Consider the following 144,179-nt stretch of genomic DNA (forward strand, 5'->3'; position numbering starts at 1 on the left):
TGTAATCCGTGCTTAATTTGTCAATTATTAGGCGGCCCAATGAATCAATTCTTAGAATGTCAGGCACATTTTCACTTTATGTTGTTTAGTGGGCAGCTGAATTACAGAGGCAACTTGAATTAACTGATTGATTTTATTCTAATTGTTAATTTGCAAACAGTGAACATTATTTTGTATGCCACAGGGTACCGAATCCTGGCAAATGGCTTCCAAAAGTGAGAGGTGCCACAGGATCCTGTTCAAATTAAGCACGGGTTGTAATGATCAATCCTCAATAAACTGAACTGCCTCTTAGACCTACATAGAGCTTGACACTTCAAACTAACATTTAAAAATAGACAAGGCTTTGGTGCCCCCGAGTGGCAGTAAAATGCATTACAACAATGTTACTGAAATCACTCTCCTCAAGTTTAGAAAACTCTGTGATAGTAGTGTGTACTGTGTCTGCAACTGCCAGTTCAAAAGCTTAACCGTTCCATCAACAGGCTACAACCTGGAACCTCTTTAGGTGTTGACAGCAGTAAGGTGACTCCAGTACCTTGCTGCTGGTGTCCTGCAGTTGACTGACCAGCTCTGCTACCCTCTGGGACAAGCTGGCCACCTGTGAATGGAGACACAAACACATTTATCCAACTGAAATCCTACTTTCTTGAAGAACACTCCATCAATTTTAAATGGGTGTAATTGCATAGTTATTCTACTAGGTATGTGGAGAAATATATGGTGGAAAATATGATAACTCTGGCCTCTGGGATCTGAGGTCAATAATAATTTATTCAGAGGAATAAAAGTAACATTGTTTTACATATACATTTTACATACAGTACATGGTACTTGTTTGACAAAGTAGTTACATATCAAAGATCGTTTTTAAATCATCTAATATTGCATCTTCAATATGTTCTATTCTTGGTGCTATTGGAATATGGCCATGAGTTTGTCTCTAGGCTTTAATGTTACCCAAACCCAGTTACCCAAACCCAGTTACCCAAACCCAGTGGCGACGCATCATTCAGGGCAAGTGTCACATATCCGTTTGCAAACCATGTAAAAAATGTCATATTGAGTTAATAAAGCACATACAAACATGGTATTTTTGCTTTCTTGAGTAAGGCAGCACAAAAATGCAGGTGTTTCAGCCTAGATCAGTGCTTTCTGTGGTGGTGGGGCAGCCAGCTGAAATACAGAGCGTAGGGGTTGGTAATGTTCTCTAGTTGCGCCGTGATTGGCTCAGTGTTCTGTCACTCATGGGGACTCGACGTCACCGCAAAATCTACCCACAGAGCTCGAAACTCAAACTCATGGATGCTGCCATAGAGTAAATGAAATGTTTAAACATATATACAGTATATTTAACCCCTCCACCACCCCTCTTCGGAGGACAAATATCTTAGTTATTTTACAGCTTTTTTTCTACATATACATACATTTTACATATCCATTTTACATACATGGTACTTTTATATGAAGCAGTCACATAACAATAATACATTACCAAACATAAGATGTTTAATACCACCCCTCAGCCACTCTCAGCCCATCCCACCTATCATGAAGACCACCCTTATATTTTTCAATTGTGCTGTGATGTTTTACAACATTTCTGAACCTTTCTAATCGTATATATTTTAAAGAGATTGTGAGCTAAAGATGAAAACCTTTCCTATGAGTGTTATTATATTATTTATTGACTGACTATGGCTTTCCAAATCGCCCAACACTGCTATTTGTACGGTTAATTTTAAGTGCATGTTGTGATTTTGTAACCATTCCTGAACCTGTGACCAGAAACAAGCTACATAGGGGCAATACCAGAATAAATTATCTGTTGATTCTGTCTCTTCGTGGCAAAATCTACATTCTGTTGGTGGCAATAATTTTATATAATAATTTAAATTGAAAACACTAAGTGTTGAATCAAGTGTCGTTTTTTGTACCAGTGTCACGACTCGGCTCCCCTTCCTGTTCGGGTGGCGCTCGGCGGTCGTCATCACCGGCCTACTAGCTGCCACTGATCCCTTTTCCCCTTTCTGTTTAGTGGTTTCACCTGTTTTGTGTTTAGGCTGATTAGTCGGGCTATGTTAACCAGTAGGCCCGCCTGCTCTTTGTGCGTGATTGTTTGTGTGACTAGTGTGCACGTCTGTGTGACGTCTGAGTGTGTTTCCCATTTTGTGGGGTTTTGCTGGACTGTTTAAGTCCCCGTGTTTGGGGCATTTGTTTTGTGTGCACCCTGTGTTTCGTGGGGTGGCTTTTGTTCGCCGTTTGTGCATTAAATAGCACTACCCTGAACTCTCTGCTTCCTGTGCTTGATTTCGCACCCAGATTGTTACAACCAGATTATAAACCATATGCCATGGAATTGGTACATTGAAAATCTCCTACCATTTATTTTGCAACCTGTATGGCAGTTTTTGTCCTCAGATGAAACTGGTATATTTTTCTATTTGAGCCAGTTCCTTTCAGCCAATTTGTATCTTTAATATATGGCAGGCAAACAAGTTCCTTACCTTCTCCCTTTTCCACTTGCCTCCTCCATTTTTGTGGTAGTGCTGCAATCAGTTGGTTGCAAATTTGAATTGAGCAGATAGTCCCATATATTTTCGATAACTGCATATGTGACATAACTCCTCCATTTCTATTCATAATATCCTTAATTATATAATACAATAAAACAAATATATAAAGAATGTTTTCCAGTATCTTTCAGTTTAACCATAACATTTGTTGTAATATTTGTTCTATCTTTTCTGGAGGATAAAACTGAAATTGTAACCAACTTTGAATGGCTTGTTTAAGAAAGGGTGATACATTAAATATGGTTTAAAGTTCAATTAGTCGGAAATGACAAGTTGGAATCTGTATAAAGGCAAAAAGGCCATTTTTGAACAAAGGATGAGCCTTACTTAATAATCTACTGGAAAACCATTTGGGGTTTAAGTATATCTTATGTATGAGTGAAGCTTTTAGTTAGAGGCTTAAAGCTTTAATATTTAATAATTTTAGCCCCTCAAACCAATATTCATTACATAAATTGGTTTAATATCGTCTGGCTTAGCATTCCAAATAAAATAAAATATATTTTGCTCATTTGATTTAAAAGACGAGTCATCTGGAGTAGGCTGTGCCATTATTAAGTAAGTAAACTGTGATAGGACCAAACAGTTAATCAATGTGATTGCTCCATAAATACATAAGTATTTACCTCTCCATTGGTTGCAGAATCTTATCTAGTTTTGCTAACTTTCTATTGAAATTAATTGTGGTGGGTTAATTTATATATTTTTAGATGTGAATATGTAAATATTTCTATTTCACCATCCACCCATTTTATTAAGGTAGTATAAACACTCTTTTTTAACGACCCAATACGTAACATGGTACACTTGTCATAATTAGGTTTTAATCCAGAGAGGCTAGACACGTGATCAAGATGTTCAATGAGGCTGTGCAGGGATCCAGATTGCAGAGTCATCATCAACATTGACACTTTAGTTTATATCCCCTGGATTTCTAACCCCTTAATGTTCTTGTTTGATCTAATTTTAAGAGCTAGCATTTCAATGTCCATGATACATAGATATGGAGACAACGGACAGCTTTGTTTTACACCTCTTAAAAGCGCAAAACTTTCTGAGAAGTAACCATTACTTACTATTTTACATCTGGGGTTGCATCTGGGTTACACAACTTTAACCCATTGTATAAGAGATTCACCAAAATTAAAAGAATCCTGGCATTTATATATCAAATCAAAATCAAATCAAATTTATTTATATAGCCCTTCGTACATCAGCTGATATCTCAAAGTGCTGTACAGAAACCCAGCCTAAAACCCCAAACAGCAAGCAATGCAGGTGTAGAAGCACGGTGGCTAGGAAAAACTCCCTAGAAAGGCCAAAACCTAGGAAGAAACCTATAGAGGAACCAGGCTATGTGGGGTGGCCAGTCCTCTTCTGGCTGTGCCGGATGGAGATTATAACAGAACATGGCCAAGATGTTCAAATGTTCATAAATGACAAACATGGTCGAATAATAGTAAGGCAGAACAGTTGAAACTGGAGCAGCAGCATGGCCAGGTGGACTGGGGACAGCAAGGAGTCATCATGTCAGATAGTCCTGGGACATGGTCCTAGGGCTCAGGTCAGTTGAAACTGGAGCAGCAGCATGACCAGGTGGACTGGGGATAGCAAGGAATCATCATGCCAGGTAGTTCTGGGGCATGGTCCTAGGGCTCAGGTCCTCAGAGAGAGAGAAAGAAAGAGAGAAGGAGAGAATTAGAGAACACACACTTAGATTCACACAGGACACCGAATAGGACAGGAGAAGTACTCCAGATATAACAAACTGACCCCAGCCCCCCGACACATAAACTACTGCAGCTTAAATACTGGAGGCTGAGACAGGAGGGGTCAGGAGACACTGTGGCCCCATTCGAGGACACCCCCGGACAGGGCCAAACAGGAAGGATATAACCCCACCCACTTTGCCAAAGCACAGCCCCCACACCACTAGAGGGATATCTTCAACCACCAACTTACCATCCTGAGACAAGGCTGAGTATAGCCCACAAAGATCTCCGCCACGGCACAACCCAAGGGGGGGGGCACCAACCCAGACAGGACGACCACAACAGTGAATCAACCCACTCAGGTGACGCACCCCCTCCAGGGACGGCATGAGAGAGCCCCAGTAAGCCAGTGACTCAGCCCCTGTAATAGGGTTAGAGGCAGAGAATCCCAGTGGAAAGAGGGGAACCGAATATATATATTCTAGTCATACTTTATCAAACACCTTTTCAAAATCTGCTATGAAAACTAGGCCTGGTATCTCCAATGTTTCATAATGTTCAATTGTTTCAAGTAACTGTCATATATTATCTCAAATATATCGTCCATGTCAAAAACCTGTCTGAGCAGGATGAACAATATCTGGTAAAACCCTTTTTATTCTATGTGCTATGTGCTATGCATTTCGTCAGACTTTTCACATCATTGAAGTGTTAGAGGCCTCCAGTTTTTTAAATGGACTGGATCTTTGTTTTAGTAGTAATGAAATTAGACCTTCTTGTTGTGTACCTGAAAGTCTACCATTTGTATAAGAGTAATTAAAACATGCTAATAATAGATCTTTGAGTACATCACAAAAGGTCTGATATGCCTCTACTGGTATTCCGTCGAGCCCCTGTTGTTTTTCCTATTGCCTCAAAAAGTTCCTCTTCCATAAGTTGGCCTTCACACAGGTATTTCTGTAAATTTGATCATTTTACATAATTATTATTATTAGGAAAGAAATCCTTACAGTTAACATCATTCAGTGGAGGAGGAGACTGAAAATAAAACATGATAAAATAGTTTTTTTTTGTAGAATTTCTATTTGAATATTCAAGAATATGTTTGTGCATTTTTTTTTGCCATTTTCCGTACAATTTGCTTTATTTTTGTAATACATTACACTTGATCATTCTTGAATAAGCACCTCCAATTCTTTTAGTTTTTCCTCTAACCTATTACCATCTACCTGCTCTGTTACTTCCTCTATTTCCTTTATTAGTCTAATCTCTTTTGACCTAAACTGCTTTTGTTTTAACGATGAGTATTGTATTGAATGGCCTCTAAAAGTACATTTAAAAGTGTCCCATACAATAAGGGGCTCTGCTGTACCTGTGTTGTACAATAAAAGTAAATTAAGACTTATTTTGTCTTAGTAAAGAACAAATTGTCATCCAATAGGCTTGTTGGAAATGTGGTCCCTTTCTCCCCTTAGAACGTAGCCTACTGTTCTGACTCGGTGGTGCACATGTAGCCTATAGCCTGTTTTAGAGAAGTATCATCTTCAAATTCCTTCCCCCATTGTAAGAGCTTTCGTTTTCTGCTTCTATGCCCCTTAATTTAGCCTACTATTCGGCCTTGATTGTGCACATATAGCCTATTGCCAGTTTTAGATAAATGTAATCATTGAATATTGTAACAGTTTTCATTGCCTGCTTTCCTGCCCCTGTTGTAAGCTTCATTGCCTGCTTACCTGCCCCTATTATAACCTTCATTGCCTGCTTACCTGCCCCTATTGTAACCTTCATTGCCTGCTTACCTGCCCCTATTGTAACCTTCATTGCCTGCTTACCTGCCCCTATTGTAACTTTCATTGCCTTCTTACCTACACCTATTTGTAACGGTATTCTTCATCCTCTTCTGAGGAGGAGTAGCGAGAAGGATCGGAGGACCAATGCGCAGCGTGGTAAGTGTCCATAATGTTTATTTAAAGACATAAACTGAACACTACAAAACAATAAATGTGAAACGACCGAAACAGTACCGTGTGGCAACAAAAACTCACACGGGAACAAACACCCACAACTCAAAAGTGAAACCCAGGCTACCTAAGTATGATTCTCAATCAGAGACAACTAACGACACCTGCCTCTGATTGAGAACCATACTAGGCTGAACTCAAAACCCCAACATAGAAAAACACACATAGACTGCCCACCCCAACTCTCGCCCTGACCATACTAAATAAAGACAAAACAAAGGAAATAAAGGTTAGAACGTGACACTATTGTAACGTTCGTTGCCTGCTTACCTACCCCTATTGTAACTTTCATTGCCTGCTTATGCTTATCTGCCCCCTTGGTGTACAGGGAGAATACTGTAAGAATGGCCCATGTACTGAATTATGTCACAGCCTATGTCATAAGTGTTGAACAAATAGGCTACATCGGTCACCGCTTATCGTCATAGTTTGTACATCTTCATTGTTATAATGCTTATGTAGGTATATCTCATTAGTATCTTATTAATAATTATAGACAATGTTAGAATGATGCATAAAAAAACAAATCTTCACTGTGTGTTAGAATTAGCTCTGGTGCTTTTCTCCACGAAGATGGTAAATGGGTGGTAAATTAAAGTTACAGACCCAACATTATATTATAGTATCCCCTCCTCGTAACCATGTTTGTCAGTGACAGTCTCTTCCAATATTTTTGTTCATCAAAAGGTTCAGTAATAGACCTATGCAATTCCAGTTCATATTGCGAGGGTTGTTTTGTTTGCACAATGTGATTTCAGTGCGTCTGTATATTGTCTATAAAAGTTGATCCTGGTGTTTGTATAGTCTTTCCTTTTTAGACCACATAGGCCTAATAAAACACTGGTAGGCTAACCGCTGAGTTTGGATCGCGCTGTCTCTTTCTCTCTCTGTGGTGACTTAAAGAAGAGTAAAGTTAAGTATTAATAAAACACTTCTAATGGTAGGCTAACCGCTGAGTTTGGATCGCGCTGTCTCTTTCTCTCTCTGTGGTGACATAAAGAAGAGTAAAGTTAAGGCCTCAACATCTTGCTGAATTTATCTGATATCTATCTGAATTTTAGTCGGTGTCCATTTCGAAATTGCTGAACGAACAGGCCTACCTCATCGCAACTCGTTTGCTTGCACTTGCTTATACTTAAGACCTAAGTGTTGAATATATAAGAACAAACATTGTGAATTTACTGAACATAAATGCAATGTTTGCGTATGGTTGAAAAGTCAAAACTCATGTCGATATTCATTATTATTGAAGGAGAATGCGGTTCTTATCAGGTTATATAAATCCACAAGGAATCAGAAACCAATAGAAACCAAGTCAGCCATAAACTCCACCCTCGGGACAGCTTTATGTAGACCCTAAAAGTATGTGGGCACTGTTTGTCACCGTTATAGTGCATTTAAAGTATTGTTTAGAGTTGTGAGGTGGCTTCGCTGGCATGCATCTAAAAAAACGTAGTTTGCCCCACCAAGATTGACATGCTAAAATAGCATCTGCACAAACCATAAACCTGGGACGGCCCAAAATGAATACATTCTTAGAATATCAGGCCCGTTTTTACAACACGTTGTTTAGGGGGCAGGTGAATTAGAGGCAACTTGAATGAACTGATTTGATTAGAATGGTTTTATTCTGTATATCTGTATTACTCTTTTCACTTTGTCATTTAAGTCATAATTGTAATCCATCCTCAGTTTTCTCCCATCACAGGCATTGAACTGTTTTAAACTCACCAATGGCCTCATGGTAACATCCCTGATCAGTTTCATTCCTGTCCTGCAGCTCAGTTCAGATGGATATTTGATGTGCCTGGGTGGTTTAATACATCATCCACAGTATCATTATTAACTTGACCATGCTTAAAGAGATATTCAATGTCTGCTTAGTTATTGTTACCCATCTATCAATCACTGCCCTTCTTTATGAGGCTTTCCAAAAGCTCCCTGGTCTTTGTAGTTGAATCTGTTTGAAATTCAATATTTGACTGAGGGACCTTACATATGTTTTACCTATGGGGGACAGAGGAAGGGTTAGTCATGAAAAAATCAATGTCAACCCCTATTATTCACACAGAGTAAGTCCATGTAACTTATTATGTGATTTGTTAAGCCAAATTTGACTCCTGGACTAATTTAGGCTTTCCTAAACAAAGGGGCAGAATAATTATGCAATGTATATTACCCACTATATTTTAGTTATTTAATTTCTACTTATCTTAAAAAATATATATATAAAAAACTCACTTTAACATTACAGAGTATTTTGTGCAGATAGTTGACAAAAAATAACAATGAAACTAATTTTAATCCCACTTTGTAGAAGAAATCAAAGGGTATGAATACTTTTGCAAGGCACTGTATTCTATCAGGTACAGGGGGGTCCATTAAAGTGTGTGGTTGAGGTGCCGGACCAGTAGATGTTGCTGTTGCTCAGTAATGCTCCATTAGTGAGTGGGTGTTTGACACCCTGGTCTTTTCCAGGTTGTCCTCCTCAGCTAGTTTGACCTGCTGGTAGGCACCCTCTGCTGGGCCTCCCTCCGAGCAAAGCACACTCATCAGCTCATCATGCTTTATGTGGGACACACACACACTTTTCAATGTCGGCAAATGTTTTCTAACAATGTCACTTGTAGACATGCCATGCCCTGTCAAAGCCAGATGTATCATTTGTGATTGGGATGGAGACTAAATTCTTGACAACCTTGCTAAAGGGGGGATGAGAATTGATTGCATTATGTCAGATGCAAACTGGATTGATTGAGATGACATCTCAATTTGAACATCCTTCCCTTGACATAGCTCAGACTCTTACCAGTCAACATGGGAATCAATAAAGTGTGATCAATGGCAAAACCTTAGGCATCAATGGGCAGGAAAAATGTCCCTTGCTTGGTAGTTTGCTGTTATGAGATGGAAGAAACATTGAAGGAACCCAACTACTCTGATCAATAAAGAACAAAAGATCAGGAAACAAATGCATGATCACACTGACTTGGTGAGTCTCTGGATGGCCTGGACTTTGGAGCGTGTCCCTGCACTACCTCGTTCTGGGCACACTTCAGACAGAGGCAGCCTATGCACTGCCATCACCCCCTAAAGTCACAGATGACCTTTCACCTCATCACACTCATTCTGAAGGTTGGCCAGGTCTTTCCTAAATGGAATGATCAAAACAACATAAACAGGATGTACGAAAAGAGGATGATGAAAAATGAAATCCTGATTAATCAGATTGGCAAGATCTCTGTGCATTAATGCTAATCTCTAAAGTCATACAGTTCACTTCCTTCAGTGACCTTATTTGAGCCTCCAGTGTCCCTGTCTGGGCCAGATAGAGGGATTTGAGCTGCTCCTGAGGCCAAGTTGAAAATTTGATGTTAGATGTTAGGTGACAATATGGAAGGAGAGAGCAGACAGTATGGAAGGATAGAGGTGACAATATGGAAGGAGAGAGCAGACAGTATGGAAGGATAGAGGTGACAATATGGAAGGAGAGAGGTGGCAGTATGGAAGGAGAGGTGACAGTATAGGTGCAAGTTAGCGGTGGTGCGCGCTAAATAGCGTTTCAATCGGTGACGTCACTTGCTCTGAGACAGCTTGGCTGTCGAAACGTTGGTATTACATTTTTGCATCTGAGCTCCAAGAGTGTGCGGCTCTCTTTTATTTTCTAGGCACTTGCTCTGAGACCTTGAAGTAGTGGTTCCCCTTGCTCTGCAAGGGCTGTGGCTTTTGTGGAGTGATGGGTAACAATGCTTCGTGGGTGACTAATGTTGTTGATGTGTGCAGATGGTCCCTGGTTCGCGCCTGGGTAGGGGCGAGGGGACGGTCTAAAGTTATACTGTTACAGAAGGAGAGAGGTGACAATAGTGATACAGGCCCACCAGTTCTTTCTTCCACTTCTGTTCCTCTGCTTGCTGAAAGACACTGTTGGTATGGGTGTTGGTGTTTGAGTATTGTCTGCTCTAGGCTGTTTACCTGGGAGGGAATGCAATCATTCATTGCCATGATAATTTGAACAACACATAATTGGGGTGTAGCTGTGTTGAATAGACATTTCAAAAAGAAGCCAACTCCTGTTCCTCTTTGGCAGCTTTAGTCACCTCCATTCTTCCTCTCTCAGCTTCGCGCTACACATCTAATCCAATTGGTTTCAGTACTGTTGAAATGTGGACTCAATTCCTATTCAAGGTCCTATATGTCATAATCCCCTCTTCCTTCCAGCTAAACTGGATTCAGCTTTTAGTCTGTGGCAGAGGAATGGCCTTACTACGTATTGTTTTACCTCTATCCTACCTCAACTTTGCCAATTTTGACGACTTTGCCAAAAAATGTTATTTAACCATTTAAGTTTATTTAGGTATTCCCAAATTCGCCAGTTTATTCGCACTCAAAACCCCACCTTTCCAATTCTACCACCCGGATTGGGTTTGGAAGCCCTTTTGAGAACACTCTTTCAACTAAAGGGACTCATATTTTTTAGACAATCATGTCTCTTGATAACCTATCACTTAGTCAAATCTGATCAGCCCAGAGCAGAAACAGCTATTATAGAGTTGCAGGCCAGATCAGAAACAGCTATTATAGGGTTGCAGCCCAGAGCAGAAACAGCTATTATAGAGTTGCAGACCAGAGCAGAAGCAGCTATTATAGAGTTGCAGGCCAGAGCAGAAGCAGCTATTATAGAGTTGCAGCCCAGAGCAGAAGCAGTTATTATAGAGTTGAAGGCCAGAACAGAAACAGCTATTATAGAGTTGCAGCCCAGAGCAGAAACAGCTATTATAGAGTTGCAGGCCAGAGTAGAAACAGCTATTATAGAGTTGCAGGCCAGAGTAGAAACAGCTATTATAGAGTTGCAGCTCAGAGCAGAAACAGCTATTATAGAGTTGCAGCTCAGAGCAGAAACAGCTATTATAGAATTGCAGCCCAGAGCAGAAACAGCTATTTTTGGAGTACCACAGGAAAATCCTTTCCAGTCCAATAAAAAACTAGATGCTATTGCCTTTGCCTCCTTGCAAAGGATTTTATTGAATTGGAAATCTGTCAATCCTCCCTTAACCTCTCTTTGGCTCAAAGATTTTATGCTATTCCTAAAGTTTAAAAAAATGAAGTATACCATTTGAGGGTCAACCAACATTGTATTCCACCTGGGACCAGATATAATCCTATTTTGACCAGCTCCAAAACCTTCCAAAGACACAGTTACAAACAACAGATACAGTGCATTCAGAAAGTATTCACACCCCTTGACTTTTTCCACATTTTGTTACGTTACAGCGTTATTCTAAAATTGATTAAATAGTTGTTTATTCCTCATCAATCTACAGCACTATACCAGATTACGAAGCAAAAAGAGGATTTTAGATTTTTTCGAGGAACGGATCTGGGGAAGGGTACCAAAACATTTCTGCAGCATTGACGATCTCCAAGAACACAGTAGCCTCCATCATTCTTAAATGGAAGAAGTTTGGAACCACGAAGACTCTTCCTTAGAGCTAGCAGCCAGGCCAAACTGAGCAATCGGGGGAGAAGGGCCTTGGTCAGGGAGGTGACTAAGAACCCAATGGTTACTCTGACAGAATAGACAACGGTAGAAACTTCATGGATTATAAACATCCAACAAGATGAAAATCTACCACTCTAATTCATTACATGACATGAATATCCATTGGTGACCAAATTGCGTAAGAAGAACTTTCATGAGACTCAGTGGTAACGAGACTCTGAGGTGGGCTCATCAGACAGACCTTACTGAACTTGACCTCAGCCTCCAGGTGCTTGATGTACTGACTGGTTGTGCAGAATGTGGACCAGGTCTTGAACGGCAGGCATGCAAGAGCTCACATTATCTTGACAACTCTGGTAAAATGGATTACAGATTGTCTGTGTCAGTCATGAACAAATTCACAATGGGACAATAACAGTGCTGCACCCACCGAGAGTGGGGGGAAAACCTAGTTAGTCTGCCACACCACCAGTGTCTAAACTCAATAATGCAATCATGATGTGATAACATTTCCAATAGGGTTTTTGGTGATCAATAAATATATTGCCCTAGGCTGATAAAGGGAAAGGACATCTAGACATCTGCGTTGTTTTAATTGTCTTAAGTCTTATCATAGATGCTTATGCAGTCTTGAAGATAGTACCTTTGGAAAATATTTTTTCTTTGAAGGAAAAGTTGATCTTTTTGTTTCTTTTGTGATCACAGTTGATTGACTGAAACACAACATAATTAATTAGTATAGGTACCTTTACAAATACAAAGGTAAAAGGTTGATTGTGACACTAACTTCTGACACCAATGTAATTGTAATGAAACAGGCAGGGAGCAGATCTCGAACCCTCAACCTTCTAGCCCGAAGTCCAGCGCGCTATCGACTGTGCCCCAAAAGCATGCTCAAGCGGCAGGGTCAATATCCGTGCATATAAACCCAGGTTCGTTACACTAGCTACGTCTTATAGGAATGCGCTCACCGGTCAAGCACCTACAATGTCGTGGATGCAAGGTCCGATCACTTCTGATACCAATGTAATGAAACCGGCAGGGAGCAGGTCTCGAACCCTCGACCTTCTAGCCCGAAGTCGAGCGCGCTATCGACTGTGTCGCAAAAGCATGCTCGAGAGGTAGAGTCAATATCCGTGCATATAAACCCAGGTTCGTTACACTAGCTACAAAACATCCAAGGATATGTATAATGAAGTGAGCATGTCATTCTGGGAAATCAGTGCTGATGGACGATTCCACGCCAGCTTGGCCGGAAAATATTTTTGGTATCTCAGATTGTTCTGGTAATTCTCATTTACAAACATTGGCAAATAAAGCTCACATAAAAACTTCTGCAAATAAAGCACACTATTTGGAGAATATTGACACCAAGGATTTGTTTTTATTGTGTATGGTTCACAGATCAATGGGTTGTACGGGAAGCATGTATAGGTCTAAACGGGGCCTAAGATGGCTACTTTATTTATGATTGTCAAAAGAATTGTGTTACAGATGTAAAAAGCATATCAAAAATTGTTCCTCTCGGTGAAGCTTCTCTGTGAGAATTGCCAGAACAATTGGACACCAAAAATAGTCTGGGTCTGTCCTGGCATGGAATCACCCTGATCCATAATGCCTTGTGTCTTTTACAGGGTTCTCCAATTCCAGTCCTGGAGAGCTGCAAGAGGGGTGCAGGTTTTTGCTCCAGCCCATCCCTTACACATCTGATTAAAGTATTCAGCTCAGCATAGTCCTGAGTCTGGAGTATGAGAGTCCTCAATCTGGACTATGATAAATTAGCTAGGTGTGTTACTGCAGGGCTGGAATGAAAGCCTGCACACCCAGTAGCTTTCCAGGACTGGGGTTGGAGACCCCTGGTCTATGGTACTGAAGTGATGCCATTGATCACAGGCAGTGAGTGGGGTTGTGGCTAAAGTACCAGCTTCACTCTGTTGCCTTCGGTTCGGAGTCCTCTCCAGTCATGCTGCCTTCTGCATCTGAGCTGCTGGATGCTGCGGTTGGCTCTCTTTCGGGGTCAAATCATCATGTTGAAAGGTTTACTGTGTAACAGATATGACTGTGTATTTGCACGGCTCAATAACATTGTATCTATATTTTAAAGAGACAGGCTAGAGAGTACATTTGAGGATGTTTTCTTACTTAGCCAGCTCTTGCAACACCTTAAGTGGCTAGGCCTATGGCTAATGTCAACCACAAATACAACAAAAAGACCAGCTAGCTAAACGTTAGTTATAGCCCAAAATGGTATGGCTAAACTCAACCCGCATCTTTAGCTATCTAGCCTAACGTTACCTCTTCAGTTTAGTTTGATATGCTCCCAACTCTTCTTCCTCCTAGGCTCAACAGAATCGAACTGTGGCTTCATGGATAACGTGTGAACGTACAGTGCCTTGCGAAAGTATTATAACGTGTGAACGTACAGTGCCTTGCGAAAGTATTCGGCCCCCTTGAACTTTTCGACCTTTTGCTACATTTCAGGCTTCAAACATAAAGATATAAAACTGTATTTTTTTTGTGAAGAATCAACAACAAGTGGGACACAATCATGAAGTGGAACGACATTTATTGGATATTTCAAACTTTAACAAATCCAAAACTTAAAAAATTGGGCGTGCAAAATTATTCAGCCCCCTTAAGTTAATACTTTGTAGCGCCACCTTTTGCTGTGATTACAGCTGTAAGTTGCTTGGGGTATGTCTACCAGTTTTGCACATCGAGAGACTGACATTTTTTCCCATTCCTCCTTGCAAAACAGCTCGAGCTCAGTGAGGTTGGATGGAGAGCATTTGTGAACAGCAGTTTTCAGTTCTTTCCACAGATTCTCGATTGGATTCAGGTCTGGACTTTGACTTGGCCATTCTAACACATGGATATGTTTATTTTTGAACCATTCCATTGTAGATTTTGCTTTATGTTTTGGATCATTGTCTTGTTGGAAGACAAATCTCCGTCCCAGTCTCAGGTCTTTTGCAGACTCCATCAGGTTTTCTTCCAGAATGGTCCTGTATTTGGCTCCATCCATCTTCCCATCAATTTTAACCATCTCCCTGTCCCTGCTGAAGAAAAGCAGGCCCAAACCATGATGCTGCCACCACCATGTTTGACAGTGGAGATGGTGTGTTCAGGGTGATGAACTGTGTTGCTTTTACGCCAAACATAACGTTTTGCATTGTTGCCAAAAAGTTCAATTTTGGTTTCATCTGACCAGAGCACCTTCTTCCACATGTTTGGTGTGTCTCCCAGGTGGCTTGTGGCAAACTTTAAACAACACTTTTTATGGATATCTTTAAGAAATGGCTTTCTTCTTGCCACTCTTCCATAAAGGCCAGATTTGTGCAATATATGACTGATTGTTGTCCTATGGACAGAGTCTCCCACCTCAGCTGTAGATCTCTGCAGTTCATCCAGAGTGATCATGGGCCTCTTGGCTGCATCTCTGATCAGTCTTCTCCTTGTATGAGCTGAAAGTTTAGAGGGATGGCCAGGTCTTGATAGATTTGCAGTGGTCTGATACTCCTTCCATTTCAATATTATCGCTTGCACAGTGCTCCTTGGGATGTTTAAAGCTTGGGAAATCTTTTTGTATCCAAATCCAGCTTTAAACTTCTTCACAACAGTATCTCAGACCTGCCTGGTGTGTTCCTTGTTCTTCATGATGCTCTCTGCGCTTTTAACGGATCTCTGAGACTATCACAGTGCAGGTGCATTTATACGGAGACTTGATTACACACAGGTGGATTGTATTTATCATCATTAGTCATTTAGGTCAACATTGGATCATTCAGAGATCCTCACTGAACTTCTGGAGAGAGTTTGCTGCACTGAAAGTAAAGGGGCTGAATAATTTTGCACGCACAATTTTTCAGTTTTTGATTTGTTAAAAAAGTTTGAAATATCCAATAAATGTCGTTCCACTTCATGATTGTGTCCCACTTGTTGTTGATTCTTCACAAAAAAATACAGTTTTATATCTTTATGTTTGAAGCCTGAAATGTGGCAAAAGGTCGCAAAGTTCAAGGGGGCTGAATACTTTCGCAAGGCACTGTATCTATATGTGTGTCCTTGATGTATTTAGCTAGCTAAGTTACACATACAAAATAAATCAGACCAAAAACGTTGCTACCATGTAGATATCAGCAGAGTTGATGCATGTCTAGCTTAAAATTCAGCTGTCAACGGTTGAGTCAAGCAGCTTTCCAAATACTTCCCCGAACCAAGCAAGGGGCCTTGGAACTTGTAGTTTTAGGTGATGCTCAATTTTGTTTAACTGTTTTAATTAAAAACTACAACCACAATATCGCGTTGGTAGGCCTATCAGATTGGTATGATCGCGAGATCAGTCTTCACAATCACATAAAATAGCTTTTATTCGGGCAAAACAATGTATCGAATTTATTAGCATATTGTAACAACATTTTTGAACATCTTTGTTTTTGATAGTTGCATTTATTGTATTTGCCAATCAATCTGGAAAACACGCCCACCGGGTCGAGCTGGAACTGCAGACGCTGGCGACTCGTGGAGGATGTAGGAAACTGCTATTTGGAAGGAAAAACCTTATTGTTGAGCAACTGAGAGAAGACCAACGTATATAGGCTACTAGGTCTGGGCACCGAGATCAGTGTACAGTTCCATTGGATATTGCAAGCCTCCACCATAAGAGCCAGCGAAATAGAGCAGTAAATAAAAGGTAAGTGAGAAATGCAAGATAATGAAACGTTTTTCCACAGCTGTATGATTGTCTTGGAGAGAATGTTGTATTGCTTCCAAGTAAACCAACTGTACAAATGAATAAATAAATGCAGTTCTTGGAATTCCCACTCCATCTTTTCTGTTTTTAGGCCTACTTTCTGACAATGGAACTGGAACAATGATACAATTGGCTACAAGGTTTTCATTCCAGGGCATATTTGTGAATGATGAAAGAGCAGATGAACGTTTTAAATTATACAACTCAAAATTCACAATGGGGCGATGCAGAATGATTAGCCTATAAAGGCTGATGTTTTATTTGCTAACGTTATATAGAGAGTAGTGAGACTGGTTAGGCTGGTTGCAGTGTATTGTCATGCTGCATGCATGGCCACTTCTCCAGCTTTTGTGGGCTTGCTGCATTGTTGCAAATCTCCCCTGCCATGTAATCGGCTACTGTATATCTGAGAAGATAACGCTGACCTGTAGCTACTGTAGTGTTTGATTATTTGCTACATTTCCTTTAGTTGATACAATTTGATAGTCTAATGCTTGCCTTTAGCTTTAGCCAACCAGGCTATGTTCAGGCTAGGCAGTACTGGACCGGTCGGGTTATCCGAATGTCCTGTTGTTTCCAGTTCATCAGTGGAGTTTACGGACCAGGGCTTTTATCCGATTGGTTCGTCTATTTGTAATGTCAGAGGATTTTTCTGAGTATATCCCTTTTCTTTTCGGTCAGTTGTTTCTTTCCCGAGATGAAGCCCTTGTGTGTTCTGTAGTGTGGGGGCTTTATTTTGAAGCCAGACAGCTTGCCTCAGTGACCTGGTTTACTTCATATCGGCTCTCTTTGTGTAATGTATAGGTTTTTTCACCACACAAGACTTCAACAGTGCTGCCAATGCATCTGAATAATTTTATATTTTTGTTTTCGTTTGGAATGCCTAGTCCTCTCCATGAGACAATCTCTGCCTAGTCCACTCCATGAGACAATCTCTGCCTAGTCCTCTCCATGAGACAATCTCTGCCTAGTCCTCTCCATGAGACACTCTCTGCCTAGTCCTCTCCATGAGACACTCTCTGCCTAGTCCTCTCCATGAGACAATCTCTGCCTAGTCCTCTCCATGAGACAATCTCTGCCTAGTCCTCTCCATGAGACAATCTCTGCCTAGTCCTCTCCATGAGACACTCTCTGCCTAGTCCTCTCCATGAGACACTCTCTGCCTAGTCCTCTCCATGAGACACTCTCTGCCTAGTCCTCTCCATGAGACACTCTCTGCCTAGTCCTCTCCATGAGACACTCTCTGCCTAGTCCTCTCCATGAGACACTCTCTGCCTAGTCCTCTCCATGAGACACTCTCTGCCTAGTCCTCTCCATGAGACACTCTCTGCCTAGTCCTCTCCATGAGACACTCTCTGCCTAGTCCTCTCCATGAGACACTCTCTGCCTAGTCCTCTCCATGAGACACTCTCTGCCTAGTCCTCTCCATGAGACACTCTCTGCCTAGTCCTCTCCATGAGACACTCTCTGCCTAGTCCTCTCCATGAGACACTCTCTGCCTAGTCCTCTCCATGAGACGCTCTCTGCCTAGTCCTCTCCATGAGACGCTCTCTGCCTAGTCCTCTCCATGAGACGCTCTCTGCCTAGTCCTCTCCATGAGACGCTCTCTGCCTAGTCCTCTCCATGAGACGCTCTCTGCCTAGTCCTCTCCATGAGACGCTCTCTGCCTAGTCCTCTCCATGAGACGCTCTCTGCCTAGTCCTCTCCATGAGACGCTCTCTGCCTAGTCCTCTCCATGAGACGCTCTCTGCCTAGTCCTCTCCATGAGACGCTCTCTGCCTAGTCCTCTCCATGAGACGCTCTCTGCCTAGTCCTCTCCATGAGACGCTCTCTGCCTAGTCCTCTCCATGAGACGCTCTCTGCCTAGTCCTCTCCATGAGACGCTCTCTGCCTAGTCCTCTCCATGAGACGCTCTCTGCCTAGTCCTCTCCATGAGACGCTCTCTGCCTAGTCCTCTCCATGAGACGCTCTCTGCCTAGTCCTCTCCATGAGACGCTCTCTGCCTAGTCCTCTCCATGAGACGCTCTCTGCCTAGTCCTCTCCATGAGACGCTCTCTGCCTAGTCCTCTCCATGAGACGCTCTCTGCCTAGTCCTCTCCATGAGACGCTCTCTGCCTAGTCCTCTCCATGAGACGCTCTCTGCCTAGTCCTCTCCATGAGACGCTCTCTGCCTAGTCCTCTCCATGAGACGCTCTCTGCCTAGTCCTCTCCATGAGACGCTCTCTGCCTAGTCCTCTCCATGAGACGCTCTCTGCCTAGTCCTCTCCATGAGACGCTCTCTGCCTAGTCCTCTCCATGAGACGCTCTCTGCCTAGTCCTCTCCATGAGACGCTCTCTGCCTAGTCCTCTCCATGAGACGCTCTCTGCCTAGTCCTCTCCATGAGACGCTCTCTGCCTAGTCCTCTCCATGAGACGCTCTCTGCCTAGTCCTCTCCATGAGACGCTCTCTGCCTAGTCCTCTCCATGAGACGCTCTCTGCCTAGTCCTCTCCATGAGACGCTCTCTGCCTAGTCCTCTCCATGAGACGCTCTCTGCCTAGTCCTCTCCATGAGACAATCTCGAACCTCTTTCAAGACGTCACCTAATGTCAAATTCCCATGAATTAGAGGGGTGTTTCGAAAAGAGCTCTCTTTTTCTTTTATCAGTAATTCTCGAGATTCTGCTTTGTCCATTATGCTCATGAAACGTGATAAACTAATGTGAATCAGGCAGGCGGTGGTCTGTGAAATAAAAATATACAAACATTTTAGAAACACAATAGTCAGACAAATTGATTGGCTTACAATAGCTAGAACCTTAATACACCAATTTATTAAAGCTACACAGAACTTCTGGTACAGCTCCTGCATTAAACAGCCATTTGTCTGCGTGAAACAGACTGGAATTCTTTGAGAGCGGGACAGTGACCATCTGCTTTTGAATCGTTGTCTCCTCCTGCAGGAATTCAAGTGTTGGGCCTGTGCCACTGATAATCATAGCCAGCACTCCAACTGTAACCACTGGCTGTAGGCAGCTGTGTCCAACTCATTGGATGACTGGAGAGGCAGCACACTGAAGTAGCCTACGCCTAAGTACTGACCCATTTTACCATACTTTAGTTATAGAGTACTTTAAATATAGTTCTGCATCAATTTGAGAGTATACTGTAAATTATCATCAAGGTCCTTATGCCACTCATGAAGCTCTTTTTGGAGTCTAGTCTCAATGACCTCCTGGTAACAACAAAGTTGTTTTCTTCAAGAATATCTTCATTTTTTATGTTTGAGGACTTTGTTGTCCAGCCCTGCCATTGTTTCTTAACAGCCAAGAGGAAGCTTGGGAAATGAGTTCACTTTACTACAGCATTTTGTATGGTGTTCATGAGACCCTCCTACTTCACTCTGCCATAGACACTGCCACGAGGCCAGTTCCCTTTTCAGTGTTGTTATAATAGTGTTGTTATACACACTAAGAATATAACTGAAGCTTCCACCAGGTCTATTTTACTAGAGGTTTATGGGTTAATTGCCTGAAAGAATAATGGGCTCTTGTTTTCAAGGAGAGGGATAATTAAGCAATAAGGCCCAAGGGGGTGTGGTATATGGCCAATATCAAGCCTAAGGGCTGTTCTTATGCACAACGCAACTTGGAGTGGCTGGATACAACCCTTAGTCGTGGTATATTGGCCATATACCACAAACCCGAGGTGCCTTATTGCTATTATAGACTGGCTACTAACGGAAATAGAGCAGTAAAAATGCATTCTTTGTCATACCGGTGGTATACAGTGATATACCACGGCTGTCAGCCAATCAGAATTCAGGGCTCGAACCACCAGTTTATAATTCTAGTTATACCATGGGTAGGCTAGTTGCATCTATTTCATCAGCCATGTTATAGAACAATAGCATCCACTTTTTCCACATGTAGAATAAGTGTCTCAAACTACATGCAATCAACTTCACATCCGTTTTGGGGTGTGACATCGGCCTATTATCTTTGCCAGTATGGATAATTTCTTTCTGTGTGCCAGTCTCTGTTTCTGTGTGAGTGACATGGCTATTTTTATTGTCCTGTGAACATAGTAAGGCCATCTCTGGACAACATTAGAGGTGGTGTCATAGTTAACTTGGAATGGCTAGTTAATTGCTAATGTCACCTAGTAAGGCCAGAGCCGAGCAAGGTGGAGCTAATGTTTCAGCTTCCCAGGCTGTGGTCAGTGTATTTACTGAATCAAACATTTTCTTGACTTGCTCTATAATAACCTGTATGAGCGTAACATACACTTTTCCGCTTATGCATCATGTTTTTCTAAAATAAAACATACATGTATTTTTGTGTCTGGAGTAATGTAGCCTCCTTTCACTGCTACCGCTGGTGCATGACTGTGACCAATGAATTCAGTGTCCCATGTCATCTACTGATGTCCACATCCTTATGTCTGGCACCAGCCAGTAGGGTCACCATTAGTGCAGGTTCCCCATATCCCTAGAGAATGTTATGATTATATCCATCATGACATTGTTGCATGTGTGCTAAATCACCAGTGACTTATATAAATGTAGCTTATAATAATACTATGATTAATAATAATAATAATAAGAAGAATATATACCTTATTTTTCATAGCTGGTCATTTTTCCGTGCTGCTGTTGAATTAGGGATTTCTAAGAACATCTATCAATGATGTTGGAAAAGGATTGTAATCTATTGTTTGATGTGAATGGATGTGAATGGATGCCCAATCGGGATTCACTTGAATATATGTTTTCATTGCTATTTTTAATGTAAACAATTATGCCATGCTGCACTTAAAATATGTACAGACATTTGAATGTCAATAGTATTACAGGCATCAATTACAGTCTATACGTTGAAGCCTATCTGAGTAAACATACAGTATGCCCAGCATGTATTTCCATATGTAGGTCATATGGATCATTAAATGGGTAATTAAAGAGCCCATGGCACTTATCGTAAGAGTAGGGGGGTTAACCCCGGTGTCCTGGCTAAATCTGGCCCTCAAACCATCATGGTCACCTAATCATCCCCAGTTTACAATTGGCTCATTCACCCCCCTCCTCTCCCCTGTAACTATTCCCCAGATCGTTGCTGTAAATGAGAATGTGTTCTCAGTCAACTTACCTGGTCTCACCTAGACGTATCTCACCTAGACGTATCTCACCTAGACGTATCTCACCTAGACGTATCTCACCTAGACGTATCTCACCTAGACGTATCTCACCTAGACGTATCTCACCTAGACGTATCTCACCTAGACGTATCTCACCTAGACGTATCTCACCTAGACGTATCTCACCTAGACGTATCTCACCGAGACGTATCTCACCGAGACGTATCTCACCGAGACGTATCTCACCGAGACGTATCTCACCGAGACGTATCTCACCGAGACGTATCTCACCGAGACGTATCTCACCTAGACGTATCTCACCGAGACGTATCTCACCTAGTTCTCACCTAGACGTATCTCACCTAGACGTATCTCACCTGACGTATCTCACCTAGACGTATCTCACCTAGACGTATCTCACCTAGACGTATCTCACCGAGACGTATCTCACCGAGACGTATCTCACCGAGACGTATCTCACCGAGACGTATCTCACCGAGACGTATCTCACCGAGACGTATCTCACCGAGACAGCCATCTGTAGCTCAGTTGGTAGAGCATGGCGCTTGTAACGCCAGGGTAGTGGGTTCGATCCCCGGGACCACCCATACGTAGAATGTATGCACACATGACTGTAAGTCGCTTTGGATAAAAGCGTCTGCTAAATGGCATTTATTATTATTATTATTATGTAAGTGCTGAGTCCTTTGTGATAGTTATTTTGTTCTGTCACCAAATAATAATTTTTGCATTTATGAATAAATCCATGTTATTACGGATCCATAGTCTGAGATCATATAAGAATATGCTGATTAAAGGATGGCAATACAAATACTATTCTATGTGAGCAGTTGGCATAGTGGCACATTGTGGTTAGGTAAGCAAGTGACACAATGTGTTTTTCATGTATGAGCACAGGAAAAGTAATCCATTCTGGTACAAACGTCAAAGTGAATTGTCTCCATACAGACAGTCATCAGCATGAAGCAGCAACACGCCCCTGGGAATAAGCCATTGTACCCTCTATGTGTGCCCAGTAATTTAGTTGGAAGTCTTCCTATTGCATAGTCACATTTCCCCCCCAAATGACCAGACACTGACCGTGTCTGAATACCCATTCTTGCGACCTAAATAGTAGGCCATTTGAGTACACCAATTTTTTTATTTTTTATAGTATGTGAGATTTTGAAAATTGAGTATACTTGAAATTCCTGGATTTCATACTCATTTTAAGGCTTTTACAACAGCTGATCAATTAGATATTGGGATGAGCTCCCAAAATGCACCAATTAATGCACAACTACACAATAGAGCATTCTCATGATACCAAAATAGAAAGTTTTAAGTATGTGAATTCTTTCAAATCTAGTATGGTTTAAATGCCAGGACATTCTTATAATTTCAGCTCTTCATCATCTAGTAGGATTAGATGCATACTTTCCCACAATGCATTGGAAGAGGTGGGCTGCGAGTGATAGGCCCTAGTTCTCTTCAAGTAGCCAAACAATAGAACTGGGCTACATAATTGGGAAGATGCCGAATAGCAATGGTGTTCAAATGTAGGCTAAGCCGTTTTTGAATCGTATCAAGTTTTGTATAGGCTACATTTTAGAAAACAGAAAATGTATTTTTTACCCAGAGTGGATTTCTGTTTTCATTGAAAAGTGTTTCTTGTTCTCTTGTCCTTTGCCTGAGCTTTTAAAGAAAATACTAAACCACCTTTTGATTTCTGAACATGTCGGCACTGGGGACTCGGGATGTGACTGAGTTATTGAGTTATTGGGTTTCCCAAAAGCTTCGTAGCACTAAGACCATCTTTCGTCCTTTTAGTTTCAATGGAATTATTTTTCTCATTGCTTTTGGGAAAACCTTTTGGATTGGTTTAGTTTTGTAGGCGTGGCTAACTATTTAATTATTACATTCATGGATCAAGCCTTAGCAGTCATTCTGATCTTGTTCCCAATGAACAGTGCTTTAGTTTATTATGTTGCCGTCCAACGGTTCTGAATTTGCGACACACACCCGACTGTCTACATTTGTCTGTGCAATAGCCTTTTGATTTGAACATTTGAAATGTTTTTGTGTGTGTACTAGGCTATTTGATTTCATTTATATATGTTACAGGACTTTGGTTTCACTGATAAATATGTTGAAATGGACCCAAATGATCTGTCTCCATCTTCAGACCTTTTTAAATAGGATCGATGTGCTATATGGTCTGCTACAGTACAGGTCCAATGTGATAGTCTGCCTATAACCAGCCTGAGTAGGTTTATGACTCCATTGGGTCCAATGTGATAGTCTGCCTATAACCAGTTTAGAGAAATGTATCGAATTGAAAACAAACTATTATCAGGCTGGCTAATGCAATGCATGTCTGTTGAATTTGGAAAGATCTACCCGCACTTGACCCCGTCCCATCTACTCAGCCAGTCAGGAGCCTCTACTGCGTTGCGGCCGTGGCATACTGCATACATTTTACTAAACGGTATATGCTACATAGTATGCAACAATGAGTACATAGTATGCTGTTTAAGTATGTAGTAAGCTAGTATTGGTTTTTGGACACTGCCAGTGTCTGCGCTCTCTGTTGGTATTGTAATCACGTCTAATATTAGCAAGGGATGTTGTCTGAGGCCACGGTGCCCTCAAGGAATGGATACACAAGATCAATTGATTGTGTGGTTATATAAGATGTAGCCTGCCAGTGATGAGTAATCACTCCCATACCGAAAACAAACAGATTGATGGGATTGCTGTGCAGCCTTTAAAGAAAGGATCCTTGTGTTTGATCTTTCCTTTTGTGAAAAGTTAGATATATACCTCTGTGTTTTCTGGTCTGGCTTGGTATGGTCTGGTCTGGCCTGGCCTCATCTGGTCTGGTCTGGCCTGGCCTCATCTGGTCTGGTCTGGTCTGGCCTGGCCTCATCTGGTCTGGTCTGGTCTGGTGCCTCATCTGGTATGGTCTGGTCTGGCCTGGCCTCATCTGGTATGGTCTGGTCTGGCCTGGCCTCATCTGGTATGGTCTGGTCTGGCCTGGCCTCATCTGGTATGGTCTGGTCTGGCCTGGCCATCTGGTATGGTCTGGTCTGGCCTGGCCTCATCTGGTATGGTCTGGTCTGGTCTGGCCTGGCCTGGCCTCATCTGGTATGGTCTGGCCTGGCCTCATGGTCTGGTCTGGCCTGGCCTGGGTATGGTCTGGTCTCATCTGGTATGGTCTGGTGGCCTGGCCTCATCTGGTATGGTCTGGTCTGGTCTGGCCTGGCCTCATCTGGTATGGTCTGGTCTGGCCTGACTGTAAATAATAGTGCAGTCATCTGGGACCAGAATAAGATCCAGTCCTTTTAGTTGTTTATTGCCCTGGACTGTTGTCTTGCCTCCCTATTCTTTCTGACTGTCGATGCAGCCATGTATCAAAGTAAAGGGCTCTCATTAGCTTTGGGCCTGCTGAAGCAAATAAGAAGATCAGGCAAGTTATTTCATTTGAGGTTTTACAATCTAGTTTCTTTTAGTTGACAGGAGGCCACATTTTACCTGACAGCCTTTACTGAAACACCTGCCTCAGCATCTTGGATATATGTGGGAGTGCTTGCACAGATTGCCTATGCATTATTTTGTGTGTGTGTGCGCATCTGGCAGTGATAGGTGGTCTGAGTCAGTAGCCCTGGCCTATGATGGGATAAGGAGGCTGAGGGACTGTTGCATCATGTGACCATGGCGCTACTTGGAGGATCCATGGTCACAGGAGAGAAACACATTAGAGACACCCAGAAGAGAACGCTCCATTCATGTCACTTTCTCTCAGAGGGAGCCTGAAATCTGATTGGTTTAGTGAGGAGGGAATGATTTTGAATGGCTGGAATGAGATCACTATACTACTTACACAATTTGTTATGTTGTATTTAGATAAAGTAATGCTATTGCTTAGAAGGGGATTAGCCAAATAGCTGATTATGCTAGATTCGCTTGTGCTTTCTCCAATTATTTTTGTCCTTTAAGGGATGACTTCATTGTCTTGGCTGGTAGGAAAAGTCTTTCGCAACTCTCAACAGTGTTACCCATTTCCTAGATGGCCGTACTTCTTCATTGCACAAAGGAATAACCTCAACCAAATTCCAAAGACTGGTGACATCCAGTGGAAGCGGTAGGAACTGAAAACAACTGCCTAAGAAATAGTGTTTCCCAATGAGAGCTTACTGAACAGACAGAGACCTAAAACAAAAAATTCTGAACTGTTAGTCCTCGGGGTTTTGCCTGCTACATAAGTTCTGTTATACTCACAGTTTTAGAAACTTCAGAGTGTTTTCTATCCACATCTACTAATAATATGCATATCTTATATTCTTGGCATGAGTAGCAGGAAGTTGAAATTGGGCACGCTATTTATCCAAAAGTGAAAATGCTGACCCCTATACCTTAAGTTAACTACACATGGTTGATGATATTACTAGATATTATCTAGCGTGTCCTGCGTTGCATATCATCTGACTGAGCATACAAGCATACAAGTATTTAAGTATCTGACTGAGCGGTGGTAGGCAGACGTGGGCTTGTAAACATTCATTCAAACAGCACTTTCGTGAGTTTTGCCAGCAGCTCTTCATTGTGCGTCAAGCATTGCGCTGTTTATGACTTCAAGCCTATCAACTCCCGAGATGAGGCTGGTGTAACCAAAGTGAAATGGCTAGCTAGTTAGCGCGCGCTAATAGTGTTTCAAACGTCACTCGCTCTGAGCCTTCTAGTAGTTGTTCCCCTTGCTCTGCATGGGGCCCAAAAATACAGATTTCCGATTGTTATGAAAACTTTAAATCGGTCCTAATTAATCGGCCATTCTGATTAATCGATCGACCTCTAGTTCTGACTCTCTGCGGTCATTAAAGATCCCATGGCACTTATCATAAGTGTAGGGGTGTTAACCCCAGTGTCCTGGCTAAATTCCCAATCTGGCCATCAAACCATCACGGTCACCTAATAATCCCCAGTTTACAACTGGCTCATTCATCCCCCTCCTCTCCCCTGTAACTATTCCCCAGGTCGTTGCTGCAAATGAGAATGTGTTCTCAGTCAACTTACCTGGTAAAATAATGGATAAATAAAATAAAATACAAAAATAGAGGGAAATAGTCCTATAATTCCTATAATAACTACAACCTAAAACTTCTTACCTGGGAATATTGAAGACTCATGTTACAGTTGTTTACGATTGCTTACACACTAAAATTGAACTTTTCCCACAATTAGCAAAACCTTACACTCAAGGAGCAAAACACAAGGCTAGATTTGCACAACTGTAAGCACATTGTCAGCTTCACACTATTTGCAAAACATTACACACAGTGATTTGCACAACACTAAACACACTTGTATACATCAGATGCAGAAGTATATCATGTCACTTCCTTGCAATTCCAAAGAACTGACTGTCAAATTACCACACCTGAGCCAATCTGTTAAACACAGCCATCAGGTGCACAAACACATGATTGCTAAATGAGTGCTTAAACCAATCAGGTTTAAGCACTATAAAAATGCAGCAGGTAGGTTCACCAGCCTTCAACCAAAATGGAAGGTGTCAGAAGAAGAGAGAGCGTGAGAGGAGGAGTACACAGGAGGAGAATGATGTAGAGGAAGAGGCAGAGGCCCAGCCAGAGGTCGAGGAAGACCTGAAGCGGGAGGAGAACGTGCACAAAGAAGAAGAGGACCAAACTTATCAAATGACATTCGTGCAACACTAGTGGACCATGTTGTGAACCACGGATTGACGCTGAGGGAGGCTGAACTGAGAGTTCAGCCAAATCTTAGCAGATATACAGTGGCATCTGTCATAAGGACTTTGACAGGAAAACAGGGAACAGATCTGTCTACAGTTACAGTAACCAGCCGCTTATTGTCTGCACCATATCAGCACTTGTGATACCCCTTCCTGTGACATTGTACAGTAAGTTACATGTATTATTCTCTACATAGGATTGAGGGTCGGGAACGACAAGGAGGAAGGGGGCCCATATTCACGCAAGAACAAGAGAGAGAGATAATAAACATGGTTTTGACCAATAATGCTATCAGGCTTAGAGAACTACAAGCCAACATTATCGGTGACCATGCCATTTTCAATCATGTCCATCAGGTCTCTCAGTCAACACTGGCACGCATCCTGAAAAGACATCAGGTTCAAATGAAACAACTTTATTGAGTGCCTTTTGAGCGGCATTCAGAGAGGGTCAAACGGCTGTGGCTTGAGTATGTGGAGGTTTGTATGGTTCACTTTAGCACTGTGATGTTGCATACTGCACACATGACTGTTTTACATTGACTGTATACTAGTTCTATCCTGAACTACACAATCTAGTCTTTCACTGTATTTCAGGGAGTTTTGCAGATGGATGCTGAGGAAATCCTGCATGAATTCATATACAGTGGGTCAAAAAAGTATTTAGTCAGCCACCCATTGTGCAATTTCTCCCACTTAAAAAGATGAGAGAGGCCTGTAATTTTCATCATAGGTACACTTTAAATATGACAGACAAAATTAGAAAACAAAATCCAGAAAATCACATTGCAGGATTTTTAATGAATTTATTTGCAAATGATGGTGGAAAATAAGTATTTGGTCAATAACAAAAGTTTATCTCAATACTTTGTTATATACCCTTTGTTGGCAATGACAGAGGTCAAACGTTTTCTGTAAGTCTTCACAAGGTTTTCACACACTGTTGCTGGTATTTTGGCCCATTCCTCCATGCAGATCTCCTCTAGAACAGTGATGTTTTGTGATAGCGCCCAGCATACAAAAGCATTCCAAACATTTTCCAACCAAGCAGAGGCGTCAAAAAAGTCAAATAGCAATAAAATAAATCACTTACCTTTGAAGATCTTCCTCATTTGCAATCCCAAGGGTCCCAGCTACAACACAAATGGTCCTTTTGTTCGATAAAGTCCTTCTTTATATCCCCAAAAAGTCAGTATAGTTTGCACGCTTGATTCAATAATACACCGGTTTCCCTCGTTCAAAATTCATACAAAGGAATCCCAAAAGTCACCAATAAACTTAGTCCAAACAAGTCAAACAACATTTCTAATCAATCCTCAGGTACCCTGATATGTTAAAAAATGCAAACATTTAAGCCAGAGAATCGTATGTTCATTACCAGAGATAAATAACGAAGTGTACGCCCTCACTGACTCGTACCACAACACTACAGCCAAATGGGAGCCACTTAGAAAAATACAAATTCTAGCATATTTTTCATAAAAACAGCACTGAAACTCTTTCTAACGACTGCTGACATAGGAAGTGCACATAGGAAGTGCAATTGTAATCCTACATTAATGGATACTGTAATGGCATTCAATAGAAAACTACAAACATTTAAAAAAATCCCACTTCCTGGATGGATTTTTCTCAGGTTTTTTTTCCTGCCAAATCAGTTCTGTTATACTCAGACATTATTTGAACTGTTTTGGAAACTTTAGAGTGTTTTCTATTATGCATATCCTAGCTTCTGGGTCTGAGTAGCAGGCAGTTTCCAGCTCTCTGTAACCTATAGTGCAACCAGTGGATCCATCTCCTCTATACCATGTTTCTTGTAGGATGACAATGTCTGTATTTCTGATTTCTTTGGTGAAGTCAAGGTTCCCGCTCTTTAGGCCAAAGGCAGATGACCTCAGGCCTCGGGTATTCCAGGAAGATATAGTGAAGACTTTGTGTTCCATGAAGTGCCAAATGTTGTTGGTTGTGTGGTTTGTCCTCAGACCAGTAAGTGTTAGCAGAGCCTGCTGAGCATATGGTACATTGCCAATGGCTTGGGATAGTGTTAGAGTGGGGGTTGGGCCAGTTTGCCTGCTCACGGCCTGGGCGTATGTGTGAGTTCCATGTTGGGGCCCTCTTTGTGGGAGGGAGGCATGGGGTGGGCAGGTTGGGCATAGGTCTGATCTGAGGGGGCCTAAATGAGGTGTGGGCATGGTTGACTTGTGGGGTATTGATTGACTTGTGGGGTATTGATTGGTTGGGGTGTGGGTGTCCTATTGATCTGTTGCTCCTGTGTGAAGTGTTGGGGCTGCGTTTGAGAGCGGTGTCCTTTAGGGTCCGGGCGAAGGTGGGCACTGCTGCCTTGTACAGGTGGACCTGGACGTAAAGGCTGTTCAAGTCCAGGGTGGAGTGGTGGGCCAGTTAAACATTTGGTCTTGAGGTACAGTCACAGGAAATACTTGCGTTAAGCCGCTGAATGGTAGCAGGGTGGAAGTATTTTTGTGGTAGCAAGGTGGAGATAACCACTTGTGCGTTTGGGAAAGTAGAATAAGCTTTTTCAATCAATCTCTCTCTCGCTCTCAGGATGACATATGGTTGGAGTGAGTAGCGTAGCAGAGATGAGTCTCACATCATGGTTCCTGGTGAGCAGCGGGGGCACTCGTCACCGTCTGCCCCTGGAGATGATCTTCGTTGGCCGAGACGACTGCGAGCTCATGCTGCAGGTGAGCATGGCTCCAATTGATACAACCTTTTACAGCATCACATGATACAACACAACCTTTTACAGCACAACACGACACAAAAAAACATGATGCAACACAACATGACACAAAAAAACATGACGCAACACAACATGACACAAAACAACATGATACAACACAACATGACACAAAACAACATGATGCAACACAACATGACACAAAAAAACATGATGCAACACAACATGACACAAAAAAACATGACGCAAAAAAACATGACGCAAAAAAACATGATACTACAACACAACATGACACAACACAACATGACGCAAAAAAACATGACACAAAAAAACATGATACAACATAACACAACACATGATACAACACACCAGGACACAAAAAAACATGATACAACACAACATGACACAAAAAAACATGATACAACACACCAGGACACAAAAAAACATGATACAACACAACATGACACAAAAAAACATGATACAACACAACATGACACAAAAAAACATGATACAACACAACATGACACAAAACAAAAATGACACAAAACAACATGACACAAAACAACATGACACAAAACAACATGACACAACACAACATGATACAACACAACATGATACAACACAACATGATACAACACAACATGATACAACACAACATGACACAAAAAACATGATACAACACAACATGACACAACATGACACAACACAACATGACACAACACAACATGACACAACACAACATGATACAACACAACATGATACAACACAACATGACACAAAACAACATGACACAAAAAACATGATACAACATGATACAACACAACATGACACAAAAAACATGATACAACACAACATGACACAAAAAACATGATACAACACAACATGACACAAAAAACATGATACAACACAACATGACACAAAAAACATGACACAAAAAAACATGATACAACACAACATGATACAACACAACATGATACAACACAACATGATACAAAACAACATGGCACAAAACAACATGACACAAAAAACATGATACAACATGATACAACACAACATGACACAAAAAACATGATACAACACAACATGACACAAAAAACATGATACAACACAACATGACACAAAAAACATGATACAACATGACACAACACAACATGACACAACACAACATGACACAACACAACATGATACAACACAACATGACACAACACAACATGACACAACACAACATGACACAACACAACATGACACAACACAACATGACACAACACAACATGATACAACACAACATGACACAAAACAACATGACACAACACAACATTATACAACATGACACAAAACAACATGATACAACCCATGATACAAGACAACATGACACAACACAACATGACACAACACAACATGACACAACACAACATGATACAAAACAACATGACACAAAACAACATGACACAACACAACATGACACAAAACAACATTATACAACATGACACAAAACAACATGATACAACCCATGATACAAGACAACATGACACAACACAACATGATACAACCCATGACACAAAACAACATGACACAAAACAACATGACACAAGACAACATGACACAAGACAACATGATACAACCCATGATACAAGACAACATGACACAACACAACATGACACAACACAACATGACACAACACAACATGACACAAAACAACGTGACACAAAACAACATGATACAAAACAACATGACACAACACAACATGATACAACCCATGATACAACCCATGATACAAAACAACATGACACAAGACAACATGACACAAGACAACATGACACAAAACAACATGATACAACCCATGATACAAGACATGACACAACACAACATGACACAACACAACATGACACAACATGACACAACACAACATGACACAACACAACATGACACAACACAACATGACACAACACAACATGACACAACACAACATGACACAACACAACATGACACAACACAACATGACACAACACAACATGACACAACACAACATGACACAACACAACATGACACAACACAACATGACACAACACAACATGATACAACCCATGATACAACACAACATGACACAACACAACATGACACAACACAACATGACACAACACAACATGACACAACACAACATGACACAACACAACATGACACAACACAACATGACACAACACAACATGACACAACACAACACGACATGACACAACATGACACAACACAACATGACACAACACAACATGACACAACACGACACAAAACAACATGACACAAAACAACATGACACAAAACAACATGACACAAAACAACATGATACAACATGATACAACACAACATGGCACAAAAAAACATGATACAACACAACATGACACAACACAACATGATACAACACAACATGACACAACACATGACACAAAAAAACATGATACAACATGGCACAAAAAAACATGATACAACACAACATGATACAACACAACACAACATGACACAAAACAACATGACACAACACAACATGACACAAAAAAAACATGATACAACACATGACACAAAACAACATTATACAACATGACACAAAACCACATGATACAACCCATGATACAACACAACATGACACAACACATGACACAACACAACATGACACAACACAACGTGACACAAAACAACATGATACAAAACAACATGACACAACACAACATGATACAACCCATGATACAACACAACATGATACAACACAACATGACACAACACAACATGACACAACACAACATGACACAACACAACATGACACAACACAACATGACACAACACAACATGATACAACCCATGATACAACCCAACATGACACAACACAACATGACACAACACAACATGACACAACACAACATGACACAACACAACATGACACAAAACAACATGATACAACACAACATGACACAAAACAACATGATACAACCCATGATACAAGACAACATGACACAACACAACATGACACAACACAACATGACACAAAACAACATGATACAACACAACATGATACAAAACAACATGACACAAAACAACATGACACAAAAAACATGATACAACATGATACAACACAACATGACACAAAAAACATGATACAACACAACATGGCACAAAAAACATGATACAACACAACATGACACAACACAACATGACACAAAAAAACATGACACAACACAACATGATACAACACAACATGACACAAAAAACATGATACAACACAACATGACACAACACAACATGATACAACACAACATGATACAACACAACATGATACAACACAACATGATACAAAACAACATGACACAACACAACATGACACAAAAAAACATGATACAACACAACATGACACAAAACAACATTATACAACATGACACAAAACAACATGATACAACATGACACAAAACAACATGATACAACATGACACAAAACAACATGATACAACCCATGATACAAGACAACATGACACAACACAACATGATACAAAACAACATGATACAAAACAACATGACACAACACAACATGATACAAAACAACATGACACAACACAACATGACACAAAACAACATGATACAAAACAACATGACACAACACAACATGACACAAAACAACATGATACAACACAACATGACACAAAACAACATGATACAACCCATGACACAACACAACATGACACAACACAACATGACACAACACAACATGACACAACACAACATGACACAAAACAACATGACACAAAACAACATGATACAACATGACACAAAACAACATGATACAACACAACATGACACAACATGACACAAAACAACATGATACAACACAACATGACACAAAACAACATGATACATGACACAAAACAACATGATACAACACAACATGACACAAAACAACATGATACATGACACAAAACAACATGATACAACACAACATGACACAAAACAACATGATACAACACAACATGACACAAAAAACATGATACAACACACCAGGACACAAAACAACATGATACAATACAACACACCATGTTACAGCACAACATCATACAACACAACATCATACAACATGACACAAAAAAACATGACACATCACAACAGAATACAACACAACGCAACATGATACACATTACATTTTTACTAGGATTAAATGCCAGGAATTGTGAAAAACTGAGTTTCATGTATTTGGCTAAGGTGTATGTAAACTTCTGACTTCAACTGTACATACACCTCAGCCTCAATACATTTAAACTCAGTTTCACAATTCCTGAATATTTAATCTGAGTAAAAATTCCATATTTTAGGTCAGTTAGGATCATCACTTTATTTTAAGAATGGGAAATGTCAGAATAATATCAGTGAGAATAATTCATTTCAGCTTTTATTTCTTTCATCACATTCCCAGTGGGTCAGAAGTCTACATACAATCAATTATTATTTGGTAGCATTGCCTTTGAATTGTTTAACTTGGGTCAAATGTTTTGGGTAGCCTTCCACAAGCTTCCCACAATAAGTTGGGTGAATTTTGGCCCATTCCTCCTGACAGAGCTTGTGTAACGGAGTCAAGTTTGTAGGCCTCCTTGCTCACACACGCTTTTTCAGTTCTGCCCACAAATGTTCTACGGGATTGAGGTCAGGGCTTTGTGATGGCCACTCCAATACCTTTACTTTGTTGTCCTTAAGCCATTTTGCTACAACTTTGGAAGTATGCTTGGGGTCATTGTCCATTTGGGAGACCCATTTGCGTCCAAGCTTTAACTTGGTGTTCTGTTATACTCACAGACAATATTTTGACAGTTTTGGAAACGTTAGAGTGTTTTCTATCCTAATCTGACAATTCTATGCATATTCTAGATTCGGGTCCTGAGAAATTTCATCCAAACATCAAAATACTGGCCCCTACACTCAGAGGTTAATCTCTAGGAGACAGAACACGTCTCCTTCCTTAGCGGTATGATGGTTAAGTGGCCCCATGGTGTCTATTATTGCATACTATTGTTTGTACAGGTGAACGTGGTACCTTCAGGCATTTGGAAATTGCTCTCAAGGATGAACCAGACTTGTGGAGGTTTACAATTTTTTTCCCGAGGTCTTGGCTGATTTCCTTTTGATTTTCCCATGATGTCAAGCAAAGAGACACTGAGTTTGAAGGTAGGCCTTGAAATATATCCACAGGTACACCTCCAATTGACTCAAATGATGTCAATTAGCCTATCAGAAGCTTCTAAAGCCATGACATCATTTTCTGGAATTTTCCAAGCTTTTTAGAGGCACAGTCAACTTAGTGTATGTAAACTTCTGACCCACTGGAATTGTGATGCAGTGAATTATAAGTGAAATAATCTGTCTGTAAACAATTGTTTGAAAAATGACTTGTGTCATGCACAAAGTAGATGTTCTAATCGACTTGCCAAAACTATAGTTTGTTAACAAGAAATGTGTGGAGTGTTTGAAAAACGAGTTTTAATGACTCCAACATAAGTGTATGTAAACTTCCGACTTCAACTGTATATGGGTGTATGTGTGTGTCTATATATATATGTGTGTGTGTCTCCGCGCATGCATGTGTGTGATCGAGAAAGTCTCAGACAGAGATGTTTCTAGAAAGTGGGGCAGATACATGTTGAGTTAGGTCCATCCAGACAGGAGGGCTCCTTAGGAAGTAGTGGCTGCTGCATTGCCAAGTGTGGAGCAGAGAATGATGGGTATGGTGTAGCATGGGTGTGGTGTAGCATGGGTGTGCATGGGTGTGGTGTAGCATGGGTGTGGTGTAGCATGGGTGTGGTGTAGCTGCATATATCATGGAATATCTTTAGGGCTTGATTCAATCCGTATCGTGGAAGATCCGCGGTATTGCACAAGTGAAATTTAAAGGGAATTCTCCCACGTTCACGGAAACTGTATTGACTGTACATGCTGCATATGTCATCTCATTTGGGACGTTACCTTTCAATTTGAATCTCACTACAGCGTGGATCTTTAGTGCTACGGTTTGAATCTAGTTCTTAGACATAGTTTTCAAAGCAACAGCAATGGTAGTAAAACTCATTGTTAAACCTATTGTTTGTATGTCAACCCTTAAAATAGTGTCACAGTACAACTTAAATAGAATATATTAATGTACTTTCCGTGCTCCTTGATGTCAACTCTGAATCTAACTAAATGACACTTTCCAAGCCAACTTATGTAGTTGATTACTCACTGGTCAGGTTTCTGCCAGGCCCTGGCTCTGTATAACGAAGAGTACATTTATTTTCAAGGAACTGAGTTGCCTGTGTGTGGCAATACTGCCAGTGCTTCAGTCCTTAACTCTGAGCCACTAGAAACCCTGACTTCACAGACACTCTTGGAGACACTAATCAAGGAGTCCTCCTCAAACCTCAGTTTGTCCCTGTCTACAAATGAGCCTATAATTAAGCAGCAGGTCATTAATACATCAGCACATCACCAATAGGAGTTAGAAGGTGCCATGCTAAAAGAAAGAAGCAGCCGTTTCTAAAGAACAAGCAGTTCAGAGTGCAGCAAGATACTTCTCTCTGGCACTCTGCCGTTTTACTGCTGAAATCAGCAGGGTTCCAAGGAAAGGAACAAGGAGGCTGTTTTTCCAAACAGGGATCCTGTTTTCTAGGTTTTGTCTCTCTGATGACCTGGGGGAAAGAGAGGAGAAGACTGGGTACTTTGTTTAGTGTCTGCCAACGGAAAATACGCCAAGAGATCCGGGCCATGTGACTGTTTTTGCTGGCCTCAGTCTTTTTGGTGTCACATGGGTGTCTCAGGAATGTACGGGTTTAAGAGCCGTTGCATGGATTCCCAACGCAAGGGTATCATACTCAAATCTGGACCACTCCCAACTAGGCCTCATCTAGTTAATAACAGTCAAATCTGGACCACTCCCAACTAGGCCTCATCTAGTTAATAACAGTCAAATCTGGACCACTCACAACTAGGCCTCATCTAGTTAATAACAGTCAAATCTGGACCACTCACAACTAGGCCTCATCTAGTTAATAACAGTCAAATCTGGACCACTCACAACTAGGCCTCATCTAGTTAATAACAGTCAAATCTGGACCACTCACAACTAGGCCTCATCTAGTTAATAACAGTCAGATCTGGACCACTCACAACTAGGCCTCATCTAGTTAATAACAGTCAAATCTGGACCACTCACAACTAGGCCTCATCTAGTTAATAACAGTCAAATCTGGACCACTCACAACTAGGCCTCATCTAGTTAATAACAGTCAAATCTGGACCACTCACAACTAGGCCTCATCTAGTTAATAACAGTCAAATCTGGACCACTCCCAACTAGGCCACAGTCAAATCAAAGGGCCATGTTTGTGTTTGAAAGGATTTATTCCATGAAGGCATTCATCTGTCATGCTGTTTCTATAATAGGCTATGTTATCTACAGTAGACTTACGTTAGTGTAAACACTGTTTTATATTTGACACTTATATATGACAACTCATGTTCACCATGAAACGTAGTTACTTCAAATAAAGCACTGACATGCATACATGCTTTAGTAGAAGCTCCCTCTCTCTTCATTCTCCTGAATCACGACTTCATGCTCTGAACAGAGAGAACATACAAGATTCCTGTAGCTCTCTGTGTGGATGTCATAGCTGTCTGTGTGGATGACGTAGCTCTCTGTGTGGATGCCGTATCTGTCTGTGTGGATGCCGTAGCTCTCTGTGTGGATGCCGAAGCTCTCTGTGTGGATGCCGAAGCTCTCTGTGTGGATGCCGTAGCTCTCTGTGTGGATGCCGTAGCTCTCTGTGTGGATGCCGTAGCTCTCTGTGTGGATGCCGTAGCTCTCTGTGTGGATGCCGTAGCTCTCTGTGTGGATGCCGTAGCTCTCTGTGTGGATGCCGTGGCTCTCTGTGTGGATGCCGTAGCTCTGTGTGGATGCCATAGCTCTCTCTACTATCTCTCTTCCTCCCTCTACTTTCCCTACATGTTGTATCTTTCTTGGTGTGTGTGTTTGTGCTTCCATCTCTGTCTGTGAGAGAATTAAACAGGGCCTAACTGCTTTATGAATGGAAATATAATCTGACTTCAAAGCAGAATTGTGTAAACAATACATGTGATTCCTCCTCCAAACACTGACATTGTCACAATGTTGATGTTTAAACTTTCATGCACACACTGTTATCATCATGTCAAAAACATTTCAAGTTCATCATTGATGTCAAGTTACCATTCAACAATGTAACACCATTACTGACTGTGACTGTTGGGTTTGTGTTTACAGTCGCGGAGTGTTGACAAGCAGCATGCGGTCATCAACTATGAGGTGACCAGCGATGAGCACAAAGTCAAGGACCTGGGCAGCCTGAACGGGGTGAGTAAAAGGGGAGGAGAAGACATGTAAAAGGGTCAGAGGTTGTGCTTCATCTTTAGGCCAATCAAATTTGCTCCAGCTTTGACTTGAGAGGAATTGACAGGGCTGAGATAATTACCCCTTTATTCCACACCATTATCTTTTCACGGCAGAGAAAAACCATGTTGAAGTGCTCTTCCTGCCACATGGTATGTGTGAGTCATGTGTTAGTTGTCCTAGTTCTGCTGATGGCTGTGTAACTTACTCAATGTTTAGGCTAACCCACTAGCTTGGAACAACTGTGAAGCATTCTCCCAGGCAGGAAGCTGGAGTCATAAGCTCTTCCTCCTGAGTCATGCTTCAGGATTCCTCCCCTGTCGTTCGAGGGCCCATGGCGACAGGAAGTAGCGCTATATCCCATACTGGGCCAATCATAGCCTGACTGCTGAATATCCTGCACATCTTACTCATCTTTCTGACGGATCTACATCACATGCTGGGCCAATCAGAGCCTGACTGCTGAATATCCTGCACATCTTACTCATCTTTCTGACGGATCTACATCACATGCTGGGCCAATCAGAGCCTGACTGCTGAATATCCTGCACATCTTACTCATCTTTCTGACGGATCTACATCACATGCTGGGCCAATCAGAGCCTGACTGCTGAATATCCTGCACATCTTACTTATCTTGACCAAGATGGCGTAGCAGTAGGACGTTTGTGTTTGTCTTTGTTTTATCCCATGTCTTATCCCGTGTAAATAGCCATAATTAACCAGTCTTTTTCGCATATAGCTTAATCTCACTTTCTGTCAACAAACAAAATATACTTTCCTGCAACCCACCTAACCCAATGTGGTACGGAGCTGCTATTTTTATTCCTTATAACTAGAACTTCCATCAGGAGCCAGCCAGCTAACTAGTTACTAGTCTTTGTGAGCCACGGCTAGTGGTCTTCACCTTTTTCTCGGTCACCAAGCCAGCCTTAGCTCGGACAACACCTGCCATTCTCTACAGTGCGATATCAACACAGAGTATATCGGACTGCTTCTCTCTACCACATCGCCAGATTCCTGCCACTCTGGATCATTACACCGGATCATTGCAGATGGCTAGCTGCAAACGAGTGGCTACTGTTAGCTAACGCCTCTGTCCAGAAGCAAGCACCAGCTAGCCTTGAGATAGCCTCGAGCTAGGCACATATACCAGCTAATTCTAGGGCTACAATACCCCCTTTGCCAATTGGCCTGGACCCTTTGTCGACATGTAGCCCCGCCAATCCATCACGACTGAACTGCCGAGGTGATCGTCCGATGTGGTCTCAACAGGCTATTCTGTTATGTTGCCGAAGAACCATCTACTAGACCCGGCCCGCTAGCTTTTCTGAACGCTGTGTCCCCTGCTCGCCTAGCGCAGTAGTGACTACTGAACGGCACCCCGACTCACTTACTGCTGCTCTTTTGACCCCATGATCACTCAGCTACACAGCTGATGCCCCCTGGACTGTTTTAATAACACCGTACCTGATTTTGTTTACCTGTCAGCCCCAGCCTCGAACTCAGGTCCTGTATGTACCTACCTGACCCACTCTGCCCATTCATCACCATTTACCCGTTGTTGTCTTAGCTCACCTGATCAACACCTGTGAATGCTTTATACCTCTCTCTGTCAATATGCCTTGTCTGCTGCTGTCTTGGCCAGTTCTTATTGTTTCATTTCACTGTAGAGCCCTCAGTCCCTCTCAAAATGGCTTAGATAGCTCTTTTGTCCCACCCCACACATGCAGAGGCCTCACCTGGCTTAACTGGTGCCTCCAGAGACAAAACCTCTCTCATTGTCACTTAACGCCTGGGTTTATTTACACTGTACTCACATCCTACCGTATCATTGTCTGCACATTATGCCCTGAATCTATTCTACCACGCCCATAATTCTGCTCCTTTTATTCCCTCTCCCCAACGCTCTAGATGACCAGTTCTTATAGCCTTTAGCCGTACCCTTATCCCCCCAGTTCCACTCCTATTCCCCAATTGCTATCATTTGTGGACTTGGTTTCATGCATGTTAACATCAGAAGCCTCCTCCATAAGTTTTTTTTATTCACTGCTTTAGCAAACTCCGCCAAGCCTGATGTCCTAACCGTGTCTGAATCCGGGCTTAGGATGGCCACAAAAAATTCTGAAATTTCCATCCCCAACTGCAACATTTTCCACCAAGATAGAACTGCCAACGGGGGTGGAGTTGCAATCTACTGCAGAGACAGCTTGCAAAGTTATGTCATGCTTTCCAGGTCTGTGCCCAAACAGTTCAAGCTTTAGAAATGTGCATCATGTAGCACAAACTCCAAAAAGTTCTGGGACACTGTAAAGTCCATGGTGAATAAGAGCACCTCCTCCCAGCTGCCCACTGCACTGAGGCTAGGAAACACTGTCACCACCGATAAATCTATGATAATCGAGAATTTCAAAAATAATATTTCTACAGCTGGCCATGCTTTACACCTGGCTACCCCTACCCCGGTCAAAAGCTCCGCACCCCCCACAGAAACTTGCCCAATCTTCTCCCATTTCTCCTTCACCCAATTCCAGATAGCTGGTGTTCTGAAATAGCTGCAAAATCTGGACCCCTACAATCTTACATTTATTTAACTAGGCAAGTCAGTTAAGAACAAATTCCTATTTTCAATGTCAGCCTAGGAACAGTGGGTTAACTGCCTTGTTCAGGAGCAGAACAACCATTTTTTACCTTTCCAGCTCAGGGATTTGATCTTGCAACCTTTTGGTTGCTAGTCCAACGCTCTAACCACTATGCTACCTGCCGCCCCACAAATCAGCTGTGCTAGACAATCTGCACCCTCTCTAAAAAATTATCCACCGCAATTATTGTAACCCCTATTACTAGCCTGTTCAACCTCTCGTTCGTATCGTCTGAGATCCCTGGCGGTTAGAAAAATGTCGCGGCCATCCCCCTCTTCAAACGGGGAGACACTCTAGACCCATACTGTTACAGACCTATATCTATCTTACCCTGCCTTTCTAAAGTCTTTGAAAGCCAAGTTAACAAACAAATCACCGACCATTTCAAATCCCACCGTACCTTCTCCGCTGTGCAATCTGATTTCCAAGCTGGTCATAGGTGCACCTCAGCCACGCTCAAGGTCCTAAGCGATATCATAATCGCCATCGATAAAAGACGTCTTTATTGACCTGGCCAAGGTTTTTGACTCTGTCATTCACCGCATTCTTATCGGCAGACTTAACAGCCTTGTTTTCTGAAATGACTGCCTCGCCTGGTTCACCAACTACTTCTCAGATAGAGTTCAGTGTGTCAAATCAGAGGGCCTGTTGTCCGGACCTCTGACAGTCTCTATGGGGGTGCCGCAGGGTTAAATTCACGGGCCGACTCTTTTCTCTGTATACATCAATGATGTTGCTCTTGCTGCTGGTGATTCTCTGATCCACTTATACACAGACAACACCATTCTGTATACTTCTGGCCCTTCTTTGAACACTATGTTAACAAACCTCCAGATTGGCTTCAATGCCATACAACACTCCTTCCGTGGCCTCCAACTGCTCTTAATTGCAAGTAAAACTAAATGCATGCTCTTCAAACAATCGCTGCCCGCACCTGCCCGCCCGACTAGCATCACTACTCTGGACGGCTCTGACTTAGAATGTGTGGACAACTGCAAATACCTAGTTGTCTGGTTAGACTGTAAACTCTCTTTCCAGACTCTCATTAACCATCTCCAATCCAAAATGAAATCTAGAGTCGGCTTCCTATTTCGCAACAAGGCATCCTTCACTCAGGCTGCCAAACTTTTCCTCTTAAAACTAACTAACCTACCCATCCTTGACTTCGGCAATGTAATTTACAAAATAGCCTCCAACACTCTACTCAGCAAATTGGATGTAATTGGATCACAGTGCCATCAGTTTTGTCACCAAAGCCCCATATACTTGTAACGATTGTCGTAGGTGGAAGAAGGAGAGAACCTAGGTGCAGCGTCGTAAGTGTTCATGTTGTAAATTTAATCTAAACTAAACACTAAACAAAATAACCACGACGAATAACAAGAACGAAACAGTTCTGTCAGGTGATACACACAAAACAGAAATCAACTACCCACAACTCAAGGGCCAAACCAGGCTGCCTAAGTATGGTTCTCAATCAGATTCAACGATTGACAGCTGCCTCTGATTGGGAACCATACCAGGCCAAACACATAGAAATACAAACATAGAACAAACAGAATACCCACCCACATCACTCCCTGACCAAACTAAAAATAGAAACATACAAAGCAATCTACGGTCAGGGCGTGACAATACTACCCATCACTACGACCTGTATGCTCTCGTTGTTTGTCCCTCGCTTCATATTCGTCGTCAAACCCACTGGCTCCAGGTCATTTATATGTCTTTGCTAGGTAAAACCCCACCTTATCTCAGCTCACTGGTCACCATAGCAGCACCCACCCGTAGCACGCGCTCCAGCAGGTATTTTTCACTGGTCATCCCCAAAGCCAGCTCCTCGTTTGGCCGCCTTTCCTTACAGTTCTGGGCTGCCAATGACTGGAACGAATTGCAAAAATCACTGAAGCTGGAGTGTTATATCTCCCTCACTAACTTTAAGCATCAGCTGTCTGAGCATCACCGATCATTGCACCTGTACACAGCCCATCTGTAAATATCCCACCCAACTACCTCATTCCCACGTTGTTATTTTTTATATTTTTTGCATCCCAGTATCTCTGCTTGCGCATTCATCTATCGCTCCAGTGTTTAATTGCTAAATTGTAATTATTTCGCCAATTCTGCCTTTTTATTGCCTTCCCTCCCTTATCTTACAACATTTGCACACACTGTATATAGATGTTTCTATTGTTATTGACTGTATGTTTGTTTACTCCATGTGTAACTCTGTTGTTTGTGTCACACTGCTTTGCTTTATCTTGGCCAGGTCACAGTTGTAAATGAGAACTTGTTCTCAACTGGTCTACCTGGTTAAATAAAGGTGAAATAAAAAAATACAAAATAAATCTTAGAATGAATCTACATCACATGCTGGGCCAATCAGGAAGTGACTACTGAATGCCCTGCACACCTTACTCATCTTTAGGATGGATCTACATCACATGCTGGGCCAATCAGAGCCTGACTACTGAATGCCCTGCACATCTTACTCATCTTGAGGATACATTTTGATTCATAAGAGAAGTCAACAGTGCATGTTCAATCTATTTGTCCAGGACTCTGTTTTGATACATCCTGATAGCAACCACAGCTAGCCTACAGTCATAACTGTATCTTCTAATTAGACACTGCACCCACCTCTCAGCTAACACTTATATTACCCAATGTAACCGTTCTTCTCTTTTAGAGTGACTTTAAACTGGACTTGTGACTATAAAAAAGTTGTATTTTTATGCTCTCCATGAAGGACCCAGGTAGATCAAAGTACCTCTTGTCCCTTTCATCAAGTTCTGTCGCACTATTAGAGGTCAGACAGAGACCGGCACAGAGTCAGGAAACCTAATCGCTGGCAGTGATGTTTGAAAATGCTTGTTCAGTGAGGCCAGAGCTGCCAATGTTTTCCTTGCCCCGCTCTGCACCCCATCATCTGACATACCTTCCATAAACAGACCCCATCAGCTGATTCAATGTCTCTGGCTGCAGTGTTGGACATTTTTCACATCACCTGATTATTTAAGGCGCTGTCTTTCCTTTTATAATGGCACTATGGCTGGTTCTTATGGGGGGTTGGAGAGACCTGCAAGAAAGACAGAAATCACATTTACTTTAGATTTTTACAGTACCGGTGTAATAGAACCCTAATCCAATTTCTCGCCATCACCTGTTGCCTGCAGGTTTTTGGTGATTTGTAACTGAGAATGAAAGGCAATGTATTCTGGTTTAAATGTAGCCTGAAATGACGTTTGCAGGGAACAGTTTCCCTAAATTCATTATGTAACTTAAGTCTGAGCCACAAGGGTTTTAAGCAATGAGAACTGGGCTGGCACGCCTGGCACTGGAGAGAGGCGGAGGGCAGTGCATTTATAATGTGCTATTTATAACTTACAAACAGGTTTTCCCTCTCTCTCCACACAGACATTTGTGAATGATGTCCGAATTCAGGAGCAGATGTATGTCACTTTAAAGATTGATGACAAGCTGAGGTTTGGATATGATATCCTTTCAATCATTCAGTCCTTAACATTTCAATGACACATTACTGCAATTTAAATAACCTTTACATGAGGCATCAGTTCACTTCATTGCTCTCGTCCACTGATCATTTGACAAGCTGTATAATCTGCAAATGTCAAACTGTCATCCTCTGGCTTCGGCCTGACTGTTGTGTGTATAATGAAGTGGCTGTGAGGATCGATACAAACAGTGTGAAAGTGTATTCCCTTAACCTGCTCCACATATCAACCTGTTCACGGTGGTGCGAGAGGAGATGACTGTCCCAGATGAGGCTCTTCAGGTAGGACACTACACAGTACATACAACCTGTTGTACTGGGATAAAATGTACACTACTTAGAAATGTCCTTGTTTTTGAAAGAAAAGCATTTTTCATCCATTAAAAAAACATCAAATTGATCAGAAATACAGTGTAGACATTGTTAATGTTGTAACTGACTATTGTAGCTGGAAACAACATATTTTTTATGTAATATCTACATAGGCGTACCGAGGCCCATTATCAGCAACCATCACTCCTGTGTTCCAATAGCACGTTGTGTTAACTAATCCAAGTTTATCATTTAAAAGGCTAATTGATCATTAGATAATCCTTTTGCAATTATGTTAGCACCGCTGAAAACTGTTGTGCAGTTTAAAGAAGCAATTCAACTGGCCTTCTTTAGACTAGTTGAGTATCTGGAGCATCACATTTTGTTGAGCCTTCGATTACAGGTTCAAAATGGCCAGAAGCAAATACCTTTCTTCTGAAACTCGTCAGTCTATTCTTGTTCTGAGAAATGAAGGTTATTCCATGCGAGAAATTACCATGAAACTGAAGATTTCGTCCAAAGCTGTATACTACTCCCTTCACAGAACAGCGCAAACTGGCGCTAACCAGAATAGAAAGAGGAGTGGGAGTCCCCGGTGCACAACTGAGCAAGAGGACAAGTACATTCAAGTATCTAGTTTGTGAAACAGACACCTCACAAGTCCTCAACTAGTAGCTTCATTAAAAAGTACCCACAAAACACCCGTCTCAACGTCAACCGTGAAGAGGCGACTCCGGGATGCTGGTCTTCTAGGCAGAGTTGCAATGAAAAGTCATATCCGAGACTGGCCAATAAAAGTTGAAGATGGGCAAAAGAACACAGACACTGGACAGAGGAAGATTGGAAACAAGTGTTATGGACAGACTAATATATGTTTGAGGTGTTTGGATCACAAAGAAGAACATTCGTGAGAAGCAGAACAATTATAAGATTCTGGAAGAGTGCTTGAAGCCATCTGTCAGGCATGGTGGAGGCAAGATGATGGTCTGGGGGTGCTTTGGTGGTGGTAAATTGGGAGATTTGTACAGGGTAAAAGGGATCTTGAAGAATGCCATGCCATACCCTGTGGACGGCGCTTTATTGGAGCACAGCTCCAAACTCCAAACTATGCAAAAACTATTTAGGGAAGAAGCAGTCAGCTGGTATTCTGTCTATAATAGAGTGGCCAGCACAGTCACCAGCACAGTCACCAGATCTCAACCCTATTGAGCTGTTGTGGGAGCACGTTTACCATACGTAATCTTCAGATTACCTCAACAAATTGACAACTAGAATGCCAAAGGTCTGCAAGGCTGTAATTGATGCAAATGGAGGATTATTTGGCAAAAGCAAAGTTTGAAGGACACAATTATTATTTCAATGAAAAATCATTATTTATAACCTTGTCAATGTCTTTATTATAATTTCTATTCATTTAGCATCTCCATTCATGTATGTTTTCATGGAAAACAAGGACATTTCTAAGTGACTCCAAACTTTTGAACGGTAGTGTATGTAACCTTTTCCCACTTTGTAACACATCAGAATGTGGAATAAGTCAAGGGGTGTGAATCCTGTTTGAAGGCGCTGTATATCAGAATATCTATGTTGTACTCAATATCAGGGCTATCTGGGGTGCTAATGTCTGCTAAATATGAAATGATAACAGTTATACCATAGTATAACACACTGTCTGTAAGTACAGGGTCTTCAGAAAGGAATCACACCCCTTGATTTTTTTCAAAATGTTGTTGTGTTGCAGCCTGAATTTTAAAACTGATTTTATATATATATATATATGCCATTTAGCAGACGCTTTTATCCAAAGCGACTTACAGTCATGTGTGCATACATTCTACGTATGGGTGGTCCCGGGAATCGAACCCACTACCCTCGCGTTACAAGCGCCATGCTCTACCAACTGAGCTACAGAAGGACCACTTTTAGGTTTTTGGTCAATGGCCTATAGATAATACCCTATAATGCCAAAGTGGAAGTGAAATGATGTATTTTGACATTTTTACCAATGAATAAAAAATGAAAAGCAAAAGGTCGAGTCAATAAGTATTATACCCCTTTGTTATGGTAAGACTAAATAAGTTCAGGAGTAAAAATGTGTTTAACAAGTCACGTAATAAGTTGCATGCACTCATTCTGTGTGTAATAGTGTTTAACCTGATTTTTGAATGACTACCTCATCTCTACCCCAGGGAGATTTTCCAATGCCTCACAAAGAAGGTGACCTATTGATGGGTAAAACTTTATTAATTACATGGTGAAGTTATTAATTACACTTTGAATGGTGTATCAATATACCCAGTCACTACAAAGATACAGGCGTCCTTCCTAACTCAGTTGCCGGAGAGAAAGGAAACTGCTCAGGGATTAAACCATGTGAACAATGGTGACTTTAAAACAGCTACAGAGTTTAATGGCTGTGATAGGAGAAAACTGAAAATATTCCATAACTGCATCCTGTTTGCAAAAAGGCACTAAAGTAATACTGCACAGAATGTGGCAAAGCAATTCACTTTTTGTCCTGAATACAAAATATTATATTTGGGGCAAATCCATTACAGCATATTACTGAGTACAACTCTTCAAATTTCAAGCATCGAGTGGCTGCATCATGTTAAGGGTATGCTTGTAATCCTTAAGGACAGGAGTTTTTCAGGATAAAAAAACAAACGTAATGGAGCTAAGCACAGGCACAACCCTAGAGGAAAACCTGGTTCAGTCTGCTTTCCATCCAGACACTGGGAGATTAATTCACCCTTCAGCAGAACAATAACCTTAAACACAAGGCCAAAACTAAACTGGAGTTGCTTACCAAGAAGACAGTGAATGTTTTTAAATGGCCGAGTTACAGTTTTGACTTAAATCTATTTTAAAATCTATGGCAATACTTAAATGGTTGTCTAGCAATGACCAACAACCAATTTCACAGAACTTGAAGAATTTTTAAATAATAATGGGCAAATGTTGCATAATCCAGGTGTGGAAAGCTCGTAGAGATTTAAAGCTCACAGCTGTAATCACTGCCAAAGGTGCTTCTGCAAAAAAATCTAAAAACATATTTTTTTCACTTTGTCATTATGTGGTATTGTGTGTAGATGGGTGAGAAAAAAATTCCATTTTGAATACAGGCTGTTACACAACAAAATGTGGAATAAGGCCAGGGGTATGCTTACTTGCCAGGGGTATGCATACTTTCTGAAGGCACTGTAGGTTCATAAGATTTTATCTTGCCCCATGCAAATATAACTTTAAGCTGTGTGTGTCAGCATTAGATGAAAAATGATCATTTTGGCTCTGACGGTGTTCCACTTTCTTTCTCCATCACTCCATCCCTTCCTCCCTCCATCAGCATGAGAAGTTCACCAGCCAGCTCCAGCTGACTAAGAAGCACTTCAACGGTGAGCCCACCAAGTCACCTGCTAAGTCCCCTGCTAAGACCCCCAGAGCAGCCGAGACCAAGGCAGCTGAGGGGACCACCATGGAGCCATCGGCCAAACCTGCTGATTCACACCAGGGAGATGACAAGATGGCAGGTGAGAGCAGGAAGCACATATAAGAGATTACATGTATGTTGTACGGTATGACCTAGTCATTTCAGGGAAATAATGAATGGGATATTTCAGTTTTTATTTTCAATCATGACACAGTATTTGGAAATAAGTAATATCTGCATCCAAGTTGTGACTAGATTCATAATTCCATTTTATAACAATAGCATTGTAGAATCCGTATTCTGAATAAGTAAGCAAAGAATGTCCTGATCCTACCATAGATTGGACAGTGATACACTTGTATGGACCACCAGTCATCTAAAAGACTAATAAACCTTTAACTGCCTGTCTCTTATGGGGGCTTGTCTGTTTATCTATTGACTGTAATAAAAGAGCGAGGGTTTAGGACATGTGTTTAAATAACACATTGTCACTAAAAACATCACACTAATCTGAGCTACTGTCCTGTACCACTTGGGTGTCTTATCTGATGAGCTCCCGGTCCCACTACCAGTAGCCACTGGGCAAAGACGTCAATTAAACATCTATTTCACGTTGGTTCAACGTAATTTAATTGAAATGACGCATAAACAACATTGATTCAACAAGTGTCTGCCCAGTGGGAAAGACCTATATTTATCTACAGGATGCAGCAGAGTGGTTGCAGCTGCTCCTGTCTCTCCCTGTGTAACTGACAGGGAAAATATCTCCTACACTTGCATCGTTTACGCACTATCATCAAGTCACTCAGCTGGAGGGAGAGTTTATGCTGGTGTTGGTGTGGATAGCGGTTTAGTATCTCTTACAGTAGATGGTACAGCTGTGGGAGTTGAATAGCTACTGTATTACAGATGGAACAAGACTTTAACAGGGCTTTTGGATTGTGACATACAGTACATGGTTCATTGTCATTACATTAGGAACACAGAGTGTTCTTTTGCTATGCGTTGGGGTGGCATGTAGCCTAGCGGTTAAGAGTGTTGGGCCAGTAACTGAAATATTGCACAGGGTCTTCTCCATGATCTGGTACTGCTGAGTACAGCGTGGGTGGGTAGTGCCTTAGAGATTTTCGCATTTTTGAACACTTGTAACTGCCATTTCCTGCAATCTAGAGGAAAATAATTTCTTAAATTATAATAAATAAAGTGGTGCAGCCAGTCTACAAGGTGGCGCAGTGCCCTCTTACATTCTTTGGGGAAAACCCTAGTCGCTGGTTCGAATCCCTGAGCTGACTAGGTGAAATATCGGTCGATGTGCCCTTGAGCAAAACACTTGATCCTAATTTCTCTAGTAAATCGCTCAGGATAAAGCATCTGCTAAATGACTGGAGTTTGGTCCCTATGGATGGAGTCGTTTTTCTGATAAATGAGAGGATGTCCTTCATTTTTTACTTTAGCCATGGCCATCGTCCCTAGACCAGGGATCACCAACGAGATTCAGCCACGGTCTGATTTTATTGAGCAGATGATCAGGGGGCTGGAAAATTACAGAACATTTGAAGACTGCAATTTGACTGCAAGAAGCCAAAACAGATATAATGTTTTACAAACATATACAGTTGGTCAGAAGTTTACATATACATTTAAACTCAGTTTTTCACAATTCCTGACAGTTAATCCTAGTAACAATGCCCTGTTTTAGGTCAGTTAGGATCACTACTTTACTTTAAGAATGTGAAATGTGAAAATAATTGTATAGAGAATTTATTTAAGCTTTTATTTATTTTATCACATTCCCAGTGGGTCAGACATTTACATACACACAATTGGTATTTGGTAGCATTGCCTTTAAATAATTTAACTTGAGTCAAACGTTTTGGGTAGCCTTCCACAAGCTTCCCACAATAAGTTGGGTGAATTTTGGCCCATTCCTCCTGACAGAGCTGGTGTAATTGAATCAGGTTTGTAGGCCTCCTTGCTCGCACACGCTTTTTCAGTTCTGCCCACACATTTTCTATGGATTGAGGTCAGGGCTTTGTGATGGCCACTCCAATACCTTGACTTTGTTGTCCTTTAAGCCATTTTGCCACAACTTTGGAAGTATGCTTTGGGCCATTGTCCATTTGGAAGACCCATTTGCGATCAAACTTTAACTTCCTGACTGATGTTTTGAGATGTTGCTTCAATATATCCACATCATGTTCCTACCTCGTGATGCCATCTATTTTGTGAAGTGCACCAGTCCCTCCTACAGCAAAGCATCCACACAACATGATGCTGCCACCCCGTGCTTCACGGTTGGGATGGTGTGCTTCGGCTTGCAAGCCTCCCCCTTTTCCTACAAACATAACGATGGTCATTATGGCCAAACAGTTCTACTTTTGTTTCATCAGAGCAGAGGACATTTCTCCAAAAAGTACAATCTTTGTCCCCTTGTGCAGTTTCAAACCGTAGTCTGGCTCGTTTTATGGCGGTTTTGGAGCAGTGGCTTCTTCCTTGCTGAGCGGCCTTTCAGGTTATGTCGATATAAGACTCGTTTTATTGTGGATATAGATCATTTTGTACCCGTTTCCTCCTGCATCTTCACAGGGTCCTTTGCTGTTGTTCTGGGATTGATTTGCACTTTTCGCACCAAAGTACGTTCATCTCTAGGAGACCGAACGCGCCACGTTCCTGAGCGGTATGACGTCTGCGTGGTCCCATGGTGTTTATACTTGCGTACTATTGTTTGTACAGATGAACATGGTACCTTCAGGCATTTGGAAATTGCTCCTAAGGATGAACCAGGCTTGTGGAGGTCTACAATTTATTTTCTGAGGTCTTGGCTGATTTATTTTGATTTTCCCATGATGTCAAGTAAAGAGGCACTGAGTTTGAAGGTAGGCCTTGAAATACATCCACAGGTACACCTCCAATTGACTCAAGTTGTGTCAATTAGCCTACCAGAAGCTTCTAAAGCCATTACTTAATGTTCTTTAATTTTCCAAGTTGTTTAAAGGCACAGTCAACTTAGTGTATGAAAACGTCTGACCCACTGGAATTGTGATGCAGTGATTTATAAGTGAAATAATCTGTCTGTAAACAATTGTTGGAAAAAGGACTTGTGTCATACGCAAAGTAGATGTCCCTAACCGACTTGACAAAACTATAGTTTGTTAACAAGAAATTTGCGCAGTGGTTGAAAAACAAGTTTTAATGACTCCAACCTAAGTGTATGTAAACTTCCAACTTCAACTGTAGCTTACATTTATATACGATAATGTGTTTCTTTATTATGCATGGGAATAGTTTGGAACAGATTTCCAAAATTAAAATAACTTGGTGTTTTTTCAGTAGTTTATGTGAATAAACAATGAATGTTATTTCTAAAAATAATATAGTACCAGTCAAAGGTTTGGACACACCTACTCATTCCAGGGTTTAAAAAAATAAATATATATTTTCTAAATTGTAGAATAATGTTGAAGAAATCTAAATGATAAAATAAGACACATGGAATCATGTAGTTACCAAAAAAGTGTTCAACAAATCAAAATATATTTGAGATTCTTCAGTGTAGCCACCCTTTGGCTTGATGACAGCATTGCACACTTTTGGTATTCTCTCAACCAGTTTCATGAGGTAGTCACCAGAAATTAGTTTCAATTAACAGGTGTGCCTTGTTTAAAGTTAATTTGTGGAATTATTTTTCTTCATAATGCGTTTGAGCCAAACAGTTGTGTAGGGGTAGGGGTGTTATAAGGTAGGGGTGTTATACAGAAGATAGCCCTATTTGGTAAAAGACCAAGTCCATATTATGGCAAGAAGAGCTCAAATAACCAAAGAGTATTGACATAATTCCATCATTACTTTAAGACTTGAAGGTCAGTCAATCTGGAAAATTTCAAAAACTTTGAAAGTGCAGTTGCAAAAACCATCATGCGCTATGATGAAACTGGGTCTGATTAGGACCACCACAGGAAAGGAAGACCCAGAGTTACCTCTGATGCACAGTATAAGTTAATTGTAGTTAACTGTACATCAGATTGTAGCCCAAATAAATGCTTCACAGAGTTCAAGTAACAGACACATCTCAACATCAACTGTTCAGAGGATAGTGCATGAACCAGGCCTTTATGGTCAAATTGCTGCAAAGAAACCACTACTAAAGGACACCAATAATAAGAAGAGACTTGCTTGGGCCAAAGAACACTAGTAATGGACATGACACTGGTGGTTATCTGGAGCTGGAGAGGAAGGCTGATGTTTTACCGATTGTGTTTGTTTGCGTTGTTTGTGACTTATTCTTTTTACTTATTTTGTACATAATGTTGCCGCTACTGTCTCTTGTGACCGACAATAACTTCTGGACATCAGGACTGCGATTACTCACCACGGACTGGCAGAATCCTTTTTTCCCTTTAACGAGTCTAACGAGCCCGACGCAAATGATAGACTGCTTTCTCGGGAACAGGCCCAGATCCCCGTGATTTGCGTGAAGAGGAGGCAGAGAAAATGGAGCCAAGGGGCGGGCTGCCTTCTGAGAATTTGTAGCTGATCGAATAAACCTCCACTTACTTCCATTCCGTTTGCAAACGTGAATTCTTTGGAGAATAAAATAGATTACCTATGCGATATCTGTGATATCTTATGTTTCCCGAAATTTCCCGGCTGGTTATACGCTGTACCGGCAGGATAGAACAGCGGCGTCTGGTAAGACAAGGGGCGGCAGACTATTTATTTTTATAAACAACAGCTGGTGCACGATATCTAAGGAAGTCTCAAGCTATTGCTCGCCTGAGGCAGAGTATCTCATGATAAGCTGTAGACCACACTATCTACCTAGAGAGTTTTCATCTGTATTTTTAATAGCTTTTTATATTCCACCACAGACTGAGGCTGGCACTAAGACAGCATTGAATGAGCTGTATTCTACCATAAGTAAACAAGAAAACGCTCACCCAGAGGCGGCACTCCTAGTAGCCGGGGACTTTAAACTTAAATCTGTTTTACCAAATTTCTATCAGCATGTTAAATGTACAACCAGAGGGAAATCAACTACAGACCACCTTTACTCCATACACAGAGACGCATACAAAGCCATACATAGCATGCCCTGCATTTTAAAAATCTTACCATAATTGTTACATTTAACATTACATTTAAGTCATTTAGCAGACGCTCTTATCCAGAGCGACTTACAAATTGGTGCATTCACCTTATGACATCCAGTGGGACAGTCACTTAACAATAGTGCATCTAAAACTTAGGGGGGGGGTGGGGTGAGAGGGATTACTTAACCTATCCTAGGTATTCCTTAAAGAGGTGGGGTTTCAGGTGTCTCCGGAAGGTGGTGATTGACTCCGCTGTCCTGGCGTCGTGAGGGAGTTTGTTCCACCATTGGGGGGGCCAGGGCAGCGAACAGTTTTGACTGGGCTGAGCGGGAGCTGTACTTCCTCAGTGGTAGGGAGGCGAGCAGGCCAGAGGTGGATGAACGCAGTGCCCTTGTTTGGGTGTAGGGCCTGATCAGAGCCTGGAGGTACTGAGGTGCCGTTCCCCTCACAGCTCCGTAGGCAAGCACCATGGTCTTGTAGCGGATGCGAGCTTCAACTGGAAGCCAGTGGAGAGAACGGAGGAGCGGGGTGACGTGAGAGAACTTGGGAAGGTTGAACACCAGACGGGCTGCGGCGTTCTGGATGAGTTGAAGGGGTTTAATGGCACAGGCAGGGAGCCCAGCCAACAGCGAGTTGCAGTAATCCAGACGGGAGATGACAAGTGCCTGGATTAGGACCTGCGCCGCTTCCTGTGTGAGGCAGGGTCGTACTCTGCGGATGTTGTAGAGCATGAACCTACAGGAACGGGCCACCGCCTTGATGTTAGTTGAGAACGACAGGGTGTTGTCCAGGATCACGCCAAGGTTCTTGGCGCTCTGGGAGGAGGACACAATGGAGTTGTCAACCGTGATGGCGAGATCATGGAACGGGCAGTCCTTCCCCGGGAGGAAGAGCAGCTCCGTCTTGCCGAGGTTCAGCTTGAGGTGGTGATCCGTCATCCACACTGATATGTCTGCCAGACATGCAGAGATGCGATTCGCCACCTGGTCATCAGAAGGGGGAAAGGAGAAGATTAATTGTGTGTCGTCTGCATAGCAATGATAAGAGAGACCATGTGAGGTTATGACAGAGCCAAGTGACTTGGTGTATAGCGAGAATAGGAGAGGGCCAAGAACAGAGCCCTGGGGGACACCAGTGGTGAGAGCGCGTGGTGAGGAGACAGATTCTCGCCATGCCACCTGGTAGGAGCGACCTGTCAGGTAGGACGCAATCCAAGCGTGGGCCGCGCCGGAGATGCCCAGCTCGGAGAGGGTGGAGAGGAGGATCTGATGGTTCACGGTATCGAAGGCAGCCGATAGATCTAGAAGGATGAGAGCAGAGGAGAGAGAGTTAGCTTTAGCAGTGCGGAGCGCCTCCGTGACACAGAGGAGAGCAGTCTCAGTTGAATGACTAGTCTTGAAACCTGACTGATTTGGATCAAGAAGGTCATTCAGAGAGAGATAGCGGGAGAGCTGACCAAGGACGGCACGTTCAAGAGTTTTGGAGAGAAAAGAAAGAAGGGATACTGGTCTGTAGTTGTTGACATCGGAGGGATCGAGTGTAGGTTTTTTCAGAAGGGGTGCAACTCTCGCTCTCTTGAAGACGGAAGGGACGTAGCCAGCGGTCAGGGATAAGTTGATGAGCGAGGTGAGGTAAGGGAGAAGGTCTCCGGAAATGGTCTGGAGAAGAGAGGAGGGGATAGGGTCGAGCGGGCAGGTTGTTGGGCGGCCGGCCGTCACAAGACGCGAGATTTCATCTGGAGAGAGAGGGGAGAAAGAGGTCAGAGCACAGGGTAGGGCAGTGTGAGCAGAACCAGCGGTGTTGTTTGACTTAGCAAACGAGGATCGGATGTCGTCGATCTTCTTTTCAAAATGGTTGACGAAGTCATCTGCAGAGAGGAGGAGGGAGGGGGCGGAGGATTCAGGAGGGAGGAGAAGGTGGCAAAGAGCTTCCTAGGGTTAGAGGCAGATGCTTGGAATTTAGCGTGGTAGAAAGTGGCTTTAGCAGCAGAGACAGAGGAGGAAAATGTAGAGAGGAGGGAGTGAAAGGATGCCAGGTCCGCAGGGAGGCGAGTTTTCCTCCATTTCCGCTCGGCTGCCCGGAGCCCTGTTCTGTGAGCTCGCAATGAGTCATCGAGCCACGGAGCGGGAGGAGGACCGAGCCGGCCTGGAGGATAGGGGACATAGAGAGTCAAGGGATGCAGAGAGGGAGGAGAGGAGGGTTGAGGAGGCAGAATCAGGAGATAGGTGGGAGAAGGTTTGAGCGGAGGGAAGAGATGATAGGATGGAAGAGGAGAGAGTAGCGGGGGAGAGAGAGCGAAGGTTGGGACGGCGCGATACCATCCGAGTAGGGGCCGTGTGGGAGGTGTTGGATGAGAGCGAGAGGGAAAAGGATACAAGGCAGTGGTCGGAGACTTGGAGGGGAGTTGCAATGAGGTTAGTGGAAGAACAGCATCTAGTAAAGATGAGGTCGAGCGTATTGCCTGCCTTGTGAGTAGGGGGAAGGTGAGAGGGTGAGGTCAAAAGAGGAGAGGAGTGGAAAGAAGGAGGCAGAGAGGAAAGAGTCAAAGGTAGACGTGGGGAGGTTAAAGTCGCCCAGAACTGTGAGAGGTGAGCCGTCCTCAGGAAAGGAGCTTATCAAGGCATCAAGCTCATTGATGAACTCTCCGAGGGAACCTGGAGGGCGATAAATGATAAGGATATTAAGCTTGAAAGGGCTAGTAACTGTGACAGCATGGAATTCAAAGGAGGCGATAGACAGATGGGTAAGGGGAGAAAGAGAGAATGACCACTTGGGAGAGATGAGGATCCCGGTGCCACCACCCCGCTGACCAGACGCTCTCGGGGTGTGCGAGAACACGTGGGCGGACGAAGAGAGAGCAGTAGGAGTAGCAGTGTTGTCTGTGGTGATCCATGTTTCCGTCAGTGCCAAGAAGTCAAGGGACTGGAGGGAGGCATAGGCTGAGATGAACTCTGCCTTGTTGACCGCAGATTGGCAGTTCCAGAGGCTACCGGAGACCTGGAACTCCACGTGGGTCGTGCGCGCTGGGACCACCAGAGTAGGGTGGCCGCGGCCACGCGGTGAGGAGCGTTTGTATGGTCTGTGCAGAGAGGAGAGAACAGGGATAAACAGACACATAGTTGACAGGCTACAGAAGAGGCTACGCTAATGCAAAGGAGATTGGAATGACAAGTGGACTACACGTCTCGAATGTTCAGAAAGTTAAGCTACGTAGCAAGAATCTTATTGACTAAAATGATTAAAATGATACAGTACTGCTGAAGTAGGCCAGCTGGCAGTGGGTGCGTTGTTGACACTACACTAATCAAGTCGTTCCGTTGAGTGAATAGTTTCTGCAGTGTTGCTATTCGGGGGCTAGCAGGCTAGCTAGCAGTGTTGTTTACGTTACGTTGCGTTAAAAGAACGACAATAGATGGCTAGCGAACCTAGAAAATCGCTCTAGACTACACAATTATCTTTGATACAAAGACGGCTATGTAGCTAGCTAAGTAGCTAGCTACGATCAAACAAATCAAACCGTTGTACTGTAATGAAATGAAGTGAAAATGTGATACAACCTGTGAATGCGACCGGGTAGTTGAGTTCTATACAGAAGATAATTGTATCCTCCTGATTCCTGCCTAAAGCAAAAATTAAAGCAGGAGGCACCAGTGACTAGATCAATAAAACAGTTGTCAGATAAAGCAGATGCTAAGCTACAGGACTGTTTTGCTAGCACAGACTGGAATATGTTCCGGGATTCCTCCGATAGCATTGAGGAGTACACCACATCAGTCACTGACTTCATCAATAAGTGAATTGATAGCGTCGTCCCAACAGAGACCGTACGTACATAGCCCAACCAGAAGCCATGGATTACAGGCAACATCCGTACTGAGATGAAAGCTAGAGCTGCCACTTTCAAGGAGCAGGACTCTAACCCGGAAGCTTAGAAGAAATCTCGCTATGCCCTCTGGCAAACTATCAAACAGGCAAAGCGTAAATACAGGACTAAGATCAAATTGTACTACACTGGTTCTGACACTCGTCGGATGTGGCAGGGCTTGCAAACCTATACAGACTACAAAGGGAAGCACAGCCGAGAGCTGCCCAGTGACACGAGCCTACCAGACGGGCTAAACTTCTATGCTCGCTTCGAGGCAAATAACACTTAAACATGCATGAGAGCCCTAGCTGTTCCGGAAGACTGTGTGATCATGTGAGTAAGACCTTTCAACACGTCAACATTCACAAGGCCGCGGGGCCAGACGAATTACGAGGACGTGTACTCTGAGCATGCTCTGACCAACCGGCAAGTGTCTGTAGCCATGAAGTGCTTTGAAAGGCTGGTTCAAATCAACACCATTATCCCAGAAACCCTAGACCCACTCCAATTTGCATACCGCCCAAACAGATTCACAGATGATGCAATCTCTATTGCACTCCACACTGCCCTTTCCTACCTGGACAAAAGGAACACCTATGTGAGAATTCTATTGATTGACTACAGCTCAGCGTTCAACACCATAGTGCCCTCAAAGCTTATCAATAAGCTAAGGACCCTGGGACTAAACACCTCACTCTTCAACTAGATCCTGGACTTCCCGACGAGCTGTCTCCAGGTGTTAAGGGTAGGTAACAACAGATCTGCCACGCTAATCCTCAACACAGGAGCCCCTCAGGGGTGCGTGCTCAGTCCCCTCCTGTACTCCCTGTTCACTCATGACTGCACGGTCAGGCACGACTCCAACACCATCATTAAGTTATCCGATGACACAACAGTGGTAGGCCTGATCAATGACAATGATGAGACTGTAGGGAGGAGGTCAGAGACCTGGCTGTGTGGTGCCAGGACAACAATCTCTCCCTCAACGTGATCAAGACAAAGGAGATGATTGTGGACTACAGGAAGAAGAGGACTGAGCACGCCCTCATTCTCATAGACGGGGCTGCAGTGGAGCATTTTGAGGCTTCAAGTTCCTTGGTGTCCACATCACCAACAAACTAACATGGTCCAAGCACACCAAGACAGTCGTAAAGAGGGCACAACAAAAACCTATTCCTCCTCAGGAGACTGAAAAGATTTGGCATGGGTCCTCAGATCCTCAATTGGTTCTACATCTGCACCACAGTGAGCATCCTGACTGGTTGCAACACTGCCTGATTTGAAAACTGCTCCGCCTCTGACTGCAAGGCACCCAAGCTTCCTGCCATCCAGGTCCTCTATACCAGGTGGTGTCAGAGGAAGGCCCTGAAAATTGTCAAAGACCACCCAAGTCATAAACTGTTCTCTCTGCTACCCTAGCCCCCCGACACAAACTACTGCAGCATAAATACTGGAGGCTGAGATAGGAGGGGTCAGGAGACACTGTGGCCCGATCCGATGATACCCCCAGACAGGGCCAAACAGGAAGGATATAACCCCACCCACTTTGCCAAAGCACAGCCCCCACACCACTAGAGGGATATTTTCAACCACCAACTTACCATCTTGAGACAAGGCCGAGTATAGCCCACAAAGATCTCCGCCACGGCACAACCCAAAGGGGGGGCGCCAATCCAGACAGGAAGATCACATCAGTGACTCAACCCACTCAAGTGACGCACCCCTCCTAGGGACTCCTGAACATCTAATCAAATGGCTCCACAGACTATTTGCATTACCCCCCCCCCCCCCCGTTACACTGCTTCTACTCTGTTGATATAATCTATGCATAGTCACTTTAATAACTCTACCTACATGTACATATTACCTCAACTAAGTGGTGCCCCACACATTGACTCTGTACCGGTACCCACTGTATATGGTCTTGCTTGTGGTAATTTACTGTTGCTCTTTAATTACTTGTTACTTTTATTTCTTATTCTTACCCATATTATTTTTTACTGTATTGTTGGTTATAGGCTCGTAAGTAAGCATTTCACTGTCAGGTCTGCACCTGTTTTATTCGGCACATTGGCTAATTAAATTTGATTTGATTTGAAATCTGTCCTTTCGTCAGATGAGTCCAAGTTGGAGATTTTTGGTCCCAACCGCCGTGTCTTTGTGAGAGACAGAGTAAGTGAACGGATGATCTCTGCATGTATGGTTCCCACCATGAAGCATGGAGGAGAAGGTGTGATGGGCTGGTGACACTGTCAGTGATTTATAAAAAATTCAAGGCACACTTAACCACAGCATTCTGCAGCGATACGTCATCCCATCTGGTTTGCGCTTAGTGGGACTATCATTTGTTTTTAGACACGAAAATGACCCCACACACCTCCAGGCTGTGTAAGGGCTATTTGACCAAGAAGCAGAGCGATGGAGGGCTGCATCAGATGCCCTGGCCTTCACAATCACCCGACCTTAACCAAATTGAGAGGGTTTGGGATGGGTTGGACTGCAGAGTGAAGGAAAAGCAACCAATACGTGTTCAGAATATGTGGGAACTCATTCAAGACTGTTGGAAAAGCATTCCTCATGTTGGTTAAGAAATTGCCAAGAGTGTGCAAAGCTGTCATCAAGGCAAAGGGTGGCTACTTTGAAGAATCTCAAATATGAAATATATTTTGATTTTTTTAACACTGTTTTGGTTACTAAATGATTCCATCTGTGTTTTTTTCATAGTTTTGATGTATTCACTATTCTACTAAGTGGAAAATGGTAGAAATGAAGAAAAACCCTTGAATGAGTAGGTATGTCCAAACTTTTGAGTGGTACTGCATATATACATGATTTATTTTGCTCAGAAACGTAAACCACCCGCAGTCCGCCAGTTAAGGAACCCTGGTCCATAGTATCAGGATCAAAACAACAGATGTTCTAACACTGTCATATGGGGCATCAGGCTTAATACATAAGTCCAGTGTACCAACATTACATTTAACCCGGCTTGCCACCCATTATGTGTTTAATTACAGCATCTGCAGTGGGGGCCTTCAGCAGAGGGCCTGTAATGATAGGGGGAGCCACATCCACCCATATGTCTCCTTTATTACTCGACAACTATTCAAAAATAGGAGGCGGGAAGCGTTTACATGTGTTCCTCCTTGTCGGCTTCTCCACCACCTGGATATTGAAGCTGCTAATTGTCCTTTTAATGCTAATGTATTATTCCCCCCGCTGAGTCACAGTCAGACAGTCACCGTATGTTCCCTTTCCTCTCTGCAGTCAGACAGTCACCGTATGTTCCCTTTCCTCTCTGCAGTCAGACAGTTACCGTATGTTCCCTTTCCTCTCTGCAGTCAGACAGTCACCGTATGTTCCCTTTCCTCTCTGCAGTCAGGCAGTCACCGTATGTTCCCTTTCCTCTCTGCAGTCAGGCAGTCACCGTATGTTCCCTTTCCTCTCTGCAGTCAGGCAGTCACCGTATGTTCCCTTTCCTCTCTGCAGTCAGGCAGTCACCGTATGTTCCCTTTCCTCTCTGCAGTCAGCAGTCAGGCTGCTGTCAGACTGTATGTTCCCTTTCCTCTCTGCAGTCACCTGTATGTTCCCTTTCCTCTCTGCAGTCAGGCAGTCACCGTATGTTCCCTTTCCTCTCTGCAGTTCCCTTTCCTCTCTGCAGTCAGACTGTATGTTCCCTTTCCTCTCTGCAGTCAGACTGTATGTTCCCTTTCCTCTCTGCAGTCAGACTGTATGTTCCCTTTCCTCTCTGCAGTCAGACTGTATGTTCCCTTTGCCAGACTCTCTGCAGTCAGACTGTATGTTCCCTTCTCCAGACTCCCTTTCTCTCTGCAGTCAGACTGTATGTTCCCTGTATGTTTCCTTTCCTCTCTGCAGTCAGACTGTATGTTCCACTGCAGTCAGACTGTTCCCTTTCCTCTCTGCAGTCAGACTGTATGTTCCATTTCCTCTTTCTGCAGTCAGACTGTATGTTCCCTTTCCTCTCTGCAGTCAGACTGTATGTTCCCTTTCCTCTGCTGTCAGACTGTATGTTCCCTTTCCTCTCTGCAGTCAGACTGTAGTTCCACCTCTGCAGTCAGACTGTTGTTCCCTTTCCTCTCTGCAGTCAGACTGTATGTTCCATTTCCTCTCTGCAGTCAGACTGTATGTTCCATTTCCTCTCTGCAGTCAGACTGTATGTTCCCTTTCCTCTCTGCAGTCAGACTGTATGTTCCCTTTCCTCTCTGCAGTCAGACTGTATGTTCCCTTTCCTCTCTGCAGTCAGACAGTCAGTCTGTATGTTCCCTTTCCTCTCTGCAGTCAGACTGTATGTTCCCTTTCCTCTCTGCAGTCAGACTGTATGTTTTCCTCTCTGCAGTCAGACTTTGTTCCTTTCTCTCTGCAGTCAGACTGTATGTTCCCTTTCCTCTCTGCAGTCAGACTGTATGTTCCCTCTTCAGACTCCCTTTCTCTCTGCAGTCAGACTGTATGTTCCCCTCTTCCCCTTTCCTCTGCAGTCAGACTGTATGTTCCCTTTCCTCTCTGCAGTCAGACTGTATGTTCCCTTTCCTCTCTGCAGTCAGACTGTATGTTCCCCTTTGCAGTCAGACTCTCTGCAGTCAGACTGTATGTTCCCTTTCCTCTCTGCAGTCAGACTCCCTTTCTGCAGTCAGACTGTATGTTCCCCTTTGTATGTTCCTTTCCTCTCTGCAGTCAGACTGTATGTTCCCTTTCCTCTCTGCAGTCAGACTGTATGTTCCCTTTCCTCTCTGCAGTCAGACTGTATGTTCCCTTTCCTCTCTGCAGTCAGACTGTATGTTTCCTTTCTGCAGTCAGACTGTATGTTCCCTTTCCTCTCTGCAGTCAGACAATGTTCCCTTTCCTCTCTGCTGTCAGACTGTATGTTCCCTTTCCTCTCTGCAGTCAGACTGTATGTTCCCTTTCCTCTCTGCAGTCAGACTGTATGTTCCCTTTCCTCTCTGCTGTCAGACTGTATGTTCCCTTTCCTCTCTGCAGTCAGACTGTATGTTCCCTTTCCTCTCTGCAGTCAGACTGTATGTTCCCTTTCCTCTCTGCAGTCAGACTGTATGTTCCCCTCTCTGCAGTCAGACTGTATGTTCCCTTTCCTCTCTGCAGTCAGACTGTTCCCTTTCCTCTCTGTCAGACTCCCTTTCCTCTCTGCAGTCAGACTGTATGTTCCCTTTCCTTCTGCAGTCAGACTGTATGTTCCCTTTCCTCTCTGCAGTCAGACTGTATGTTCCCTTTCCTCTGCTGTTCCCTTTCCTCTCTGCTCAGACTGTATGTTCCCTTTCCTCTCTGCAGTCAGACTGTATGTTCCCTTTCTGCTCTCTGCAGTCAGACTGTATGTTCCCTTTCCTCTCTGCAGTCAGACTGTATGTTCCCTTTCCTTTCCAGACTGTATGTTCCCTTTCTGCAGTCAGACTGTATGTTCCCTTTCCTTCTGCAGTCAGACTGTATGTTCCCTTTCTGCAGTCAGACTGTATGTTCCCTTTCCTCTCTGCAGTCAGACTGTATGTTCCCTCTGCAGTTTCCTTTCCTCTGCAGTCAGACTGTATGTTCCCTTTCCTCTCTGCAGTCCCTTTCCTCTCTGCAGTCAGACTGTATGTTCCCCTTTCCTCTCTGCAGTCAGACTGTATGTTCCCTTTCCTCTCTGCAGTCAGACTGTATGTTCCCTTTCCTCTCTGCAGTCAGACTGTATGTTCCCTTTCCTCTCTGCAGTCTGCTGTCAGCAGTCAGACTGTATGTTCCCTTTCCTCTCTGCAGTCAGACTGTATGTTCCCTTTCCTCTCTGCAGTCAGACTGTATGTTCCCTTTCCTCTCTGCAGTCAGACTGTATGTTCCCTTTCCTCTCTGCAGTCAGACTGTATGTTCCCTTTCCTCTCTGCAGTCAGACTGTATGTTCCCTTTCCTCTCTGCAGTCAGACTGTATGTTCCCTTTCCTCTCTGCAGTCAGACTGTATGTTCCCTTTCCTCTCTGCTGTCAGACTGTATGTTCCCTTTCCTCTCTGCTGTCAGACTGTATGTTCCCTTTCCTCTCTGCTGTCAGACTGTATGTTCCCTTTCCTCTCTGCAGCACACCACCATAGGTAAAACTGGAGATGTTATGCAGGCAGGCAAAACTCCTCACCAATCTTGCAGCATTTATAGGCTCGTCACTAATCGTGTAGCAATAATAGGCATATATGCATTTTGAACACAGTCCTCTGTGAATGCACACTGCAATTAGTGCATTCTTTGGGTTTTCTTCATATGCAATGTCAGTGCTTGCTTACATTGCAGCCCGAAGTGAATATTGGTTCCATTTAGCTATTGTGACATTGTTGGCAGTAAATGGGCCTACACATTGTGTCCCAGACCTTGCTTCAACTAAAGTCTGTAAAGTCACACCCATATAAACATCCCAGCTGGGTGAAGCCAAAGTGGGGAGAGGAGAAGGTAGTTAGAAAATCAAGCGTTTGGCAGTGGGGAGAGGAGAAGGTAGTTAGATTGTGGAGCAGAGGTTGGTGTTGATGGGTTTGTCCCTCATTATTCTGCTGATTGGGTAATGTAGGTCAGGGGAATGGCTAAAGCAAAACCATTGCTCCAAGTCCCATCATCCAGGACAGATGAATTAGTCAAAGTTCCCTTTCCTCTCTGCAGTCAGACACGACTTCCTCTGCAGTCAGACTGTATGAAATTGGTCACTCTTCTTGTTAGGGTGGCGTTCCTCTCTGCAGTCAGACTGTATGTTCCCTTTCCTCTCTGCAGTCAGGTCACCGACCTTCTAGCCATTGCTGATCGTCTTTTCATTTTCCTTTGGTTTTGTCTTGTCTTCCATCACACCTACTTCCAATCCCATCAATTACATGTTGTGTATGTTCCCCCTCTTGTTCTTGTGGGTGATTGTGAACATCTGTCCTGGTGTGTTGATGGGTTTGTCCCTTACCTGATTGGGTAATGTTCCCCAAAACCATTCATGTCCTTGTGGGTGATTATTCACTTTCTTGTAGTGTTTGAACGTTGCTGTCCTTTGGTGTGTATTTAATCCCATCAATTACATGTGTTTCCCCCTCTCATGTCCTTGTGGGTGATTGTTTATTGTAGTGTTTGAACATCTGTCCTGGTGTGTATTTACCCCTCTGTTCCCCCTCATGTCCTTGTGGGTGATTGTTTATTGTAGTGTTTGTGATCGTCTGTCCTGGTGTGTATTTACCCCTCTGTTCCCCCTCATGTCCTTGTGGGTGATTGTCCTGGTGTGCGTTGGGTTATGGATCCATTTATTTTATTATTCTGTTTTCTGGTGAGTTTTGTTAATTGTCAGGACCCGGTTACGAACCCAGGTCTCCGGAGTGAGAAACAGTCACTAAACCAACTGAGCCACGAATAGTCAGCAGAACCCAGAAGATGAGGCAGACACAGCAGTACTTGAGACGGTGTATTTAATGAAGTAAAAAGTGAAGTTCTTCAGGAAAACATGTAACTCCACAACCTCAAAAGGAATTCCACAAGAACAAAGGCAATCCTCCAAGACAAAAAGGTAAATCCACAAGGTGGAAGGCACAGCATCAAAAGCCTCAAAAGATACTCAAAAAACAAAGAAACAAGAACAAAAAACAGAATTCCTCAAGAGAGTCCACCGGGATCAACAAGAGCTCACAGAGTACTAGGGCTGGGTGCTAACATACAAACACAGAGCACAGAACCGAGTAAAACAAAGGGTTTAAATACAATCAGGGGAAACGAGGCACAGGTGCAAATAATAATGGGGATCAAGGGAAAACAAAAGGTCAAAAGGCACAATGGGGGCATCTAGTGACCAAAAACCGGAACAACCCTGGCCAAATCCTGACAGTTAATAAACTGCGCTGTTGGAAACAATTATTTCTCTCCTGCGTCTGACTTCTCTGCCACCAGTTCACACCCCTTACAAAAAGACAGTGCAGCTGCTCAGGAACAGTCAGTCACTACTGGCCAGTTACTGTATCGATTGACTTAATTCATTTATCTTGTCAAACACCCCTTGACGAATGTCATACATTAAATCTAAATTGTGTGAAACCTCTTGTGTTTGTGTTATAGGGGACATAGCAGCATCGCACCGGGGAACACCTCTGTATGGACAGCCATCTTGGTGGGGGGATGGGGACGCAGACGATGAGAACTCCTTCAAACAGGAGACCAAGACGTGTGGGAAGAAGCATGACAGCTCTGCAGCAGGTAGGAACCTACTTGACCTCATCATCATCTGAAGTATGAAATGATATGTTCCAAATGTTGGCAAGATGATCAGATGCATGCACACATGTTTCAGTACATTAGATGAGCTAGTAGAGAACATGTTTAATTAAATGTACAGTACATTAGATGAGCTACTAGAGAACATGATTAATTAAATAAGTAATGCTCTGTCAGGAATATGTATTAACATAGGTGGTGTTATTAATGCTCTGAAATAAATATGTATTAATATGGGTGTTGTTAGTAATGCTCTGTCAGGAATATGTATTAATATGGGTGGTGTTAGGATAAGAGCGTCTGCTAAATGACTTAAATGTAATGTAATGTAATGCTCTGTCAGGAATATGTATTAATATGGGTGGTGTTAGTAATGCTCTGTCAGGAATATGTATTCATATGGGTGTTGTTAGTAATGCTCTGTCAGGAATATGTATTAATATGGGTGGTGTTAGTAATGCTCTGTCAGGAATATGTATTAATATGGATGTTAGTAATGCTCTGTCAGGCATATGTATTAATATGGGTGGTGTTAGTAATGCTCTGTCAGGAATATGTATTAATATGGGTGGTGTTAGTAATGCTCTGTCAGGAATATGTATTAATATGGATGGTGTTAGTAATGCTCTGTCAGGAATATGTATTAATATGCGTGGTGTTAGTAATGCTCTGTCAGGAATATGTATTAATATGGGTGGTGTTAGTAATGCTCTGTCAGGAATATGTATTAATATGGATGGTGTTAGTAATGCTCTGTCAGGAATATGTATTAATATGGGTGGTGTTAGTAATGCTCTGTCAGGAATATGTATTAATATGGATGGTGTTAGTAATGCTCTGTCAGGAATAGGTATTAATATGGATGGTGTTAGTAATGCTCTGTCAGGAATATGTATTAATATGTGTGGTGTTAGTAATGCTCTGTCAGGAATATGTATTAATATGGGTGGTGTTAGTAATGCTCTGTCAGGAATATGTATTAATATGGGTGGTGTTAGTAATGCTCTGTCAGGAATATGTATTAATATGGGTGGTGTTAGTAATGCTCTCAGGAATATGTATTAATATGGGTGGTGTTAGTAATGCTCTGTCAGGAATATGTATTAATATGGGTGGTGTTAGTAATGCTCTGTCAGGAATATGTATTAATATGGGTGGTGTTAGTAATGCTCTGTCAGGAATATGTATTAATATGGGTGGTGTTAGTAATGCTCTGTCAGGAATATGTATTAATATGGATGTTAGTAATGCTCTGTCAGGAATATGTATTAATATGGGTAGTGTTAGTAATGCTCTGTCAGGCATATGTATTAATATGGGTGGTGTTAGTAATGCTCTGTCAGGAATATGTATTAATATGGGTGGTGTTAGTAATGCTCTGTCAGGAATATGTATTAATATGGGTGATGTTAGTAATGCTCTGTCAGGAATATGTATTAATATGGGTGGTGTTAGTAATGCTCTGTCAGGAATATGTATTAATATGGGTGGTGTTAGTAATTCTCTGTCAGGAATATGTATTAATATGGGTGGTGTTAGTAATGCTCTGTCAGGAATATGTATTAATATGGGTGGTGTTAGTAATTCTCTGTCAGGAATATGTATTAATATGGGTGGTGTTAGTAATGCTCTGTCAGGAATATGTATTAATATGGGTGGTGTTAGTAATGCTCTGTCAGGAATATGTATTAATATGGGTGGTGTTAGTAATGCTCTGTGAGGAATATGTATTAATATGGGTGTTGTTAGTAATGCTCTGTGAGGAATATGTATTAATATGGGTGTTTACATTTACATTTAAGTCATTTAGCAGACGCTCTTATCCAGAGCGACTTGTTGTTAGTAATGCTCTGTCAGGAATATGTATTAATATGGGTGTTGTTAGTTATTCTGTGTGTGTGTCTCATGTACTCTAATGACATCTGGAGGTACTTGGCTTATCCGCAGGGGTTACTTGAGTAGACTCATGAGACCATAGACCTATTGGTAAAATGCACATACTTCAGGGGTACACCGGACAGCAAAATTCAGTTGGTGGTATAGTAACCGAAAAAGGTTGGGAACCACTGCTCTAATGTACAGTGTTCCTGTTAAATGAATGACCACCGTGACCCTCAGTGCTTTAGAATTGAGTCACATGATTCATCATGAAATCTTTAGAGGAAGGGTGGTAGTATTTATTTAAAAAAGGGGAGGTTCTAAGATGAAGTTGTGGTGGTCTTGTTTGTGGAAGCAGTGGGTATTTGTTAGGATGAAACCTGAAAGCACAGCCTTATATACCACCAGACCTGTTGGGGACTATAATCTAGGACCTGATGCGAGGGGTATCAGTTTGAATATAGTTCTCTAAATGGACAACGTCGTGTCTCATTTCACTCCATTTTTTACTTTGTTGAAAGCCACAGATATTTGCAGTCATGCTTTCAGGAGCTTATCTGTTTTCAAAGAGATACAAACATGACTTACTTTCAAGTTGAATTGAAAGATATAACTTCTGAGAAAGATGTGGCCTTATTGGGGGCTCCTAAATCCCAGTAGCTATTATACTTTGAATATTTGACTTTGATATTGTTCCCTTACTACATAAGGGAGGAAATGTACAAAACAAACTTGTACTTTCCAAGAACAACTCAGCTGCTCACTTTGTCATACGTATAAACTAGATGGTCTACACATATGCCATAATGCCTTGCCACAAAATCAAAGGAAGTTACACAATCATTACTAAGTAAGTGACATTATTAAGTAAGTTACACTACATGGCTTTGTGCCTGTCTGCCTGGGCTCCAGCACAGCCTGACCTGTTTTGCCACCAATGCTCCTTATAGGACACATCACTGCACTCTATCCTCCTCTGTAAACTAGTCATCTCTGTATACCCATCGCAAGACCCACTGGTTGATGCTTATTTATAAAACCCTCTTAGGCCTCACTCTCCCCTATCTGAGATACCTACTGCAGCCCTTCCTCCACATACAACACCCGTTCTGCCAGTCACATTCTGTTAAAGGTCCCCAAAGCACACACATCCCTGGGTCACTCGTCTTTTCATTTCACTGCAGCTAGAGACTGGAACGAGCTGCAAAAAACGCTCAAACTGGACCATTTTATCTCCAACCCTTCTTACTGACAGCTGTGGCTGCTTCGCATGATGTATTGTCTGTACCTTGCGTTTGTGCTATTGTCTGTGCCCAATAATGTTTGTACCATGTTTTCTGCTGCTACCATGTTGTGTTGCTACCATGTTGTTGTCATGTTGTGTTGCTACCATGCTGTGTTGTTGTCTTAGGCCTCTCTTTATGTAGTGTAGTGGTGTCTCTCTTGTCGTGATGTGTGTTTTGTCCTGTATTTTAGATTTGAATCCCTGCCCCTGTCCCTGCAGGATGCCTTTAGCCTTTTGGTAGGTCGTCATTGTAAAGAAGAATTTGTTGTTTAACTGACTTGCCTAGTTAAATACAGGTTACATAAATAAAGAGCGGGCTGTGTTCTGCCAGGGCCGCAGACACGGATTCAGACTTATGGTGAGACTCAGAACAGACACAGCTGAGCGGCCCATTTGGGGCCCGTAACCTCTGACCTCTAGAATCTGATCCCCAGTGTTCTCCTCTTTATGAACCTACAGACGGCAGAGAGCCTAAGAGGAGTGAGAGGCCTATGGAGGATGGTCTGGGTCCTGAGCCCAGCTACTTTGAGATCCCTACCAAGGAGTCTCAGATGGCTGAGGACAGCATTCATGAAATCCCTACTAAAGACACTGAGGGGGCTGCTGCTACCACCGCCAGTAGCGCTCAGGGCCACGCCTCACCTCACGCCTTCACCATCGAGTTTGATGACACCTCTCCTGGCAAGGTCAGGATTAAGGACCATGTGTCCAAACTGACTCCGGACCACCGGCCCCGGCCTAAAAAGTCCCCCCAGCCGGGGAGCAAGGACCTCAGCACCCTACAGGCCGCCATGATGGCCTCTGAGAGCAAGGTGGCTGATTGGCTGGCCCACAATGACCCCCCCACGGTGCGCAGTGAGTCCACAGAGGAGGACAGCAAGAGCATCAAGAGTGATGTCCCCGTCCACTTCCACAGGCTCAAAGGTGAGGGCCATATCCTGCCTGCTTGTCTTTCTCTCTGTCCCACAGTTTCTGTTGCCAGATCAGCAAATGCACGTATTTCCTCCCTATAGCCACACTACAGTATCATCTACTAACTGTTGTACATCTGACCTTGCTAACCTCACAATGTTGCTGATCTGATCAACATGTGTTTTGCTGCTAAAAGCCATGAGTGTTTGAGAGGTTTGGGAGGTTTTTTGCGAGATCCTGTAAAATGTATCCTCTTAATAAAGCTCATCCCTTACTCGCTAAAAACAGAGGCTACATTTTTTTAAATCTTATCGTCTAAAGTAAGACTAGTGTTTACCTCGAAACGCCTAGAATAGCGGCTCTCCTGATGCAGTAATGACCATTATTAATGACCATGACCATTAACCAACCAGACTTCAATTACTCATACCTGGTCATGTAACCTACTGTATGGCCCATACCTGTCATTGTCCTCAGGCTGGTCATGTAACTGACTGTATGGCCCATACCTGTCATTGTCCTCAGGCTGGTCATGTAACTGACTGTATGGCCCATACCTGTCAATGTCCTCAGGCTGGTCATGTAACTGACTGTATGGCCCATACCTGTCAATGTCCTCAGGCTGGTCATGTAACCTACTGTATGGCCCATACCTGTCATTGTCCTCAGGCTGGTCATGTAACCTACTGTATGGGCCATACCTGTCAATGTCCTCAGGCTGGTCATGTAACCTACTGTATGGCCCATACCTGTCACTGTCCTCAGGCTGGTCATGTAACCTACTGTATGGCCCATACCTGTCAATGTCCTCAGGCTGGTCATGTAACCTACTGTATGGCCCATACCTGTCATTGTCCTCAGGCTGGTCATGTAACCTACTGTATGGCCCATACCTGTCACTGTCCTCAGGCTGGTCATGTAACCTACTGTATGGCCCATACCTGTCAATGTCCTCAGGCTGGTCATGTAACCTACTGTATGGCCCATACCTGTCAATGTCCTCAGGCTGGTCATGTAACCTACTGTATGGGCCATACCTGTCAATGTCCTCAGGCTGGTCATGTAACCTACTGTATGGGCCATACCTGTCAATGTCCTCAGGCTGGTCATGTAACCTACTGTATGGGCCATACCTGTCAATGTCCTCAGGTTGGTCATTGTAAATATAATTTGTTCTTAACTGACTTGCCTAGTTAAATAAAGGTAAAATATATAGATTTAAATATGGCCCATACCTGTCATTGTTCTCAGGCTTTTCATGTAATCTACTGTATGCTGTGTGTATTGGAGCAGGAGATCCTTGCTTAGCCTTGGTTCTGATCTTTCTGACATTAAATAATCACTTCCACTTTTCTAATGCCTGTAGCTGCAGTCTCACTCCAAGCTGCAGTACAGCAGGCAGTCAGACAGGAGAGAAGGCAGGAAAGACCATGGCCTGTTTACTCCTCCTGTAGGCAGTCAGACAGGAGAGAAGGCAGGAAAGACCATGGCCTGTTTACTCCTCCTGTAGGCAGTCAGACAGGAGAGAAGGCAGGAAAGACCATGGCGTGTTTACTCCTCCTGTAGGCAGTCAGACAGGAGAGAAGGCAGGAACGGCCATGGCGTGTTTTCTCCTCCTGTAGGCAGTCAGACAGGAGAGAAGGCAGGAACGGCCATGGCGTGTTTTCTCCTCCTGTAGCCTGATCTGACTTTCATCCTGCTACTCATCTGAATGGCTTACAGTATCTATCTGTATGATTCTTCTTCTCAAGGTGACTCTGCACAGACAAAATTCACTGTGATGTCATATCTCCATGATGATATGATGTAACTCTAAAGGTCCCTTATATTAAATATTGTCTGTTTATGTAATTGTATTAAGGTCCCCACCCTGAAGCAAATAAAGTCCCACCCTCCTTTGTACTGTATGTCAGTGACGGAGACACACCCCTATGACTCTCTATGCACATCCTCCCACTCTGATTCTAATGATTCTTCATTCTTAAATCTCTCAGCCTTCCATTTACAGTAATACAAGAGAGACTAGGCATTGCTTTGTCAATGGCAGTCCGAATTTTCTACTTCCTCAGGATTAGTCCCCAGCACTTCTAAATCCCCCAGCCATCTCCCAGCTCTCACACCCATTGACTGAGCTTAGCATGGATGGCACTGTAGGCCACCTGCCTTTCTGCCTGCCTCCCCCATTCTCCATTCTCCATTCTCCCTGCCTAAGGCACTCATTTTTTGCTGTACACCAAGGAGCCAAGCCACATCCATCCCATCTCCTTAATGATTCATCCACATAGTGCTTTAGTTGTTTCATATTTTAATTGGAGCCTTGCCACTATCTCTGTCTGCATCTTCATGACCATGTCTGGGCCTTTTGTGGGACGGTGTTTGACAGGACTCAATAGAGAGTGTGGGCTGGGCGCTAGCTACTCTTTGGAGCTGGCTAATTAAATGGCTGCTAATTTCTGGTGTACGATAGCTGTGCCTGGGGGTGGGGTGCAGACAGAGTGGTATAAATGGAGATTTATGAAGCACATAGCAAAGTGAAGTCAGAGGCTGAGCTGCTGAGTGCTACAGCGCATACTGTATTGGGGCGACATGGTAGCCTAGGGTAGCCTAGAGCGTTGGACTAGTAACCCGAAAGTTCAAATCCCCGAGCTGACAAGGTACAAATCTGTCATTCTGCCCCTGAACAGGCAGGTAACCCACTGTTCCATTGAAAATAAGAATTTGGTCTTAACTCGCTTGCCTAGTTAAATAAATAAAGTGCTGTACAGAAACCCAGCATAAAACCCCAAACAGCAAGCAATGCAGGTGTAGATCATTGACCAAGCCATGAAGTCTTGTCCGTAGAGCTCCGAGACAGGAATGTGTCAAGGCACAGATCTGGGGAAGTGTACCAAAACATTGAAGGTCCCCAAGAACACAGTGGCCTCCATCATTCTTCAATAGAAGAAGTTTGGAACCACCAAGACTCTTCCTGGAGCTGGCCGCACAGCCAAACTGAGTAATCGGAGGAGAAGGGCCTTGGTCAGGGAGGTGACCAAGAACCCGATGGTTCCTTTGTGGAGATGGTAGAACCTTCCAGAAGAACAACCATCTATGCAACACTCCACCAATCAGGCCTTTATGGTAGAGTGGCCAGATGGAAGCCACTCCTCAGTAAATGGCATATAACAGCAAGGTTCTCTGGTCTGATGAAACCAAGATTGAATGTCTGGAGGAAACCAGGCATCATCCCTACGGTGAAGCATGCTGGTGGCAGCATCATGCTGTGGGGATGAACGGAGGGAAAGATGAATGGAGCAAAGTACAGAGGAATCCTGCTCCAGAATGCTCAGGACCTCAGACTGGTGCGAAGGTTCACCTTCCAACAGGACAGCAACCCTAAGCACATAGCCAAGACAACGCAGGGGTGGCTTCGGGACAAGTCTGTATATGTCCTTGAGTCGCACAGCTAGAGCCCCGTCTTGAACCCGTAATCTCTGCCAAAGATGATTCAACAAAGTATTGTGTAAAGTGTCTGAATACTTATATACATTGTATATTTCAGTTTTTTAAAATACTGTTTTTTCTTTGTCATTATGGGGTATTTTGTGTGGATTGATGAGTTAACTACATTGATTGTCTCTATACTGTGTAGTAGAGTTAACTAGGTTGATTGTCTCTATACTGTGTAGTAGATTTAACTGTTTTGTTTTTGCTTGATGTGTGCTGTGTGTGATGAGGTGGAGTGGAGTAGATGCAGTCTGACTCATGTGGGGCCGGCGGTGTTGTGGCCGGGGCCAGCCACCTCTAGTCACTCAGAGACAAGCAGCATTGTGAGGCTCCTAACAGATTGTTTGTCTGCTGCTGCATGAAAGGCCTCTGTTTCCAGAGTGGCCTGGTAATATTCTGTCTCTGAACCAACCACTGTCACGTCTGACTGCATGCTACTTCCTGAGCCCCCGCTTTCCTCTTCCCTTCCTGCTCCAGTTCCACCCTCCAACCCCCTCCCCTCTCCCCCTCGGCCCACAGGGAGGCAGGGCTAGTAGTGCTGTGGCTGGGTGAAGTCTGGAGACATTAGATTCCATCATAGAGGACTATGTCCTTTCTCTAGGTCATGATTAGCAGTTATAAGGTCAGAGGTTAGATGTTATGGGTCTGTGCTCTCCTCCTGTCTTGCTTCTCCTAGGCAGCAAGCATGAGGACGGTACCCAGAGTGACTCTGAGAACGGGATTGGCCTGCGCTTCGGCAGCCGGAGGCTGGCTCTGGAGGAGAGGCTGAGGTCGGCGCAGGGAGGACAGGGAGGTCAGTGGGGTCGGACTACCGGCAACAGGACTACCTTCATGATCGAATTCTACAACGATGACAACCCCCGCAAGCGACGCTCCTACTCCTTCTCTCAGACTGCACCGCTGCTTGGGGGTGCGGCCAGGGAGGCTCTTTGCCCCACCCCCCCTCCCACTCTAAGTCCCCTTCCACCATGACCACAGACTTCAATAAGGCCCCGTTATCAGCGGCCCTGATAGCCGGAGCCCCCACTGCCGCCCGAGTTCTGATGAAGCAGAGGTCTGAGGACCAGAGCATAGGGAGGAGCTCGGTCAGTACAGGCCACCAGACCACTGAGCCCAGCCCCAGTGAGGAGGGTCTGAGGACCCCTCGGTCTCAGGGGGACAGGGACAGGGAGCAGGAGGATGACCAGAGTGATAAGGGAACCTACACCATCGAGTTGGAGAACCCCAACCCTGAGGAGGAGGAGGCTAGGCGCATGATAGACAAGGTATGGTCAGCTTTCTGATGTATATTCACACTCCACTCAAGGATATATCATTGTGGGTTGGGTTGCTGTGAAAATCGTAATGAATACAAATCTAATTTTATTTTTATATTACCTGAATTGCATGTAGGAAAGTTGACTTGGTTTGAAAGTAAGAATGACCAAGTTCTCTGTGTCTTGAAATAACATAATTGAATCAACCTTATTGAACAGGGCATTCAAAGGACATGCTATTTTTCTATAGTTTTCTGAAATATCCTCCAAAAATAACGTCCACTAAGCATGCTGAGCTTTTGAGCTGTAATGACCTGTCGTCACATTGATCTATGACATTGCTATATTTCGAATGAGAAGCGTTTGACTAAGTCCTCTCTTAGAAATTGGATTTCTTTTCGTAATGTATTTCATGTGCAACAATGTGGTCATTACGAGACTATTTCAAATATTTACCTTGTACAATATGTAATCTAAGATTCCTTTCAAACTTTGGTGCAGTGAAGTTCTTGATCAGGCACTTTCACTAATACTCTAATTTTCAATAGTATAGCAATAAAGAAATGTCACTGATAGTATTAGTAAATGGTACATCTCGCCCTGAGATGGAGGTCTATTTCCCTCAAGTCTCTCTGTTCTTATTAGGATTAGCTCATATGAACAGCCATACACATTAAGAGAGTGGGCTATTATACACTCTTAGGAAAAAAAGGTGTTATCTAGAACCTTAAAGGTTTCTTCAGCTGTCCCCATAGAAGAACCCTTTGAAGAACCCTTTTTGGTTCCAGGTAAAACCCAAAAGGGTTCCATGTAGAACCCTTTCCACAGAGGGTTCTACATGGAACCAAAAAGGGCTGTTGTTGCATGTCAGCAATCAACTTGTCAAGATATATGACTTTCAAAAAGTAAATTATAACTTGCCACATCATCACGCGTTTTTCATCATATGGTGCATATTGTGACATGGTTATGTGGCAAGTTACAATTAGCTTTTTGAAAGTCCAATATCTTGAAAAACTCGATTGCTGACATGCAAAACATTTTGGGACTGTACCCCTTTGAAGAACCCTTTTTTGGTTACATGTAGAACCCTTTCCACAGAGGGTACTACATAAATCCCAAAAGGGTTCTACCTGGAATCAAAAGGGGGGACAGCCTAAGAACCCTTTTGGAAGCCTTTTTTCTAAGAGTGTAGTGCTCAGTCTGATCACAGCTGTAGAGCAAATCTAACGGGCTCCAAATGGCATTTTGAGGCTCACAGTCGAGCTCTCCATTATTTGCTCATGTAACAACTGCCTGCGTGCTTTCTCAAGCTGAATGAAAAGATTTCTAGAAGGGAGATTCTCTGAAGTAGAGGAGAGTTTACTGCTGCGGCTTAAGATTACCCCAAATAAACTTAAACATGTTGCCCTGATATGTACTTTATTCACTCATTAAACATGTATTTGGGACATAAAATATGGTATTTGGGGAATGGATGAAGAGGAGTGGGTTGGGGGATGGCATTGGTGGCAGGTAGCCTAGTGGTTAGAGCATTGGGCCAATAACTGAAAGGTTGCTCGATTGAATCCCTGAGCTGACAAGGTAAAAGTCTGTTGTTCTGCCCCTGAACAAAGCAGTTAACCCACTGTTCCTAGGCCGTCACTGTAAATAAGAGTTCTTAACTGACTTGCCTAGTTAAATAAAATAATTGGTTGTCAGTTTTATTCGGAGCATGGACTGGGTAGTCTTCTCTAAACTAGAAGTGTGATTATGGTAATTCCTATAATTAGCTGACACACTAATTGGCACACTGCTCTTTGTGTTTTTTACATGGCTGTAATGTGTGTTCTTTCTAGTGCTGTTACCATGGCACTGGCCTTGTGTGGATGTATGGGGCTGTGCTTTAATTGTCTCTGGCCCTCATGTTGGTCCAATATCAGCCACCTTTATCTATTGAGTAGAGTAGATTACAGTGGAAAGTCATGGAGCTCTTTATTACCTTAATACTCAGGTGTTCGGGATGGAGCAGAACCAGGATCTGTCTGTCTCAGGACCAGTAGAACTACAACAAGGAGAAGGGGGGAAGAAGGAGAGGAAGACCACAGAGATGGGAGAAACGGTGAAACCAAGCTGCCTTCCATCCGAGGTAAAACACCCCTTCCATAGTGACAAAAATGGTTGCACCCAATCTCTCACGGCTTTTAGTCATCATAGCCTGCCAGGCTACCAACACCTGGTGGCATCTATCTCATTCAGCGATGTGATGCTTGAAATGTATCCATCACTAACTTTCATTATTATGACATACTGACATACTTGGGTTGAGACACTCGCTGTCTCTTCCCTTGACCCTCAGACTCCTTCTTAGGGATGCGGCAGCTTCTGAAAACTGTTGAGTGTTAATATGCCAAAATAGCATTTATTTTCCAGTAGAGCTCCTATTGTTTTAGTTTTCTGAGGAGAGTGATGCACAAACCACCCACTACACACACACTGGTTGAATCAACATTGCTTCCACGTAATTTCAATTAAATTGCATTGTTGGTTAAGGGCTTATAGGTAAGCATTTCACGGTAAGGTTGTATTCGGCGCCTGTTGTATTCGGCGCATGTGACAAATAGTTTGATTTGAATAGACGTTGAATTGATGTCTGTGCCCAGTGGGCAGGAATGAGAGGCAGAGATCATGAAAAGTGAACAATGCTAGTGCTGATTTCCTCATGACAGAGCAAAAATATCAACGCAACATGCAAAACATTTCCAAGATTTTACTGAGTTACATTTCATAGAAGGAAATCAGTCAATGTAAATACATTCATTAGGCCCTAATCTATGGATTTCACATGACTGGGCAGGGGCGCAGACATTGTTTAAACATTTTATTTAACCTGGTAGGCCAGTTGAGAACAAGTTCCCATTTACAACTGCGACCTGGTCAAGATAAAGCAAAGCCGTGCGACACAAACAACAACACAGAGTTGCATATGGAATAATCAAACATACAGTCAGTAACACAATAGAAAATTCTATAAACAGTCTGTACAAATGAGGTAATATTAGGGAGATAAGGCAATAAATAGGCCGTTGTGGCGAAGGAATTACAATTTAGCAATTAAACACTGGAGTGATAGATGTGCAGAAGATGAATGTGCACATAGAGATACTGTGGTGCAAAGGATCAAGAAAACAAAAAAATAACAATATGGGCATGAGGTAGTTGGGTGGGCTATTAACAGATGGGCTATGTACAGGTGCAATGATCCGTAAGCGGCTCTGAGCTAATGCTTAAAGTTAGTGAGGTAGATATGAGTCTCCAGCTTCAGTGGTTTTTGCAATTCGTTCCAGTCATTGGCAGAGTGAGCTGAGATAAGGCGGGGCTTTACCTAGCAAAGATTTATAGATGACCTGGAGCCAGTGAATTGGCGGCGAATATGAAGCGAGGGCCAGCCAACGAGAGCATACAGGTCGCCGTGGTGGGTAGTATATGGGGCTTCGGTGACAACTGATGGCGCTGTGATAGACTGCATCCAATTTGCTAAGTAGAGTGTTGGAGGCTATTTTGTAAATGACATCGCCAAAGTCAAGGATCGGTAGGATAGTCTGATTTTGGCAGCATGAGTGCGGGATGCTTTATTGCAAAGTAAGAAGCCGATTCTAGATTTAATTTTGGATTGGAGATGCTTAATGTGAGTCTGTAAGGACAGTTTACAGTCTAACCAGATACCTAGGTATTTGTTGTTGTCCACACATTCTAAGTCAGAACTGTCCAGAGTAGTGATGCTAGACAGGCGGGCAGGTGTGGGCAGCGATCGGTTGAAGAGCATGCATTTAGTTTTACTTGCATTTAAGAGCAGTTGGAGGCCACAGAAGGAGAGTTGTATGGCATTGAAGCTCATCTGGAGGTTAGTTAACACGGTGTCCAAAGAAGGGCCAGAAGTATACAGAATGGTGTCATCTGCGTAGAGGTGGATCAGAGAATCACCAGCAGCAAGAGCAACATCATTGATGTATACAGAGAAAATAGTTGGCCCGAGAATTGAACCCTGTGGCACCCCCATAGAGACTGCCAGAGGTCCGGGCAACAGGATTTGACACACAGAACTCTATCTGAGAAGTAGTTGGTGAATCAGGTGAGGCAGTCATTTGAGAAACCAAGGCTGTTGAGTCTGCTGATAAGAATGTGGTGATTGACAGAGTCGAAAGCCTTGCCCAGGTCGATGAATACAGCTGCATTGGATTTTTTTCCGATGGCGGTTATGATATCGTTAAGGACCTTGAGCGTGGCTGAGGTGCACCCATGACCAGCTCGGAAAACAGATTGCAAAGTGGAGAAGGTACGGTGGGATTCGAAATGGTCGGTGATCTGTTTGTTAACTTGGCTTTCGAAGACCTTTTGAAAGGCAGGGTAGGATAGATATAGGTCTGTAACAGTTTGGATCTAAGGTGTCTCCCTCTTTGAAGAGGGGGATGACCACAGCAGCTTTCCAATCTTGAGGGATCTCAGACGATACAAATATCAAATCAAAAGAGAGGTTGAACAGGCTAGTAATAGGGGTTGCGGTGGATAATTTTAGAAAGAGAGGGTCCAGATTGTCTAGCCCAGCTAATTTGTAGGGGTCCAGATTTTGCAGCTCTTTCAGAACATCAGCTATGTGGATTTGGGTGAATGAGAAATGGGGAGGCTGTGGGGGGTGCAGAGCTGTTGACCGGGGTAGGGGTAGCCAGGTGGAAAGCATGGCCAGCCGTAGAAAAATGCTTACTGAAATTATCAACTATCGTGGATTTATTTGTGGCGACAGTGTTTCCTAGCCTCAGTGCAGTGGGCAGCTGGGAGGAGGTGTCCCATAACTTTTTGGAGTTTGTGCTTCAGGATGCAAATTTCTGTTTGAAAAAGCTAGCCTTTGCTTTCTTAACTGCCTCTGTATATTAGTTCCTAACTTCCCTGAAAATGTGCATATCGCGGGGGCTATTCGATGCTAATGCAGTACGCCACAGGATGTTTTTGTGCTGGTCAAGAGCAGTCAGGTCTGGAGTGAAACAAGGGCTACATCTGTTCCTGGTTCTACATTTTTTTGAATGGGGCATGCTTTTTTAAGATGGTGAGGAAAGCACTTTTAAAGAATAACCAGGCATCCTCTACAGATGGAATGAGATCAACATCCTTCCAGGATTCCGTAGCCAGGTCGATTAGAAAGGTCTGCTCACTGAAGTGTTTTAAGGAGCGTTTGACAGTGAGCAGGGTTGGTCGGTTGACCGCGGACCCGTTACGTACGCAGGCAATGAGGCAGTGATCGCTGAGATCCAGGTTGAAGACAGCAGAGTGGAGAGAAACCTAGGCATTGAGTGACAATGAGAGAGGTTTTGTCTCTAGAGACACCATTTAAACCAGGCTAGGTCACCACATGTGTTGAAGGTGGAACAAAATGCTAGTTAAGGCATATTGTGCAGGGCTGGAGGCTCTACAGTGATATAAGACAATAATCACTAACCAAAACCGCAATGGGCAATGCATATTGACATTAGGGAGAGGCATGCTTAGCCAAGTGATCATAGTGTCCAGTGTGTAGCTAAGCGAGCTGGAGGCACTGCGATTCAGACAGCTAGCGGGCCGGGTCTAGCAGTCTAGCAGAAGGGCCTTAGGGGGGACGTCGCGATGGAATAGTCTGTTGAAGCCCTCTCGGACAGTTACGTCAGTAGACCAGTCATGAAGGATCGTCAGGGCTCCGTGTCGGCTGTAAAAGGTGTCCAGGCCAATTGGCAAAATAGCTACTGTAGCCCAAGGAGTGGCTGATGGACATCTGAGATTTCTGAGACATCTGTGGTGTTGTGTTGTGTGACAGAACTGAACATTTTAGAGTGGCCTTTTATTATCCCCAGCACAAGTTGCACCTGTTTTTTTTTTTTTGGGGGGGGGGGGGGGTTGTATTTTATTAGGATCCCCAAAAGGCTGTTGCAAAAGCTTCTTTTCCTGGGGTCACCACAAAACATGAAACATAATGCAAAATGACATAATACAGAACATCATTAGACAAGAACAGCTCAAGGACAGAACTACATATGTTAATGATCATGCTGTTTAATCTGCTTCTTGATATGCTACATCTGTCAGGGTGGATGGATTATTTTGGCAAAGGAGAAATGCTCACTAACAGGGATGTAAACACATTTGTGCACACAATTTGAGAGAAATAAGCTATTTTGCTTTTTATTTTAGCTCATGAAACATGGGACCAACTCTTTACATGTTGCATTTACATTTTTGTTCAGTATATTTACAGATTATCCATTTTCTCACAGGTGGAAAATAATCCTGCAGCAACAGGAAATGTGAATTATTGTGTGGATTATAATGAATGGACATTTTTGTAGGCATTGATACATTTTAGTTGGTGCAAATGAAGTCAGAAATGTTAGTGGAAATTACAAACTAAAAATAACATGCACAAAATGTCCTGCAACAACATGCGGATCAAATTAATTACATCTGTTCTATAAATATAGGAAAGCAAGAGCTCCAGATTGCATTAAGATTACTCTATTGGAAGGGGAGTAGTTGTGTGTCAGCCAAGCACTCCCCGTGTCCTTGTATTTCACAGAGTAGGCCACTCAGTCTGTGACCTAGTTCATAGAGAGAAATGATGCTCTGTCCCCTCCAGGCAAGTTCCATACAAACCACAAAGGGAGGAAGGAGACTGTATATAGTCCACAATAGTCTAGGATGGTCTACAACAGTCTAGTATAGTCTAGTGTAGTCGACAATAGTCTAGTATGGTCTACAATAGTCTAGTATAGGCTACAGCAGTCTAGTATAGGCTACAGCAGTCTAGTATAGTCGACAATAGTCTAGTGTAGTCGACAATAGTCTAGTGTAGTCGACAATAGTCTAGTGTAGTCGACAATAGTCTAGTATGGTCGACAATAGTCTAGTATAGTCCACAATAGTCTAGTATAGTCGACAATAGTCTAGTATGGTCTACAATAGTCTAGTATAGGCTACAGCAGTCTAGTATAGTCCACAACAGTCTAGTATAGTCCACAATAGTCTAGTATGGTCTGCAATAGTCCACAATAGTCTAGTATGGTGTACAATAGTCTAGTATAGGCTACAACAGTCTAGTATAGTCCACAATAGTCTAGTATGGTCTACAATAGTCCACAATAGTAGAGTATGGTCTACAATAGTCTACAATAGTCTAGTATAGGCTACAACAGTCTAGTATAGTCTAGTATGGTCTACAATAGTCTAGTATAGTCCACAACAATATAGTATAGTCTACAATATGCTAGGATAGTCTACAACAGTTTAGTATAGTCCACAATAGTCTAGTATAGTCTACAATCGTCAATCTGATTTAATGAACATTTTTTATGAACATATTTCTATTACAGCATATTGGATGACTGGCATTCATATTGCATATTGGAAGTTTACATACACTTAGGTTGGAGTCATTAAAACTCGTTTTTCAAGCACTCCATACATTTCTTGTTAACAAACTATAGTTTTGGCAAGTCAGTTAGGACATCTACTTTGTGCATGAGACACATAAGTTTTCCAACAATTGTTTACAGACAGATTATTTCACTTATAATTCACTGTATCACAGTTCCAGTGGGTCAGAAGTTTTCATACACTAAGTTGACTGTACCTTTCAACAGCTTCTGATAGGCTAATTGACTTCATTTGAGTCAATTGGAGGTGTACCTGTGGATGTATTTCAAGGCCTACCTTCAAACTTGCTTGACATCATGGGATAATCAAAAGAAATCAGCCAAGACCTCGGGAAAAAAATTGTAGACCTCCACAACTCTGGTTCATCCCTGGGAGCAATTTCCAAACGCCTGAAGGTACCACGTTCATCTGTACAAACAATAGTACACAAGTATAAACACCATGGGACCACTTAGCAATCATACCGCTCAGAAAGGTGACGTGTTTTGTCTCCTGGAGATGAACGTACTTTGGTGCAGAAATTGCAAATCAATCCCATAATAACAGCAAATGACCTTGTGAAGATGCTGGAGGAAACAGGTACAAAAGTATCTATATCCACAGTAAAACTAGTCCTATATCGACATAACCTGAAAGGCTGCTCCGCAAGGAAGAAGCCACTGCCCAAACCGCCATAAAAAAGCCAGACTACAGTTTGCAACTGCACATGGGGACAAATATGGCACTTTTTGAGTTTATGTAAACCACTGGGAATGTGCTGAAAGGAATAAAAGGTGAAATAAATCACTCTCTCTACTATTAGTCTGACATTTCACATTCTTAAAATAAAGTGGTGATCCTAACTGACTTTTAAGACAGGGCATTTTTACTACGATTAAATGTAAGGAATTGAGAAAAACTGAGTTTAAATGTATTTGGCTAAGGTGTATGTAAACTTCCGACTTCAACTGTAGGTACACACAGGTCGAGAGAAAGATTTGAGGTGACAGACAGTGACACATGGACAGACAGTGACACATTCATCCTTTCTCCCACAGTAGTATTTTTAATCATGTTCAATTTGATATAGCTCTCTCTTTGAAGTGGACATGACTAAATTACATGACTAAATATGGTCATTTAAACTAATTCATGCAATTAACTTAAATAATGTTTCCCAAAGTGCTACCTGGTCTAATTTAACAAGTAAATTCTTCAAATGAAATGCTCATTCTCATTGGTTAATAAGTGTTGGCGGGGCTGAGTAGTGAAGGGATACATGCTGTCCTTTTCTCTCAGCTCAGGGTTGAACACCATTTTATAATGTGCTCTATAGCAGTTTGTTGGTTGCGGCCTGTTTGTACAGGCAGTTGATTTAGGCTGTTCTGATAGACTCTCTTTAGTCCCAGTAATGAGAGCGTTGCTCTGTTTAGAGCTGGAAAAGGGGTAATCCCTAGGTATACTGTTTAGCATTTAAGCCCAGTCTAAGCTAAAGTAGGAACCCTATTAAGGGGCTGAGCTTTAGAAACGCCATCATTTTTGTGAGATTTCGTATCCTGAATGTTGCTGCTATGGACAACTGTGTGAGACAAGCCATTTATTCTGAAATCCTGTATCTGTAATAAATTCAAGTATTGTTTTCTACAATCATGGGTCTTCATTCCCACCTATCACCTCCCTTGGCTACTCTGGGTCCTCTATTCTACACCATGCTTGGTTTAAAATATGAATCAGCTAATACGTAATGAGTATGATAACTCTTCAGGCTCATCACTTAAACATAAGACCAGTCAGAGGTGAGTGAATGGCAGCAGAGTTGTCTTCTGTGTCCTCCGCTACATGTGAGTACTTCCTCCAGCTCTAGGTGGCCAGTAGCAGGGATCCGGTTGATTTAGTAGGTTAACTGTAGTCTTTTCCCACAACCGCTGTTTCTCTAAATGGAGTGGAATGCCACGAGTCTGACAAGAGACTAGGCTAACTGTGTCTGCGCTCTCTTCTCTTCTGTCAGAGTTTGTCTGAGGACTCGGTGGCAGTGGGCAGTAGTCACTGGGTGTCTCAGTGGACCAGTCCAGCTGCAAACCACACCAGAACTGACCCAGAGGGGTCTGTTGCTGAGTCGCCTGCCTTCGTCCATCAGCAGAGAGGTACAGTAGGGCTCCTATATTTAACAAAATCAGGCTAATGTCAATCTGCATCTGTCTTAACTAAGGTGTATTTTCACCACATAATGGCACTAAATTGCTATGGTTGAGCAATATTTATTTATTTTGATTAAGAAATGTAGCTTTACTATTTATTTTTTCTTCCAGAAGCGGATGCCTTTGAGTCGGGCGTTTCCATCCGAAGTACCAGCTCTGCCACCTCCAGTCTCACCGAGCGTAAACGCAGGACCCTCCCCCAGCTCCCCATCGACGACCCCCGGGCCAAGCCAGGGAAGAGCTTGTGCGGCCTGGGCCTGCATCGCTCAGAGATCGGGGAGAAACAGGACACGGAGCCCCAGGAAAAGGAGAGGCAGGTGGAGAATGAAGGAGACAGGGCGTGTTTTACCTCCATAGAGGAGGGGGATATGATGAACCAGACCAAGGCCCCACTACAGGCCTCCTCCAAGCCCTCTCTCAGACCTATGAGCAGCAGTGAGAAGAGGTCAGAGGAGAGGAGGAGGCGGGCGGAGGATAGGATTCAGCACCACAGCAAAGGAGGAGGGGACAGGGGGGAGAAGTCGGGGGGCAAGCCTCTAGTCCGTCAGGGCAGCTTCACCATTGAGAAGCCCAGTGGTGTGGTGCCCATCGAGCTGATCCCTCGGATCAAAGGTGATGCCGGTGTCCTGGGCCGCGAGCACAGTGACTCTGTGGGCAGCATGGACACAGCCACCCTGCTGAAGGACACAGAGGCTGTCATGGCTTTCCTGGAGGCCAAGCTGAGGGCTGAGAACAAGCTGGACAGAGCCAACCGTGCAGGCTTCTCCCCTGAGTCAGACGTGGACACGGCCAGCACCTACAACCAGGCAGCAGGGGAGGGAGAGAAGAAACCAGCTCACCAGAAACGCCGCTCCCTCAGCAGCCTGTACAAGGAGAAGAGCAACCTGGGCTCAACCTCCAAAACCGCTGCCAGCACCAACGCTCGCGAGCGCTTGGAGAGAAAGACCAAGACCAGAACTGATCCCAGCCGGCTAGATGCTCGCCGCTCCGTCCAGCCTGCCTCATCGCGGGCACGACAACCCTCCCAGGATCTCACAGATGACGACCAGACCTCGTCCTTCCCCATCTCCGACATTCTTTCCTCTGAACAGGAGAGTTTGCATAGTCACACGTACGGCCGCAGCCACTTCACCTCTACGGATGACCTGCTACATTCCAAACTGGAAGCCAAATCCAGCTGCAAGACCAGCTCCAGTAAGTCTAGTAAGACTCTCCAGGCCGCCACAGCTTCCTCCCTGGGGAAACAGGCCTCTCTGCCCCAGCCACGGCCTACCAGAACCTCCCTGCTCCGCCGGGCCCGGCTGGGGGACACATCCGACACGGACCAGACCGATGCAGACAGGATGTCTGTGGCCTCCGAGGTGTCCACCACCAGTTCCACATCCAAGCCTCCATCTGGTCGTAAAGGGCCCTCGCGGCTGGACATGTTGGCCCAGCCCAGGAGGACACGGCTGGGCTCCATCTCGGCCCGTAGTGACTCAGAGTGTACAGTAGGTCGGAGCAGCACCTCCTCCCCTCGCCTGTCTGCAGAGACCATACTGCGCCTGGGCCTCCGCTCCCCCACCGACAACAAACTGGCTCCTCGCATGAGGGCCAACAGTGTGTCCAAGCTGACCGAGGCCAAATCCAGAATCAGCTCCTCCATCCACAGCACTCCCTCAGGTGAGATCCTGCTCTCATCTCTGATAGGTTCACTCAGAAAATAAAGAACAGATTGAAACACTCAGTATTTTATTATTTAATGTAAACATTTAAAGAGCAAGTCAGCTGTGCTTTTTTCATCCCGTTGTTTCCAAATCCCCCACACCCTCCATCCCACCGTACCTTCTCCGCTATGCAATCTGGTTTCCGAGCTGGTCACGGGTGCACCTCTGCCACGTTCAAGGTCCTAAATGATATCAGAACTGCCATCGATAAGAGACAGTACTGTGCAGCTGTATTCATAGGCCAAGGCTTTCGACTCTGTCAATCCCCACATTCTTATCAGCAGATTCAACGGCCTTGGTTTCTCAAATGACTGCCTCACCTGGTTCAACAACTACTTCTCAGACAGAGTTAAGTGTGTCAAATCGGAGGGCCTGTTGTCCGGACCTCTGGAAGTCTCTATGGGGGTTAAGAAACATGAGAGGGTGCACACCCAGAATAATAGTTTATGTGGACGTGCTGACTAACAGTGAATAAACTATAAACTATCAAAATAAAGTCGCACACTCCGTGTATAATCTCCCAGAAATGTAGTGGGTATTTTTCAACGTTTCGGCATCACAGTGCCTTTTTCAGGGTAATGTCATGAATACTTAAACCAGGTTATGTAGACATTCTACAAGCACCTGGTGCAAGTATTCATGACATTACCCTGAGGAAGGCACAGTGATGCCGAAACGTTGGTAAATACCCATTCAATTGCTGGGAGATTATACATAGTGTGCGACTTTCTTTATTTTGATAGTTTATAGTCTCCATGGGGGTGCCACAGGGTTCAGTTCTCGGGCCGACTCTCTTATCTGTTTACATCGATGATATCGCTCTTGCGGCTGGTGATTCTCTGATCCACCTCTACGCAGACGATAACATTCTGTATACTTCTGGCACTGTATGAACTATCCTCCAGATGAGCTTCAATGCCATACAACTCTCCTTCCGTGGCCTCCAACGGCTCTTAAATGCAAGTAAAGCTAAATGCATGCTCTTCAATTGATCGCTACCAGCACCTACCTGTCCGTCCAGCATCACTACTCTGGACAGTTCTGACTTAGAATATGGGGACAAATACCTAGGTGTCTGGTTAGACTGTAAACTCTTCTACAAAATAGCCTCCAACACTCTACTCAGCAAATTGGATGCCGTTTATCACAGTTTTGTCACCAAAGCCCCATATACTACCCAACACTGCGACCTGTATGCTCTTGTTGGCTGGCTCTTGCTTCATATTTGTCGCCAAACCCACTGGCTCCAGGTCATCTATAAGTCTTTGCTAGGTAAAGCACTGCCTTATCTCAGCTCACTGGTCACCATAGCAGCACCCACCCGCAGCACGTGCTCCAACAGGTATATTTCACTCGTCACCCCCAAAGCTAATTCCTCCTTTGGCCGCCTTTTGTTCCAGTTCTCTGCTGCCAATGACTGGAACTAATTGCAAAAATCACTGAAGCTGGAGACTCATATCTCCCTCACTAACTTTAAGCACCAGCTGTCAGAACAGCTCCCAGATCACTGCACCTGTACATAGCCCATCTTTTAAATAGCCCATCCAACTACCTCATCCCCATACTATTTATATATCTTTGCTCCTTTGCACCCCAGTATCTCTACTTGCACATTCATCTTCAGCACATCTATCACTCCAGTGTTTAATTGCTAAATTGAGGTTATTTCGCCACTATAACCTATTTGTTTCCTTAACTCCCTTATCTTACCTCATTTGCACACACTAGACTTTTTTCTATGGTGTTATTGACTGTATGTTAGTTTATTCCGTGTGTAACTAACTCTGATGTTTGTGTCGCACTGCTTTGCTTTATCTTGGCCAGGTCGCAGTTGTAAATGAGAACTTGTTCTCAACTAGCCTACGTGGTTAAATAAAGGTGAAATAAAAAATACAAAATCATGAAAATAATGTGGTGTGAAGGAATGTTTAGAATTGTTCCTCTTTTACATCATTGTGATTCTTGGATAGGCTTGCCCTTTTTCCTGTCCTGTCGTTGTCAGTGTTTGTCTTTGTCCGTGTGTGTTGTGGTCAGTGTTTGTCATTGTCCGTGTGTGTTGTGGTCAGTGTTTGTCATTGTCCGTGTGTGTGTGTGTGTGTGTGTGTGTGTGTGTGTGTGTGTGTGTGTGTGTGGGTGTGGGTGTGGGTGTGGGTGTGGGTGTGGTGGTGTTTTGTGTGGGTGTGGTGGTGTTTTGTGTGGGTGTGGTGGTGTTTTGTGTGGGTGTGGTGGTTAGTGTGTTTGTAGGGTGTGGTGGTTAGTGTGTTTGTAGGGTGTGGTGGTTTTTGTGTGTTGGTGGTGTTTTGTGTGGTGTTTTAGTGTGTTTGTAGTTTGATGTGTTTGTAGTGTGTGGTTTAGTGTGTTTGTGGTGGTGGTATTTAGTGTTGTGATGTGTGGTGGTGTTTAGTGTGTGTGTTTGATGTGTGGTGGTGTTTAGTGTGTGTGGTGGTGTTTAGCGTTGTGTGTGGTGTGGTGGTGGTTAGCGTGTGTGGTGGTGGTTGGCGTGTGTGGTGGTGGTTGGCGTGTGTGGTGGTGTTTAGCGTGTGTAGTGGTGTGGTGGTGTTTAGCGTGTGTGGTGGTGGTTAGCGTGTGTGGTGGTGGTTAGCGTGTGTAGTGGTGTGGTGGTGTTTAGCGTGTGTAGTGGTGTGGTGGTGTTTAGCGTGTGTAGTGGTGTGGTGGTTGTTAGCGTGTGTGGTGGTGTTTAGCGTGTGTGGTGGTGTTTAGCGTGTGTGTGGTGGTGTTTAGCGTGTGTGTGGTGGTGTTTAGCTTGTGTGGTGGTGGTTAGCTTGAGTGGTGGTGGTTAGCGTGTGTGGTGGTGTTTAGCGTGTGTAGTGGTGTGGTGGTTAGCGTGTGTGGTGGTGTTTAGCGTGTGTAGTGGTGTGGTGGTGTTTAGCGTGTGTAGTGGTGTGGTGGTGTTTAGCGTGTGTAGTGGTGTGGTGGTGTTTAGCGTGTGTAGTGGTGTGGTGGTTGTTAGCGTGTGTGGTGGTTGTTAGTGTGTGTGGTGGTGTTTAGCGTGTGTGGTGGTGTTTAGTGTGTGTGGTGGTGTTTAGCGTGAGTGGTGGTGTTTAGCGTGTGTAGTGGTGTGGTGGTGGTTAGCGTGTGTGGTGGTTGTTAGCGTGTGTGGTGGTGTTTAGCGTGTGTAGTGGTGTGGTGGTGTTTAGCGTGTGTGGTGGTGTTTAGCGTGTGTGGTGGTGTTTAGCGTGTGTGGTGGTGTTTAGCGTGTGTAGTGGTGTTGTGGTTAGCGTGTGTGGTGGTGTTTAGCGTGTGTAGTGGTGTGGTGGTTTTAGCGTGTGTGGTGGTGTTTAGCGTGTGTGTGGTGGTGGTGTTTAGCGTGTGTAGTGGTGTGGTGGTGTTTAGCGTGTGTAGTGGTGTGGTGGTGTTTAGCGTGTGTAGTGGTGTGGTGGTGTTTAGCGTGTGTGGTGGTGTTTAGCGTGTGTGGTGGTGTTTAGCGTGTGTGGTGGTGTTTAGCGTGTGTGGTGGTGTTTAGCGTGTGTGGTGGTGTTTAGCGTGTGTGGTGGTGTTTAGCGTGTGTGGTGGTGTTTAGCGTGTGTAGTGGTGTGGTGGTGTTTAGCGTGTGTAGTGGTGTGGTGGTGTTTAGCGTGTGTAGTGGTGTGGTGGTGTTTAGCGTGTGTAGTGGTGTGGTGGTGTTTAGCGTGTGTAGTGGTGTGGTGGTGTTTAGCGTGTGTGGTGGTGTTTAGCGTGTGTGGTGGTGTTTAGCGTGTGTGGTGGTGTTTAGCGTGTGTAGTGGTGTGGTGGTGTTTAGCGTGTGTAGTGGTGTGGTGGTGTTTAGCGTGTGTAGTGGTGTGGTGGTGGTTAGCGTGTGTGGTGGTGTTTAGCGTGTGTGGTGGTGTTTAGCGTGTGTGGTGGTGTGGTGGTGTTTAGCGTGTGTAGTGGTGTGGTGGTGTTTAGCGTGTGTGCTGGTGTTTAGTGTGTGTGGTGGTGTTTAGTGTGTGTGGTGGTGTTTAGCGTTAGTGGTGGTGTTTAGCGTGTGTAGTGCTGTGGTGGTGTTTAGCGTGTGTGGTGGTGTTTAGCGTTGTGTGGTGGTGTTTAGCGTTGTGTGGTGGTGTTTAGCGTTGTGTGGTGGTGTTTAGCGTTGTGTGGTGGTGTTTAGTGTGTGTGGTGGTGTTTAGCGTTAGTGGTGGTGTAGTGGTGTGGTGGTGTTTAGCGTGTGTGGTGGTGTTTAGCGTGTGTGGTGGTGTTTAGCGTGTGTGGTGGTGTTTAGCGTGTGTGGTGGTGTTTGGCGTGTGTAGTGGTGTGGTGGTGTTTAGCGCGAGTGGTGGTGTTTAGCGTGTGTAGTGGTGTTTAGTGTGTGTAGTGGTGTTTAGTGTGTGTGGTGGTGTGGTGGTGTTTAGCGTGTGTGGTGGTGTTTAGCGTGTGTGGTGGTGTTTAGCGTGTGTGGTGGTGTTTAGCGTTGTGTGGTGGTGTTTAGCGTTGTGTGGTGGTGTTTAGCGTTGTGTGGTGGTGTTTAGCGTTGTGTGGTGGTGTTTAGTGTGTGTGGTGGTGTTTAGCGTTAGTGGTGGTGTTTAGCGTGTGTAGCGTGTGTGGTGGTGTGTAGCGTGTGTGGTGGTGTTTAGCGTGTGTGGTGGTGTTTAGCGTGTGTGGTGGTGTTTGGTGTGTGGTGGTGTTTGGTGTGTGGTGGTGTTTAGTGTGTGTGGTGGTGTTTAGCGTTAGTGGTGGTGTTTAGCGTGTGTAGTGGTGTGGTGGTGGTTAGCGTGTGTGGTGGTGTTTAGCGTGTGTGGTGGTGTTTAGCGTGTGTAGTGGTGTGGTGATGGTTAGCGTGTGTGGTGGTGTTTAGCACGTGTGTGTGTGTGGTGGTGCTTAGCATGTGTGTGTGGTGCTGTTTTTAGTGTGTGTGGTGTGGTGTGATGGTGTTTAGTGTGTGCCTTGTTCTTGGAGAGATACCGTCCTGTAGGGTTTCACTCCAACCCTGTTCCTGGAGAGATACCGTCCTGTAGGGTTTCACTCCAACCCTGTTCCTGGAGAAATACTGTCCTGTAGGGTTTCACTCCAACCCTGTTCCTGGAGAGATACCGTCCTGTAGGGTTTCACTCCAACTCTAATCTGGCTCACCTGGTTCTAATAATTAGCTGCTTGTTAAGCTGAACCAGGTTAGTTACAACTCGGGTTGGAGAGAGAACCTACAGGAGGGTAGCTCTCCAGGAACAGGGTTGGAGAGCACTGGTGTAAACCTACAGGAGGGTAGCTCTCCAGGAACAGGGTTGGAGAGTCCTGGTGTAAACCTACAGGAGGGTAGCTCTCCAGGAACAGGCTTGGAGAGTCCTGGTGTAAACCTACAGGAGGTTAGCTCTCCAGGAACAGGGTTGGAGAGCCCTGGTGTAAACCTACAGGAGGGTGGCTTTCCAGGAACAGGGTTGGAGAGCCCTGGTTGTAAACCTACAGGAGGGTAGCTTTCCAGGAACAGGGATGGAGAGTCCTGGTGTAAACCTACAGGAGGGTAGCTTTCCAGGAACAGGGATGGAGAGTCCTGGTGTAAACCTACACGAGGGTAGCTTTCCAGGAACAGGGTTGGAGAGTCCTGGTGTAAACCTACAGGAGGGTAGCTCTCCAGGAACAGGGTTGGAGAGTCCTGGTGTAAACCTACAGGAGGGTAGCTCTCCAGGAACAGGGTTGGAGAGCCCTGGTGTAAACCTACAGGAGGGTGGCTTTCCAGGAACAGGGTTGGAGAGCCCTGGTGTAAACCTACAGGAGGGTAGCTTTCCAGGAACAGGGATGGAGAGTCCTGGTGTAAACCTACAGGAGGGTAGCTTTCCAGGAACAGGGATGGAGAGTCCTGGTGTAAACCTACAGGAGGGTAGCTTTCCAGGAACAGGGATGGAGAGTCCTGGTGTAAACCTACACGAGGGTAGCTCTCCAGGAACAGGGTTGGAGAGCCCTGGTCCAAATTCTATGGGCACAAGTTTCAAATTGGCTAGAAGTGACAATGTTATCGGCCAAAGCTGACTGATCTTTTAGTGTATCTTAATTGGCGATGTAGAGCCAAATAGATTAAGACAATTGTCACTGAGGGAACCTAGCCTCATTGCTGATGCAAGACATAAGCAATGTTGTGATCAGCACTGGGCTCTGTTGTTTAGGGGCTGTACTCCCCCTAGTGGAAATGGTTATTTAAGACATTACCATAGCATGTTAGAACTTGTCATGTAGTTAAGATGTTATGTGAATCCAATTGATACATTTTAAATCTTTAGAGAGCATTTGGTCAATACTGTACATTACACATTTTGCGCAGATGTGACATTGTAAGAAACAATAGCTTAACTTGTCCTCCCAAGATTTCCATACCTTCTTGTTTGATGCTTGGGTGATGGGGCACCCTCATTTGATGCTTTTGTTGTGTGTCAGCTGACGGGAATCGGTCTGCCTTTTTAACTGGTGTTTGTCATTGTTCCTAATAATGACATTATTAACACAAGCTCTGCAAATGATAGACTTTCATTCTAGATACAGCCTCGAAATTGCTTCAATTACATTATTTTCATCGTTATGTAAATAGAAAACTTCAAACTGAAACGACAGGCTTAGGTTATATCAGATCCACACCCGTCAACTGAAACAAGAGGCTTAGATTATATCAGATCCACACCCGTCAACTGAAACGAGAGGCTTAGATTATATCAGATCCACACCCGTCAACTGAAACGAGAGGCTTAGATTATATCAGATCCACACCCGTCAACTGAAACAAGAGGCTTAGATTATATCAGATCCACACCCGTCAACTGAAACAAGAGGCTTAGATTCTATCAGATCCACACCCGTCAACAGAAACAAGAGGCTTAGATTCTATCAGATCCACACCCGTCAACTGAAACAAGAGGCTTAGATTCTATCAGATCCACACCTTTCAACTAAAACAAGAGGCTTAGATTCTATCAGATCCACACCCGTCAACTGAAACAAGAGGCTTAGATTCTATCAGATCCACACCCGTCAACTGAAGCAAGAGGCTTAGATTCTATCAGATCCACACCTTTCAACTAAAACAAGAGGCTTAGATTCTATCAGATCCACACCTTTCAACTAAAACAAGAGGCTTAGATTCTATCAGATCCACACCCGTCAACTGAAGCAAGAGGCTTAGATTATATCAGATCCACACCCGTCAACAGAAACAAGAGGCTTAGATTCTATCAGATCCACACCTTTCAACTAAAACAAGAGGCTTAGATTCTATCAGATCCACACCTTTCAACTAAAACAAGAGGCTTAGATTCTATCAGATTCACACCCATCGACTGAAACAAGAGGTTTAGATTCTATCAGATTCTAGTTGACATCCGCATAGCGGTTGTTCTGGTGATGTTGGAGGTGGAACTGCGTTAAAGTTATCAAATCCACACGCAGCTCCTGGCATTATACCTCAAGCGGACGTTGCCATTGGCTGCATGGAGTCACATTAAGAGAAATCCCATGCAGCCTCGTTTACAAGTTTGAATACTGGAAAGTAAGATGAGGGTAGAAACCCTCATGATTTCAGCATCATTATTTCTATATATCCTACACTTTCTCCTTCTGAACTTCTAACGGGAGTGGGATGGGTGTGGCTTCCTGACAATGGCAGCAAGAGCAGCTGCTGACTGATTTGACAGCGCCAACAGTTACGCTTCCGACACCGCCAAAACAGAAAAACATCAGCTTTGCGGGTGTCAGCTATCGCCGGAGTCTACTGACTCTTCAGTGCATCAATCTAAGTAACTTAATATAACAAATCCCCATAACAATCTATCAGTTTAAGCTGCCTCAGTCCACCGCATCTGCCTATGTCAGACTTCCGCATCTGCGGTGGAAGGTGGCCGAGCTACAGCGGTGTTTGTCAGACCATGAGACATCATGATAAAATGGTCGTCTTGCAAAAAAGTCTGTAGCGTCTGAATGGTTTAGCTTACAAACTATTACGGACACTATGGTGTTCTTCGTTTTGCTCTATGAACTTCACAAGTGTCACGGGACTTTTACAACAAAAATGTATATCTCCTAGATATAGGACAGACATTTCTAAATGAATGTGTTATTCAATGTGTTTCTATGGGCTATGGTAGTAAAGGCCAATTTAAAAATGGTATCAAATAAGTATTTTGATACCTACCGGGGACCTAAAATGTAAAATGAAATGGCTAAATGAACCATGGTATGACCATATTAAAAGAATTATATATGTTAGCTTAATGCCCCCACCCCATGACGTAGACTTTTAGAGGCTGGATCAACCATGAGTGGCAGTGACCTCACCTTCTAAAAGAGGAGTAGTCACTGGAAACAGGAGCTTTTGCAAGACTCACTATTAGCATGTATTTGAATTGTGACCAGCTAGAGGAACAGAGCAAGTGATATACCTTCACTGATTACGTGGTACTGTATACCTTCACTGACTACGTGGTACTGTATACCTTCACTGATTACGTGGTACTGTATACCTTCACTGATTACGTGGTACTGTATACCTTCACTGATTACGTGGTACTGTATACCTTCACTGATTACGTGGTACTGTATACCTTCACTGATTACGTGGTACTGTATACCTTCACTGACTACGTGGTACTGTATACCTTCACTGACTACGTGGTACTGTATACCTTCACTGATTACGTGGTACTGTATACCTTCACTGACTACGTGGTACTGTATACCTTCACTGATTACGTGGTACTGTATACCTTCACTGATTACGTGGTACTGTATACCTTCACTGATTACGTGGTACTGTATACCTTCACTGATTACGTGGTACTGTATACCATCACTGATTACGTGGTACTGTCATGCAGGTAAAAGAGGACCCAAAAGCGACTTAACAGAAACAGAGTTTAATAATGTTCAAAACGGAATAACTGACATCCTCTAGATTTGTAGAGGGGAAAACAACTGGAGAAGCGGCCACAGACTGCAGGTCGCTTCGGGTAGGCGCAGGCCGTAGTCGACTGAGACACCTGCTCACACGCAGCGTCTGATGAAGGCACAAAACACGACAGGACAGGGTGATACACAATCACGGCAAAAACACGACAGGACAGGGCGAAACGCAATCACAGCATGGTGAATACAATACAAGGAACCGACGGAACAGGAACGGATCACAAAGGAATAAATAGGGAGTCTAATCAGGGGAAAGGATCGGGAACAGGTGTGGGAAGACTAAATGATGATTAGGGGAATAGGAACAGCTGGGAGCAGGAACGGAACGACAGAGAGAAGAGAGAGCGAGAGAGTGAGAGAGGGAGGGGAGAGAGAAGGATAGAACCAAACAAGACCAGCAGAGGGAAACGAATAGCATGGGGAGCACAGGGACAAGACATGACAATAAATGACAAACATGACAGTACCCCCCCACTCACCGAGCGCCTCCTGGCGCACTCGAGGAGGAATCCTGGCGGCAACGGAGGAAATCATCGATGAGCGAACGGTCCAGCACGTCCCGAGACGGAACCCAACTCCTCTCCTCAGGACCGTAACCCTCCCAATCCACTAGGTATTGGTGACCCCGTCCCCGAGAACGCATGTCCATAATCTTATGTACCTTGTAAATAGGTGCGCTCTCGACAAGGACGGGAGGGGGGAGGGAAGACGAACGGGGGTGCGAAGAAAGGGCTTAACACAGGAGACATGGAAGACAGGATGGACGCGACGAAGATGTCGCGGAAGAAGCAGTCGCACAGCGACAGGATTGACGACCTGGGAGACACGGAACGGACCAATGAACCGCGGAGTCAACTTACGAGAAGCTGTCGTAAGAGGAAGGTTGCGAGTGGAAAGCCACACTCTCTGGCCGCAACAATACCTTGGACTCTTAATCCTGCGTTTATTGGCGGCTCTCACCGTCTGTGCCCTGTAACGGCAAAGTGCAGACCTCACCCTCCTCCAGGTGCGCTCACAACGTTGGACAAACGCTTGAGCGGAGGGAACGCTGGACTCGGCAAGCTGGGATGAGAACAGAGGAGGCTGGTAACCCAGACTACTCTGAAACGGAGATAACCCGGTAGCAGACGAAGGAAGCGAATTGTGAGCGTATTCTGCCCAGGGAGCTGTTCTGCCCAAGACGCAGGGTTTCTGAAAGAAAGGCTGCGTAGTATGCGACCAATCGTCTGATTGGCCCTCTCTGCTTGACCGTTAGACTGGGGATGAAACCCGGAAGAGAGACTGACGGACGCACCAATCAAACGACAGAACTCCCTCCAAAACTGTGACGTGAATTGCGGACCTCTGTCTGAAACGGCGTCTAACGGGAGGCCATGAATTCTGAATACATTCTCAATAATGATTTGTGCCGTCTCCTTAGCGGAAGGAAGTTTAGCGAGGGGAATGAAATGTGCCGCCTTAGAGAACCTATCGACAACCGTCAGAATCACAGTCTTCCCCGCAGACAAAGGCAGACCGGTAATGAAGTCTAAGGCAATGTGAGACCATGGTCGAGAAGGAATGGGAGCGGTCTGAGACGACCGGCAGGAGGAGAGTTACCCGACTTAGTCTGCGCGCAGTCCGAACAGGCAGCCACGAAACGGCGCGTGTCACGCTCCTGAGTCGGCCACCAAAAGCGCTGGCGAATAGACGCAAGAGTGCCTCGAACACCGGGATGACCCGCTAACTTGGCAGAGTGAGCCCACTGAAGAACAGCCAGACGAGTGGAAACAGGAACGAAAAGGAGGTTACTAGGACAAGCGCGCGGCGACGCAGTGTGCGTGAGTGCTTGCTTAACCTGTCTTTCAATTCCCCAGACTGTTAACCCGACAACACGCCCATAAGGAAGAATCCCCTCGGGATCAGTAGAAGCCACAGAAGAACTAAACAGACGGGATAAGGCATCAGGCTTGGTGTTCTTGCTACCCGGACGGTAAGAAATCACAAACTCGAAACGAGCGAAAAACAACGCCAACGAGCTTGACGGGCATTAAGTCGTTTGGCAGAACGGATGTACTCAAGGTTCTTATGGTCTGTCCAAACGACAAAAGGAACGGTCGCCCCTCCAACCACTGTCGCCATTCGCCTAGGGCTAAGCGGATGGCGAGCAGTTCACGGTTACCCACATCATAGTTGCGCTCAGATGGCGACAGGCGATGAGAAAAATAAGCGCAAGGATGAACCTTATCGTCAGACTGGAAGCGCTGGGATAGAATGGCTCCCACGCCTACCTCTGAAGCGTCAACCTCGACAATGAATTGTCTAGTGACGTCAGGAGTAACGAGGATAGGAGCGGACGTAAAACGTTCTTTTAGAAGATCAAAAGCTCCCTGGGCGGAACCGGACCACTTAAAACGCGTCTTGACAGAAGTAAGAGCTGTGAGAGGGGCAGCAACTTGACCGAAATTACGAATGAAACGCCGATAGAAATTAGCGAAACCTAAAAGCGCTGCAACTCGACACGTGACCTTGGAACGGGCCAATCACTGACAGCTTGGACCTTAGCGGAATCCATCTGAATGCCTTCAGCGGAAATAACGGAACCGAGAAAAGTAACGGAGGAGACATGAAAAGAGCACTTCTCAGCCTTTACGTAGAGACAATTCTCTAAAAGGCGCTGTAGAACACGTCGAACGTGCTGAACATGAATCTCGAGTGACGGAGAAAAAATCAGGATATCGTCAAGATAGACAAAAACAAAAATGTTCAGCATGTCTCTCAGAACATCATTAACTAATGCCTGAAAAACAGCTGGCGCATTGGCGAGACCGAACGGCAGAACCCGGTACTCAAAATGCCCTAACGGAGTATTAAACGCCGTTTTCCACTCGTCCCCCTCTCTGATGCGCACGAGATGGTAAGCGTTACGAAGGTCCAACTTAGTAAAGCACCTGGCTCCCTGCAGAATCTCGAAGGCTGATGACATAAGGGGAAGCGGATAACGATTCTTAACCGTTATGTCATTCAGCCCTCGATAATCCACGCAGGGGCGCAGAGTACCGTCCTTCTTCTTAACAAAAAGAACCCCGCCCCGGCCGGAGAGGAAGAAGGCACTATGGTACCGGCGTCAAGAGACACAGACAAATAATCCTCGAGAGCCTTACGTTCGGGAGCCGACAGAGAGTATAGTCTACCTCGAGGAGGAGTGGTCCCCGGAAGGAGATCAATACTACAATCATACGACCGGTGAGGAGGAAGGGAGTTGGCTCGGGACCGACTGAAGACCGTGCGCAGATCATGATATTCCTCCGGCACTCCTGTCAAATCGCCAGGTTCCTCCTGAGAAGTAGGGACAGAAGAAATGGGAGGGATGGCAGACATTAAACACTTCACATGACAAGAAACGTTCCAGGATAGGATAGAATTACTAGACCAATTAATAGAAGGATTATGACATACAAGCCAGGGGTGACCCAAAACAACAGGTGTAAACGGTGAACGGAAAATCAAAAAAGACATAGTCTCACTGTGGTTACCAGATACTGTGAGAGTTAAAGGTAGTGTCTCAAATTTGATACTGGGAAGATGACTACCATCTAAGGCAAACATGGGCGTAGGCCTGTCTAACGGTCTGAAAGGAATGTTATGTTTCCGAGCCCATGCTTCGTCCATGAAACAACCCTCAGCCCCAGAGTCAATCAAAGCACTGCATGTAGCACCCGAACCGGTCCAGCGTAGATGGACCGACATAGTAGTACAAGATCTAGATGAAGGGACCTGAGTAGTAGCGCTCACCAGTAGCCCTCCGCTTACTGATGGGCTCTGGCCTCTTACTGGACATGAAATAACAAAATGTCCAGCAACTCCGCAATAGAGGCACAGGCGGTTGGTGATCCTCTGTTCCCTCTCCTTATTCGAGATGCGAATCCCTCCCAGCTGCATGGGCTCAGTCTCAAAGCCAGAGGAGGGAGATGGTTGCGATGCGGAGCAGGGAAACACCGTTGATGCGAGCTCTCTTCCACGAGCCCGGTGACGAAGATCTACCCGTCGTTCTATGCGGATGGCGAGAGCAATCAAAGAGTCCACATCTGAAGGAACCTCCCGGGAGAGAATCTCATCCTTAACCGCTGCGTGGAGTCCCTCCAGAAAACGAGCGAGCAGCGCCGGCTCGTTCCACTCACTAGAGGCAGCAAGAGTGCGAAACTCAATGGAATAATCCGTTATGGACCGTTCACCTTGGCATAAGGAAGCCAGGGCCCTAGAAGCCTCCTCACCAAAAACTGAACGGTCAAAAACCCGAATCATCTCCTCTTTAAAGTTCTGGAATCTGTTAGAGCAATCAGCCCTTGCCTCCCAGATAGCTGTGCCCCATTCTCGAGCCCGGCCAGTAAGGAGTGAAATGACGTAAGCAACCCGAGCTCTCTCTCTAGAGTACGTGTGGGGTTGGAGAGAGAACACAATCTCACACTGCGTGAGAAAGGAGCGGCACTCAGTGGGCTGCCCGGAGTAGCAAGGTGGGTTATTAACCCTGGGTTCTGGAGGCTCGGCAGGCCAGGGAGTAACAGGTGGCACGAGACGTAGACTCTGGAACTGTCCAGAGAGGTCGGAAACCTGAGCGGCCAGGTTCTCCACGGCATGGCGAGCAGCAGACAATTCCTGCTCGTGTCTGCCGAGCATGGCTCCTTGGAACTCGACGGCAGTGTAACGAGCGTCTGAAGTCGCTGGGTCCATTCCTTGGTCGGTTCCTTCTGTCATGCAGGTAAAAGAGGACCCAAAAGCGACTTAACAGAAACAGAGTTTAATAATGTTCAAAACGGAATAACTGACATCCTCTAGATTTGTAGAGGGGAAAACAACTGGAGAAGCGGCCACAGACTGCAGGTCGCTTCGGGTAGGCGCAGGCCGTAGTCGACTGAGACACCTGCTCACACGCAGCGTCTGATGAAGGCACAAAACACGACAGGACAGGGTGATACACAATCACGGCAAAAAACACGACAGGACAGGGCGAAACGCAATCACAGCATGGTGAATACAATACAAGGAACCGACGGAACAGGAACGGATCACAAAGGAATAAATAGGGAGTCTAATCAGGGGAAAGGATCGGGAACAGGTGTGGGAAGACTAAATGATGATTAGGGGAATAGGAACAGCTGGGAGCAGGAACGGAACGACAGAGAGAAGAGAGAGCGAGAGAGTGAGAGAGGGAGGGGGAGAGAGAAGGATAGAACCAAACAAGACCAGCAGAGGGAAACGAATAGCATGGGGAGCACAGGGACAAGACATGACAATAAATGACAAACATGACAGGTACTGTATACCTTCACTGATTACGTGGTACTGTATACCCTCACTGATTACGTGGTACTGTATACCCTCACTGATTACGTGGTACTGTATACCCTCACTGATTACGTGGTACTGTATACCCTCACTGACTACGTGGTACTGTATACCTTCACTGATTACGTGGTACTGTATACCTTCACTGATTACGTGGTACTGTATACCTTCACTGATTACGTGGTACTGTATACCTTCACTGATTACGTGGTACTGTATACCTTCACTGATTACGTGGTACTGTATACCTTCATTGATTACGTGGTACTGTATACCTTCACTGATTACGTGGTACTGTATACCTTCACTGATTACGTGGTACTGTATACCTTCACTGATTACGTGGTACTGTATACCTTCACTGATTACGTGGTACTGTATACCTTCACTGATTACGTGGTACTGTATACCCTCACTGATTACGTGGTACTGTATACCACTGATTACTGATTACGTGGTACTGATTACGTTACGGTACTGTATACCCTCACTGATTACGTGGTACTGTATACCCTCACTGATTACGTGGTACTGTATACCCTCACTGATTACGTGGTACTGTATACCCTCACTGATTACGTGGTACTGTATACCCTCACTGATTACGTGGTACTGTATACCCTCACTGATTACGTGGTACTGTATACCCTCACTGATTACGTGGTACTGTATACCCTCACTGATTACGTGGTACTGTATACCCTCACTGATTACTGATTACGGTACTGTATACCCTCACTGATTACGTGGTACTGTATACCCTCACTGATTACGTGGTACTGTATACCCTCACTGATTACGTGGTACTGTATACCCTCACTGATTACGTGGTACTGTATACCCTCACTGATTACGTGGTACTGTATACCCTCACTGATTACGTGGTACTGTATACCCTCAATGATTACGTGGTACTGTATACCCTCACTGATTACGTGGTACTGTATACCCTCACTGATTACGTGGTACTGTTAGAGCCACATCCATCTCCACCAGCCTCACGTCAGGCTATCTTGTCATGATTTGTGTAGAGATCATTATGTGCCACTGTTAAAAACCACATCTATCTTGTCATGATTTGTGTAGAGATCAGAGTTACAGAAGTCTGCTTGGCTTGCTTTAAGAATGCTTTAGACAATGTGCTTTAGACAATCCACTGCTTTTTGAATAACTGAAATTAACTCAAATACAGTTATCAAGGGATAATTGTGTTGTATCTTTCTCCCTGACCTTAGCCTCTAACAGGTGGAGACGATTGCCCCCAGAGTATGGATCCACCTCCGAGGAGGAGTTTGGCTCCAACAGGACCTCCCCCAAACCCGGGCGCCCCCTGCGCCCACACCCGGTCCTGAGGGGTACCAGACTGGGGGTCTCCACCGGCATCCTTAACTCTGGTCAGGTTGGCCCTGGAGGCGTGGTCCTGAAACACCGCATGAGAGAACAACAGGAGGAGTACGTCAAGGACTGGACCGCACACAGCGAGGAGATTGCCAGGTACTCATCTAAGCTCAGTTGATATGCCTCATGGACATGGCACAGGTGGTAAATATGATCTGGAGATAGGGCATCCCCAGGAATAGGTTAGTGTTTTCAATCTCATTAAACAATTGTAATCTTTAGTTAGTCCACTCTGAGGTGCTCTGTTTTGTCAAGCTGTAATAAATGGTTCCAAACTCAGCGGGGACTTTCACGTAGTATGATGGTCATGAGATAAAACCATCCCACTGGGCAAAAACTGGTTGAATGAACGTTGTTTCCACACAAACATTAAAGTGTAAAACTGATTGGATTTGGATCAGGGAGACTGAACTGGGCAGACAGCAGTGAGAAAAGGACAGATTCATACTGCCTCAGAGCAAAGCACAAGGAATGTCTTACAAAAGAAAGGACCTGCATCAGACAAGGAGATTGAAAGTAGTGGAAGATAACGTTATGTTATCGCAAGTATCTCTTAGTGTAAACATTTTTTAGTTCAGGTCCCCTTCATACAATGCTTGTGTAGGATATTGTTTTTTACAAGTGAATATTGTCAATTCACTTTGGCCTCTAGTTGGAGGTTAGACTATTTTCAATCTTTAGAATGGTTCTATGTGCTGTGTCAATTGATTATACAGTAGGCTAAGTGCTTTTTGTTGAGGCTGACATGCAGAAGTTCCTCAATGTCTAATGAGTAGTCTTAAGGTAATACTATATCCTTGTGAGATATCTGTGTGTGTACTGATTTAGAGAAGTGTTCTAGCAGCCTGTCTGGTTATTTCCCTGTGTGCATAGGATCAGTCAAGACCTGACCAAGGACCTGGCCATCCTCGCCCGGGAGATCCACGATGTGGCCGGAGAGATCGACTCGGTCAGCTCCTCTGGCACGGCTCCCAGCACCACAGTCAGCACCGCCGCCACCACACCCGGCTCCACTGTTGACACCCAGGAAGTGGTAGGCCGCACGCAGGAAGGCACGCAGGAGGGCTTGCAAAAGGTGTTTGACTTCTTCCTTCCTTCTACTACTAATGCTCAACATACTGCTTTAGCATCACTTTGGCTTTGATCTGCTGCAGAAGGTGTGGACTGTGAACTGGCATTATGTTTTGATCTGCTGCAGAAGGTTCTGGACTGTGAACTGGCATTATGTTTTGATCTGCTGCAGAAGGTGTGGACTGTGAACTGTCATTATGTTTTGATCTGCTGCAGAAGGTGTGGACTGTGAACTGGCATTATGTTTTGATCTGCTGCAGAAGGTGTGGACTGTGAACTGGCATTATGTTTTGATCTGCTGCAGAAGGTGTGGACTGTGAACTGGCATTATGTTTTGATCTGCTGCAGAAGGTGTGGACTGTGAACTGTCATTATGTTTTGATCTGCTGCAGAAGGTGTGGACTGTGAACTGGCATTATGTTTTGATCTGCTGCAGAAGGTGTGGACTGTGAACTGGCATTATGTTTTGATCTGCTGCAGAAGGTGTGGACTGTGAACTGGCATTATGTTTTGATCTGCTGCAGAAGGTGTGGACTGTGAACTGGCATTATGTTTTGATCTGCTGCAGAAGGTGTGGACTGTGAACTGTCATTATGCTTTGATCTGCTGCAGAAGGTGTGGACTGTGAACTGGCATTATGCTTTGAGCTTTGCTCTATTCCATTTTGAGTCTGCTATATACTGTTCAGATATAACTAAAGTGTGTATATTAAAATGTTCTTATTGAGCTTTCATTGACCTTTCTCTGTTAACTTCTTTCATACCTAATTAATCTAACTCTTATTATGATAATCTGGATAATCTGTAGCATGGTGATAGTATGCATTAATAGCGAGTAGATACAGTATAACATGCTCCAGTCATGGTGAAGTTGTGGAAACCACAGCAATCATACAGATGCCACAAATAACTGACCCTCATCACTTCCTCTTCCCCTCATAGCTGATTGACTGTGTGTTTGACGAGAGCCTCAACTTCAGGAAGATCCCTCCCATGGTGCAGAACAAGGCCCCTGAGATAAACGGACGCCCTGTAGAGCGCCGCCCCCGCGCCCCAGACAGCCTGGACTGCGTCCTCCAGAGACGCACATGGAACAGAGATGAGGCGGTGTTGGACAGTCTGCTGCTCACATCTGTCTCTCAGCTGTCAGCCCAAATCAGACAGTCCGTTGACAAAACAGCAGGAAAAATACGGTAACAATCAAGCTCTTTATGTTGTTTATCTCTATCTGACATTCACAAGAGATCAAGGAGATGTTAGCAAAGCAAGTCTTAGCTCTATGAACTATGATTTTTCCAGAATATTGTTCAAAGACAAGGACAGGAATTGGGATGAGATTGAGAGCAAACTCCGATCTGACAGCGACATACCACTCGTCAAAACCTCCAACAAGGTAAGGAACAAACAGGTTGTACATGTATTTTTACATTCATTTTTAAAATAATGCATCATAACAAAGCAACTTTTATAAGGAAGATTGTATTCCTCTCTAATGCCACGACTTCCCCTTACCTCTCTTGTAATAGGACATCTCCTCTATCGTCTTGGAGCTGAAGAGAGTGGAGAAGCAGCTACAAGGTGTGAGAGCTCTGCAGACCACCGCTAAGAGGAGTGTTCATTGCAAATAGATCCAGACTTATACACACATTAGTTTCACTACATGCATTCCACCTGCTTCAACATATATGATCACAACCAAACACAAGCTCATCTTTTTCAACCATTCTCCTGTATTTCTCATGCAGTGATAAATATCATGGTGGATCCTGAAGGCACCCTGGATGCCCTGAGCAGCCTTGACCTGACCAGCCCCTTTACACCCAAGCCCTCTCCTGGTTCTCAGGGGCCCCAGAAGACCCTCCCAGGCCCTGCAGCCAGGGGCTACACCGCCTCCTCGGCACCCACTGAGGGGTCAGGGTCTGTGTCAGCCAGAGACCTGGGAAGCCTGCACTTCAACCGCATCCACCCCAGTGGAGAAGAGAGTGCCATCACTCAGAAGTGAGGAGGTTCCCACCCTCTGATGCTTCATATATAGAACACCTGCCTCAAAGAACAATTTGCCCTCTTTCGGGATAATATTTCAGAATGAACCTCTACCACCCTAGTAACCTACCAAAGCTAACAGTAAAGAGGTTTTTTATGCCAAGTTTCCAAATGTGAAATAAGTGTACAGTGGAGCAAACTCAAAATGTTTCTTATTCTATTTTGAATGGTAATTGATCTGTTTTGCTGGTAATGTGTTTTCTATCTATTTTCTGCACATTTGTCTAAAATACTGAATTTCAACTTCTCTGAGCAATTCTGTACCCAGAGAATCTTATACATTATTATGGTGAAATGCAATTCACATGAAAACATGTTTTTAGTGTTTGAAACAATTTAAGTCTGTTACAGTACCATGTTAAACTATGTTACAGTACAGTAATGCTTGTATGTAGCCTAAACGATTAGTTTTTGGAATGCGACGCAAACGGACCTCCGTTGGCTCTGTTTGCATAGACATTGATTAGAGCCCTTAAGCCTGGTCCTTGACCTGAATGACATATTTCATATGATTTGCATTACTTGATATTTTTCCTATTATGACTATGCGGTATCTTTGTAAACTGGAAGTGAAAAGGAAAATGTGACATTGACCGGATCTTTTTAATCTTGGACTGTTCCCTCTTTTACTGTAGTATTTTATACAGTAACATGAGTCCATAATGGTGTACCAGATGTACACCCTGAATGGCCTTTGTTGGAGAGAGCAGGTTGGTCTTCTACCAAGAGGACCTCTGTCTGTTTAGTGTTGATTTACAAGGACTTTAAATTGGTCTTTGAAATTGTATGAAACAACATGACTGCAACAAGGTTATACTGTCAAAGCTTCATTAACTGTAACCACTGTCATTAAAGACAGAAGTTACCGTCAAAGTTGCATTAACTGTAACCACTGTCATTAAAGACAGAAGTTAGTGTCAACGTTGCATTAACTGTAACCACTGTCATTAAAGAAAGAAATTACTGTCAAAGTTGCATTTGCTATAACCACTGTCATTACTACATATATGAATGATGGTCATAAGACTATAGCAAGCCTTTTACTGACATTGAATCACTCACTATTCTACATTTCCATACGGGAGGATGTTGTCATGTACTCATACAGTATGTGTGTATAGATGTGACATCCTCACTGCGTTTGCTGCTTCTCTTTAGTTCCCTTTTGGAGGGTTAGCCTGACCATTTTACAAGCCTTTCGTGTAAAGTTATGTGTCGTCGTATAAAATGTATTCAAGTTCGTGCAACCGTATTTAGATACTTAAGCAATAGTGAAGTTAGGTACCAGAAAACATGCTCCATCTTTTCTGCTTCATATACAGACTTTGATGTCACTAAGTGCCCAGTTTGAATAGTCAAATGGCATAACGTTTTTTAAGATGAGGAATCATCAAGAGTGGAATGAAATGGTATAATTTGTCAAACGTGTCAAAGGCTCTTCAAGTGTCACCGTCAGTGGTTTTAGGATTCAAAAGGACAAAAGCAAAAACCTAAATGGAACAGCTGATATCAGAATGAGATGCCTCTTTACCTGTCCTCTGCACACCATGTTTGTCAGTATATTACATGAAAGAGAGAAAGTGATGGGAATACTGAAGTGCTTGGTACACTTTCTGTTCATTTGAAAGTTTACACATCTTATCAGTGTTTTACTTTTCTGTTTCATGTTTTGTATAAACCACCATTTTATTTATTTTGTTAATTCAATATATTTTATTGTTGCAATTCATGTTTTTTGTTATGTTACTTTTTTTCAATGAAATAAAATGTTTAGATTCTTTCCTTATTGACATGGATTTTTGCTGTAGAAACAAGATAGTTTGGTATTCAATGAGTTATAGTTTGCACACCTATTTCATGGTGACTCGTGCGTTTTCATACTGAGCCATTTTTAGACTGGTTTGTGTGCTCACCTGAACACTGATGATGGTTTGATACCTAAACATTTGTATTTTGTTTTTCACCTTTCATTTATGCACTTTTCTGCTCAATGCACTTTGTTGGGTATAATCATGTCCAAATCTCTATTTTTGCAGCCTCCGTTTTGGGTTTGTCCACAGAGTGTGAGGGCTCTCCATCTCTCCTAGTAATCTTGTTGTGTAACCTATGCACCTGTAACAGAAACTATTTAAAGGACATTTAAATAGCGCAGACGGCCATCCATAATTGCTCTGCCTTATACATTTTTCCTGACTTTTTAAAATGCTGAGTAAAATTACCTTTAGGAATGTACCGGAGTTAAAGCAAAAGTTGTCACAGATATAAATATACCCCTACAAATATACCCCTAAAACTAGCCTACTTAAAGGAATACTCCACAAACTGTATGTTGGTATTTGTTTCATTAGTCCATTGTTGACATAGTTTCAAAATGTTTTGCTTGTCAGCAATCAAGTTTTCAAGATATATAACTTTCAAAATACAGAAATATTCCCCATAAGGGGAAGATTTTTGTATTTTGAAAGTTACATATCTTAACTTGATTGCTGATTTCCAAGACTTGTGAGCTACTGCCTGGGATTGAGCTAAGCAGGGGTAACATTGCACTCTTGGAAGACTCAGGTTTGTAAATAATTCTCAGCCGTTAGCTTCGTCCATGCTGTGTTTTAACTTTTAATAACATCAATAATCATTGCATGCGATATGGCTTTCGAAATATATGGCCCTTATCTTTCATCAGCGAGAAAGAATCCTTAAAAAAAAGTTATATTTAACTGTAGCAGTTAGAGATCCATACAGCTATGGAGCCTCCATCCTACTAAACTACACCGTAGCAGTTACAGATCCATACAGCTATAGGGGCCTCCTTCCTACTAAACTACACTGTGGCAGTTACAGATCCATACAGCTATAGGGGCCTCCATCCTACTAAACTACACTGTGGCAGTTACAGATCCATACAGCTATAGGGGCCTCCATCCTACTAAACTACACTGTGGCAGTTAAAGATCCATACAGCTATAGGGGCCTCCATCCTACTAAACTACACTGTGGCAGTTAAAGATCCATACAGCTATAGGGGCCTCCATCCTACTAAACTATACTGTGGCAGTTACAGATCCATACAGCTATAGGGGCCTCCATCCTACTAAACTACACTGTGGCAGTTACAGATCCATACAGCTATAGGGGCCTCCATCCTACTAAACTACACTGTGGCAGTTATAGATCCATACAGCTATAGGGGCCTCCATCCTACTAAACTACACTGTAGCAGTTACAGTTTCATACAGCTATAGGGGCCTCCTTCCTACTAAACACACTGTAGCAGTTACATATCCATACAGCTATAGGGGCCTCCATCCTACTAAACTACACTGTAGCAGTTACAGATCCATACAGCTATAGGGGCCTCCATCCTACTAAACTACACTGTGGCAGTTACAGATCCATACAGCTATAGGGGCCTCCATCCTACTAAACTACACTGTGGCAGTTACAGATCCATACAGCTATAGGGGCCTCCATCCTACTAAACTACACTGTGGCAGTTACAGATCCATACAGCTATAGGGGCCTCCATCCTACTAAACTACACTGTGGCAGTTACAGTTCCATACAGCTATAGGGGCCTCCATCCTACTAAACTACACTGTGGCAGTTACAGATCCATACAGCTATAGGGGCCTCCATCCTACTAAACTACACTGTGGCAGTTAAAGATCCATACAACTATAGGGGCCTCCATCCTACTAAACTACACTGTGGCAGTTACAGATCCATACAGCTATAGGGGCCTCCATCCTACTAAACTACACTGTGGCAGTTACAGATCCATACAACTATAGGGGCCTCCATCCTACTAAACTACACTGTGGCAGTTACAGATCCATACAACTATAGGGGCCTCCATGCGACCAAACTACACTTCTCTAGTTACGCTTAGACACAGGTGTTCATAACATTCTAGATAGCTAATTATCACAGGTGGTCGGTCGTCTCTTGTCTTCTGTCTGTTTTCTGGAGATTTGGCTGTATGGGAACACTAACCATAATCGCTATCAAGGTGTGTCACCTTTTTAAAACTTTTAATAGATGTTTTTATTTCTCGCTGATATGAAAGATAAGGTCCTTATGCTTCTAAAATCGTACATCCTTCCATCACAAAAAAGTACAGAATTACTGTGGATCATCCTGTAAATTATGGTTTTCATCTAACGTTAGTCTCTGACTTTTGAAACTACCTTTCCCACAAACCCTTTTGGGCAAAGTGCTAAATTCCATCATCGAACTGCGACGTTGCCCAGCGCAACGTTTACTGATCCGAGGCGACTGACATGTAAACGTCAAGCTGGACCTTCATATTTCAAACAACGGGGCAATCAAAATCAAGTCTTTACATTTAATTTAAAGGTAGTCAATGCCAAAGATAAGGTAAGAACTTGTATGCCACTTTGGTCTTCCAATTTTGCATGTTTTTCCTAAACTAACGATAGCTAACTAGCTAGTAGCAGCAGAGGACGGGGGGTTTGCTAGTTACCAGTATATTTGATATAATGTTAGCTAGCTACCCAGCTATTAACAACATTGTTTTGGGCGACAACAAACTATCAGAATGAACAAATAAGGTTACATCGTAACGTTTGTCTAGTAGTGACACGCTATGGGAGTTGGCCTCTGCGGAGGTTCAGAGTCGGGAGGACGGGACAGGAGGGGAGGAGGAAGGCGGAGTTGATCCAGTGTCACTCAACGAGAGAACCGTGTTCTTCATTGGGAATAAAGCAGGGGTAAGCTGTAGCCATCTACCTAACAGTCCTCCTAAAAGTGAGATCCGGGTTCTCAGAGCTACTGGGTGTGCTGGAGAGCTACTGGGTGTGAAGGCTTTTGTTCCAGCACAGCAGTAACCTACAAATGAATTTTATGTGTCACATACACATGGTTAGCAGATGTTAATGCGAGTGTAGCGAAATGCTTGTGCTTCTAGTTCCAACAGTGCAGTAATACCTAACAATTCCCCAACAACTACCTAATACACACAAATCTAAAGTGGTGAATGAGAATATGTATATGTAATTATATGAATGAGCGATGGCCAAGCGGCATAGGCAAGGTGCAATAGATGGTATAAAATACAGTATATACATGTGATATGAGTAATGTACGATATGTAAACATTATTAAAGTGTCAATATTTACAGTGCATGGTATAAAGTGACTAGTGATCCATTTCTTAAAGTGGCCAGTGATTGGGTCTCAATGTAGGCAGCAGCCTCTCTGAGTTAGTGATTGCTGTTTAGCAGTCTGATGGCCTTGAGATAGGCCCGGCGTCGATGCACTCGTACTGACCTCGCCTTCTGGATGGTAGCGGTGTGAACAGGCAGTGGCTCGGGTGGTTGATATCCTTGATAATCATATTCCCCCCCTCTTAGGGTAAAACTACAATTTTGCTCCGGTGCCTCGACAGGTGAGTTTATTCTCAGGACCACTGCTGTATTTGTATAGTAAGATACTACTATAGCTGTCTCTAGTAGTGTGAATTATATGTTGTTCTCTTCTAGGGATGAACCACCTAAACCAACTCTAGCGTTGGAATACACCTTTGGTAGACGGGCGCGAGGACACAACACTGTATGACACCGCTTTCATTTGTACAATTCCAGGGAGCTGATGGTGTGTGATTATCAGTCTGACCTGTTGTTCTCCTCCTCCAGCCCAAAGACATAGCTCACCTGTGGGAGCTGGGAGGAGGTACCTCCCTATCAGACCTGGTTCAGATCCCCATCACTGCTCAGAATGTCAGGTCAGTCCCAGTCCCACCACCTAAACTGCTTCTTAAATGAGTAGTTCATCACATGACCTCTTCTCTAAAGCCACTCTGCAGAGACATTGTGCGAATGAAAGTAAAGAGGTCTGTGTGTGATTTCTCAGGTCTCTGTCTGTGGTGCTGGTTCTGGACCTGTCCAAGCCCAATGCTCTATGGGGAACCATGGAGAGGCTGCTTCAGACAACACGGACCCAGGTGGAGAAAGCTTGCTCCAAGCCACAAAGGACAGTAGAGTCCAAAGCTGGGTCCAAGCAGCAGGCCCAGAACAGACCCCTAATGGTCCTCCCTAAAGACTACCCGGTAAGACAACTTTTTCTAGTAGTTATGATTTTTTTTAAAGCACAGCATTATTAATGTAAAAGGAGTCTTTGCTACATAGGATATTAACTCTGAGTCTCTCAACAGGACAGAGAGCTGATCAACCCCTTCCCAGTTCCACTGCTGATTATTGGCAGCAAGTTTGATATATTTCAGGTGAGATATGTGTTCTACTCATTTGAGAGGTATTGATATAAAAAAAAGTAAAAAAGTTTTAGAACACCTACTCATTCTAGGGTTTTTCTTTATTTTGACTATTTTCTACATTGTAGAATAATAGTGAAGACATCAAACCTATGATATAACACATATGGAATCATGTGGTAACCAAAAAAAGTATTAAGCAAGTAATACATTTTGTATTTGAGATTCTTCAAATAGCCACTGCCTTTTTTAAATTCATTTTACATTTTCGCATTTATTTAACTAGGCAAGTCAGTTAAGAACAAATTCTTATTTTCAATGATGGCCTAGGAACAGTGGGTTAACTGCATTGTTCAGGGGCCAAACGACATATTTTTACCTTGCCCTCTCAGGGATTTGATCTTGCAACCTTTGGTTACTAGTCCAACGCTCTAACCACTAGGCTACCTGCCTTGATGACAGCATTGCACACTCTTGGCATTCTCTCAACCATCTTCATGAGGTAATCACCTGGAATGCATTTCAATTAACAGGTGTGCCAACTTAAAAGGTCATTTGTGGAATGTATTTCCTTCTTAATGCTCTTGAGCCAATCAGTTGTGTTGTGACAAGGTAGGGGGGTATAGAGAAGATAGCCCTATTTGGTAAAAGACCAAGTACATATTATGGTAAGAATATCTCAAATAAGCAAAGAAAATGAAAGTCCATCATTACTTTAAGACATGAAGGTCAGTCAATACAGAAAATGTCAAGAACTTTTACATTTCTTCAAGTGCAGTTGCAAAAACCATCAAGCGCTGTGATGACTGTCTCTCATGAGGACCACCACAGGAATGGAAGACCCAGTTACCTCTGCTGGAGAGGATACGTTCATTAGAGTTACCAGCCTCAGAAATTGCAGCCCAAATAAATGCTTCACAGAGTTCAAGTAACACACATCTCAACATCAACTGTTCAGAGGAGACTGTGTGAATCAGGCCTTCATGGTCGAATTTCTACAAAGAAACCACTACTAAAGGACACCAATAAGAAGAAGAGATTTCCTTGGGCCAAGAAACACGAGCAATGGACATTAGACTGGTGGAAATGTGTCCTTTGGTCTGGAGTCCAAATTGTATCTTTTTGGTTCTAACCTCCGTGTCTTTGTGAGACGTGGCGGAACGGATGATCTCTACATGTATATTTCCCACTGTAAACCATGGAGGAGGAGGTGTGGTGGTGCTTTGCTGATGACTTATATGATTTATTTAGAATTCAAGGCACACTTAACCAGCATGGCTACCACAGCATTCTGCAGTGATACGCCATCCCATCTGGTTTTGGCTTAGTGGAACTATCATTTGTTTTTCAACAGGACAATGACCCAACACACCTCCAGGCAGTGTAAGGGCTATTTTACCAAGAAGGGGAGTGATGGAGTGCTGCATCAGATGACCTGGCCTCCGCAATCCGCCAACCTCAACCAAATTGAGATGGTTTGGGATGAGCCGCAGAGTGAAGGAAAAGTAGCCAACAAGTGCTCAGCATATGTGGAAACTCCTTCAAGACTTTTGGAAAAGCATTCCAGGTGAAGCTGGTTGAGAGAATGCCAAGAGTGTGCAAAGCTGTCATCAAGACAAAGGCTGGCAATTTGAAGAATCTCATATAAAATATATTTTGATTTGTTTAACACTTTTTATGTTACTACATGATTCCATATGTGTCACACCTTGGTCATTGTATTTTGTGTTTTTGTTAATTATTTGGTCAGGCCAGGGTGTGACATGGGTTTATATATTGTATTTTCGTATTGGGGTTTGTAGTATTTGGGATTGCGGCTGAGTAGGGGTGTTGTATAGGCTTGGCTGCCTGAGGCGGTTCTCAATCAGAGTCAGGTGATTCTCGTTGTCTCTGATTGGGAACCGTATTTAGGTAGCCGGGGTGTCACTGTGTATTTCGTGGGTGATTGTTCCTGTCTCTGTGTAGTTTCACCAGATAGGCTGTAATTAGGTTTCACGTTCCGTTTTTGTATTTGTATAGTTATTTCATGTGTCACTTTTTTCATTAAAGTCATGAGTAACCACCACGCTGCATTTCGGTCCGACTCTCTTTTGACAAACGAAGAACGCCGTTACAGAATCACCCACCACACACGGACCGAGTGGCGTGGTTACAGGCAGCGACAGCAGGAGCAGAAAAAGGAGGACGTTATGGACAGCAAAGGCATGGAGTATACGACGTGGGAAGAAATAGACAGGTGGGCGGCCGACCCAGAGAGAGTGCAGGAGCTCGCCTGGGATTCGCTGGAGCAGTGCGAAGAGGGCTATAGGCGAATGGAGTCGAAAAGAAAGACACGGCGGCGCAGAGCGAAAACCGAAAGTAACCCCCAAAGATGTATTGGGGGAGGCCTCAGAGAGAGAGTGGCTAAGTCAGGAGTCAGACCTGAGCCTACTCTCCCTGTTAATTGTCAGGAGCAGCGATATAAGGACTTCTGGTCTTGGGAGATGATATTAGACGGAAAAGGACCCTGGGCTCAGCCTGGAGAATATCGCCGTCCCAAAGAAAAAATACAGGCGGCTAAAGCGGAGAGGCGCTGGTATGAGGAGGCAGCACGGCGACGCGGTTGGAAGCCCGAAAAGCAGCCCCAAAAAAATATTGGGGGGGGGGGGCTTAATGGGAGTATGGCTATGCCAGGTAGGAGACCTGCGCAAACTCCCTGTGCTTACCGGTGGGCTAGAGAGACCGGGCATACACCGTGTTATGCTATGGAGCGCACAGTGTTTCCAGTGCGGGTGCATAGCCAGGTGCAGCACATACCAGCCCTTCGTATTGGCCGGGCTAGAGTGGGCATCGAGCCAGGTAAGCTTGGGCAGGCTCGGTGCTCAAGAGCTCCAGTGCGCCTGCACGGTCCGGTCTATCCAGAGCCACCTCCACACACCAGTCCTCCGGTAGCAGCTCCCCGCACCAGGCTTCCTGTGCGTGTCCTCGCTCCAGTATCACCAGTGCCAGCACCACGCATCAGGCCTACAGTGCGCCTCGCCTCTCCTGTGCTGTCAGAGTCTTTCTCCTCTCCTGTGCTACTGGAGTCTCCTGTCTTTTCAGCGCTATCAGAGCCTTCCTTCCCTCCTGCGCTGTCGGAGTCTCCAGCCTGTTCGGAGCAGCCTGAGCTGCCAGTCTGCAGGGAGCTGCCAGTCTGCAAGGTACGAGCTGTCAGTCTGCAAAGAGCTGTCAGTCTGCAAAGAGCTGTCAGTCTGCAAAGAGCTGCCAGTCTGCAAGGAGCTGTCAGTCTGCAAGGAGCTGCCAGTCTGCAGGGTGCTGTCAGCCTGCATGGAGCAGTCAGAGCTGTCAGTCTGCATGTCTGAGCTGTCAGTCTGAAAATAGCTGCCAGTCTGCAGCTTTCAGTCTGCAGCTGCCAGTCTGCAGGGTGCTGTCAGCCTGCATGGAGCAGTCAGAGCTGTCAGTCTGAAAGCAGCCAGAGCTGTCAGTCTGCATAAAGCAGCCAGAGCTGCCAGTCTGCAAAGAGCTGTCAGTCTGCAAGGAGCTGTCAGCCTGCATAGAGCAGCTAGATCCGCCAGTCAGCCATGATCTTCTAGATCTGCCAGTCAACCAGATTCTTCCAGATCTACCAGGCAACCAGTCTCTTCCAGATCTGCCAGTCAACCAGTCTCTTCCAGATCTGCCAGTCAACCAGTCTCTTCCAGATCTGCCAGTCAACTAGTCTCTTCCAGATCTGCCAACTAGTCAGATCCAGTCTCTTCCAGATCTGCTAGTCAACCAGAATCTTCCAGATCCGCCAGCCAGCCAGGATCTACCGGAGCCTACTACCTGCCTGAGCTTCATCTCAGTACTGGGCTTCCTCTCAGTACTGGGCTTCCTCTCAGTTCCGGGCTGCCCCTCAGTTCCGGGCTGCCCCTCAGTCCCGAGCTGCCCCTCAGTCCAGAGATGCCCCTCAGTTCCGGGCTGCCCCTCAGTCCCGAGATGCCCCTCAGTCACGAGCTGCTCCTCAGTTCTGTGGGGTTCTGGGTGAGGACTATTAGGCCATGGTCGGCGGCGAGGGTGGATTATCCCAGGACGCGAAGGGGAGGAACTAGGACATTAATGGAGTGGGGTCCACGTCCCGAGCCGGAACCGCCACCATGGACAGACGCCCACCCGGACCCTCCCTATGGTTTTGAGGTGCGTCCGGTAGTCCGCACCTTGGGGGGGGGGTTCTGTCACGCCTTGGTCATTGTATTTTGTGTTTTCGTTATATATTTGGTCAGGCCAGGGTGTGACATGGGTTTATATTTTCGTATTGGGGTTTGTAGTATTTGGGATTGCGGCTGATTAGGGGAGTTGTATAGGCTTGGCTGCCTGAGGCGGTTCTCAATCAGAGTCAGGTGATTCTTCTGTCTCTGATTGGGAACCGTATTTAGGTAGCCGGGGTGTCACTGTATTTCGTGGGTGATTGTTCCTGTCTCTGTGTAGTTTCACCAGATTGGCTGTAATTAGGTTTCACGTTCCGTTTGTTGTTTTTGTATTTGTATAGTTATTTCAGGTGTCACTTTTTTAATTAAAGTCGTGAGTAACCACCACGCTGCATTTCGGTCCGACTCTCTTTCTAAAAATGAAGAACGACGTTACAATATGTGATATTTCATAGTTTTGATGTCTTCAGTATTATTCTACAATGTAGAAAATGGTAAAGAAATGTAAGAAAAAACGTTGAATGAATAGGTGTTCTAAAACTTTTGACTGAGTGTATATTCACCCTGAAGAATGTAGTTGTTGGATTTGTGTTTACAATTGTTGGCTATTTCTGTTGATTTCTGTTTTTGTGGAAAAGTTAGCGAATGTGACTGATAAATGCATTTTCTTTGTAGGACTTTGACTCTGAGAAGAGGAAAGTGATCTGCAAGACCCTTCGGTTTATTTCTCATTACTACGCAGCTTCTTTAATTGTAAGAACCGTAGGCCTCATAGTCAATCACAGTTGCCAATGTGCCTATGCATATCAGTATTTCACTGTAGGCTATATCAAACAAGTATCTCAAATGCTATGTTTGAGTGATGGTATCGTTTCATTACACAATATGTTCTATTCTACCTGCCTCACCATCTGTCCATCCTTTCACCTGTCTGTTCTCTCTGCCTCACCATTGTTCCCTCCTTTCACCTGTCTATTATCTACCTCACCATCTATCCATCCTTTTACCTGTCTGTTCTCTCTGCCTCACCATTGTTCCCTCCTTTCACCTGTCTATTATCTACCTCACCATCTATCCATCCTTTTACCTGTCTGTTCTCTCTGCCTCACCATTGTTCCCTCCTTTCACCTGTCTATTATCTACCTCACCATCTGTCCATCCTTTCACCTGTAGTTTACCAGCAGCAAGTCTGAGAGCTTGATGTCCAAAACTAAGAGCTTATTCACACAACTAGGATTCGGGACAGAGAAGGGGTAAGAGCTGCTGTACCCTCCATCTGTCCATGCCACAGTTTGTCAATGCCACAATTTGTCATCATTTGAGAGGACTAGACTTAGGCCCAGTATAAATAATGTCCTCTCTCATTCAACATTAACACAGATGTACATGTTTCCTCCTATACTGACAGGAAATCTATGTCCTCTGACCTCAGTAAGCCTCTAATCATTCCTGCTGGGATGGACTCCCTCAGCCAGATAGGTGAGTTGAGTTTAGCACCCCCTTGTGGTAACAATCATTACGGCAGTGTTAAAGTGCCCTACTGTTTATCATACTGATACTGTGTGTGTGTTGTTGTTGTAACATGACACAATTGATGTCACTCTACTTTCCAGGTTCTCCCCCAACCACAGATGTGGACATTGGGACTCTTCATGCTAAAAACCCTCTAGATCTGTGGAAGAAAGTGTTTGAGGTTGTTTTCCCTCCTGAGGTAATTCCTGCATACGGACAAATACCCTCTCATTCACACACACAGGTTGATATATATATGTGTGTGTGTGATACTGATCCATTAATCGTGTCGTCCACCAGACCACCAGTGACCACCACAGAGAGCTGAAGGACCCAGCCAAGGACCCCCAATATAGTGAGCCCCAGATTGACTCCATGAGGGCTCAGAAAGACACGGTATGAACCCTGTCTTAACTCCAATGTTTCTGATCTGATTGGTCAAAAGAAAAAGTGGGAAAAAAATCAGAATTGGGCTGTTTGTGTAAACGCAACCCGAGGGTTAGAAGAGTTGGCTACAGCACACACTGTATGGGTCCATGGAGATTGTCAAGATTATCTTGGTCCTTCTGTAGCTCAGTTGGTAGAGCATGGCGCTTGTAATGCCAGGGTAGTGGGTTCAATCCCCGGGACCACCCATACGTAGAATGTATGCACACATGACTGTAAGTCGCTTTGGATAAAAGCGTCTGCTAAATGGCATTTATATTATATATATTATATCTTGTGCTTCTAATCTAGCTCAAACATCTCTTGTCTTCTAGTAAGCCCAGTTACACTGCATTGCCCCATAATAACCCTGAACTAAAGTAAACTCTGGTATGTATCTGGCTGTAGCCAAGAGTCCAGACGATGTTTTATTGTTGCTGAATCAGATGGCACTCTCATTGGACAGGGATCATGTGATGGGTGGAGTCAGCCAATAAGAGTTGAGAGGCTGGGGTACTGAAGCCATTTCAATACACAGAATATGGATACTAAAGACTCAAACATGTACCTTGATAGATGAGTCTATGAACCCAGACAGAGCCATTAAGTGGAACTTGCTTCAGATGCAACCTTTATAGATGGGTTTTTATGAGGTCAGAAATCAGTTCCAGGTCACACTGAGTTCATATGTTTTTACCAGCAATACTGATTGACTCTCTGTCATATACAGCATGTCAGATGTATCACCTAACTGAATCAGTCAGCTGAACCCTGAGCTCAGCATCCAGAACAGCTTTCTGTTATACAGCTTACGTTGTTTGGCAGTCGCCTTGCATGGTATCCTGACATGGTTTTAACGCTATAGGATAGATAAACCATGTAGAATGAACCCAAAACGCTCATGATAACATTGTGCCGTCTGTCTTTTCTACAGGAACTGGATCAGTACAAGAGAAACGCGTCCAAGTCTTGGAAAGGCCTGGAACTGGAGACCTAACTTAATGGACTCATCAGCTCTCTCAGCCAATGAGATCAAAAGAACAGAATGTTCTAAAGCACAGACCGACTTCAGCCATGGCAGACACCTGTCTATTCATTTAATAAACCGTACAGACTTCAGCCATGGCAGACACCTGTCTACTCATTTAATAAACCGTACAGACTTCAGCCATGGCAGACACCTGTCTACTCATTTAATAATCCGTACTGACTTCAGCCATGGCAGACACCTGTCTACTCATTTAATAAACCGTACAGACTTCAGCCATGGCAGACTCCTGTCTACTCATTTAATAAACCGTACAGACTTCAGCCATGGCAGACTCCTGTCTACTCATTTAATAAACCGTACAGACTTCAGCAATGGCAGACTCCTGTCTACTCATTTAATAAACCGTACAGACTTCAGCCAAGACACCTGTCAGTCATTTAATAAACCGTCCTGAATTCAGCCATGGCAGACTCCTGTTTCATTTAATAAACCGTACAGACTTCAGCCATGGCAGACACCTGTCTAGTCATTTAATAAACCGTACAGACTTCAGCCATGGCAGACACCTGTCTACTCATTTAATAAACCGTACAGACATCAGCCATGGCAGACACCTGTCTACTCATTTAATAAACCGTACAGACTTCAGCCATGGCAGACACCTGTCTACTCATTTAATAAACCGTACAGACTTCAGCCATGGCAGACTCCTGTCTACTCATTTAATAAACCGTACAGACTTCAGCCATGGCAGACACCTGTCCAGTCATTTAATAAACCGTACAGACTTCAGCCATGGCAGACTCCTGTCTACTCATTTAATAAACCGTACAGACTTCAGCCATGGCAGACACCTGTCTACTCATTTAATAAACCGTACAGACTTCAGCCATGGCAGACACCTGTCTATTCATTTAATAAACCGTACAGAATTCAGCCATGGCAGACTCCTGTCTACTCATTTAATAAACCGTACAGACTTCAGCCATGACAGACTCCTACTCATTTAATAAACCGTCATTTAATAAACCTGTCCAGTCATTTAATAAACCGTACAGAATTCAGCCATGGCAGACTCCTGTCTACTCATTTAATAAACCGTACAGACTTCAGCCATGGCAGACACCTGTCTACTCATTTAATAAACCGTACAGACTTCAGCCATGGCAGACACCTGTCTACTCATTTAATAAACCGTACCATGGCAGACTTCAGCCATGGCAGACACCTGTCTACTCATTTAATAAACCGTACAGACTTCAGCCATGGCAGACTCCTGTCTACTCATTTAATAAACCGTACAGACTTCAGCCATGGCAGACACCTGTCTACTCATTTAATAAACCGTACAGACTTCAGCCATGGCAGACACCTGTCTACTCATTTAATAAACCGTACTGACTTCAGCCATGGCAGACACCTGTCTACTCATTTAATAAACCGTACAGACTTCAGCCATGGCAGACTCCTGTCCAGTCATTTAATAAACCCAGAGAACTGCTCCCATTATCATATACTGTAGAACATTTCATATCGATTTTTTTGGATTCATACAGTTGAAGTCAGAAGTTTACATACATCTTAGCCAAAGACATTTAAACTCAGTTTTTCACAATTCCTGACATTTAATTATAGTAAAAAAAGGTTCACCACATTATTTAAAGAATGTGGAATGTCAGAATAATAGTTGAGAGAATGATTTATTTAAACTTTTCACATTCCCTGTGGGTAAGAAGATTACATGCTATCAAATACTTATTGAGTGTATTACCTTTAAATTGTTTAACTTGGGTCAAACGTTTTGGGTATCCTTCCACAAGCTTCCACAAGTTGGGTGAATTTTGGTCTATTCTTCCTGACAGAGCTGTAACTGAGCCAGGTTTGTAAGCCCCCCTGCATGCTCTCGCGTTTTCAGTTCTGCCCACAGATTTTCGATAGGATTGAGGTCAGGGATTTGTGATGGACACTCCAATACCTTGACTTTGTTGTCCTTAAGCCATTTTGCCACAACTTTGGAAGTATGCTTGGGGTCATTGTCCATTTGAAAGACCCATTTGCGACCAAGCTTTAACTTCCTGACTGATGTCTTGACATGTTGCCTCAATATATCCACATATTTTCCTCCCTCGTGATGCCATCTATTTTGTGAAGTGCACCAGTCCCTCCTGCAGCAAAGCACTCCCACAACATGATGCTGCCATCCCTATGCTTCATTGTTGGGATGGTGTTCTTTGGCTTGCAAGCCTCCCTTTTTCCTCCAAAGATAATGATGGTCATTATGGCCAAACAGTTCTACTTTTGTTTCATCAGACCAGAGGACATTTCTCCAAAAAGTACAATCTTTGTCCCCACGTGCAGTTGCAAACTGTAGTCTAGCTTTTTTTATGGCTGTTTTGGAGCAGTGGCTTCTTCCTTTCAGAGCAGCCTTTCAGGTTATGTTGATATAGGACTTGTTTTACTGTGGATATAGATAATTGTGTACCTGTTTCCTCCAGCATCTTCACAAGGTCCTTTTGTTGTTGTTCTGGGATTGATTTGCCCTTTTTGCACCAAAGTAAGTTCATCTCTAGGAGACAAAACTTGTCTCCTTCCTGAGCGGTATGATGGCTGCGTGGTCCCATGTTGTTTACACTTGCGTACTATTGTTTGTACAGATGAACGTGGTCCCTTCAGGCATTTGGAAATTACTACCAAGGATGAACCAGACTTGTGGAGGTACACAATTTATTTGCTGAGGTCTTGGCTGATTTATTTTGAGTTTCCCATGATGTCAAGCAAAGAGGAACTGAGTTTGAAGGTAGGCCTTGAAATACATCCACAGGTACACCTACAATTGACTCAAATTATGTCAATTAGCCTATCTGAAGCTTCTAAAGCCATGACATCATTTTCTGGAATTTTCCAAACTGTTTAAAGGCACAGTCAAATTAGTATATGTAAATTGCTGACCCACTGGAATTGTGATACAGTGAATCATAAAATTATAAGTGAAATAATATGTCTGGAAATATTTGTTGGAAAAATTACTTGTTTTAATGACTCCAACCTAAGTGTATGTAAACTTCCGACTTCAACTGTACATAGATTTTCCTATTCATACATACAACTGTTAAAAGTAGGCTATTTTGAAAAATATTGTTTTCTTTATATTTTTACAACAAGAAAGAAAAACAAATTATGTATTTTTATAATGAGAGCCCAACAGATTACAACATACTGGCATGTCACTTTCTGCGAGTGTGGAAATACATTAAATATACAACAATATACCTTTAAGTAATAACAGCATTAGCATTAGTATTACACAGTAGTATTACTACTTTATACTGTCAGAATCATTTACTAGATTTGTTGCCATACTTCCATTAGAGACGTCACATTTACAAAGCATTGGGAAAGTATTCAGACCTCTTGACTCTTTCCACATTGTGGTACGTTACAGGCTTATTCTAAAATGGATTAAATATAGTTTATGTCTCATCAATCTATACACAATACCCCATAATAACAAAGCAAAAACTTTCATTTTTTATTTTTCTCCAAATGTATTAACATTTCTAAACATAAAAATCTTATTGACATAAGTATTCAGACCCTTCGCTATTGGAGTTGAAATTGAGCTCAGGCGCATCCTGTTTCCTTTGATCATCCTTGAGATGTTTCTACAACTTGATTGTAGTCCACCTGTGGTATATTCAATTGATTGGACATGATTTGGAAAGGCACATGCCTGTCTATATAAGGTCCCGCAGTTGACAGTGCATGGCAGAGCAAAAACCAAGCAATGAGGTGAAAGGAATTGTCCGTAGAGCTCTGAGACAGGATTGTGTAGAGGCACAGATCTGAGGAAGGGTACCAAAACATGTCTGCAGCATTGAAGGTCCCCAAGAACATAGTGGCCTCTGTCACTGTTAAATTGAAGAAGTTGGGAACCACCAACACTCTTCCTAGTGCTGGCCGCACGGACCCGTGTCTCACCAATAAGTTCGTACCAATCTTAGTTGAATATTTATTTACGAGAAAGCTAAAATGATGATAAAAGATACACATAGACAAAACACATTATAGGCTATTGATTAGAACTTAGTATAACGGGCCAACACACTATGGCGAGTGTTACCCAAAATGGGGATTTCAAAGAGAGAGAAAAGAAAGTACACGAGAGAAATATACATTTTGGTGAATTTGTCAGCTATGCTATTTTAACCCTAGCCTTGCCCCAAACTGCCGCTCTTATGGGTCAGAATATAATGATGTAATTACGTGGGGAAGACCTCAGAGGATTCTGTGTGGACCGTTCAGGCTGCTCGATGACTCACTTCTCCAGCGCACCTTTCTGGTCGTCCTCACGACCTCACTTTTGGCTTAGGAGTCTGTTACCTCACCCCTTTCTCTGGAAGGGGTCTTCTGAGGACAGTCAGCTATGTAGCTCAGAGCTCACAGCATAGGAATGAAACCCTTTAGATACCGCGATTCGCTGGGATTGGATGCTAAGGGGTCCGGCTTGAATTCACCCGCTTAAACACAGCAACTCATCCGTTGTCTTCAAACTTGCGTTGCGTTTTGGGTTCGTTGACTTTTTAGACCTTGGCTGCAGCTTGGGTCACGTAGTCTTCCCTGTAAATTCTTTACTCACAGGTTTTATACCCTTGGGTCAGAAGTGGGCGTAACCGCCTTCAGGGCCTTTCTCTGGAAGTACCAAGTTAAGAGCAAGGTCTAGGTTTTTCTCAAATCCAATTTTAGACAACTAACTTAACATTTAATTTTTACCAAAACATTCCCTTTGATTTGGACATTTTCCACACAACATACGATGTATAAACATCAAACATATACTAGGAAAACTCTTCACGTTACAATGTTTTTGTAATAACGTAATCTATTAACCTTTAATAACAAAACAGAAATGACATTCATTTTCATATTCCATCTATCGTCATGACCACCATTGTGGCTGACGGAAACCATTGTTCCAAAGTCCCTTTATTTCATGTTTAATGTTCTGAGGCTGGTTCTCCATAGTAACAGGGCAAAGGAATTTGTCTGTGGCCTAAGATTTACCAGGGGCGTGAAGGGTCATAAAACCCCAACATCTTCAGACCCCCAACAGACCCCTCCTCTGTTGGGGTTGAGAGATAATCTGTACGGTTGTGGTCTCCTGTAACCTGACCTGATCAGGACAGTCATGACAAGACCGATAACCATTATAAACCCATTGCTGCTATCTTCAGGTGTTTGGGTGCTTATTGACTCATGGTGTCCCTTAAGCCTCTTGGCCAAGTCCCTTATCTCCTTCCCTATCCCTTATCTCCTTCCCTTATCCCTACTCTGTGAGAATGGGGACGGTTCTAAGAGATCCAGAGGAAAGTCCCTGACCAGGGTCCTCTAACCAAATACAGTAAGGTCCACTTGACCAGGACATCACCCTTTAAGGTTTTACGAGAGATAAACACAGGTTATGACAACATTGGACCATTTTGTTGTTATTGTAACTCAATATTTTATCAATTGTTTCTCCACAGATGAACATTAGCATAAATCAGCCTGATCTGACTTACTGAGTGAGTATCTACTACTGCAAAGCCTAGTGCACTGGTACAGGGAATAGGGTGCCTGTTCAGACAAACCAAATGTAGTGCACTGGTACAGGGAATAGGGTGCCTGTTCAGACCAAATGTAGTGCACTGGTACAGGGAATAGGGTGCCTGTTCAGACAAACTGAATGTAGTGCACTGTTACAGGGAATAGGGTGCCTGTTCAGACAAACCGAATGTAGTGCACTGGTACAGGGAATAGGGTGCCTGTTCAGACTAAATGTAGTGCACTGTTGCAGGGAATAGGGCACCTGTTCAGACCAAATGTAGTGCACTGTTACAGGGAATAGGGTGCCTGTTCAGACCGAATGTAGTGCACTGGTACAGGGAATAGGGTGCCTGTTTAGACAAACCAAATGTAGTGCACTGGTACAGGGAATAGGGTGCCTGTTCAGACAAACCAAATGTAGTGCACTGGTACAGGGAATAGGGTGCCTGTTCAGACAAACCAAATGTAGTGCACTGGTACAGGGAATAGGGCGCCTGTTCAGACAAACCAAATGTAGTGCACTGTTACAGGGAATAGAGCGCCTGTTCAGACAAACCAAATGTAGTGCACTGGTACAGGGAATAGGGTACCTGTTCAGACAAACCGAATGTAGTGCACTGGTACAGGGAATAGGGTGCCTGTTCAGACAAACCGAATGTAGTGCACTGGTACAGGGAATAGGGCGCCTGTTCAGACAAACCAAATGTAGAGCACTGGTACAGGGAATAGGGTGCCTGTTCAGACAAACCAAATGTAGTGCACTGGTACAGGGAATAGGGTGCCTGTTCAGACCAAATGTAGTGCACTGTTACAGGGAATAGGGTGCCTGTTCAGACAAACCGAATGTAGTGCACTGGTACAGGGAATAGGGTGCCTGTTCAGACCAAATGTAGTGCACTGGTACAGGGAATAGGGTGCCTGTTCAGACAAACCAAATGTAGTGCACTGGTACAGGGAATAGGGTTCCTGTTCAGACCAAATGTAGTGCACTGGTACAGGGAATAGGGTACCTGTTCAGACAAACCGAATGTAGTGCACTGGTACAGGGAATAGGGCACCTGTTCAGACAAACCGAATGTAGTGCACTGGTACAGGGAATAGGGCGCCTGTTCAGACAAACCAAATGTAGAGCACTGGTACAGGGAATAGGGTGCCTGTTCAGACAAACCAAATGTAGTGCACTGGTACAGGGAATAGGGTGCCTGTTCAGACAAACCAAATGTAGTGCACTGGTACAGGGAATAGGGTGCCTGTTCAGACCAAATGTAGTGCACTGGTACAGGGAATAGGGCGCCTGTTCAGACAAACCAAATGTAGTGCACTGTTACAGGGAATAGAGCGCCTGTTCAGACAAACCAAATGTAGTGCACTGGTACAGGGAATAGGGTACCTGTTCAGACAAACCGAATGTAGTGCACTGGTACAGGGAATAGGGTGCCTGTTCAGACAAACCGAATGTAGTGCACTGGTACAGGGAATAGGGCGCCTGTTCAGACAAACCAAATGTAGTGCACTGGTACAGGGAATAGGGTGCCTGTTCATATCAAATGTAGTGCACTGGTACAGGGAATAGGGTGCCTGTTCAGACAAACTGAATGTAGTGCACTGTTACAGGGAATAGGGTGCCTGTTCAGACAAACCGAATGTAGTGCACTGGTACAGGGAATAGGGTGCCTGTTCAGACTAAATGTAGTGCACTGTTGCAGGGAATAGGGCACCTGTTCAGACCAAATGTAGTGCACTGTTACAGGGAATAGGGTGCCTGTTCAGACCGAATGTAGTGCACTGGTACAGGGAATAGGGTGCCTGTTTAGACAAACCAAATGTAGTGCACTGGTACAGGGAATAGGGTGCCTGTTCAGACCAAATGTAGTGCACTGGTACAGGGAATAGGTTGCCTGTTCAGACAAACCAAATGTAGTGCACTGGTACAGGGAATAGGGTGCCTGTTCAGACAAACCAAATGTAGTGCACTGGTACAGGGAATAGGGTGCCTGTTCAGACCAAATGTAGTGCACTGGTACAGGGAATAGGGCGCCTGTTCAGACAAACCAAATGTAGTGCACTGTTACAGGGAATAGAGCGCCTGTTCAGACAAACCAAATGTAGTGCACTGGTACAGGGAATAGGGTACCTGTTCAGACAAACCGAATGTAGTGCACTGGTACAGGGAATAGGGTGCCTGTTCAGACAAACCGAATGTAGTGCACTGGTACAGGGAATAGGGCGCCTGTTCAGACAAACCAAATGTAGAGCACTGGTACAGGGAATAGGGTGCCTGTTCAGACAAACCAAATGTAGTGCACTGGTACAGGGAATAGGGTGCCTGTTCAGACCAAATGTAGTGCACTGGTACAGGGAATAGGGCGCCTGTTCAGACAAACCAAATGTAGTGCACTGTTACAGGGAATAGGGTGCCTGTTCAGACAAACCAAATGTAGTGCACTGGTACAGGGAATAGGGTGCCTGTTCAGACCAAATGTAGTGCACTGGTAGAGGGAATAGGGCGCCTGTTCAGACAAACCAAATGTAGTGCACTGTTACAGGGAATAGGGTGCCTGTTCAGACAAACCGAATGTAGTGCACTGTTGCAGGGAGTAGGGCACCTGTTCAGACCAAATGTAGTGCACTGTTACAGGGAATAGGGTGCCTGTTCAGACCGAATGTAGTGCACTGGTACAGGGAATAGGGTGCCTGTTTAGACAAACCAAATGTAGTGCACTGGTACAGGGAATAGGGTGCCTGTTCAGACCAAATGTAGTGCACTGGTACAGGGAATAGGGTGCCTGTTCAGACAAACCAAATGTAGTGCACTGGTACAGGGAATAGGGTGCCTGTTCAGACAAACCAAATGTAGTGCACTGGTACAGGGAATAGGGTGCCTGTTCAGACCAAATGTAGTGCACTGGTACAGGGAATAGGGTACCTGTTCAGACAAACCGAATGTAGTGCACTGGTACAGGGAATAGGGCGCCTGTTCAGACAAACCAAATGTAGTGCACTGTTACAGGGAATAGAGCGCCTGTTCAGACAAACCAAATGTAGTGCACTGGTACAGGGAATAGGGTGCCTGTTCAGACTAAATGTAGTGCACTGTTGCAGGGAATAGGGTGCCTGTTCAGACAAACTGAATGTAGTCACTGTTTCAGGGAATAGGGTGCCTGTTCAGACCAAATGTTGCGCACTGGTGCAGGGAATAGGGTGCCTGTTCAGACCAAATGTAGTGCACTGGTACAGGGAAGACCCAGCAGAAACAACAAGACAAGTCACACAGAGCTACAGCGTTCAGCATGACAGTGAAGGCAACGCCTCCATGGCTTGGTAGATGATTCCAATCCGGTCCTGTACCGCTCTCTTGGAAATGTATTCATCTAGCTTCGTGACAAAGAAGGCCACAAGTAGGCCATAGATGAGGTTCTGGGACAGACGCATCAGGACACATCCAGTCTTGAGACAGGTTCCTCACAGTCCTACAGAAAGAGAAAGCGAGAGGTTAGAAAGGAGGACTGAGTCAAACAGTAAATCAGGAGGTGCCATCACGCTACCACATCATAGGCTACTATACCCTCAGAAATGAACCATATTTATTTCCCTTCATAATCAATAGCAGTACAGCAGATACAATAGATTGAGGTGGGTTAGCAAGCCAAGTGCGACAGAGAAGTTTAACCTCTGACCTAAGAAGCACAGCCAGTTTGGCCAGGCTGTTGGGCGACTATTTGCTCTTGAGTTTGTCGGTCCTCTTGCAGCTCTGCTTAATCTGTCCCAGCATGCTCCTTTAAATCTTTGAGTCCTGATAGGACGAGGTGATATTGTGCATGTAGCTGTAGGTGGTGGCCTTTCTCACTGCAGCGTCTGTCCTCTGACGTCAGATCCATTGTAGGTGGTGGTCTCTCTCACTGCAGCGCGTGTCCTCTGATGTCAGAATCACTGTAGGTGGTGGTCTCTCTCACTGCAGCGCGTGTCCACTGATGTCAGATCCACTGTAGATGGTGGTCTCTCTCACTGCAGCGTGTGTCCTCTGACGTCAGATCCACTGTAGGTGGTGGTCTCTCTCACTGCAGCGCGTGTCCTCTGACGTCAGATCCACTGTAGGTGGTGGTCTCTCTCACTGCAGCACGTGTCCTCTGACGTCAGAATCACTGTAGGTGGTGGTCTCTCTCACTGCAGCGTGTGTCCTCTGACGTCAGAATCACTGTAGGTGGTGGTCTCTCTCACTGCAGTGCGTGTCCACTGATGTCAGATCCACTGTAGGTGGTGGTCTCTCTCACTGCAGCGCGTGTCCTCTGACGTCAGATCCACTGTAGGTGGTGGTCTCTCTCACTGCAGCGCGTGTCCTCTGACGTCAGATCCCACTGAAGGTGGTGGTCTCTCTTACTGCAGCGTGTGTCCTCTGACGTCAGATCCAGTGTAGGTGGTGGCCTTTCTCACTGCAGCATGTGTCCTCTGACATCAGAATCACTGTAGGTGGTGGTCTCTCTCACTGCAGCGCGTGTCCACTGATGTCAGATCCACTGTAGGTGGTGGTCTCTCTCACTGCAGCGTGTGTCCTCTGAAGTCAGATCCCACTGTAGGTGGTGGTCTCTCTCAATGCAGTGCGTGTCCACTGATGTCAGATCCACTGTAGGTGGTGATCTCTCTCACTGCAGCGCGTGTCCTCTGACGTCAGATCCACTGTAGGTGGTGGTCTCTCTCACTGCAGCGCGTGTCCTCTGACGTCAGATCCCACTGAAGGTGGTGGTCTCTCTTACTGCAGCGTGTGTCCTCCGACGTCAGATCCAGTGTAGGTGGTGGCCTTTCTCACTGCAGCATGTGTCCTCTGACATCAGAATCACTGTAGGTGGTGGTCTCTCTCACTGCAGCGCGTGTCCACTGATGTCAGATCCACTGTAGGTGGTGGTTTCTCTCACTGCAGCGTGTCCTCTGACGTCGGATCCACTGTAGGTGGTGGTCTCTCTCACTGCAGCGCGTGTCCTCTGACGTCAGATCCACTGTAGGTGGTGGTCTCTCTCACTGCAGCGCGTGTCCTCTGATGTCAGATCCAGTATAGGTGGTGGCCTTTCTCACTGCAGCGTGTGTCCTCTGACATCAGATGCACTGTAGGTGGTGGTCTCTCTCACTGCAGCATGTGTCCTCTGACGTCAGATCCACTGTAGGTGGTGGTCTCTCTCACTGCAGCGTGTGTCCTCTGACGTCAGATCCTCTGTAGGTGGCGGTCTCTCTCACTGCAGCGCGTGTCCACTGATGTCAGATCCACTGTAGGTGGTGGTCTCTCTCACTGCAGCGTGTGTCCTCTGACGTCAGATCCTCTGTAGGTGGCGGTCTCTCTCACTGCAGCGCGTGTCCACTGATGTCAGATCCACTATAGGTGGTGGTCTCTCTCACTGCAGCGTGTGTCCTCTGACGTCAGATCCTCTGTAGGTGGTGGTCTCTCTCACTGCAGCGCGTGTCCTCTGATGTCAGATCCAGTGTAGGTGGTGGCCTTTCTCACTGCAGCATGTGTCCTCTGACGTCAGATCCACTGTAGGTGGTGGTCTCTCTCACTGCAGCGTGTGTCCTCTGACGTCAGATCCTCTGTAGGTGGTGGTCTCTCTAACTGCAGCGCGTGTCCACTGATGTCAGATCCACTGTAGGTGGTGGTCTCTCTCACTGCAGCGTGTGTCCTCTGACGTCAGATCCCACTGTAGGTGGTGGTCTCTCTCAATGCAGCGCGTGTCCTCTGACGTCAGATCCACTGTAGGTGGTGGTCTCTCTCACTGCAGCGCGTGTTCTCTGACGTCAGAATCACTGTAGGTGGTGGTCTCTCTCACTGCAGCGCGTGTCCTCTGACATCAGAATCACTGTAGGTGGTGGTCTCTCTCACTGCAGCGCGTGTCCACTGATGTCAGATCCACTGTAGGTGGTGGTCTCTCTCACTGCAGCGTGTGTCCTCTGAAGTCAGATCCCACTGTAGGTGGTGGTCTCTCTCACTGCAGCGCGTGTCCTCTGACGTCAGATCCACTGTAGGTGGTGGTCTCTCTCACTGCAGCGCGTGTCCTCTGACGTCAGATCCCACTGTAGGTGGTGGTCTCTCTCACTGCAGCGCGTGTCCTCTGACGTCAGATCCCACTGAAGGTGGTGGTCTCTCTTACTGCAGCGTGTGTCCTCCGACGTCAGATCCAGTGTAGGTGGTGGCCTTTCTCACTGCAGCATGTGTCCTCTGACATCAGAATCACTGTAGGTGGTGGTCTCTCTCACTGCAGCGCGTGTCCACTGATGTCAGATCCACTGTAGGTGGTGGTTTCTCTCACTGCAGCGTGTCCTCTGACGTCGGATCCACTGTAGGTGGTGGTCTCTCTCACTGTAGCGCGTGTCCTCTGACGTCAGATCCACTGTAGGTGGTGGTCTCTCTCACTGCAGCGCGTGTCCTCTGATGTCAGATCCAGTATAGGTGGTGGCCTTTCTCACTGCAGCGTGTGTCCTCTGACATCAGATGCACTGTAGGTGGTGGTCTCTCTCACTGCAGCATGTGTCCTCTGACGTCAGATCCACTGTAGGTGGTGGTCTCTCTCACTGCAGCGTGTGTCCTCTGACGTCAGATCCTCTGTAGGTGGCGGTCTCTCTCACTGCAGCGTCCTCTGTGTCCACTGATGTCAGATCCACTATAGGTGGTGGTCTCTCTCACTGCAGCGTGTGTCCTCTGACGTCAGATCCTCTGTAGGTGGTGGTCTCTCTCACTGCAGCGCGTGTCCTCTGATGTCAGATCCAGTGTAGGTGGTGGCCTTTCTCACTGCAGCATGTGTCCTCTGACGTCAGATCCACTGTAGGTGGTGGTCTCTCTCACTGCAGCGTGTGTCCTCTGACGTCAGATCCTCTGTAGGTGGTGGTCTCTCTAACTGCAGCGCGTGTCCACTGATGTCAGATCCACTGTAGGTGGTGGTCTCTCTCACTGCAGCGTGTGTCCTCTGACGTCAGATCCCACTGTAGGTGGTGGTCTCTCTCAATGCAGCGCGTGTCCTCTGACGTCAGATCCACTGTAGGTGGTGGTCTCTCTCACTGCAGCGCGTGTTCTCTGACGTCAGAATCACTGTAGGTGGTGGTCTCTCTCACTGCAGCGCGTGTCCTCTGACATCAGAATCACTGTAGGTGGTGGTCTCTCTCACTGCAGCGCGTGTCCACTGATGTCAGATCCACTGTAGGTGGTGGTCTCTCTCACTGCAGCGCGTGTCCTCTGAAGTCAGATCCCACTGTAGGTGGTGGTCTCTCTCACTGCAGCGCGTGTCCTCTGACGTCAGATCCACTGTAGGTGGTGGTCTCTCTCACTGCAGCGCGTGTCCTCTGACGTCAGATCCCACTGTAGGTGGTGGTCTCTCTCACTGCAGCGTGTGTCCTCTGACGTCAGATCCCACTGTGGGTGGTGGTCTCTCTCACTGCAGTGCGTGTCCACTGAAGTCAGATCCACTGTAGGTGGTGGTCTCTCTCACTGCAGCGCGTGTCCTCTGACGTCAGATCCACTGTAGGTGGTGGTCTCTCTCACTGCAGCGCGTGTCCTCTGACGTCAGATCCCACTGTAGGTGGTGGTCTCTCTTACTGCAGCGTGTGTCCTCCGACGTCAGATCCCACTGTGGGTGGTGGTCTCTCTCACTGCAGTGCATGTCCTCTGACGTCAGATCCAGTGTAGGTGGTGGCCTTTCTCACTGCAGCATGTGTCCTCTGACATCAGAATCACTGTAGGTGGTGGTCTCTCTGACTGCAGCGCGTGTCCACTGATGTCAGATCCACTGTAGGTGGTGGCCTTTCTCACTGCAGCGTGTGTCCTCTGACATCAGATGCACTGTAGGTGGTGGTCTCTCTCACTGCAGCGCGTGTCCTCTGACGTCAGATCCCACTGTAGGTGGTGGTCTCTCTCACTGCAGCGTGTGTCCTCTGACGTCAGATCCCACTGTGGGTGGTGGTCGCTCTCAATGCAGCGTGTGTCCTCTGAAGTCAGATCCCACTGTAGGTGGTGGTCTCTCTCACTGCAGCGCGTGTCCTCTGACGTCAGATCCACTGTAGTTGGTGGTCTCTCTCACTGCAGCGCGTGTCCTCTGACGTCAGATCCCACTGTGGGTGGTGGTCTCTCTCACTGCAGTGCGTGTCCACTGATGTCAGATCCACTGTAGGTGGTGGTCTCTCTCACTGCAGCGCGTGTCCTCTGACGTCAGATCCACTGTAGGTGGTGGTCTCTCTCACTGCAGCGCGTGTCCTCTGACGTCAGATCCCACTGTAGGTGGTGGTCTCTCTTACTGCAGCGTGTGTCCTCCGACGTCAGATCCCACTGTGGGTGGTGGTCTCTCTCACTGCAGTGCATGTCCTCTGACGTCAGATCCAGTGTAGGTGGTGTCCTTTCTCACTGCAGCATGTGTCCTCTGACATCAGAATCACTGTAGGTGGTGGTCTCTCTCACTGCAGCGTGTGTCCTCTGACGTCAGATCCTCTGTAGGTGGTGGTCTCTCTCACTGCAGCGTGTGTCCTCTGACGTCAGATCCTCTGTAGGTGGTGGTCTCTCTAACTGCAGCGCGTGTCCACTGATGTCAGATCCACTGTAGGTGGTGGTCTCTCTCACTGCAGCGTGTGTCCTCTGACGTCAGATCCCACTGTAGGTGGTGGTCTCTCTCAATGCAGCGCGTGTCCTCTGACGTCAGATCCACTGTAGGTGGTGGTCTCTCTCACTGCAGCGCGTGTTCTCTGATGTCAGAATCACTGTAGGTGGTGGTCTCTCTCACTGCAGCGCGTGTCCTCTGACATCAGAATCACTGTAGGTGGTGGTCTCTCTCACTGCAGCGCGTGTCCACTGATGTCAGATCCACTGTAGGTGGTGGTCTCTCTCACTGCAGCGTGTGTCCACTGATGTCAGATCCACTGTAGGTGGTGGTCTCTCTCACTGCAGCGCGTGTCCTCTGAAGTCAGATCCCACTGTAGGTGGTGGTCTCTCTCACTGCAGCGCGTGTCCTCTGACGTCAGATCCCACTGTAGGTGGTGGTCTCTCTCACTGCAGCGTGTGTCCTCTGACGTCAGATCCACTGTAGGTGGTGGTCTCTCTCACTGCAGCGCGTGTCGTCTGACGTCAGATCCCACTGTAGGTGGTGGTCTCTCTCACTGCAGCGAGTGTCCACTGATGTTAGATCCACTGTAGGTGGTGGTCTCTCTCACTGCAGCGTGTGTCCTCTGACGTCAGATCCTCTGTAGGTGGTGGTCTCTCTCACTGCAGCGCGTGTCCTCTGACGTCAGATCCCACTGTAGGTGGTGGTCTCTCTTACTGCAGCGCGTGTCCACTGATGTCAGATCCACTGTAGGTGGTGGTCTCTCTCATTGCAGTGCGTGTCCTCTGACGTCAGAATCACTGTAGGTGGTGGTCTCTCTCACTGCAGCGCGTGTCCACTGATGTCAGATCCACTGTAGGTGGTGGTCTCTCTCACTGCAGCGTGTGTCCTCTGAAGTCAGATCCCACTGTAGGTGGTGGTCTCTCTTACTGCAGCGTGTGTCCTCCGACGTCAGATCCCACTGTGGGTGGTGGTCTCTCTCATTGCAGTGCGTGTCCTCTGACGTCAGAATCACTGTAGGTGGTGGTCTCTCTCACTGCAGCGCGTGTCCACTGATGTCAGATCCACTGTAGGTGGTGGTCTCTCTCACTGCAGCGTGTGTCCTCTGAAGTCAGATCCCACTGTAGGTGGTGGCCTTTCTCACTGCAGCATGTGTCCTCTGGCGTCAGATCCACTGTAGGTGGTGGTCTCTCTCACTGCAGCGTGTGTCCTCTGACGTCAGATCCTCTGTAGGTGGTGGTCTCTCTAACTGCAGCGCGTGTCCACTGATGTCAGATCCACTGTAGGTGGTGGTCTCTCTCACTGCAGCGTGTGTCCTCTGACGTCAGATCCCACTGTAGGTGGTGGTCTCTCTCACTGCAGCGTGTGTCCTGACGTCAGATCCACTGTAGGTGGTGGTCTCTCTCACTGCAGCGTGTGTCCTCTGACGTCGGATCCACTGTAGGTGGTGGTCTCTCTCACAGCAGCGCGTGTCCTCTGATGTCAGATCCACTGTAGGTGGTGGTCTCTCTCACTGCAGCGCGTGTCCTCTGGCGTCAGATCCAGTGTAGGTGGTGGCCTTTCTCACTGCAGCGTGTGTCCTCTGACATCAGATCCCACTGTAGGTGGTGGTCTCTCTCACTGCAGCGCGTGTCCACTGATGTCAGATCCACTGTAGGTGGTGGTCTCTCTCACTGCAGCGTGTGTCCTCTGACGTCAGATCCCACTGTAGGTGGTGGTCTCTCTCAACGTCAGATCCACTGTAGGTGGTGGTCTCTCTCACTGCAGCTCGTGTTCTCTGACGTCAGAATCACTGTAGGTGGTGGTCTCTCTGACTGCAGCGCGTGTCCACTGATCAGATCCACTGTAGGTGGTGGTCTCTCTCACTGCAGCGTGTGTCCTCTGAAGTCAGATCCACTGTAGGTGGTGGTCTCTCTCACTGCAGCGCCTCTGACGTCAGATCCACTGTAGGTGGTGATGTCAGATCCAGTGTAGGTGGTGGCCTTTCTCACTGCAGCATGTGTCCTCTGACGTCAGATCCACTGTAGGTGGTGGTCTCTCTCTCTGCAGCGTGTGTCCTCTGACGTCAGATCCTCTGTAGGTGGTGGTCTCTCTAACTGCAGCGCGTGTCCACTGATGTCAGATCCACTGTAGGTGGTGGTCTCTCTCACTGCAGCGTGTGTCCTCTGACGTCAGATCCCACTGTAGGTGGTGGTCTCTCTCACTGCAGCGTGTGTCCTCTGACGTCAGATCCCACTGTAGGTGGTGGTCTCTCTCAATGCAGCGCGTGTCCTCTGACGTCAAATCCACTGTAGGTGGTGGTCTCTCTCACTGCAGCACGTGTTCTCTGACGTCAGAATCACTGTAGGTGGTGGTCTCTCTCACTGCAGCGCGTGTCCTCTGACGTCAGAATCACTGTAGGTGGTGGTCTCTCTCACTGCAGCGTGTGTCCACTGATGTCAGATCCACTGTAGGTGGTGGTCTCTCTCACTGCAGCGCGTGTCCTCTGACGTCAGATCCACTGTAGGTGGTGGTCTCTCTCACTGCAGCGCGTGTCCTCTGACGTCAGATCCCACTGTAAGTGGTGGTCTCTCTCACTGCAGCGCGTGTCCTCTGACGTCAGATCCCACTGTAGGTGGTGGTCTCTCTCACTGCAGCGCGTGTCCTCTGACGTCAGATCCCACTGTGGGTGGTGGTCTCTCTCACTGCAGTGCGTGTCCACTGATGTCAGATCCACTGTAGGTGGTGGTCTCTCTCACTGCAGCGCGTGTCCTCTGACGTCAGATCCACTGTTGGTGGTGGTCTCTCTCACTGCAGCTCGTGTCCTCTGACGTCAGATCCCACTGTAGGTGGTGGTCTCTCTTACTGCAGCGTGTGTCCTCTGACGTCAGATCCAGTGTAGGTGGTGGCCTTTCTCACTGCAGCATGTGTCCTCTGACATCAGAATCACTGTAGGTGGTGGTCTCTCTCACTGCAGCGCGTGTCCACTGATGTCAGATCCACTGTAGGTGGTGGCCTTTCTCACTGCAGCGTGTGTCCTCTGACATCAGATGCACTGTAGGTGGTGGTCTCTCTCACTGCAGCATGTGTCCTCTGACGTCAGATCCACTGTAGGTGGTGGTCTCTCTCACTGCAGCGCGTGTCCTCTGACGTCAGATCCACTGTAGGTGGTGGTCTCTCTCACTGCAGCGCGTGTCCTCTGACGTCAGATCCCACTGTAGGTGGTGGTCTCTCTTACTGCAGCGTGTGTCCTCTGAAGTCAGATCCAGTGTAGGTGGTGGCCTTTCTCACTGCAGCATGTGTCCTCTGACATCAGAATCACTGTAGGTGGTGGTCTCTCTCACTGCAGCGCGTGTCCACTGATGTCAGATCCACTGTAGGTGGTGGCCTTTCTCACTGCAGCGTGTGTCCTCTGACATCAGATGCACTGTAGGTGGTGGTCTCTCTCACTGCAGCATGTGTCCTCTGACGTCAGATCCACTGTAGGTGGTGGTCTCTCTCACTGCAGCGTGTGTCCTCTGACGTCAGATCCTCTGTAGGTGGTGGTCTCTCTCACTGCAGCGCGTGTCCTCTGACGTCAGATCCCACTGTAGGTGGTGGTCTCTCTCACTGCAGCGCGTGTCCTCTGACGTCAGATCCCACTGTAGGTGGTGGTCTCTCTCACTGCAGCGCGTGTCCTCTGACGTCAGATCCCACTGTGGGTGGTGGTCTCTCTCACTGCAGTGCGTGTCCACTGATGTCAGATCCACTGTAGGTGGTGGTCTCTCTCACTGCAGCGCGTGTCCTCTGACGTCAGATCCACTGTAGGTGGTGGTCTCTCTCACTGCAGCGCGTGTCCTCTGACGTCAGATCCCACTGTAGGTGGTGGTCTCTCTTACTGCAGCGTGTGTCCTCTGACGTCAGATCCAGTGTAGGTGGTGGCCTTTCTCACTGCAGCATGTGTCCTCTGACATCAGAATCACTGTAGGTGGTGGTCTCTCTCACTGCAGCGCGTTTCCACTGATGTCAGATCCACTGTAGGTGGTGGCCTTTCTCACTGCAGCGTGTGTCCTCTGACATCAGATGCACTGTAGGTGGTGGTCTCTCTCACTGCAGCATGTGTCCTCTGACGTCAGATCCACTGTAGGTGGTGGTCTCTCTCACTGCAGCGTGTGTCCTCTGACGTCAGATCCTCTGTAGGTGGTGGTCTCTCTCACTGCAGCATGTGTCCTCTGACGTCAGATCCACTGTAGGTGGTGGTCTCTCTCACTGCAGCGTGTGTCCTCTGACGTCAGATCCTCTGTAGGTGGTGGTCTCTCTCACTGCAGCGTGTGTCCTCTGACGTCAGATCCTCTGTAGGTGGTGGTCTCTCTAACTGCAGCGCGTGTCCACTGATGTCAGATCCACTGTAGGTGGTGGTCTCTCTCACTGCAGCGTGTGTCCTCTGACGTCAGATCCCACTGTAGGTGGTGGTCTCTCTCAATGCAGCGCGTGTCCTCTGACGTCAGATCCACTGTAGGTGGTGGTCTCTCTCACTGCAGCGCGTGTTCTCTGACGTCAGAATCACTGTAGGTGGTGGTCTCTCTCACTGCAGCGCGTGTCCTCTGACATCAGAATCACTGTAGGTGGTGGTCTCTCTCACTGCAGCGCGTGTCCACTGATGTCAGATCCACTGTAGGTGGTGGTCTCTCTCACTGCAGCGTGTGTCCACTGATGTCAGATCCACTGTAGGTGGTGGTCTCTCTCACTGCAGCGCGTGTCCTCTGAAGTCAGATCCCACTGTAGGTGGTGGTCTCTCTCACTGCAGCGCGTGTCCTCTGACGTCAGATCCCACTGTAGGTGGTGGTCTCTCACTGCAGCGTGTGTCCTGACGTCAGATCCACTGTAGGTGGTGGTCTCTCTCACTGCAGCGTGTGTCCTCTGACGTCAGATCCACTGTAGGTGGTGGTCTCTCTCACTGCAGCGCGTGTCGTCTGACGTCAGATCCCACTGTAGGTGGTGGTCTCTCTCACTGCAGCGCATGTCCACTGATGTCAGATCCACTGTAGGTGGTGGTCTCTCTCACTGCAGCGTGTGTCCTCTGACGTCAGATCCTCTGTAGGTGGTGGTCTCTCTCACTGCAGCGCGTGTCCTCTGACGTCAGATCCCACTGTAGGTGGTGGTCTCTCTTACTGCAGCGTGTGTCCTCCGACGTCAGATCCCACTGTGGGTGGTGGTCTCTCTCATTGCAGTGCGTGTCCTCTGACGTCAGAATCACTGTAGGTGGTGGTCTCTCTCACTGCAGCGCGTGTCCACTGATGTCAGATCCACTGTAGGTGGTGGTCTCTCTCACTGCAGCGTGTGTCCTCTGAAGTCAGATCCCACTGTAGGTGGTAGTCTCTCTTACTGCAGCGTGTGTCCTCCGACGTCAGATCCCACTGTGGGTGGTGGTCTCTCTCACTGCAGTGCGTGTCCTCTGACGTCAGAATCACTGTAGGTGGTGGTCTCTCTCACTGCAGCGCGTGTCCACTGATGTCAGATCCACTGTAGGTGGTGGTCTCTCTCACTGCAGCGTGTGTCCTCTGACGTCAGATCCACTGTAGGTGGTGGTCTCTCTCACTGCAGCGTGTGTCCTCTGACGTCAGATCCTCTGTAGGTGGTGGTCTCTCTAACTGCAGCGCGTGTCCACTGATGTCAGATCCACTGTAGGTGGTGGTCTCTCTCACTGCAGCGTGTGTCCTCTGACGTCAGATCCCACTGTAGGTGGTGGTCTCTCTCACTGCAGCGTGTGTCCTGACGTCAGATCCACTGTAGGTGGTGGTCTCTCTCACTGCAGCGTGTGTCCTCTGACGTCGGATCCACTGTAGGTGGTGGTCTCTCTCACTGCAGCGTGTGTCCACTGATGTCAGATCCACTGTAGGTGGTGGTCTCTCTCACTGCAGCGCGTGTCCTCTGAAGTCAGATCCCACTGTAGGTGGTGGTCTCTCTCACTGCAGCGCGTGTCCTCTGACGTCAGATCCCACTGTAGGTGGTGGTCTCTCACTGCAGCGTGTGTCCTGACGTCAGATCCACTGTAGGTGGTGGTCTCTCTCACTGCAGCGTGTGTCCTCTGACGTCAGATCCACTGTAGGTGGTGGTCTCTCTCACTGCAGCGCGTGTCGTCTGACGTCAGATCCCACTGTAGGTGGTGGTCTCTCTCACTGCAGCGCATGTCCACTGATGTCAGATCCACTGTAGGTGGTGGTCTCTCTCACTGCAGCGTGTGTCCTCTGACGTCAGATCCTCTGTAGGTGGTGGTCTCTCTCACTGCAGCGTGTCCTCTGACGTCAGATCCCACTGTAGGTGGTGGTCTCTCTTACTGCAGCGTGTGTCCTCCGACGCAGATCCCACTGTGGGTGGTGGTCTCTCTCATTGCAGTGCGTGTCCTCTGACGTCAGAATCACTGTAGGTGGTGGTCTCTCTCACTGCAGCGCGTGTCCACTGATGTCAGATCCACTGTAGGTGGTGGTCTCTCTCACTGCAGCGTGTGTCCTCTGAAGTCAGATCCCACTGTAGGTGGTAGTCTCTCTTACTGCAGCGTGTGTCCTCCGACGTCAGATCCCACTGTGGGTGGTGGTCTCTCTCACTGCAGTGCGTGTCCTCTGACGTCAGAATCACTGTAGGTGGTGGTCTCTCTCACTGCAGCGCGTGTCCACTGATGTCAGATCCACTGTAGGTGGTGGTCTCTCTCACTGCAGCGTGTGTCCTCTGAAGTCAGATCCCACTGTAGGTGGTGGCCTTTCTCACTGCAGCATGTGTCCTCTGACGTCAGATCCACTGTAGGTGGTGGTCTCTCTCACTGCAGCGTGTGTCCTCTGACGTCAGATCCTCTGTAGGTGGTGGTCTCTCTAACTGCAGCGCGTGTCCACTGATGTCAGATCCACTGTAGGTGGTGGTCTCTCTCACTGCAGCGTGTGTCCTCTGACGTCAGATCCCACTGTAGGTGGTGGTCTCTCTCACTGCAGCGTGTGTCCTGACGTCAGATCCACTGTAGGTGGTGGTCTCTCTCACTGCAGCGTGTGTCCTCTGACGTCGGATCCACTGTAGGTGGTGGTCTCTCTCACAGCAGCGCGTGTCCTCTGATGTCAGATCCACTGTAGGTGGTGGTCTCTCTCACTGCAGCGTGTGTCCTCTGACGTCAGATCCCACTGTAGGTGGTGGTCTCTCTCAATGCAGCGCGTGTCCTCTGACGTCAGATCCACTGTAGGTGGTGGTCTCTCTCACTGCAGCGCGTGTTCTCTGACGTCAGAATCACTGTAGGTGGTGGTCTCTCTCATTGCAGTGCGTGTCCTCTGACGTCAGAATCACTGTAGGTGGTGGTCTCTCTCACTGCAGCGCGTGTCCACTGATGTCAGATCCACTGTAGGTGGTGGTCTCTCTCACTGCAGCGTGTGTCCTCTGAAGTCAGATCCCACTGTAGGTGGTAGTCTCTCTTACTGCAGCGTGTGTCCTCCGACGTCAGATCCCACTGTGGGTGGTGGTCTCTCTCACTGCAGTGCGTGTCCTCTGACGTCAGAATCACTGTAGGTGGTGGTCTCTCTCACTGCAGCGCGTGTCCACTGATGTCAGATCCACTGTAGGTGGTGGTCTCTCTCACTGCAGCGTGTGTCCTCTGACGTCAGATCCACTGTAGGTGGTGGTCTCTCTCACTGCAGCGTGTGTCCTCTGACGTCAGATCCTCTGTAGGTGGTGGTCTCTCTAACTGCAGCGCGTGTCCACTGATGTCAGATCCACTGTAGGTGGTGGTCTCTCTCACTGCAGCGTGTGTCCTCTGACGTCAGATCCCACTGTAGGTGGTGGTCTCTCTCACTGCAGCGTGTGTCCTGACGTCAGATCCACTGTAGGTGGTGGTCTCTCTCACTGCAGCGTGTGTCCTCTGACGTCGGATCCACTGTAGGTGGTGGTCTCTCTCACTGCAGCGTGTGTCCACTGATGTCAGATCCACTGTAGGTGGTGGTCTCTCTCACTGCACTGTCCTCTGAAGTCAGATCCCACTGTAGGTGGTGGTCTCTCTCACTGCAGCGTGTCCTCTGACGTCAGATCCCACTGTAGGTGGTGGTCTCTCACTGCAGCGTGTGTCCTGACGTCAGATCCACTGTAGGTGGTGGTCTCTCTCACTGCAGCGTGTGTCCTCTGACGTCAGATCCACTGTAGGTGGTGGTCTCTCTCACTGCAGCGCGTGTCGTCTGACGTCAGATCCCACTGTAGGTGGTGGTCTCTCTCACTGCAGCGCATGTCCACTGATGTCAGATCCACTGTAGGTGGTGGTCTCTCTCACTGCAGCGTGTGTCCTCTGACGTCAGATCCTCTGTAGGTGGTGGTCTCTCTCACTGCAGCGCGTGTCCTCTGACGTCAGATCCCACTGTAGGTGGTGGTCTCTCTTACTGCAGCGTGTGTCCTCCGACGTCAGATCCCACTGTGGGTGGTGGTCTCTCTCATTGCAGTGCGTGTCCTCTGACGTCAGAATCACTGTAGGTGGTGGTCTCTCTCACTGCAGCGCGTGTCCACTGATGTCAGATCCACTGTAGGTGGTGGTCTCTCTCACTGCAGCGTGTGTCCTCTGAAGTCAGATCCCACTGTAGGTGGTAGTCTCTCTTACTGCAGCGTGTGTCCTCCGACGTCAGATCCCACTGTGGGTGGTGGTCTCTCTCACTGCAGTGCGTGTCCTCTGACGTCAGAATCACTGTAGGTGGTGGTCTCTCTCACTGCAGCGCGTGTCCACTGATGTCAGATCCACTGTAGGTGGTGGTCTCTCTCACTGCAGCGTGTGTCCTCTGAAGTCAGATCCCACTGTAGGTGGTGGCCTTTCTCACTGCAGCATGTGTCCTCTGACGTCAGATCCACTGTAGGTGGTGGTCTCTCTCACTGCAGCGTGTGTCCTCTGACGTCAGATCCTCTGTAGGTGGTGGTCTCTCTAACTGCAGCGCGTGTCCACTGATGTCAGATCCACTGTAGGTGGTGGTCTCTCTCACTGCAGCGTGTGTCCTCTGACGTCAGATCCCACTGTAGGTGGTGGTCTCTCTCACTGCAGCGTGTGTCCTGACGTCAGATCCACTGTAGGTGGTGGTCTCTCTCACTGCAGCGTGTGTCCTCTGACGTCGGATCCACTGTAGGTGGTGGTCTCTCTCACAGCAGCGCGTGTCCTCTGATGTCAGATCCACTGTAGGTGGTGGTCTCTCTCACTGCAGCGCGTGTCCTCTGACGTCAGATCCAGTGTAGGTGGTGGTCTCTCTCACTGCAGCGCGTGTTCTCTGACGTCAGAATCACTGTAGGTGGTGGTCTCTCTCACTGCAGCGCGTGTCCACTGATGTCAGATCCACTGTAGGTGGTGGTCTCTCTCACTGCAGCGTGTGTCCTCTGAAGTCAGATCCCACTGTAGGTGGTGGTCTCTCTCACTGCAGCGCGTGTCCTCTGACGTCAGATCCACTGTAGGTGGTGGTCTCTCTCACTGCAGCGCGTGTCCTCTGATGTCAGATCCAGTGTAGGTGGTGGCCTTTCTCACTGCAGCATGTGTCCTCTGACGTCAGATCCACTGTAGGTGGTGGTCTCTCTCACTGCAGCGTGTGTCCTCTGACGTCAGATCCTCTGTAGGTGGTGGTCTCTCTAACTGCAGCGCGTGTCCACTGATGTCAGATCCACTGTAGGTGGTGGTCTCTCTCACTGCAGCGTGTGTCCTCTGACGTCAGATCCCACTGTAGGTTGTGGTCTCTCTCACTGCAGCGTGTGTCCTCTGACGTCAGATCCCACTGTAGGTGGTGGTCTCTCTCAATGCAGCGCGTGTCCTCTGACGTCAGATCCACTGTAGGTGGTGGTCTCTCTCACTGCAGCGCGTGTTCTCTGACGTCAGAATCACTGTAGGTGGTGGTCTCTCTCACTGCAGCGCGTGTCCTCTGACGTCAGAATCACTGTAGGTGGTGGTCTCTCTCACTGCAGCGCGTGTCCACTGATGTCAGATCCACTGTAGGTGGTGGTCTCTCTCACTGCAGCGTGTGTCCTCTGAAGTCAGATCCCACTGTAGGTGGTGGTCTCTCTCACTGCAGCGCGTGTCCTCTGACGTCAGATCCACTGTAGGTGGTGGTCTCTCTCACTGCAGCGCGTGTCCTCTGACGTCAGATCCCACTGTAGGTGGTGGTCTCTCTCACTGCAGCGTGTGTCCTGACGTCAGATCCACTGTAGGCGGTGGTCTCTCTCACTGCAGCGTGTGTCCTCTGACGTCAGAATCACTGTAGGTGGTGGTCTCTCTCACTGCAGCGCGTGTCCTCTGACGTCAGATCCCACTGTAGGTGGTGGTCTCTCTTACTGCAGCGTGTGTCCTCTGACGTCAGATCCCACTGTGGGTGGTGGTCTCTCTCACTGTAGTGCATGTCCTCTGACGTCAGATCCAGTGTAGGTGGTGGCCTTTCTCACTGCAGCGTGTGTCCTCTGACATCAGATGCACTGTAGGTGGTGGTCTCTCTCACTGCAGCATGTGTCCTCTGACGTCAGATCCACTGTAGGTGGTGGTCTCTCTCACTGCAGCGCGTGTCCTCTGACGTCAGATCCACTGTAGGTGGTGGCCTTTCTTACTGCAGCATGTGTCCTCTGACGTCGGATCCACTGTAGGTGGTGGTCTCTCTCACAGCAGCGCGTGTCCTCTGACGTCAGATCCCACTGTAGGTGGTGGTCTCTCTCACTGCAGCGCGTGTCCACTGATGTCAGATCCACTGTAGGTGGTGGTCTCTCTCACTGCAGCGTGTGTCCTCTGACGTCAGATCCTCTGTAGGTGGTGGTCTCTCTCACTGCAGCGCGTGTCCTCTGATGTCAGATCCACTGTGGGTGGTGGTCTCTCTCACTGCAGCGCGTGTCAACTGATGTCAGATCCACTGTAGGTGGTGGTCTCTCTCACAGCAGCACTTGTCCTCTGACGTCAGATCCTCTGTAGGTGGTGGTCTCTCTCACTACAGCGTGTGTCCACTGATGTCAGATCCACTGTAGGTTGTGGTCTCTCTCACTGCAGCGCGTGTCCTCTGATGTCAGATCCATTGTAGGTGGTGGTCTCTCTCACTGCAGCGCGTGTCCTCTGACATCAGATCCTCTGTAGGTGGTGGTCTCTCTTACTGCAGCGTGTGTCCTCTGACGTCAGATCCCACTGTGGGTGGTGGTCTCTCACTGTAGTGCATGTCCTCTGACGTCAGATCCAGTGTAGGTGGTGGCCTTTCTCACTGCAGCGTGTGTCCTCTGACATCAGATGCACTGTAGGTGGTGGTCTCTCTCACTGCAGCATGTGTCCTCTGACGTCAGATCCACTGTAGGTGGTGGTCTCTCTCACTGCAGCGCGTGTCCTCTGACGTCAGATCCACTGTAGGTGGTGGCCTTTCTTACTGCAGCGTGTGTCCTCTGACGTCGGATCCACTGTAGGTGGTGGTCTCTCTCACAGCAGCGCGTGTCCTCTGACGTCAGATCCACTGTAGGTGGTGGCCTTTCTTACTGCAGCGTGTGTCCTCTGACGTCGGATCCACTGTAGGTGGTGGTCTCTCTCACTGCAGCGCTTGTCCTCTGACGTCAGATCCACTGTAGGTGGTGGTCTCTCTCACTGCAGCGCGTGTCCTCTGATGTCAGATCCACTGTAGGTGGTGGTCTCTCTCACTGCAGCGTGTGTCCTCTGATGTCAGATCCACTGTAGGTGGTGGTCTCTCTCACTGCAGCGCGTGTCCTCTGACGTCAGATCCAGTGTAGGTGGTGGCCTTTCTCACTGCAGCGTGTGTCCTCTGACATCAGATGCACTGTAGGTGGTGGTCTCTCTCACTGCAGCATGTGTCCTCTGACGTCAGATCCACTGTAGGTGGTGGTCTCTCTCACTGCAGCGCGTGTCCTCTGACGTCAGATCCACTGTAGGTGGTGGCCTTTCTTACTGCAGCATGTGTCCTCTGACGTCGGATCCACTGTAGGTGGTGGTCTCTCTCACAGCAGCGCGTGTCCTCTGACGTCAGATCCCACTGTAGGTGGTGGTCTCTCTCACTGCAGCGCGTGTCCACTGATGTCAGATCCACTGTAGGTGGTGGTCTCTGTCACTGCAGCATGTGTCCTCTGACGTCAGAACCTCTGTAGGTGGTGGTCTCTCTCACTGCAGCGCGTGTCCACTGATGTCAGATCCACTGTAGGTGGTGGTCTCTCTCACTGCAGCGTGTGTCCTCTGACGTCAGATCCCACTGTAGGTGGTGGTCTCTCTCACTGCAGCGTGTGTCCTCTGACGTCTGATCCACTGTAGGTGGTGGTCTCTC

The 144,179-nt window shown here is 45.4% G+C and overlaps 2 protein-coding genes across 3 annotated transcripts; both read left to right on the forward strand.

Annotated features, from left to right (window-relative positions):
• The first annotated feature begins 16,257 nt into the window (after nucleotides 1-16,257).
• On the forward strand, nucleotides 16,258-106,256 carry LOC124038629 (centrosomal protein of 170 kDa-like). Its single transcript, XM_046354707.1, is given in 19 exon segments — nucleotides 16,258-16,502; nucleotides 30,008-30,147; nucleotides 38,442-38,531; nucleotides 44,627-44,705; nucleotides 44,947-45,005; nucleotides 48,382-48,565; nucleotides 65,479-65,616; nucleotides 69,257-69,721; nucleotides 73,872-74,167; nucleotides 74,170-74,460; nucleotides 76,445-76,579; nucleotides 83,873-84,008; nucleotides 84,174-85,724; nucleotides 101,203-101,461; nucleotides 102,239-102,440; nucleotides 103,378-103,628; nucleotides 103,735-103,828; nucleotides 103,962-104,013; nucleotides 104,181-106,256. Coding segments are annotated over 18 exon segments (4,644 nt in total). The 5' UTR covers nucleotides 16,258-16,502; nucleotides 30,008-30,042; the 3' UTR covers nucleotides 104,438-106,256.
• Nucleotides 106,257-108,701: 2,445 nt separating this feature from the next.
• dync2li1 (dynein, cytoplasmic 2, light intermediate chain 1) lies at nucleotides 108,702-117,975 on the forward strand. 2 transcript variants are annotated; one of them, XM_046352042.1, is made up of 13 exons: nucleotides 108,702-108,852; nucleotides 109,070-109,205; nucleotides 109,848-109,882; nucleotides 109,977-110,046; nucleotides 110,130-110,218; nucleotides 110,347-110,542; nucleotides 110,648-110,716; nucleotides 115,546-115,623; nucleotides 116,044-116,123; nucleotides 116,279-116,349; nucleotides 116,484-116,581; nucleotides 116,683-116,778; nucleotides 117,743-117,975. In XM_046352042.1, exons 1-13 carry the CDS (start codon nucleotides 108,839-108,841, stop codon nucleotides 117,803-117,805), a joined length of 1,095 nt encoding a protein of 364 aa, XP_046207998.1. In that variant the 5' UTR covers nucleotides 108,702-108,838; the 3' UTR covers nucleotides 117,806-117,975. The 2 variants fall into 2 exon arrangements, with proteins under 2 accessions (XP_046207998.1, XP_046207999.1); XM_046352043.1 differs by having other exon boundaries at nucleotides 109,073-109,205.
• The last annotated feature ends 26,204 nt before the right edge of the window (nucleotides 117,976-144,179 follow it).

Source organism: Oncorhynchus gorbuscha, linkage group LG06 (genome assembly GCF_021184085.1).
Source record: "Oncorhynchus gorbuscha isolate QuinsamMale2020 ecotype Even-year linkage group LG06, OgorEven_v1.0, whole genome shotgun sequence".
In the NCBI taxonomy this organism is placed as follows: Eukaryota; Metazoa; Chordata; class Actinopteri; order Salmoniformes; family Salmonidae; genus Oncorhynchus; species Oncorhynchus gorbuscha.

Bases quoted from the DNA above. Each gene is read 5' to 3' on its own strand.
- dync2li1 (XM_046352042.1), top strand. The intron at 109,206-109,847 runs GTAAGCTGTAGC...CCCCCCTCTTAG, and splicing joins TCATTGGGAATAAAGCAGGG to GGTAAAACTACAATTTTGCT. The intron at 116,124-116,278 runs GTAAGAGCTGCT...CTATACTGACAG, and splicing joins GGATTCGGGACAGAGAAGGG to GAAATCTATGTCCTCTGACC.